The sequence below is a fragment of the Zingiber officinale genome, chromosome 4A, assembly GCF_018446385.1.
Source record: "Zingiber officinale cultivar Zhangliang chromosome 4A, Zo_v1.1, whole genome shotgun sequence".
NCBI classification, from domain to species: Eukaryota; Viridiplantae; Streptophyta; class Magnoliopsida; order Zingiberales; family Zingiberaceae; genus Zingiber; species Zingiber officinale.
This window is the reverse complement of record NC_055992.1, coordinates 127,943,517-128,052,676: the sequence shown is the minus strand read 5'-3', so window position 1 is coordinate 128,052,676 and position 109,160 is coordinate 127,943,517. Positions and strand designations below refer to the sequence as shown.

The 109,160-nt window shown below is 38.6% G+C and overlaps 5 protein-coding genes and 1 non-coding gene across 11 annotated transcripts; 3 read left to right on the top strand and 3 right to left on the bottom strand.

Annotated features, from left to right (window-relative positions):
• Positions 1 to 47,822: 47,822 nt before the first annotated feature.
• Positions 47,823 to 47,930, top strand: LOC121973930. The gene has a single exon (XR_006109834.1). It is a non-coding gene; the product is annotated as a small nucleolar RNA R71 (small nucleolar RNA).
• Positions 47,931 to 58,082: 10,152 nt separating this feature from the next.
• LOC121971113 (pentatricopeptide repeat-containing protein At5g01110-like) lies at positions 58,083 to 61,237 on the bottom strand. Its single transcript, XM_042522239.1, has one exon. It carries the CDS (start codon positions 61,128 to 61,130, stop codon positions 59,043 to 59,045), a length of 2,088 nt encoding a protein of 695 aa, XP_042378173.1. The 5' UTR covers positions 61,131 to 61,237; the 3' UTR covers positions 58,083 to 59,042.
• A 1,716-nt stretch (positions 61,238 to 62,953) lies between these two features.
• On the bottom strand, positions 62,954 to 69,158 carry LOC121971112 (splicing factor-like protein 1). Of its 2 annotated transcripts, none has more exons than XM_042522238.1 (2): positions 66,837 to 69,158; positions 62,954 to 64,516 (listed from the first exon to the last, which is right to left on the bottom strand). In XM_042522238.1, the coding sequence occupies exon 1, from the start codon at positions 69,122 to 69,124 to the stop codon at positions 66,854 to 66,856; it is 2,271 nt and encodes a 756-aa protein (XP_042378172.1). In that variant the 5' UTR covers positions 69,125 to 69,158; the 3' UTR covers positions 62,954 to 64,516; positions 66,837 to 66,853. The 2 variants fall into 2 exon arrangements, with proteins under 2 accessions (XP_042378172.1, XP_042378171.1); XM_042522237.1 differs by having other exon boundaries at positions 62,954 to 64,405.
• Positions 69,159 to 77,404: 8,246 nt separating this feature from the next.
• LOC121973657 (F-box protein At1g67340-like) lies at positions 77,405 to 78,747 on the top strand. Its single transcript, XM_042525047.1, has 3 exons — positions 77,405 to 77,606; positions 77,687 to 77,849; positions 77,917 to 78,747. Exons 1-3 carry the CDS (start codon positions 77,479 to 77,481, stop codon positions 78,622 to 78,624), a joined length of 999 nt encoding a protein of 332 aa, XP_042380981.1. The 5' UTR covers positions 77,405 to 77,478; the 3' UTR covers positions 78,625 to 78,747.
• A 2,169-nt stretch (positions 78,748 to 80,916) lies between these two features.
• LOC121971111 (U1 small nuclear ribonucleoprotein C-like) lies at positions 80,917 to 93,869 on the top strand. Its single transcript, XM_042522236.1, has 5 exons — positions 80,917 to 81,075; positions 81,152 to 81,194; positions 82,582 to 82,623; positions 82,702 to 82,975; positions 93,378 to 93,869. Exons 1-5 carry the CDS (start codon positions 81,068 to 81,070, stop codon positions 93,608 to 93,610), a joined length of 600 nt encoding a protein of 199 aa, XP_042378170.1. The 5' UTR covers positions 80,917 to 81,067; the 3' UTR covers positions 93,611 to 93,869.
• A 631-nt stretch (positions 93,870 to 94,500) lies between these two features.
• LOC121971110 (formin-like protein 18) lies at positions 94,501 to 108,026 on the bottom strand. Of its 5 annotated transcripts, XM_042522231.1 has the most exons (19): positions 107,710 to 108,025; positions 107,485 to 107,624; positions 106,343 to 107,043; positions 105,768 to 105,989; positions 103,642 to 105,680; positions 103,436 to 103,562; positions 102,317 to 102,388; positions 101,898 to 101,996; positions 101,723 to 101,764; positions 99,120 to 99,200; positions 98,998 to 99,048; positions 98,809 to 98,890; positions 97,423 to 97,517; positions 96,732 to 96,803; positions 96,539 to 96,655; positions 95,631 to 95,699; positions 95,494 to 95,560; positions 94,788 to 95,169; positions 94,502 to 94,706 (listed from the first exon to the last, which is right to left on the bottom strand). In XM_042522231.1, exons 2-18 carry the CDS (start codon positions 107,555 to 107,557, stop codon positions 94,985 to 94,987), a joined length of 4,194 nt encoding a protein of 1,397 aa, XP_042378165.1. In that variant the 5' UTR covers positions 107,558 to 107,624; positions 107,710 to 108,025; the 3' UTR covers positions 94,502 to 94,706; positions 94,788 to 94,984. The 5 variants fall into 5 exon arrangements, with proteins under 5 accessions (XP_042378167.1, XP_042378165.1, XP_042378166.1 ...); XM_042522232.1 differs by having other exon boundaries at positions 94,788 to 95,118; positions 107,485 to 108,026; XM_042522230.1 differs by having other exon boundaries at positions 107,485 to 108,025.
• Between the last annotated feature and the right edge of the window lie 1,134 nt (positions 108,027 to 109,160).

The window sequence follows — 109,160 nt, the reverse complement described above, 5'->3', positions numbered from 1 at the left end:
AAACTACTTTAATAAAATAAAATAATAAAGTGATATATAAACTTATTTATAAAAAGTTCAAGAAAATAAAACAATACATAAACTTTTCTTTTTGAAAACAAATGCACACTCCTTTTAATTAAAAAGGGCACTAAAGTTGCAATTAGTTATGTTTTGGAGAGGAAAATGTAAGGCCGATAAATATTATGACGAAAAAGAATATAAAGGTGTCTTTTGATAAACAACTAATAATTAAATAAACTACTTTTGGTAAACTTCCTAAATACATTATGTTTTTAGGCAAATTATATTCTTAATTAGGTATTACTTCTTTCTATCCACGTAAATTATTAATCAAAGTCGTGTTGCTTGTTTTGATTATCGTTGGGAAAGAAATTAAGACCGTTAGGTAGGCTTTTAATTGAATTTTATTATTGCACTTTTTTGCATTATTAGTTAAGGATAAAATTAATAATAGTAAATTTAAAACTAAATGATGAATTCATATCGTGTGCATTAATATTTCATACTAGTCTATATTGAATTATAATAATTAATAAACTTTGAAGATATTGTTCTTCTAAGATGGTTTAGCATCATCGGTTCTATGATAATATAGGAGTGTGCATTTTAGTATAACAGTCCTTTATATAGGAGAGGTCAGACATCCAATAAAATATTTTGTATCTATTAAAAATTAATCTTAAAATCTATTAAAATAAATATTTATATAGGTACCAACTGTATCAATTCATCGGGATAATAATCGATGAATGTTAATTTCATATTTAGGTAGCACCCATTAGAATAATGGAAAAGGATGTGTTTTTTTTTATCATCGAATGGGTTTTGGAAAAAAAAAACTTTAAAAATTTTCTTATATATATAATGATAGTAGGACGTCACGTGGATAAAAGATTAGTGAATCTACTGAAATGGTTCTAAAGTCATGTTAGCACCGGGGTACTTAGGCCTCTAGACTAAATAGCTATTGTTAGAATTTGGTGACCCGAATTCTATTTTAGATCGGCCTGAAAACTTCATGGTGTGACATTATGGATTAACAACTCATTAAACCGATCTGATTTCTCAATTCATATTTATACTACTGATAAAGTGTATTTTAGGGTACAATGACATTATCTTCTTTAGCCATTATTTTCCCTTTTCTTTGAAAGTTGTATCAAAATTGTTTGATAGTGAAATATTCTCTTCTCTCTTCATGTGGTTTTTCATTGTCAAAGGGATTTTCACATAAATTTGTGTGTGTTCAGAATTTTATTTCTTTTCATGCTTCATTTTTCGTTTATTATCATAAATTTCTAACAGCTACTCATACCTTCCTATTGGTGCAATCGACCCAAGTTTGATCAGTACAATCATGGTTTTGATGTGTGTGTCAAAGACTTTAAGTTAGGCTTTCATATGTGTTTGATATGTGTTTGAGTCTTGCAAGACTTTGTGAAACACATGAGAACTTGGTGCGACCAAGTGTGGGAAGCTCATCCAAGGGCTCGGATCCTTGAGTCGGTGAAGAATAGTGTGGAAGACATCTGAGGGACCGCCAGACGAGGAGCAATGGAATGGAGTCGAGGGCAGCGAACTTCAAGGAAACGTGAAGGATGGCACGGAGAGGAGTCGTTGGCTCGGGTGCATCTGAGGGAAGAAGGCCGAGGAAGAGGGCTTTAAAGGTGACTCCAGAGAGGATGAGTGGGAGTGAATGTAAGGTACCAGTCGACTGGTACTTAGACCAGTCGACTGATCCAAATTCACAAAAAGCACAAATGCTTCTGTGCTCGTCGACTACGGGGACCAGTCGACTGGCATATGGTCGTTGGTAGAAGATGACTTCTGCAGAGAGCTGTTGGTTGTGTCTAACAACTACATCAGTCCACTGGTGCATGGACCAGTCGACTGATGTCAAGTTGAGTTGATTTGTTGATCAACTCTCTCCACTTATAAAAGAGGAGCTTTGGGCATGAAGGAGGTTACTCATGCTTATTGAATAACTCCTAGTCTTTGCCCAAAGCTTCCAAGTCTACTCTCTTCCTCCTAAACCTAAGTTCATCTTGTAAGAGGAAGAGAGCCTTTGTGAGAGGTTGTACTCCACCGAGAAGGAGTAAGCTCTAGCCGGAGATTGCCGGAGATTGATCCACCGAAGGATCAAGGGTTCGTCAATCTCAAGGACATGTCGTGGAGTAGGAGCAAGCAATCTCCGAACCACGTAAAGGAATTGTGTTAGCGTTTGTATTCTTGCTTATCTTTATTGCTTTAGTTTTTGTATTTCCGCTTGCGTAAACTAATCTTGTAGAAAAGAATCTAAGATTGGGGTGACCTAGCTATCCAACTCTCATTCAAGTCGGTCACCGATCTCCCTACACTTCCTACCCGATTATTACTCAGGTCTCTCGGCTTCATAGCTACTCGAGCCTCCTAGATGCATAGCTACTCGAGCCTCCTGCCTTATTAGCCACTTGGGATATGGCTACTCGAACCTCTCGACTCCATAGCTACTCAAGACTCCTGGCTCCATAACTTCTTCGACCTCCTGGCTCCATAACTACCTGGGTCATAGTTACTCAGGCCTCCTAGCTCCATAGCTACTCGAACCTTCCGGCTTCATAGCTATTCAAGCCTCTCGGTCCCTCAGCCATGCAGGATAAGGGGTCATTTCAAGAAAAGAAACCATCTCACAAATCTTAATTATTTTAGAAGAAAGACAGCCGCATGAATAAATTTTATATTATTTAAAGAATTAAATAATAATAGCATGAGAATCAAAATTGAACAAAAAATTTAATCAATCTCGATTATTTTAGGAAAAAGACAGTAACATGAATAAATTTCATATTATTTAAGGAATTAAATTGTGACTGCATGAAGATTGGAACGGAATAAAAAGGTATGTTTTCCCTCTATAAAAGATAGTCCTTTTCAATCTTCAAGATGCGCATACATATATACATCACTACATATATTGAAACTCTAATATTCATTTTCTTTATCCTCTAATTTGAGCGTCAAAGTGGCTATGTCGGGAGACGCTTGATTGTCATTCTAACCCTCTTCTTGTTATTTCTCTTCGTCTAGGCCTTCAACCACATCATTATCCTCATTGTCATTGGCGATTAAATTGGCAACTAAGCCAATTCATTAATGATTCATCCTTCGACGCTCGTAAGCAGGATCAAATTGGCGCTGTCTATAGGAACACTGAGTTAAAACCCAAATCGAAGCGTGAAGATAGATGATGCTGGAAGACATAATGTCATAGTCATATCGATAGAGGATTTTGTCAAAGTGATGGTCGCTATGGTGCAAGCGGTGTTAAAGGGGAAACTCTCGCATCCCTCAACAGGTAATCCCTCAACCGAACTACCGTCTTAATCGGTTGAAGCGATGTTAGCGCATCAAAAGGTGACTTGGCCGATAGGAACGCCGTGAACTGCTTCTGCTCTACCAATTGGTAAGACCGTGGTTAGAAAACCCTATGTAGCATCTTTTAGTGAAACCTCTCATCATGACTTTCCAAGGAAATCCAATTTCAAGTTTGGCAGTTCGAAAGTTTCTTAAGGTCTTCCGTTCTTAAAAGACATCTTTCAGGACAAATTACCAAGACACTATCAAGTATTGCAAATTGAGTGTAAATGTATTACAGATCTTGAAGATTACATATGCAAGTTTGAGAACGCTTCCTTATTACACCAATACATGGATGGTGTCAAATGTCGAGTTTTCTTAACTACACTCTCAGGTCCAACCTAGAGGTGGTTTAGTCGACTCCTCGCTTCTTCAATTCAGACCTTTGAAGAATTTAAAGTCATATTCATATAGCACTTTGCAGCAAGTTGGACATACCAAAAAACACCACATGAGTTGTTCGCTCTCAGATAGAAATTCAAAGAATCCTTAAAGGAATACTTACATCAATTTAATCGATTAGTCATGGATACTGTTGGTGCAACCTTAGGTCAAGGTTGACCTGGTTGACCCGACTCGAGGTGACTTGACTCGAGTTGTATTTTGATGTTTGACTTGGGAAGATTGTCGGTGCAACCTTAGGTCAAGGTTGACCTAGTTGAGTTGCATGTTGATGTTTGACACTCGTGAGAGAGTTCTATTCTTGATATGGGACAAGAATAGATGGTTGGGAGATTATTGGTGTAACCATAGGTCAAGGTTGACCTGGTTGATCTGATTCGGGAAAAAGTCCAAGTATGGAGACTTGGCAACGGAAAAGCCCAAGCAGGGAGCTTGGCACTGGAAAAGTCCAAGTATGGAGACTTGGCACTGGAAAAGTCCAAGTATGGAGACTTGGCACGCGAAAAGTCCAAGTATGAAGACTTGGCACGGGAAAAGTCCAAGTATGGAGACTTGGCACTGGAAAAGTCCAAGTATGGAGACTTGGCACGGAGAAGTCCAAACAGGGAGTTTGGCACGGGGAAAAGTCCTGGTGAGTGAAGCCAGGCATTCGGGAAAATCCTGGTGAGTGAAGCCAGGTGAAAATCCTAGTGAGTGAAGCTAGGTGAATGAGAAAGTCCTAACTGGGATGTTAGGCAGTGTGGAAAGTCCTGGTGAGTGAAGCCAGGCAGTGGGAAAGTCCTAACTGGGATGTTAGGCAGTGTGGAAAGTCCTGGTGAGTGAAGCCAGGCAGTGGGAAAGTCCTAACTGGGATGTTAGGCAGTTGGAAAGTCCTGGTGAGTGAAGCCAGGCAGTGAGAAAGTCCTAACTGGGATGTTAGGCAGTGTGAAAACCCTAGTGAGTGAAGCTAGGTGAAAGTCCTGGAAAGTGAAGCCGGGCAAGGGAAAATCCAGATGGATCAAGGGTGATCGGACATCTGGTGTTGTTAAGTCCAAGTGAGTGAAGCTTGGCATATGGAGTCGGAGAGGGCTTGGTAGCTCGTTCTCCGAACTAGGTTAGAGGGGGCACTCTAAACCTAGGAGTTGGATCGGTCCGCAGACCGATCCAGTGATACTCAGTGTTTCCTGATCGGTCTGGTGACCGATCAGATTCCACTCAGTAGCATACTGTGGAGTTCCTGATCGGTCCACAGACCGATCAGGCAACGATCAGAAGCGGAGAAAAGAAGCTCCTGATCGGTCTCCACGACCGATCAAGAGACGAGCGATTCTCTGTCTGTAAGAGAGCTGGGAGAGCTGGGATCGGTCTGGGGACCGATCAGGACAGAGCCTGATCGGTCCACAGACCGATCAGAGTACGCACAGAAGGTCTGTGCACTGGCTGATCGGTCTGGAGGACCGATCAGCACAGGGCCTGATCGGTCCGCAGACCGATCAGGGTTCTAGCCGTTGCGTTGCAACGGCTAGTTTCTTCGCTGTTTCTCCTTCGCAGGTATAAAGGGGCTGAGGGCTTCTACAGGGCAAGGACTTCCTCTTCTCTTCTGCTACAGAGCTGCTGTTCTGGTGCTTGAGCTTTGTTGAGCTCTTCGTCGCAAGCTTCGCGTGAGCTTCTCGACTGGGATATCCTGCTGTTGTAGGTGTTCTGAGGAGCTGCTGCTTCAACGAAATCCAGTCGGCAAGGAGGCAAGAAAACCTGTGTTTTTACATTCATTGTTCTTGTCTTCTTGTATTTCTTGTTGTATTCCTTTCTTGCTGTTGCAAGAATATTGTGGCGAGGTTTCTCCACCCACAAGGAGTATATTGTATTAGCCGGTTCTCCGGGGACTCATCCACCGACGGATTGACTAGACTCGTCCACCTTACGGACACGCCGAGGAGTAGGAGCCCTAATCTCCGAACCTCGTTACATCGACGCGTTGAGGTTTGATCTTCTTGTTTTCGTTTCCTTGTTTGTTTTTCCGCTGCGCTAACGAATTGTAGGAAGAAAAACGAGAAATTGGGGTCGGCTATTCACACCCCCCTCTCTAGCCGCGTACAAAGGATCCTAACAAGTGGTATCAGAGCGAGGTCGCTCTTCATCGGATCAACACCCGGGGGAGCACGGGCTAGAGATGGATCTCTATGGAGAAGACGTCACCATTCCACCCTTCTACGAATGCGGCGACTTCGCATATTGGAAGGTAAGGATGAAGTACTTTCTTATGACTAACATAATGAATTGGTTTTGTGTACAAGAAGGTTTTACTCCTCCGGTGGATAAGGAAGGAAAGCCTCTTGAGAAGAAGGAGTGGACGAAAGAACAAATTCACAAATCCGAAATCAACGAAGAGGTAACGAGAATAATTGAATTTTCATTGTCTACTAACATCTTGTGTAAGATAGGTTACAACAATGCCAAGGAATTATGGGATAACTTGGCCAAGTACCATGAGGAGAGCTCCACTTCAAGCCATGAAGAGGAGACAAGTGAGTCATCAAGTAGCTCACATCATGGAGGAGAGGAATTAGAAGTTGAGGGTTACTCAACATCTAAGGACGAAGAGGAGGAGAGTTCTTCTTCAAGTTCGGAGCAAGAAGAAGAAGCTTCTACCTCCGAAAGGGATGAAGAAGAGAGCTCGCATCCACCCTCGACCCTAGGTAACTCAAGCAATTTAAGCTCAATTAAATTACACATTATGTGCTTTGAGTGTAGGGAACATGGACATTACAAGAGTAAGTGTCCAAAGAGGGTAAGAAAGACTCCACCGGCGCCAAGGGTCAAGGAAGCTGGAGTCCCGAAACGCAAGGGCAAGGAGCACATCGTGTGCTTCCAATGCAAGCAAAGGGGACACTATAGGAGCCATTGTCCGAGGGGGAGGCAACCTCACAAGGGCAAGAGACCGAGCACATCGATAGGGGGAGCTAAGGCGAACTCTAAGGTAACCTCTAAGGTTCATTTTTGCAATTCTAATAAAATGCATGCTAGGAATTTTATTGCACTTGTCGATAATTACAAGCATGATAACCCTAGGAATCAATACATGTGCTTAGGAGCTAAACATGTGAGTCTAGATAAGGATAATTCTAGAAAGGCTAACCCTAGGATCAACCCATCTAAGGCTAAGGATAACCTAGGTAGGAATCCCAAATCAACTAGACATATGCCTAGGAATACCTCAAGGAAGAGTGATAAATCAAAAATTGAGGTATTAGAGAAGGAAAATCAAGTCTTGAGGTCAAGACTTGATACTTTGGAAAAGACTCTTAAGAATTTGGAGAAGTCATCTCTAGGCTCTAAGGGTCAAAAACCAATGTTCAAGGACAAGAAAGGTTTGGGTCACAAACCTAAGTCCCAAGTGGTCAAGCCCACTTACCATAATGTTCCATTCGATTATGGAACAAAAACTAGGGCTAGGAAGACCATCACCAAGGTCACAAGGGGAGTCACCCCTAGAGTTGATCTTGATGAGTCCCAAATGACCAAGGCTTTAAAGCCTAAGAAGGTCATTAGGAGGGTTGCTAGAGAAGTTATCCCTAGTGAATATTTAGTGAACCCAATGAGCTCTAATAGGTATTGGGTTCCTAGGAGCATCTTCTCTACCCCATAAATGGGTTAGAGAGTGTCAACTCCAATTAGAAGGGTAGTTAACCCAACTTTGAGGAAATTGACACTCAAGGAGCATTTTCAAGGTTTTGAGAACTTTTGAAAATGAAATGGAATTATCATTTACTCCTTTGAAGAGCTAAATGTGCCTAATGGTGGAAATATCATTTTTAATCTTAAGTGGCACAATTTGAGGAAAACCTAGAGAAATACTATAATTGGGATTTTAGTTTTCTCTTAGGGATATATGGGCAATCTAGGGTTAGATTTTAAGTTAGCTAAGGCTAAGGATACTTAGATAGGGATGTAGGTATGTTATTTGTGCTAACTTGCCATGATTGGTTGCCATATGTCATGCCATGACATCATATTTATTTTATTATCATTTGAAATGTCATGATAATGCTTAGGTTATCTATATGTCATGTGTTAGTTTCGTTTCAAACTTTATGCCATGACATCATGACATTGGCACATGTTTTCATTTATGATACCATTTTATGCCATGTCATCATCTCTTGCATTAGTAATCAATTGAATTGATTTAAGGATGAAAAACACACTTTGATATTGAGATCAAATTTATGTTTAGAAAATGCATGAGACCTTAGTCTAAGATACATAAACCCATATCTCACATCAAAATTGACTTGGATGTGTTTGATACACTTTAGATGTGTGTGAGATATTAGGATCATGAGTTAGGATCAAGGTGCATAGTTTTTGTACCTAGATGAGCCTAATTCAAGAAAATTGGGATCATAGGGAAAGCTTGTGTACAAGTCATGTGCATATAGCCCTAAGATTGTGGTCCCAAATTAAAGGGTTTGAAATCATTTCAAAATTGTTTTGAAAAACCTTGATGAAGCTTTCCTAGTGATAGCATTCATCATTGAACATTGTGATACAAAGTTGACTTAACTTTGAACTATTTCAAAGTTTTTGAATTTTGTATCAAGATTTGAAAATGGAAGTTATTCTCATAGAAAACTATTTTTCCATGATAGTGTATGTTATGAGGAATGTATCCTCAAAATTTCACATTTTTTCGAATTTTCTGGAATTTTCTAGGAGTTTCTGAATTTCGGGAAGGAAATTTCAGAAATCTGCCTATCAGAGTCTGGATCGGTCTGGGGACCGATCCAGGTAAGTCCTGATCGGTCTGCGGACCGATCCAGTGAAGCATGGATCGGTCTGCAGACTGATCCAGTAGGTTCCAGTAGCACGAGTGAGATTTGGTGAAGGCTTGATCGGTCTGGGGACCGATCCATGGGGTTTCTGATCGGTCTGGGGACCGATCAGAGCGTGCCAGTTTCTGATTTCAGCTGTTGGTCTGAAATTTCAGCTGGAAGTTGGGTTTTGTGGATTTCTAAAGGTTTGGAACTCTCAAAGACATTGTTGGTGCAATGGTCAAGGGGGAGTTGACCTTTAGGGGGAGTTTTACCTAATTGTCAAGAGGAGTTGACTTTTAGGGGGAGTTTGTACTCCTTAAGACTTTTGAGGATTAGTGATATGGGATTATCACTAAATTGATTGTTGAGTTTAGTATCAAGGGGGAAATTAAGAGTTTCAATGAAAGGTATGGGACTTTCATTAGGAAGAAACTCTTGACCTTGATACTCTCCTTTTTCTTTTTGATGTGTGTCAAAAAGGGGAGAGTGTTCATTGGAGAATTATTGGAGAACCCAAGTTAGGTTATCGGTTTAACCTAAGCTAGGGAAAGAATGTCAAGGAAGAACATTGGAATTCTTTTTGATGTGTGTCAAAAAGGGGGAGAATTATTGGAGACCCCAAATTAGGTTATCGGGTTAACCTAAGGGGAGAATGTCCAGAGAATGTTCAAGGAAAGAACATTGGACATTGGAAGATGATTGAAAACCTAACTTGATTATGGTTTTGTCAAACATCAAAAAGGGGGAGATTGTTGGTGCAACCTTAGGTCAAGGTTGACCTGGTTGACCCGACTCGAGGTGACTTGACTCGAGTTGTATTTTGATGTTTGACTTGGGAAGATTGTCGATGCAACCTTAGGTCAAGGTTGACCTAGTTGAGTTGCATGTTGATGTTTGACACTCGTGAGAGAGTTCTATTCTTGATATGGGACAAGAATAGATGGTTGGGAGATTATTGGTGTAACCATAGGTCAAGGTTGACCTGGTTGATCTGATTCGGGAAAAAGTCCAAGTATGGAGACTTGGCAACGGAAAAGCCTAAGCAGGGAGCTTGGCACTGGAAAAGTCCAAGTATGGAGACTTGGCACTGGAAAAGTCCAAGCAGGGAGCTTGGCACGCGAAAAGTCCAAGTATGGAGACTTGGCACGGGAAAAGTCCAAGTATGGAGACTTGGCACTGGAAAAGTCCAAGTATGGAGACTTGGCACGGAGAAGTCCAAACAGGGAGTTTGGCACGGGGAAAAGTCCTGGTGAGTGAAGTCAGGCATTCGGGAAAATCCTGGTGAGTGAAGCCAGGTGAAAATCCTAGTGAGTGAAGCTAGGTGAATGAGAAAGTCCTAACTGGGATGTTAGGCAGTGTGGAAAGTCCTGGTGAGTGAAGCCAGGCAGTGGGAAAGTCCTAACTGGATGTTAGGCGGTGTGGAAAGTCCTGGTGAGTGAAGCAGTGGGAAAGTCCTAACTGGATGTTAGGCGGTTGGAAAGTCCCGTGAGTGAAGCCGGGCAGTGAAAGTCCTAACTGGGATGTTAGGCGGTGTGAAAACCCTAGTGAGTGAAGCTAGGTGAAAGTCCCGGAAAGTGAAGCCGGCAGGGAAAATCCAGATGGATCAAGGGTGATCGGACATCTGGTGTTGTTAAGTCCAAGTGAGTGAAGCTTGGCATATGGAGTCGGAGAGGGCTTGGTAGCTCGTTCTCCGAACTAGGTTAGAGGGGCACTCTAAACCTAGGAGTTGGATCGGTCCGCAGACCGATCCAGTGATACTCAGTGTTTCCTGATCGGTCTGGTGACCGATCAGATTCCACTCAGTAGCATACTGTGGAGTTCCTGATCGGTCCACAGACCGATCAGGCAACGATCAGAAGCGGAGAAAAGAAGCTCCTGATCGGTCTCCACGACCGATCAAGAGACGAGCGATTCTCTGTCTGTAAGAGAGCTGGGATCGGTCTGGGGACCGATCAGGACAGAGCCTGATCGGTCCGCAGACCGATCAGAGTACGCACAGAAGGTCTGTGCACTGGCTGATCGGTCTGGAGGACCGATCAGCGCAGGGCCTGATCGGTCCGCAGACCGATCAGGGTTCTAGCCGTTGCGTTGCAACGGCTAGTTTCTTCGCTGTTTCTCCTTCGCAGGTATAAAGGGGCTGAGGGCTTCTACAGGGCAAGGACTTCCTCTTCTCTTCTGCTACAGAGCTGCTGTTCTGGTGCTTGAGCTTTGTTGAGCTCTTCTTCGCAAGCTTCGCGTGAGCTTCTCGACTGGGATATCCTGCTGTTGTAGGTGTTCTGAGGAGCTGCTGCTTCAACGAAATCCAGTCGGCAAGGAGGCAAGAAAACCTGTGTTTTTACATTCATTGTTCTTGTCTTCTTGTATTTCTTGTTGTATTCCTTTCTTGCTGTTGCAAGAATATTGTGGCGAGGTTTCTCCACCCACAAGGAGTATATTGTATTAGCCGGTTCTCCGGGGACTCATCCACCGACGGATTGACTGGACTCGTCCACCTTACGGACACGCCGAGGAGTAGGAGCCCTAATCTCCGAACCTCGTTACATCGACGCGTTGAGGTTTGATCTTCTTGTTTTCGTTTCCTTGTTTGTTTTTCCGCTGCGCTAACGAATTGTAGGAAGAAAAACGAGAAATTGGGGTCGGCTATTCACACCCCCCTCTCTAGCCGCGTACAAAGGATCCTAACAGATACCCCCTCGGTTACCCCAGAAGTGCAGGTTAGTATCTTCTCTCAATGCCTAATTGATGGAGATTTTTTCAAATCCTTGGTAAAAAAAGCCTCTAACAAACTTTGAAGGGTTACAAGTTCGAGCACTAAAATATATAGAAGTCAAGTAAGCTCAGTCAACAAAAAGAAAGGAGATATCAACCCTGACTCCGACTCGAGAATTCAGTAGAAGAGGAGAAAAAATGATGTAAGTCATGGAGGTAGCCCAACTATTCTCAAATATGGCCAACAATCCCTCGAGGTGACTCAGTATTGTGCTTATCATCAATCAAATGCTCACTCCATTTTAGGTTGTCAGTAGTATGCAAGGGAATTGAAACGAATAGCTGACTAACGAAGTGCCAAGCAAAGCAAGTTGGGTAAGAGAAAATCTTCTGAACCTTACAAGCATCGTCGCCACCATGATACCGACTAATTCGTAAGTCGATGATCTCATTCTCTGAAAGAACCTTGAAGCTCCTCTCGATCTCGATAGAATGTTGAAAAAGAGACACTAGCAAGGAAAAGATTAATACTTGAGGAACTGTAAATATAATCTTAGGTAGACCCACAGATGGAGACTTCACTCGGACTTAAAGGGTTCATGGCAAAAGGTTAGAAAGTTATGTTATTAGTGCCAGTTGGGGAAGAGGATAGGATCCTTCCATAAATTTTGAACATGAGGATCTGGGGGAATTGAGGCTCCACATGATGATGCTTTAGTGATCAAGGCTTTCATCGCTAATTATCGAGTAAAAAGAGTATTTGTTGACACGGATAACTCTGTCAACATCATCTTTAAAACAACATTCAATGAGATGCAGTTGGACAGTAAGGAACTCCATCCCAAACATACTCCCATGCATGATTTCACAATACATGAGGTACAACCTATAAGTCAAATTAATCTCTCTCTTTCCTTAAAATAAGAATCATTAATATGAACTCGACAAACATCCTTTATCATCGTGAATATCGTTTCGGCCTATAATTTCATACTAGTGAGGTCGATATTAAATGCTTTTCAAGCAGTAGTCTCCACTTTTCACCAGAAGTTAAATTTCCGATAGGGAGTCAAGTGGGAGAGGTGAAAGGCAATCAGTTGATGGCGAGAAAATGCTACGTGGACATAATCTGAACCAATTCGCATAAAATTCACCAAACTCAAGATAGTGTTGTTCAAGTCGTCCAAAAGACGCCAATATCTTTACCAGAGGAAAATCATGAAAATGTATGGATATATCCCAACCGACCAGACAAGATCACTTGAGTGGCATGTTGGATGCCTCTTACGCAATTATAATGCTTTTGCCTGGTCCTCTAAAGATGTTACATGAGTTTCATTTACTATAATGGTTCACCGACTAAACGCACTCCCAGAAGCTAAACTTATTTGGTAGAAGAACCGTAGCTTTTCATCAGAGTAGGATCAAGTAATTCAAACATAATGGCTTGCTAATATGGAGTTGGTATATAAACCTGGGGGTAAATGGAGAGTCTGCATCGATTTTCATGACCTCAACAAGACGTGTCCAAAAGACTATTACTGTTGGTGTAATTTGCACTAACAGTCTAACTCAGATTTTGATGAATGACAAAGCGAGTTAAGTTAGGTGTTATCATGATCTAATGCATTTACCGAGTGCATAGGTTCCAGGATGTTCGATTCCTGATTGGCAGTCGAAATGTTCGATTCCCGATTAGTGAAGTCCGGATATGTGATTTTGGCAAGTCGGGATGTGTGATTCCTGTTGGAGAAGATCGGATGTGCAATTCCGGCAAGTCAGGATGTGTGATTCCCGATTGGAGAAGACCGGATGTGCGATTTCGGTAAGTCAGGATGTGCGATTCTCGATGAGTGAAGACCGGATGTTTGATTCCTGTAAGTCGAGATGTGCAATTCTCGATGGATGGAGACCGGATGTGAAATTCCAATAGGTCAGGATGTTTGATTCCCGAAGTCTGGATGTGTGATTCCATAGGCAACTCTACACCTGGTAAATAGAGGTAAGTCACTGGAGGAGAGTGACCAAGTGAGGACGTGTCCCCATTCAAAAGGACAGTAGGAGTCAGTCCGATTTAGGCCCATTTCAGAAACCTAAATCTAGACCTTGACTAGATCCTGGTCTCAGGGAGACAGGATCTAATTACTACTCTTTATTATTGTTGTGCTAATATTTGTCTTGCAGATTTATTGGACTAACACATTTTGCAAGACACAAAAAGCACAAAAAGCCTCGGGTAATGTTCACCTGAGGCACCTTCCAAGTGATGGAAGGTGCCTTCTGTTGGGTAACTTCGAGAGCTAGGGGTAAATAGTTGTCATGCTTGTTCGCTTACTTTGTAGATGATGATGTTGCAACGGAAAATCTCACAGTAAGCTCATAATGCTAACACCAAGATTTACTTGGTATCCACCTCAAGAAGAGATGACTAATCCAAGGATCAACACACACGAGCATTCTCCACTAAGAAAGAAACTCCTTGATAACTACCGGAGGTGGAAAAACCTCATACAATCTCCTCACAACAAGATGCACTCAAACAAAAAGAAAATACATAAGTGTATAAACTAAAAACCTTATCTTGCTTGATCTGAACCTTGGAATTGCAGCAGCACTTATCCCTAAGAACATCCAAGAACTAGTGGAGAGTGGCGAAGAAAATTGAGTGAAGATCCGGAAGAAGACTTTGTGTAAGCGCTACCTCATTTGAACTCACTTTCGCTTTTATATTACACGATCTAGGGCTCTCAATCGATTGGGTCTCCTCCCAATCGATTGCCATATTAGATCCCAGTGATCCCACCCGTCCAAAATTTACATCCTGCTCAATGGGCATATCTCAATCGATTAACCAATCGATTGGGAATGCTTGGATCAATCGACAGATAGATTCAGAGCGCCTCTGTGCTCTCCCTGAAAAAAGCCCTAAACCGATTGATCGATCGATTCAGGCTTCCTTGCATTCCTACAAGAAATCCATCCACAATCGATCGACTGATTGATTGGCATGGCCCAATCGATTGACTAATCAATTGGAAACCTTTCTGTGCTCACGAGAAGGTCTCCCCAATCGATTGGGTTGCTTTCACTCGCAGCACACTCCTAATAGATCGGCTAATCGATTGAGCTCTGGTTCAATCAATCACCTAATCGATTGACCAACCATAACTTGCCTAACTTACGTCTAGGGTTCCTAAACCCAATATTCAGTCAACCTTAACCTATTGGGACTCCTCATTGCTCAGCATCCGGCCAACTTTGACCTGCTCGGACTTTTTCACCAAGTGTCCGGTCAATCCCTTGACCCTCTTGGACTTCTCAACTTATGCCAAGTATCCGGTCAATCCTTTGACCTACTTAGACTTCCAATCACCAGACGTTCGGTCATCCTTGACCCACCTAGAATTCCATTGTCTGGCTTCACTCACCAGGACATTCTTACTGCTTAACTTTACTCACTAAGACTTTCACCTAGTTTCACTCACCAAGATTTCCATCTGCCTAATTTCACTCACTAGGTCCTTCACCTGGCTTCACTCACCAGGATTTTCTCATGGTCTGACTTCACTCACCAGGACTTTCCTTCTGTCTGACTTCACTCGCCAGGACTTTTAACTAGCTTCACTCACTAGGATTTTCCTTCTGCCTGGCTTCACTTGTTAGGACCAAAAGTAGCTAGAGGGGGGGTGAATAGCTCGTCGCGTTCTCTCGGTGCTCGGCGTTGCTTGGCGTTGCTTGTTTCTTCAAGAATATGCAGCGGAAAATACAGAAACAAATGCAACAACGCTAACACGGTTGGTTTACTTGGTATCCACCTCACAAGAGGTGACTAGTCCAAGGATCCACACCACGCACGCACCCTCCACTATGAAAACACTCCTTTTCGGTAACTACCGAGGGCGGAGAAGCCCTACAAGACTCTCAGTACAAGAAGAAAGGAAAGGGAAACAAAATACAAGCGCAAAGCTTACAATGAGTACAGAAAACCCTAACCCTAGCTTCTCTTCTTGCCTTTGATCCGCCTCTTGACTTGGAAAGCTTCCAAGATCCTTCAAGAACTGGCGACCTGATCTTTGAGAGCGCTGTGGAGGAGTAGGCGAGAGCTCTGGAGTGAATCGGTGAAGTTCTCTCGCAGCCATCGAACGCCTGCAGCTATAAACGACGCCAACGGTCGGATCCCGATCGATTCGAATGTTCCCAATCGATCGGGGAGGCTTTGGATCGATCCACGGATCGATCCAGGCGCCTTTCTCGAACGGCGGATCGATCCACGGATCGATCCGGCCATCGCAGCGTCCCAATCGATCCACCGATCGATTGGGACCTCTGATCGATCCACGGATCGATCCGTGGTTCTTGGAACAGTCGGATCGATCCACCGATCGATCAGAGCTGATCGATCCACGGATCGATCCAAGACTTGGTTTTGTCCAAAACCAAGTCCCAAACATCCCTAACCAACATTCTCAACCTTGACTGTTGGTATGTCATGCCTAGCATCTAGTCACTCCTTGACTGCTAGGACTCCCTTACCAAGTGTCCGGTCAATCCTTTGACCCACTTGGACTTTTCTCTGCAAGTATCCGGTCAATCCCTTTGACCTACTTGGACTTTCTTTCATGCCAAGTATCCAACAATCCTTTGACCTACTTGGACTTCCCGACCGGATGTCCGATCATCCTTGATCCATCTGGATTTTCCTTGCGGCTTCACTCACGGGGCTTTCACCTAGCTTCACTCACTAGGGTTTTCACCCCGCCTAGCTTCACTCACTAGGACTTTCACCGGCTTCACTCACGATTTCCATCCGCCTAGCTTCACTCACTAGGACTTTCACCGGCTTCACTCACGATTTCCATCCGCCTAGCTTCACTCACTAGGACTTCCTTACTGGCTTCACTCACGGGACTTTTCTTCTGCCTGCTTCACTCACCGGGACTTTCATTTTGCCTAACATCCCAGTTAGGACTTGATCAAGTATCCAACAACCTTGACCTACTTGACTCTTCTTCAATCAATATCTTATTGTCAAACATCTAAACTCAAACCAAGACTCGGCTTGGTTACCCAGTCAACCTTGACTGAAGGATATTGCACCAACAATCTCCCCTTTTGATGTTTGACAATACCACAATAACACTTACAATCCCATATGTAAGTTAGGCTAATCCCATAGCCTCCTTCTTCATGCCACTAGGTAATGAAAGCATAAATTAAGCTCTTCATTCTCCCCCTAAGAGGGCAAACTCCCTCTAGGTAATGAAAGCCTAACTTACTCCCTTTCATGAGTCCTTTCATTCTCCCCCTATGACCTTCCCATAGGTAATGAAGGACTAATCTTAACCATACATTCTCCCCCTATTGGCACACATCAACCCATCGTTGGACACACATCAACCTATGCTCCAATTCTGGGCACACTTCAACAAATCCATTTGTTGAAGACTCTCCCCCTGAAGAGTTGCTCATCGTTGTTCACAACATCACTCGTTGTGATCAACACGATAATGAAGGTCCCACACCCTTCATCTATCCTTAACTTCTCCCTCAATGTAGACAACTACCCAACCTTGAGCATTATCGACCACATGAGTGTCCACTTGAAATAATGAGGATATCCACTCCCCATTTCAAGTTTAAATGCTCAACCTTGAGCAAGTTCACAACAGAAGGTTAACCACGTTCCAAGGTTCATGAAAAATAATTTTCATGTCTTTAAAGAGTCCCTCCCCCTAAAGACATGGTGGTAACTTCTGTCATTGCACCAACAATGACTTGGAATCCCTAAAACATTAGGAAACCCAAATTTGGAAGTTTTGAGGTTCAAATATTCAAAATTTGAAACAACCTCAACCTAAACTTCTACTTAGTCTTCGTTAACCAATCCATCCTTGTTTTCAACATGAAAACACCCTTTGTATGTATACAAATGTATTTAAGGGGTTTGGAATGGTTACCTAGACTCAAAGAGGTTCAAAGATGCTGAAATCAGGCCTTCCCAGCCAAAATCAGCAACTTGGATCGATTGGAGTTGGGTTCCAATCGATTGAACCTTTCTGAATCGATCCACGGATCGATTCAGACTCCCTGGATCGATCGGCTGATCGATCCAGCGAGCTCCTGCTCGCGGGAATTGCCGTTTGAATCGATCCATGGATCGATTCGGGAACTCCAATCGATCCATGGATCGATCAGAGCTCTGATAGTTGCTGAAATTCCATTTCAGTCAACTTCAGAAACCCCTAGGAAATTCTACAAAAATCCAAAAATTATGAAATTTCGTGTAGACATTATTTAGGGCATACTTAATCATGGAAAAATAGTTTTCTATGAAAATACATCATATTTTTTAAGGATTGACACAAACTTGAAAACTTGCAAAAACTTTAGTGTTTTTCTTCAAGTTTGTGTCTAACTATTCAATGGTGATTACTATCAAAAGATAGCCTTCACCAAGGTTTTCCAAAAACATTTTAAAAACATTTTCAAAACCAATATCCCATCATGTTCCTTGGGCATAATGCACATGACTTGTACATTAGCTTTCCCAATGATGGGAAAACACATAACTATGTGTTTTGATGAATTTAAAACTCAAAGGAATGAACTAAATCAACATCTTGAGCGTTGTTCATCATCCTAACATCTCACTTGTATATAATATGCACTAAAACACATACAAGTCACCTTATAGGTCTTTGTGAGATGTAAAATTTGGTTTTGCCCTATTCTAGGGATCATGCATATCTATCTAGGCATTTTAGAGATATTAGACATCCACCCAGGATGTCACTTGTCAATAAGTGTCGTTAAATGCCATTCGTCCTTAATTACAAGGAATTGAACTTAATGCATGATTATGTTATGGCATACATCAAAATAAAATAGCTTTCAAAAGAAAGATTTCTATAACTACATGATGTATGTATGGCATGACATGGTATTTTTGTATTTTTCATGATAAGTCATGAATGCAAAATCCAAATAAGATAAAATATGATGTCATGGCATATTATGAGCAAACAATCATGGCATGGTTTAGCATAAATAAAATATACCCAGATTACCTATCTAAGTATCACTAATCTTAGCTAATCCTAAAACTTAAACCCTAGATTGCCCAAAGTGCTTCAAGAGAGTGCCAAAACCTAAGTTTGCATTTCTTATTCCCTTGATTAATTTATGCCAATTAAAATAAACATGTCCTCAAATGTTGGCATATTCCATTTTTCCTCAAGAGTAGCACTTTTAAATTTAAGGCCCGGATTGCCTTAAATTGCCTAAGAACATACCAAAAACCCAACTTGATAGTTCTTATGAATTTTCCAATATGTGCCATTTAAGATTAAAATCAATTCTTCCACCATTAGGCACATTTTACTCTTTCAAGGAGTAATCAATAGGTCCATTTCATTTTCAAAGGTTAACTAAAACCTTGAAAATGCTCCTTGAGTGTCCATTTCCTCAAAGTTGGGTTAACTACCCTTCTAATCGGAGTTGACACTCTCTAACCCATCTATGGGGTAGAGAAGATGCTCCTAGGAACCCAACACCTATTGGTGCTCCTTGGATGCTCTAGGTACTCACTAGGGATAACTTCCCTAGATACCTTCCTAGTGACCTTGTTGGGCTTCTTAGAAGCCTTGGTCACATTTTCTAGGTCAACTCTAGGGATAACCTCCCTTGTGACCTTGTTTGTGACTTTCTTAGACTTCTTAGAAGTCTTAGTCACATTTATTGCAAAAATACTCTTAGGGATGACTTCCCTAGTATTCTTGGCTTGACCACTAGACCTAGGGTTTGTTCCATAACTATATGGAACTCTATGGTAAGAGGGCACATCCTTCTTAGCCTTTGGTTTGTATCCCAAACCTCTATGGCCATTGGATGGCTTTTGTACCCCTAAACCTAGGTTATGCTCATTTTGCCCTAATAGGATATTTTCCATCCTTTTTAGGGTCTTTTCCATTTTATCAAGCCTTGATCTCAAGACTTGATTTTCTATCACTAAGTCCTTAGTTTTTGGTTTTTCATTTGATCCATGAGCATTTTTGTTTCTAGGCTTGTATCTTACATCCTTAGAGTTATCGCCTAGGTTTTTACCTACATTCCTAGCCTTAGGGATAGTAGTTTTGGCATGTAGGGCCACATGCTTTTCCTTAAAGCCCTCATGCTTCCTATTCTTATGGTAAATCGCATTAAAATGATAAAAGTTAGAACTATCATGCTTTTTACCATAATGTAAAGGGTTAGGCTCAATAAATGTTACCTTCTTCTTTACCTTGGAGGCTCCCCCTTGCCTAGTGCCTCCTTGAGCCTTGACCACCTTCTTCCCCTTGGGGCATTGACTTCGGTAATGCCCCTTTTGATTGCAAGAGAAGCATATAATATGCTCCTTGCTCTTCTTTGTGTTGGGAATGATCTCCTTGGGCTTCGCCTTGCCCTTTTGTGCCACTTGGCCCTTCTTCTTGGCCAATTTAGGGCACTTGCTCTTGTAGTGCCCATGTTCCCTACACTCAAAGCATATAATATGATTTTTATTATTAATTGAAATATTTATACCTTTGCTTGTAGGGGTGGCATCTTTTTCTTTGGATCCGGAGGTAGAAGCTTCCTCTTGATCGGACCTTGATTCTCCTCCATTTGGTTTTTCTTGACTTGTGGAGGTAGACGCTTCTTCCTCCTCTTCTTCTCTTGACCCGGATGTAGAAGCTTCTTCTTCTTCTTGCTCCGGTGTCACCAAGGATTGCTCCCCCTCAATCCTAGAGGTGGAGGCTTCATCATCTTGAATGTGAAACAAGGAGTATGCTCCCTCCTTGTTCCCTTCGGTGCATTCCCTTGAGGATGAAGCTTCTTGGATTTCCTCTTCTTCGGAGGTTGAGTATCTCTCAACCTCGGAGTCCTCCTCTTGGTCTTGATCCAATGAGTCGCCCTCTTTGGATTCTTCTTGATTTGATACAGTGGAGGGGATCTCATGAATTCTTGCCAATTTGCTCCAAAGCTCCTTGGCATCTTCAAACTCTCCAATTTGTTCCAAGATGTTGCTTGGCAATAAATTGACCAAAAGCTTGGTCACTTTGTCATTGGCCTCACATCTTTGGATTTGGTCTTTGCTCCACTTGCTCCTTTTGAGTACTTTGCCCTTGGAATTTGTGGGAGCTTCAAAACCTTCCATGAGAGCAAACCATTGCTCTATCTCCATCATAAGAAAATTTTCAATTCTTGATCTCCAAGAATCGAAGCTTGCCGATGTGTATGGTGGAGCCACCCTTGTATCAAATCCAAGTCCATCTTGGAATTGCATCTTGAAGTTGAGCTTCTTGAATTCTTTGACTTTGATGAATTTGCTCCAACTTCTTCACCCTCTAGCTTTTGTTGTTATGCTTGACCCTTCCGGCGATGATTCCGGTGAAGAGCGGCCTCGCTCTGATACCAATTGTAGGATCGAAAAGAATTTAGATATCTCCACAATGACATGATATTGTCCACTTTGGGCCTAAGCCCTCATGGTTTTGCTCTTGGGCTCTACCCAAAAGGCCTCATGCCAATAGAGATATCTTTTTCTTATAAACCCATGATCTTTTCCATGTGTTTTCAATATGGGACTATGTTTGCAACCTTGCAACCCCAACAATCCCCCCTCAAACAAAGGACCATGAGCTTCCCACGTCCGATCCTTGACCCACCAGGTCTTCCTGCCCCTCGGTCTACTCGACCTACTAGGACTTCCTGCCCCTCGGTCTACCCGACCTACTAGGACTTCCTTGCCTAGCCGCAACTAGGACTTCCTGCCCCTCGGTCCACCTGACCTACTAGGACTTCCTGCCTGGTGTTTGGTCCTCTTGATCCGAACATAGGAGCCCCCACTTTCTTTGTTCGAGGTCAATATTGTACTCACATGGTTCAATCAGACCATAGCTCTTGTGCACAGTCGGCGGTTAAACCTTCTGGCAGTCCGGGCTCTGATACCACTTGTTAGGACTAAAAGTAGCTAGAGGGGGGGTGAATAGCTCGTCGCGTTCTCTCGGTGCTCGGCGTTGCTTGGCGTTGCTTGTTTCTTCAAGAATATGCAGCGGAAAATACAGAAACAAATGCAACAACGCTAACACGGTTGGTTTACTTGGTATCCACCTCACAAGAGGTGACTAGTCCAAGGATCCACACCACGCACGCACCCTCCACTATGAAAACACTCCTTTTCGGTAACTACCGAGGGCGGAGAAGCCCTACAAGACTCTCAGTACAAGAAGAAAGGAAAGGGAAACAAAATACAAGCGCAAAGCTTACAATGAGTACAGAAAACCCTAACCCTAGCTTCTCTTCTTGCCTTTGATCCGCCTCTTGACTTGGAAAGCTTCCAAGATCCTTCAAGAACTGGCGACCTGATCTTTGAGAGCGCTGTGGAGGAGTAGGCGAGAGCTCTGGAGTGAATCGGTGAAGTTCTCTCGCAGCCATCGAACGCCTGCAGCTATAAACGACGCCAACGGTCGGATCCCGATTGATTCGAATGTTCCCAATCGATCGGGGAGGTTTTGGATCGATCCACGGATCGATCCAGAGCGCCTCTGTGCTCTGGAAACGCGCCTGGATCGATCCGCGAAGCAGCCGCGTCCCAATCGATCCACTGATCGATTGGGACCTCTGGATCGATCCACGGATCGATCCAGAAGCTTTCTGTTCGCTGGGACAGGTCTGGATCGATCCAGAGCCTGGATCGATCCACGGATCGATCCAGCACTTGGTTTTTGTCCAAAACCAAGTCCCAAACATCCCTAACCAACATTCGGTCAACCTTGACCTGTTGGTATGTCATGCCTAGCATCTAGTCACTCCCTTGACCTGCTAGGACTCCCTTACCAAGTGTCCGGTCAATCCCTTTGACCCACTTGGACTTTTCTCTGTGCCAAGTATCCGGTCAATCCCTTTGACCTACTTGGACTTTTCTTTCATGCCAAGTATCCAGTCAATCCTTTGACCTACTTGGACTTCCCAGCACCAGATGTCCGATCATCCTTGATCCATCTGGATTTTCCCTTGCCTGGCTTCACTCACCAGGGCTTTCACCTAGCTTCACTCACTAGGGTTTTCACCCTGCCTAGCTTCACTCACTAGGACTTTCACCTGGCTTCACTCACCAGGATTTCCATCTGCCTAGCTTCACTCACTAGGACTTTCACCTGGCTTCACTCACCAGGATTTCCATCTGCCTAGCTTCACTCACTAGGACTTCCTTCTGCCTGGCTTCACTCACCAGGACTTTTCTTCTGCCTGGCTTCACTCACCAGGACTTTCATTTTGCCTAACATCCCAGTTAGGACTTCCCAGTCAAGTATCCAGTCAACCTTGACCTACTTGACTCTTCTTCAATCAATATCTTATTGTCAAACATCTAAACCCAAACCAAGACTCAGCTTGGTTACCCAGGTCAACCTTGACCTGAAGGATATTGCACCAACATCACTTACCAGGACTTTCAACACAAAGTGTCCAGTCAACAATGTCCCACTTGGATTTTCCTCTTCTGCCAATCTTCCCGTTAGACTTATCCTTGCCTAACCTCCAGTTAGGACTTTCTCAGTCAAGTATTCAGTCAACCTTGACCTACTTGACTCTTCTTCTTATCAACCTAGTCAACCTTGACCAATATCCCAAATGGGCGATTACTCCTACAATCTCCATGCATTTTCAAAGTGATCTTTATATATTGTCAAATATCGAAACTCACACATTACAACTCAAGTTTGAACCAATTCAAGCTTAGTCAACCTGAATAACCTTGACCCAAGGGATATTGCACCAACACCTTCATGGAAGGTGCCTTGGTACTGTTAATAGAAGGCGTCTTCAATGCATAGAAGGCGTCTTCAATGCATAGAAGGCGCCTTCCACGGGATAAAGTTTGGACCTCGTCGTAGATAAGGCACAGCTTGTTTGGGATCAAATTTGTCAGGTTGGAGGCACCTTCAAGGCCTTTAGAGGCGCCTTCCACACCCTTTATAAGGGGGACTCGACCAAACTTCAAGATAGAATTAAAATAGGAGCTACTGCATGCCCATTTAAGGTTCCTACTACTCCAACTTCCTGTTGTGACTTTGCTGCAAAGCTTTTGTGCCCGACTACTGCTTCGAGGACTTCCAATCACGGCTGGCATGCTGATACCAACACACGAGCGTTCTCACTTGGATCCCTACGTGTCGGTAACAAAGTTGTTTCTTTGTAATTAATTACTGCCAAAGAACAAGTGCGGGGTGTTGCATTTGTTCTAACTTTTCTTGTACTCAATGCCCTCTTTCGGAGATACCGGAAGAGATATTTTAGTAGATTACCTATCGATAGGTCTGTAAGACTTGGGTCTTGGAGTAGGAGTCGCCGAAAACTCTGAACCAAGTAAAATCGGTCGTGTTTTCTTGTGTTTTTTTCTTACTTAATTTCTGTTGTGTGCACTTTGTTTTCAAAATCGTAAAGAATGAATTTTTAAAACCACATGATTCACCCCCCCCTCTTTCACGTGTGATTCGATCCAACAAGTGATATCAAAGCAAATTCTGCTCTGAATTGGTGCAACCACCAATCAAGCCAGGGGGAATTACTTTACTTTCTTTTCGGATTTCAATTTTTCATACTTTATTTGAATTGGTAAATTTTTACCTCTTCAAATAACTCTTTCTCGTTTTGTTATTACTCGAAGTTGGTGCAATATCACTCGAGTCGTTAATATTTTTTTCTTCAAACACTACTAATTCAAGAACAAGTCTTGGTACCTCTCTTTAGTTTTCTTTTTCAGGAATTAAATGGATCAATTGGAGGGATTCAACACCACTCACCCTCCTTTTTTCAACGGAAATTACTTTCCGTACTGGAAGAAAAGAGTGGAGGTTTATCTCAAGAAGGACATTGAGCAATGGTTTATCATCCGATGAGGGCACCGTGCACCTGTAGACGAAGCAATAAAAGTACCACTCGATCTTGAAAGATGGAGTCCAGAAGATAAAAAGAAGAACCAAACCAATTCCAAAGTTTTCAACATGATCCAGTGCGGACTCACAAAGGAAGAGCTCAATCGAGTCGGCCCTCACGAGAACGCAAAGGAGCTTTGGGATAAGCTCGTCGATCTACACGAAGGAACTCCCAATTCAAAGGTAACAAAACGCGACCTACTCCTAAATTCTTTATTTAATATTAAAATGCAGGATGGAGAAACTGTGAGCCAACTATATGTGAGAATCAAGGACAACCTCAATGGCCTTCACCTAATCGGACACCAGATCGAAAATCGAGATATAATAAGGTACGCTCTTAACTCGTTCCCCTGAAACACACTATGGGCATCGATCATAGATGCCTATAAGGTTTCGAGGAACCTCTCTAAATTAAAACTAGACAAATTATTTTGTGAGTTAAAGCTCTATTAACAAACTAATGTCCCAAAGGTCGAGAGAGGAATTGCTTTTCTTATAGGTACATCAAAAGGAACTAAACCTAAAGATGGGGCTAAATCCGAACTAGATGAAGAAGACCAACTGGTGAACCTGGTGAAGAAGATGCTCACTAGACACAAGAAAAGCCTCACCAAACAGGACACAAATAAGACGTCCAAATTAGCATCCAACAACATAAAGGCAAACATCACGTGCTATGGTTGCAACAAAAGAGGCACTTTAAACATGAATGTCCAAACGAAGACCAAATCAAAAAGAAGCAGAAGAAAGTACTAAAAGCAACTTGAGACGAATCCTCTTCAGACGGATCAGGAGCAGATGAACCGAAGCAAGCAAGCTACCTCGTACTGATTACAATCGGAGGAGAAACAGATCAAAACGACGAGTCCAAAAATGAGTTAAGCTACGAATCTTCATCTAGGTTAGATCGACCCGAGGTAAATTCCCTTATTAGTATAAATTCATTCAAAATAATTGCCTATTTAACTAAAAGATTAGTCAAAACTAAGGAACACGTTAAACAACTCATAAAGGAAAATAACCTTCTTAAGGAACAACTGAACATGATCTCAGTGACTAGTCAAGTTCAAGATAAAGATTCAACTCAAGTTGCAAAACTTGAGAAAAAAAACTCTATCCTGAAAAGTCAAGTCAACGAGCTCAAAGGGCAATTAGAAAAGTTTACCTCGGGAACCAAGTACCTAAACATGATGCTTGGGTCCCAAAGAGTGGTGTACAATAAATTTGAACTCGAATATAAACCCAACATAAAATATAAATCACTCTTAACTTTGACTCAAAATATAAAAATAACTAAGGCTTGGGTTTCAAAAGGGTGCTTAACCACGTAAGTAGGACCCAATCAATACTACATACCAAAAGATAAAATTCATTACATAAATCAAATCAAATAACTCCTCTTAATTTCTAAAATTACACCTTCAAAAATAAGTACAAATCAAAAAAATTAAATTAAATTAATCTAACTTAAATAAATACAATCTAAACATAAGCTAAAAGCAAGTAAACTACAACTATAAAACAAACCAACAAAAACCCAAAACTTAAACCCAAACGTTCAATAATTCAGGGGGGCTCCAAATTAGTTGGTACCTCCAAAAATAATGATTTACCCGGCTGAGTAATCAGGATTAGAATAAATAGGGACAAAAGTTTAACTTGATAAACGGTACTAGTGAAGTTTTGGATTATAGCAGATTAGGGAAACTCTGTCTATGCATGTTGATCCTGTCTGAAATCTGTGAAGTGGTGTGATGGCTCTGGTGAACGACGATCTTTGATGAAGATAGTCTCCTAAAGATCTAGAAGAACCTCTCCACGATCCTGAGCATAGTGAGACAAACCAACAAAACGTTAGTGACCTATGACCGGGGTGGGGATCCATGGCTAGGCCCTCTGATACTCAAGTTAGTTTCTCTCTCAAGGGTGGAAGAAGAAGAAAAATAACAGTAATTAAAGTACTTTGAAACAGAGTTTAGATGCTAGAACTTACTTACCTTGCCAACAGAGAGGATTCCCCTTTTTATACTACCTCATGTAACCTCCGTAGTCATGAAGTGGTCCCCGATTTGTTAGAATTTGTTAGGAGATGAAGTCATCTCCTAAGCTTCGTGCAATAATCTTTTTAAGGCATCTTTTTTGTACCCCAGATGTACCTCTTTTGTCATTTGTGACTCATATTTATGATGAGATATGCAAATGAACACGTCATTATAATTGAAAAAGCTTCTAGAAGACATTTCCTGCCGAATTTACCAGGTTGTCACATTTATATATACTTCTGTCAAGCATTTCTTGACCAATCATTCAAGTCGGTCGTATATACATTGAGAATACCTTAAGAATACCTTTTGTTAAGCATGTTCCGGCCAAGAATGTTCATGAGCTTTATAAGGATGAATGCCCTTACGTTCGGTCAAGTTTTACCCGGCCGAGCACATATACACACACTGGTTCTTGCTTAGCTTTCAACCGACTAATAATATACTAAGAGTTTCTATAAGGCTAAATTATTTTACGCTCGGTCGAGCTTTAATTGACCGAGTGTGTGTAAGCACATGGGTGCTCGCTTGGCCCTCACTCGACCGGGATCGTACTAAAAACTATAGATAAGGCTAAGTACCCTTACGCTTGGTCATACTTTATTCGACCGGGCGCATATACACATACTAGCACTCGTTCGACCCTCACTCGATCGGTAATATATTACGAGCTTCTATAAGGCTAAGTACATTTACGCTCGGTTGGACTTTGCCTGACCGAGCACGTGCAGGCACATTGGTACTCGCTCAGCTTTCACTCGACCGGTAATATACTACAAGCTTCTATAAGGCTAAGTACCTTTATGCTCGGTCAGGCTTTGCCTGTCCAAGCGCGTGAAGGCACCTTGGTACTCGCTCGATCTTAGCTTGGCCAATAATATACTACGAGCTTCTATAAGGCTAAGTACCTTTACGCTCGGTTGGGCTTTGCCTGACCGAGCGCTTGAAGACATCTTGGTGCTCGCTCGACCTTCACTCGGTCAATAATATACTACGAGCTTCTATAAGGCTAAGTACTTTTACGCTCGGTCGGGCTTTGCCTGACCGAGCACGTGTAGGCACATTGGTGCTCGCTCGGCCTTCACTCGACCGATAATATAAGGCTAAGTACCTTTATGCTCGGTTGGGCTTTGCCTGACCAAGCGTGTGAAGGCACCTTGGTGCTCGCTCGACCTTCACTCGGCCGGTAATATACTACGAGCTTTTATAAGGCTAAGTACTTTTATGCTCGGTTGGGCTTTGTCTGACCGAGCACGCGAAGGTACATTGGCTATATACTTCTCCTATCCTCTCGATCATGACTCCTTCTTCATTCGACAGGCCGACCTATTATAACCCGTATCACATGTCTAAGAAAATATGACTTCGACCTGGTACATTTAGCTTAGTGGAACTAACTAAAGCTACCCCTTACGAATCCTAACTTGTTAAACTAGAGTTTTGTATTAAGTTTAGTGGATAGGACTATTTGAAAATTTTCGAATGTGTGCTTACTCTAATGATGTTCAGATGACTCATCATAGCTTAAAAGTTTATCCAAAAAGGGAATGTTTGTTGAACCCAAAGCTAAACTCGAATCTAACACAAAGTTAAACCAAACTCTTAAATTGAACATAATTCATCGCACAAAACTATAGGATCCCCTGACTGGAAAATATAGATCGAGTGAGATGACTAAGGATCTTAACTCAAAATTTAAAATCCAGAATCTAAACTTCATAATTCAAATTTAAAATTTAAAATTTAAAATTAAAATTAAACTCAAACTTAGGTCACACTTAAACTGAATCTTTCTTTCTACCTTTCGTAGGAAACTAAGTGGATATTGGACAGTGGTTGCTCTCAACACATGACCGGGGATCAAGCAATGTTCACAACCCTAACACTCAAAAGATTTTGCCTTTGAAAATAATGGCAAACTTAAGGTAATTAGAATAAGTAACATTGAATTAGAATCTAACTTCATTATTCATAAGGTACTCTTTATTGAAAATTTTAAATTCAATTTACTCAGTGTTAGTCAACTGTGTGATTTAGAATATAAGGTTAGGTTTACATCCACTTAATATATAATTAAGCACATAAAAGACCCTATAATAAAATTAAAAGGGCTAGGGAATAATAACATTTATACAATCAACCTAGCTAGCTCCTCACTCAAGTGTCACTTGACACAAAAAGAGGAAACCCTGCTATTACATAGGAGACTGTCCTACACTAATTTTAGAAACCTCACTAAATTAAATGGGTTAGTTAGAAGACTACCAAAACTACTCAACTTAAACTCAATAATTTGTAATGCTTGTCAACAGGGAAAACAGACTAAGTCAACCCACAAACCGGCCAATCAAACTCAAACTAATTCAATCCTTGAAATACTACATTTAGATTTGTTTAACTCACACGAGGTTAAGTCCATTAATGGAAATTTATATTCTCTAGTAATAATTGACGATTACTCAAGATTCACTTAGGTAAAATTCTTAAAAAAATAAAGATGAAACATTTGAAATATTTAGCAACTTTTATAAACAAATTGAAAATGAAAATGATCAAAAAATCAAGAGAATTAGAAGTGATAACGGTGGTAAGTTTAAAAACCATAGGTTCACCAAATTATGCCTAGAAAATGGATACCACTAAGAATTCTCGTGCCCCAACACACCTCAACAAAACGAGATAGTAGAAATAAAAAATAGAACTCTCCAATAAGCCACTAGAACAATGCTTAATAAATACTAGTTACCTAAATATTTTTGGGCAGAAACTGTTAGTACAGCCTACTATGTACAAAATAGAACAACAATAAATAAAAAGCACAATAAGACCTTGTTTAAAATTTACTATAATAAAATACCAAATATTAAATACTTTAAGGTATTTGTATGTCCTCTTTACATATTAAATACAAGAGAACATTTAGAAAATTTTATCTTAAAAGTAGAAAATAGAATCTTCGTAGAGTACTCCCTAACTAGTAGAAGATATAGAGTTTACAATAAAACTATACTAAGAATTGAAGAAACAACCAATGTAAAATTTGATGAAATAACAAACTCTAAAGAATCTAACTCAACTCAACCCTAATACCAATTGACTTTGTTAGGACTGTTAGAGTGTATACTAAAAGGTTAGCTTTTGTAAACATTTATTTGAAATAAAAGAATCACATTGGTCAATATCTGTATTTATTTGTTAAATGTAATTATTCAATTAATTTATATAGTAGACAACATGGAGTGTGGTGTCACACTCGGAAGATTATGTTGTCGGTTCTCTATAAATTATAAACAAGTAGCTCACGACTAAAATGGAAAAGGAACAAACCATCAGAATAGTTGTAGTGTAATTAAGTATTAGTTTATCTTGACTAATAAATTACACTGATACACTTTAAGTGTATTGAGTAGGACCATTTAGGTAAGTTCTTTTTGTACTGACTTAGTAAAAGAACTAGACCTTAGTTATTATGGAAGTGTGTGCTCTTAATCATAATATAATAACAAGCACATATATTTAATATTTATTTCTTTGACTTATCAAAGGGTGAGGTTTAGCTCGATAAATCAATATGCCCGATAAGTTGGGAAATGATATTACTTATAGTGTGTGTTGTTGATTATAGAAGGAATCTGTGTCCTAGTTATCTAGGTTGAGAATGTCCCCAAGAGGAGCTCATAAGGATTGTCATGTTAAACCCTGCAGGTTGACCAAGTCTGACATGACAATGAAGTTGAGTGGTACTACTCTTGGAGCTAGATATTAATTAAGTGAGTTGTCAGTAACTTACTTAATTAGTGGACACTCGTAATCTTAAACACAGGGAGACTAACACACTCATAATAAGAAGAAGCCCATAATGTAATTTGGGATTGGTGCGGTAGTGCGGTAATAACTCTCTAGTGGAATGAGTTATTATCGATGAACTTGAGTTGTGTGTTCGGGGCGAACATGCGATACTCAAGCTCATCGGAAGGTCAAACCAATTTCTCCTATAGATCCCTGTCGTAGCCTCATTAAAGCCTCAAGTCCATCTAAAGAAAGACCCGTCTTGGTGTCCAAGAAGGGGGTCGGCCCATTGCTTGGTGACCAAGCAATGGCCGGCCACATCTCCTTTTAATAGGGTCGTCCCTATTGCTTGGTGACCAAGCATGTAGGGGTCGACCACAATTATTTCAAATAGGAGGGGTGTTTTGAATTTTTAAAATCTTCTGTTTGTAGAAAACTATAAGTTTTAAAAGAGAGATTTTAATTTTTAAAACTTTCCGTATTTGAATTAGGTCACATGTTTTAATAGAGAGTTTTAAAAGTTTTAAAACTTTCCTTTTTTAACCATCCTCATGGTTTAAGAAAAAAAAGGGAGATAAGTTTTAAAATTAAAATTTTCTATCATCATGTTAAAAAAGAAAATTTTGTTAGAGAAGTTTTAAATTTTAAAACATGGTTTTAATTTTTAAAACTTTCCTTTTTTAACTCCTACTTTAGGAAAGAGAGCTTGTAAATTTTATAAGAGGATTTCTTCTTGTAAAATTTTTAAAAATTATATTTCCTTTATTCCCTTGATGAGGTGGCTGACCACCTTGCTTAGTGTCCAAGCAAGGGGCCAGCCATAATAAAATAAATTAAAATCATCACAAAATCAAATTTGGTGATTGATTCAATCAAGAGGAAAGAAAAGGAAAAATTAAAAGGGAAAAGGAAAAACTCTTGGATAATTTTATTTTTTGTAAAAAGTTTTCCCATATTTGCCTTGGGCAAGTAATATAAAAGAAGGGGAGAGGGGGCTTCATGAGACACAACTCTTATCTCTTACTTGGAGATCTCTTGGTGGTCGGCCCTCTCCCTTCTCCCTTTCCCTTTGCTCTCTTCTCCTTGGTGGTGGTGGTGGTCGGATTTTAGAAGAAGAGGAGGAAGCTTTTGGGTGGTGTTCATCTTGGAGGATCGTCGCCCACACGACGTCCAAGGCGAGGCGAGGAATACGGCAGAAGATCTTGAGGTCATTAGCTTACAAAGAGAAGGTATAACTAGTAGTTTTCTTCCGCATCATACTAGTTATTTTCTTTGTAAGAATTCTAAATACAAGAGGCAATTAAATCTAGTTTATCGAATTTATTTTTCGAGTTTGTGTTTTCTTTTTTTTCGAATTTGTGATTCGATTGCTGTTTTTGGTTAACCTAGAGTTATTTAAGGAAATTAAATATTAGCTTTCCTTAAAAGGATTTGACTAGGCGGTGGTGGTTGCTCCCATATCCAAGAAAACCATGTGCCTCGTCATGCAGTCCTGGAAGCCAATTTTGGAAATTAATATTTAATGGAATTAATAACATAGGTGGATTTGAATCAATAGTGTTAAGTTCCGCTTGCGATTCAAATCTAAACCATTAAGAACAGATAAGTTAAATTTGGAATCAATGATGTTAAGTTCCATCTGCGATTCCTAATTTAACTTCTAAAGAACACAATAGGTTATTTAAGGAAAGGTTCGACACTTGTACAAAAAAATTTTGTACAGTGAAACCGGTACGTTTTCTTAGGATTAACCAACAAGGACAAGTACAGATCTAGGTGGAGTAAGGGAAAATCCTACAAATGAGTACGAAGATGAACAAAATCAATCACATGAAAATAAATAAACACAAGTTGAACCTGTTGGGACCAAAAAGTAGCTAGAGGGGGGATGAATAGCTCGTCGCGTGCTTCGTGGTTGGCGTTGCTTGTTTCTTCAAAGATGTGCAGCGGAAATGTACAAGAAACAAAATATAACGCTAACAAATGGATTTTACTTGGTATCCACCTCACAAGAGGTGACTAATCCAAGGATCCACACACTCACGCACCCTCCACTATGAAACACACTCCTCTACGGTAACTACCGAAGGTGGAGAAGCCTTTACAAACTCTCAATACAAGAAGAAAGGAAAGGATATGAAATACAAGCAAAAGCTTACAATAAACCCTAACCCTAACTTCTCTTCTTGCTTTTGATCCGCCTCTTGACTTGGAAGAACCTCCAAGAATCTTCAAGAACTGACGATCTGAACTTGAGAGAGAGCTGTGGAGTCGCTGGTGAAGATCGGAGATGAATCGTGTGAGCACTGCTGAAGGAAACGCTCGCCTGCAGCTAAATACGACGCCAATCGATTGGATTGCTCCCAATCGATCGGGGAGGCTTTGGATCGATCAACCGATCGATCCAGAGTGCCTCTGTGCTCTCTGGAATAGCCTGGATCAATCGGCTGATCGATTCAGGGCTTATCGCGCACAAACGGCAGCTCCCAATCGATCCACTGATCGATTGGGACCTCTGGATCGATCCACGGATCGATCCAAAGGGGTTCTGTTCATGGGGACTCACCCGATCGATCAGCTAATCGATTGGGCATGGTCCAATCGATCCGCTGATCGATCCAGATCTGCTGGATTGATCGGTTGATCGATCCAGATCTGCTGGATCAATCGGCTGATCAATCCAGATCTTGGTTTTTGCCCAAAAGTAAGTCCAAAACCACCTAAACCAACATCCAGTCAACCATGATTTGTTGGTACATAAAACCTAGCATCCGATCACCCTTGACCAGCTAGGACTCTCTCACCAAGTGTCTGGTCAATCTCTTTGACCCACTTGGACTTTTCTCCTCTTGCCAAGTATCCGGTCAATCCCTTTGACCTACTTGGACTTTCACCAGATGTCTGGTCAACCTTGACCCATCTGGATTTCCCCATGCTTGGCTTCACTCACCAGGACTTCCCTGTTAGAGTGTATACTAAAAGCCTAGCTTTTGGTATAAACATTTATCTAGAAATAAGAATCACATTGGTAAAATGTCTACATTTATGATAAATGTAGTTGTTCAGTTAATTTATATTGTAGATAACATGGTGTGTGGTGTCACACACAGAGGATCATGTTATCAGTACCTTATAAATTATAAACAGTAGCTCACGACCATAATGGAAAGGAACAAACCATTGGAAGGTCGTAGTGTAATTAGGTATTAGTTTATCTTAACTATATAATTACACTAGTACACTTAGAGTGTATTGAGTAGGACCATTAGAGGTCGTTTCTTTTATACTGACTTTATAAAGAAACAAAGACCTCAGTTATTATGGAAGTGTGTGCTCTTAATCCTAATATAATAACAAGCACATATATTTGATATTTATTTCTTTAATTTATCAATAGGTGAGATTTAGTTCGATGAATCAATAAGCCCGATAAGTTGGGAAATGATATCACTTATAGTGTGTGTTATTGATTATAGAAGGAAACTGTGTCCTAGTGATCTAGGTTGAGAATGTCCCCAAGAGGAGCTTATAAGGATTGTCATGTTAAACCCTGCAGGTGGACTTAGTCCAACATGACAATGAAGTTGAGTGGTACTACTCTTGGAGCTAGATATTAATTAAGTGAGTTGTCAGTAATTTACTTAATTAGTGGACATTTGTTATCTTAAACACAGGGAGACTAACACACTCATAATAAGAAGGAGCTCAAAATGTAATTTGGGATTGGTGCGGTAGTTCAATAATAGTTCTTTAGTGGAATGAATTATTATTGATGAAATTGTGTTCGGGGCGAACACGGGATGCTTAATTTCATCGGAGACCAAAACCAATTCCTCCTCTCGGTCCCTATCGTAGCCTCTAGTATATAGAGATTTATACCCACCGATATCCACCTTCTTACCCATCAATGGGGCGGCCAAGCTAGCTTGGAACCCAAGCTAGGGCCGCCAAGACCAAGTGGATGAGCCATGTAGGGTGGCCAAAGCTTGGGTCCCAAGCTTGGGTGGCCGACCACTAGAATATTAAAAGGATTTTATTAAAATTATTTCTTATGTGGATATCATGGTTTTAAAGAGAGTTTAAAATTAAAATTTCCTTTTATAGCTTTCTACAAAGATTAAGAGAAGAGATTAATCTCTTCCTTATTTGTAGTTTAAAAGGATGGTTTTAATTTTTGTAAAACTTTCCTTATTTGTAAATCATCTACATGTTTAAAGAGAGTTTAAAATTTGAAATCTTTCCTTATTTGTTGATTAAAGGAGGATTTTAAATTCTAAGAAAACTTTCCTTTTTAACCATGTTCATGATTTAAAAGAAAGTTTAAAAATTAATAATTCTCTTTTATTAGTTTCTACAAAGATTAAGAAAAGATTTGATATCTTTCCTTATTTGTAGATTAAGAGAGATTTTAATTTTTTAGAGATAACTTTCTTTTTATCCACATGTTTAAAAGAAAGATTTTAATTTATTAAATTTCCTTTTTATTAACCACCATGAAGGGAAAAAATTATTTGAGAAATTTTTATAAATTTCCGAAAGCAAATTAGGAAGTTTTAATTCTTGTGTGAATTAAAATTTCCTTGATTAAAGGGATTAAGGTGGCCGGCCATTACAAATAGAAAAGAAAAATTATTTTTAATTAAATAAATTTTCCTTTTTAATGGCAAAAGAATTAAGGAAGTTTTTATTAAAATTTCCTTATTTGTCAAGACCAAGGATTATAAAAGAGGGGGTAGAGGTGCCTTCACGGGTGATCAACTCTATTATTCTTCTCCTCTCTTTTCCTCCTTGGTGGTCGGCCCTAGCTTCTTCCTCTTCTCTTCTTCTTATGGCCGGCGGCAACCTCTCTTGGAGCTCTTGATGGTGGCCGGTTCTAGCTAGGAGAAGAAGGAGAGAAAGGTGGTTTTGTTTCTTGCATCCCTTGGAGCTTGGTGGTGGTGGCCGAACCTCTACTTCTCTTGGAGAATTATGGTGGCCGAAACTTGCAAGGAAGAAGAAGGTGCTTGGTGGTTCTCATCTCGGAAGATCGTTGCCCACACAACGTCCGAGGTTAGAAGAGGAATACGGTAGAAGATCAAGAGGTCTTTTTAGAAGGTATAACTAGTAATTTTTCCTTTCCGCATCATGCTAGTTATTTATGGAAATAATACCAAATACAAGAGGCTTACGATTCTAGTATTTCGAATATATTTTTCGAAGTTGTGTTCTTTTATTTTTCTTTTACTTGTGATTTGATTGTTCTTTTTGGTTGACCTAAAGTTATTTTAGGAAATTAAATATTAGCTTTCCATAAAAGGTTTTGTCTAGTCGGTGGTGGTTGTTCCCATATCCAAGAAGACCATGTGCCTCGCCACGTCAGTACTGGGAACCAATTATGGAAATTAATATTTAATAGAATTAATAACTTAGGTGATTTGGATCAAACGTGTTAAGTTCCGCAGGAGATCCAAGTCTAAACCTTAAAGAACAAATAGATTAAGTTTTGGATCAATCTCTTTGACCCACTTGGACTTTTCTCCTCTTGCCAAGTATCCGGTCAATCCCTTTGACCTACTTGGACTTTCACCAGATGTCTGGTCAACCTTGACCCATCTGGATTTCCCCGTGCTTGGCTTCACTCACCAGGACTTCCCTTCTACCTAGCTTCACTCACTAGGATTTCTCTTCTGTCTGGCTTCACTCACCAGGACTTTTACCTAGCTTCACTCACTAGGATTTCTCCTCTGCCTGGCTTCACTCACCAGGACTTTCACCTAGCTTCACTCACTAGGATTTCTTTCTGCCTGGCTTCACTCACCAGGACTTTCACCTAGCTTCACTCACTAGGATTTTCTTCTGTCTGGCTTCACTCACCAGGACTTTCACCTAGCTTCACTCACTAGGATTTTCAGTCAAGTATCCAGTCAACCTTGACCTACTTGACTCTCCTTCACAATCTCCCCACATAAACAATTGCACCTGCAATGTTCATGTGTTGTCTACAAGTATTATCAAACATCGAAACCAAATCATCAAGACTCGAGCTTGACTCACTCCAAGCCCAGTCAAACAGGTCAACCTTGACCTAGGGAATATTGCACCAACAATCTCCCCCTTTTTGATGTTTGACAATACCACATGTTAAGTTAGGAAATTAGGTTAATCTCATAGCCTCAACTCCCTTCATGCCAATATCTGAATGATGGTTCCCTCCATTCTTCTCCTTTTCTAGAGGGCAAACTCCCCCTTTAGGTACTGAAGGTCTAACTTAACCATGCATTCTCCCCCTATTGACACACATCATAAACATGCCCCCATCTTTGGGCACACATCAACCACAACCTCTCCCCCTGAAGAGTTGCTTATCGTTGTTCACAACTTCACTCGTTGTGATCAACACGATAATAAAAATCTCATACCCTTCATTATCATCAATGCTCACCCTTGAGCATAACCACTTGAACAACCCTAATGAAGGTCCCATACCCTTCATTTTTATCAAATGCTCATCCATGAGCAAACTCCACTTAAACAATGAGGATATCCACTCCCCATTAATTTCAATGTCCAACCTTGAGCATTTTCGCTAAAAGAAGGTTAACCACCTCCTAAGGTGTATAAAAAAAATAATTATCATGTCCTTAAAGAGTAACTCCCTCTAAAGACATGGTCGTACCTTCTGTCATTGCACCAACAATGACTTGGAATCCCTAAACCTTTAGGAAACCCAAATTTAGAAGTTTGAGGTTCAAACATTCAATATTGTAACCAAACCTCAACCTAAACTTCAATTTAGTCTTCCCCAACCAATCCATCTTTGTTTTCAACATGAAAATACCCTTTTTATGTGTACAAATGTATTTTGATGGGTTTGAAATGGTTACCTCGACTAAACCTGGTTTGGAATGCTGAAATCAGGCTTTCCCAGCCAAAATCAGCTTCCTCAATCAATTGGAGTTGGGTCCCAATCGATTGAACTGCTTTGAATCGATCCACTAATCGATTCAGCCAGTCTGGATCGATCGACTGATCGATCCAGTGAGCTTCTGCTCGCGAGAATAGCCTTCTCAATTGATCGGTCGATCGATTGAGACACTCCAATCGATCGGGTGATCGATTGGAGTTCTGATAGTTGCTGAAATTCCATTTCAGTCAACTTCAGAAACCCCTAGAAAAATCTACAAAAATCCAAAAATTGTGAAAATTTGTGTAGACATTATTTATGGCATATATTATCATGGAAAAATAATTTTATAAGAAAATACTTCATATTTTCTAAGATTGACACAAACTAGAGAACTTGCAAAAACTTTAGTGTTTTCTTCTAGTTTGTGCTTAACTATTCAATGATGATTACTATCAAAAGATAATCTTCATCAAGGTTTGCCAAAAGCATTTTAAAATGATTTTCAAAACCAATATCCCACCATGTTCCTTGGGCTTAATGCACATGACTTGTACATTAGCTTTTCCAATGATGGGAAAACACATACCTATGTGTTTTGATGAATTTAGAACTCAAAAGAATGCACTAAATCAACATCTTGAGTTTTGTTCATCATCCTAACATCTCACTTGTATCTAATGTGCACTAAACCACATATAAGTCACCTTATGGGTCTTTGTGAGATGTAAAATTTGGTTTTACCCTAATCTAGGGATCATGCATATCTATCTAGGCATTTTTGAATACTAAACATCCATCAAGGATGTTACTTGTTAATTAATACCATTAGTCCTTAATAAACAAGGAATTCAAATGATGCATGATGATGTTATGACATACATCAAAAAGAAATAATTTTCAAAAGAAAATTTCATATAACTATATGAATAATGGATGACATGACATGGTATTTTTGTGTTTTTCATAATAAGTCATGAGTGCAAACACAAATAAATAAATATGATGTCATGAAATTTGATGGGCAAACAAAGCATGACAAGTTAGCATAGATAAAATACCTAGATTACCTACCTAAGTATTCTTAACCCCATAGCTAATTTTAAATCTAACCTAGATTGTCCAAAGTGCTTCAAGACAATGTCAAAGTCTAAATTGGCATTTCTAATTCTCTTGATTAATTTATGCCAATTGAAATTAATCATATTCCTCAAGTGTCGGCATATTTCATTTTCCCACAAGAGTAGCACTTTAAATTAAGGCTCGGATTGCCTTTAATCTCTTAAGAATATACCAAACTTCCAACTTGGTAGTTCTTATGATTTTCCTAAATTGTGTCAATTAAGATTAAAATCACTATTTCCAAAATTTGACACATTTTACTCTTCGAAGAAGTAAATGATATATCTATTTCATTTTCAAAGGTTAATAATAACCTTGAAAATGCTCCTTGAGTGTCAACTTCAACATGATTAGGTTAACTACCCTTTCACTTAGAGTTGACACTCTCTAACCCATCTATGGGGTAGAGAAGATGCTCCTAGGAACTCAAAACCTATTGGTGCTCCTTGGATGCTCTAGGTATTCACTAGGGATAACTTCCCTAGATACCTTCCTAGTGACCTTGTTTGACTTCTTAGAGGCCTTGGTCAACTTTTCTAGGTCAACCCTAGGGATTTCTTCCCTTGTGACCTTCTTTGTGACCTTCTTTGACTTCTTAGAAGTCTTAGTCACATTTGTTGTTGCAAAGATACTTCTAGGGATAACTTCCCTTGTATCCTTGACTTGACCCTTAGACTTAGAGTTAGTTCCATAACTATATAGAACCCTATAATAGGTAGGTACATCCTTTTTGGTTTTAAGTTTGTATCCCAAACCTCTATGGCCCTTGGATGACTTTTGTTGTTCTAAACCTAGGTTTTTACCCTTAGACCCTTGTGTTCCATTTGTGATTTTTCTAAGGGTCTTCTCTAATTTATCAAGTCTTGACCTCAAGACTTGATTTTCCTTCCATAATTCCTCAACCTTAGGTTTTTCACTAAAACCTTATTTTTTCTTCGTCTTAGGCACATACCTAGAATCCTTAGGATTTTTGCCTAAGTTTCTATCTACCTTTCTGAACCTAGGTTGAGAGGTCTTAGCATGATAAGCTACATGATTTTCTCTAATTTTATCATGCCTCCTATTTTCATAGTAAATAGCATTAAAATGATATAAATTAGAGGTAGCATGCTTTTTACCATTTTTCAAGGGAGTAGGCTCAATAAAGGTTACCTTCTTTTCTACCTTGGAGGCTCCCCCTTGAATTGAGCTTCCTCCTTGAGCCTTGACCACCTTCTTCCCCTTAGGGCATTGACTTCGGTAATGCCCCTTTTGGTTGCACAAGAAGCACACAATGTGCTCCTTGCTCTTCTTTGTTCCGGGAATGGTCTCCTTGGGCTTCTCCTTGCTCTTTTGTGCCACTTGGCCCTTCTTCTTGGCCAATTTTGGACACTTGCTCTTGTAGTGCCCATTCTCCCTACACTCAAAACATATAATATGATTTTTATTTTTAATTGAGATGTTTATACCTTCACATGTAGGGATGACACTTGGTCCTCTATGTGATATGAATGTAGAGGCTTCCTCTTGATCCGATAGTGATGCTCCTCCATTTGATTTTGCTTGACTTGTGGAGGTGGAAGCTTCTTCATCCTCTTCTTCTTTTGACCCGGATGTGGAGGCTTCTTCTTCTCCTTGATCCAGTGTCATCGAAAGTTGCTCCCCCTTAATCCTAGAGGTGGAGGCTTCTTCTTCTTCTTCATCCTTTTGCACATTAAACAAGGAATATGATCCTTGCTTGTTCTTTTGGTTGTACTTGTTGGAGTGTATACTGAAAGCCTAAGCTTTGTAAACATTCATTATGAATAAAGAATCACATTTGGTTAAATTGTCTACATTTAGTTGTAGTTGTTCAATTAATTTATATTGTAGATAACATAGTATGTGGTATCATATGCAGAAGATAATGTTATCAGTACCTTATAAATTATAAACAGAAGCTCACGACCAAAATGGAAAGGAACAAACCATTAGAAGGTCGTAGTGTAATTAGGTAGTAGTTTATCTTGACTATATAATTACACTAGTACACTCAGAGTGTATTGAGTAGGACCATTTGAGGTCGTTTCTTTTATACTGACTTTATAAAGGAACAAAGACCTCAGTTATTATGGAAGTGTGTGCTCTTAATCCTAATATAATAACAAGCACATATATTTGATATTTATTTCTTTAATTTATCAATGGGTGAGATTTAGTTCGTTGAATCAATAAACCCGATAAGTTGGGAAATGGTATCATTTATAGTGTGTGTTGTTGATTATAGAAGGAAACTGTGTCCTAGAGATACTAGGTTGATAATGTCCTCAAGAGGAGCTCATAAGGATTGTCATGTTAAACCCTGCAGGTGGACTTAGTCCGACATGATGATAAGGTTGAGTGGTACTACTCTTGGACTAAGATATTAATTAAATGAGTTGTCAGTAACTCACTTAATTAGTGGACATTCGATATCTTAAACACGGGGGGACTAACACACTCATAATAAGAAGGAGCCCAAAAATGTAATTTGGGATTGGTGCGGTAGTTCAATAATAGTTCTCTAGTGGAATGAATTATTATTGATAAAATTAAGTTGTGTGTTTGGGGCGAACACGGGATGCTTAATTTTATCGGGAGACCAAAACCAATTCCTCCTCTCGGTCCCTATCGTAGCCTCTTATTTATAGAGTTCTATACCCACCTATACCCACCTTCTATACCCACCAATAGGGGGTCGGCCAAGCTAGCTTGGGAACCAAGCTAGGACCGGCCTAGGTATAAAATTGGGTGGCCGGCCCTAGCTTGAACCCAAGCTAGTGGGGGCCGGCCAAATTAAATTAAAAAAGGGATTTTAATTTTAATTTTTATTATGTGGAAGAAATAATTTATTAAAAATAATTAAAATTAAAATATCTCTCTTGTAAAAGATCTACAAAAGATTAAAGAAAGAGATTAGATCTCTTTCCTTATTTGTAAATTGGTGAGATATTTTATTTTTTCTTTAAAATTATCCACATGTTGATAAAATTAAAATTATAGAAATTTCCTTTTATCAACCATGAAGAGATTTTTAAAGAGAAATTTTATTTTTAAAATTTTCGGAAACAAATTAGGAAGTTTTAATTGTTGATTAAAACTTGTCTAATTTTTTCCTTCATTGATGTAGCCGGCCATTAGAGTTTGATTTGGGAAATTTTATTTTATTTTTCTCAATTAAATCATGTCAAGGAAATTAAGGAAATTTTATTGTAATTAAATTTCCTAATTTGCCTAGGCCAAGGAATATAAAAGAAGGGGTGAGGGTGCCTTCATGAAACACAACCTCTATTATTTTCTCTCTCTCTTTTCCTTGGTGTTGTGGCCAGCCATCATCTCTTCTCCTCTTCCTCTTTGTGGTGGCCGAAACTCTCTATTGCTTGGAGCTCTTGTGGAGGCCGGATACTACTTGGAGAAGAAGAAGAAGAAGGAGAGAAAGCTTGCATCTCTTGGAGCTTGGTTGGTGTTTTGTTCTTCATCCTTGGTAAAGCTTCTTTGTGGCCGAACCTAGCTAGGAGGAGAAGAAGGTGGTTGGTGGTTTCTCATCTCGGAAGATCGTTGCCCACACAACGTCCGAGGTTAGAAGAGGAATACGGTAGAAGATCAAGAGGTCTTTCTAAAAGGTATAACTAGTAATTTTTCTTTCCGCATCATACTAGTTATTTTTGGAAAAATACCAAATACAAGAGGCTTATGATTCTAGAATTTCGAATATGTTTTTCGATGCTGTGTTCTTTTGTTTTTTCTTTTCCTTGTGATTTGATTGTTCTTTTCGGTTAACCTAAAATTATTTTAGGAAATTAAATATTAGCTTTCTATAAAAGGTTTTGTCTAGTCGGTGGTGGTTGCTCCCATATCCAAGAAGGTCATGTGCCTCGCCACGTCAGTACTGGGAACCGATTATGGAAATTAATATTTAATGGAATTAATAACTTAAGGTGATTTGGGTCGAACGTGTTAAGTTCCGCAGGAGACCCAAGTCAAAACCTAAAAGAACGAATAGATTAAGTTTTGGATCAAACGTGTTAAGTTCCGCAGGCAATCCAAAATTTAATTTAAAAGAACACATGGTAGCTAGGAAAAGGTTCAGACCTTTGTACAAAATTTTTGTACAGTGGAACCTCTAGGTTTTCCGAGTAGCAACCAACAGTACTCCTTTGAGGATGATGCTTCTTGGACTTCTTCTTTTTCGGAAGTTGAGCATCTCTCAACTTCGGAGTCCTCTTCCTCTTGATTTTGCTCCAATGAGTCACCCTCTTTGGATTCTTCTTGGATTGGTGCAGTGGAGGGGATCTCATGAATTGATGCCAACTTGCTCCATAGCTCCTTGGCATCCTTGAACTCTCCAATTTTGCATAGAATTGTGCTAGGCAATAAATTAACCAATAATTTGGTTATCTTGTCATTTGCTTCGCACCTTTGGACTTGCTCCGGGCTCCATTTGCTCCTCTTGAGAACTTTGCACTTTGAATTCGTTGGAGATTCAAAGCTTTCCATAAGAGCAAACCATTGCTCTATTTCCACCATTAAGAAGTTTTCGATCCTTGATTTCCAAAGATCGAAGCTCGTAGATGTGTACGGTGGAGTCACCGTTGTGTCAAATCTAAGTCCATCTTGGAATTGCATCTTGAAGTTGAGCTTCTTGAATTCTTTGACTTGATGAATTTGCTCCAACTTCTTCACCCTCTAGCTTTGCTTGTTATGTTTGCCTCTTCCGGCGATGATTCCGATGAAGAGTGACCTCGCTCTGATACCACTTGTTGGGACCGAAAAGTAGCTAGAGGAGGGGTGAATAGCTGGTCACGTGCTTCGTGGTTGGCGTTGCTTGTTTCTTCAAAGATGTGCAGCGAAAATGTACAAGAAACAAAATACAACGCTAACAAATGGATTTTACTTGGTATCCACCTCACAAGAGGTGACTAATCCAAGGATCCACACACTCATGCACCCTCCACTATGAAACACACTCCTCTACGGTAACTACCGAAGGCGGAGAAGCCTTTACAAACTCTCAATACAAGAAGAAAGGAAAGGATATGAAATATAAGCAAAAGCTTACAATAAACCCTAACCCTAACTTCTCTTCTTACTTTTGATCCGCCTCTTGACTTGGAAGAACCTCCAAGAATCTTCAAGAACTGGCGATCTGAACTTGAGAGAGAGCTGTGGAGTCGCTGGTGAAGATCGGAGATGAATCGTGTGAGCACTACTGAAGGAAACGCTCGCCTGCAGCTAAATACGACACCAACGGTCGGATCCCGATCGATTGGATTGCTCCCAATCGATCGGGGAGGCTTTGGATCGATCAACCGATCGATCCAGAGTGCCTCTGTGCTCTCTGGAATAGCCTGGATCAATCGGCTGATCGATCCAGGGCTTATCGCGCACAAACAGCAGCTCCCAATCGATCCACTGATCGATTGGGACCTCTGGATCGATCCACGGATTGATCCAAAGGGGTTCTGTTTGTGGGGACTCACCCGATCGATCAGCTAATCGATTGGGCATGATCCAATCGATCGGCTGATCGATCCAGATCTGCTGGATCAATCGGCTGATCAATCCAGATCTTGGTTTTTGCCCAAAAGTAAGTCCAAAACCACCTAAACCAACATCCAGTCAACCATAATTTGTTGGTACATAAAACCTAGCATCCGATCACCCTTGACCAGCTAGGACTCTCTCACCAAGTGTCTGGTCAATCTTTTTGACCCACTTGGACTTTTCTCCTCTTGCCAAGTATCCGGTCAATCCCTTTGACCTACTTGGACTTTCACCAGATGTCTGGTCAACCTTGACCCATCTGGATTTCCCCGTGCTTGGCTTCGCTCACCAGGACTTCCCTTCTACCTAGCTTCACTCACTAGGATTTCTCTTCTGTCTGGCTTCACTCACCAGGACTTTTACCTAGCTTCACTCACTAGGATTTCTCCTCTGCCTGGCTTCACTCACCAGGACTTTCACCTAGCTTCACTCACTAGGATTTTCTTCTGCCTGGCTTCACTCACTAGGACTTTCACCTAGCTTCACTCACTAGGATTTTCAGTCAAGTATCCAGTCAACCTTGACCTACTTGACTCTCCTTCACAATCTCCCCACATAAACAATTGCACCTGTAATGTTCATGTGTTGTCTGCAAGTATTGTCAAACATCGAAACCAAATCATCAAGACTTGAGCTTGACTCACTTCAAGCCCAGTCAAACAGGTCAACCTTGACCTAGGGAATATTGCACCAACAGAACCTAGAACAATAAGAGTCAGCTCAGATCATCCAATTGAACAAATTATAGGTGATCCAGACCTAAAAGTTCAGACCAAATCATCCGTCAGAAACCTAAGTTAAGTATCTCTAATTTCTAAAATCGAACCCAAAACAGTAGAAGAATCCTTACTTGACCCAGATTAGATCATAGCCATGCAAGAAGAACTAGCCCAATTTTAAAGAAATGAAGTTTGGGAATTAGTATCGTTACCTAAAAATAAAAAGGTAATAGAAACAAAATGGGTATTTAGAAACAAATTAAGTGAAAATGGAGAAATTATTAGAAATAAAGTCAGACTAGTAGCTAAAGGGTTTAGTTAAGTAGAGGGACTTAACTATAATAAAACATATGCTCCAGTAGCAAGGCTTAAGTCCATTAGAATGTTACTAAGCTATATAGCCCATAAAGGATTTAAGCTTTATCAAATGAATATTAAATCAGCCTTCTTAAATGGAATGATTAAAGAAGAAGTGTATGTAGGTTAACCACCTAGGTTTGAGAGCTTAGAACATCCTGACCATGTGTTCAAACTAAAGAAAGTCTTATGTGGTCTTAAACAAGCACCTAGAACTTGACATGAAAGGTTAACTTCCTATCCAATTTCCAAAGGATTTAACCAAGGTCAAATTGACTCAATCGTATTTGTAAAATCACTCAAACAAGAAATCTTTATAGCACAAGTATATGTAGATGACATAATTTTTAGTTCAACCAACTCAGAACTTTTATAAGAATTTATAACCTTAATGGAACAAGGAATTTGAAATGAGACTAGTAGAAAAACTAACTTACTTTTTAAGATTACAAATTAAATAAACTAATGAAGAAAATTATGTTTACCAACAAAAATACATAAAGGAAATACTTAAAAAAAATTGGAATGGAAAATACCAAAGAAATAAAAACACCAATGATAACTAATACACTCCTAGATAGTGATCCAAACGGAAAACCCATAAATCTAAAGTATTATAGGAGTGTCAAAGGCAGTCTTTTATACTTAACTACAAGTCGACTTGATATTTTATTTATACTTAGTATTTGTGCTAGATACCAAATCTGTGCAAAAAAATCTCACCTAATAAATGTAAAAAGAATTTTAAGATATTTGAAAGGCACAACCAATGTAGAAATTTAGTACCCCAGAACATCTAATTTTAAACTAATAGGTTACTCTGACTTAGATTATGCCAGCTGTAAACTAGATCATAAAAATATAAGTGGTGGATAACAATTACTTGGACCATCACTTGTCAGCTGGTTTAGTAGAAAACAATACTATGTTGATTTATCTACTAAAAGCCGAGTATATAACAATGGATGAGTGTTTAGAACAACTATTATGGATGATGCACACATTAAAATATTTTAAGTTAGAATATAAAAATGTAAAAATACATATAGATAACATCAGCTCAATCAACTTAACTAAAAATCCAATGTATCATTCAAGAACCAAACATATTGAAATCAAACATCATATTATTAGAGATTGTGTCACCAGAGAAGACAAAGAAAAACTAAAGCAAAAAGAAAATAAATAAATTCTTGGATTGCCTCCCTAGAAGTTCTCATTTAAGGTCATGAGCTCAACCTCAACTCAGCTCAACTAAGAGTTGTGGCCTTGGAGGATTGGCTTTCCCCTCTGAGGATGGATCTTTTCTTGACTCTCTTTGATCCAGGCTCTCACTGGACAAATGTATTTTCCATTTGGAATGGGAGGCCTCCTCTTGTTACTTGTCAGACTAGGTACAACATCTGGTGGCCTTCCATGAGGGTAAAACATGATTCCTTTTTGTTGGAACTTGTCCATCCTGTTGCAAAAACTTTCGAGAGAAGAGACATGGTTAAAAGACTTAGATAAATCAAATTCTAATTTTCCCATGCCCATTTCCAATGACAGTTTATAATTTTTAATATCTATCAAAGCTCCCGCAGTAGCGAGGAAAGACCTTCTAAGAATTATGAGAATCTTTGGATCTTCTTCCATGTCTATGACAACACAATCAGTAGGGATAGTGCAACCCCCTACTTCCACCAACACATTCTCAATGATACTCATTGGGTATCTGCATGAGTGGTCAATAAGTTATAGTGTCATGGTGATCAACTTTAAACCATTAAGTCCAAGTTTATTGCAAATTGAGAAAGGAATGAGACTTATGCTAGCACCTAAGTCATAGAAAGTCTTTCCAATAATTGTAGTTTCTATCTTGCAAGGAATAAAAAAAAATCCTAGGTCTTGGAGCTTTAGAGACAAAGTCTTTAGCAGTAGAGCATTGTACTCCTCAATCAAAGTGACGGTCTCATATCCATCCTTCTTGCATTTGTTGGACATACTCTCCGTCATGAATTTAGCAAACTTTGGCATTTATTGCAACGCATCCATTAAAGGGATATCGATGTAAAGTGCTTTGATCTTTTCTAGAAATTTATCAAACTCTTTATCTTTATTAGCATTAGCTAGTCTTTGAGGGAAGAGAATCGGTTGCATTGTTCGTGAAATGGGAGGAAGCTCTTCAACCTCAACAGTATTCTCCTCCTCCTCTTACATGTCACCATGGTGAGAGGACGGAGAAGGCTCTCCATGAATATCCTTTCCCTTGTTGAAAGCAGCCACTTGAGATTCTCCCGAGGTATATCCTCTTTGTAGCTCAACTCTATTACAATGTTCCATTGGGTTTACATCCGACTTTCCGAGAAATACTCCTAGTGCTCTTGAAGAAGATGAAGATATCTGAACCATTTGACTGTCAAATATTTTCATGCATTTTTCAGAGTTCTCCATCCTTTGATTGAGTTACTGAAGGTCATTCTTCATTTCTAACTGAGTAACTGGAATCTCCTCAAGCATCTTTTCTGGCCGAGATGATTGATAGCTTTGTTATTGCTGTGGTTGATAATTTTATTGTTGTCCTGATTGATAGCTTTGTCATTGGCCTATTAGTTGTCCTTGATCTTGATTGTTCTTGTAGGAGAAGTTCAGATTTTTTTTTCAACCTGGATTATATGTGTTGGAATATGGATTGTTTTACCTCATGTTGAAGTTGCCAATTGCATCGCATTGTTCAATCTAAGCTAACTATGCTAAGATATCTCCAAGGAGGGCAAGCTTCTTGTATATGTTCTATACCTCCACAAGATTCATAAACTCTTACAATTGCATTTATCGGATTAGTTCCAATAGAGTTGAACTTCTTTGTCAAGACATCCATTTTTGTAGAAATTAAACTTAAAACGTCAACATCGTATTTACTGGGTAACTTGATAGAATTGTAAGGAAAGGAACTTCCATTTCTTTCAAATGCCTATTGATGGTGATTGATAGTCACACTCTTAATTATTTCCTCTGCTTCGTCAAGACCTTTATTCATCAAAGCTCCACCAACTGCGAAGTCAAGAGATACCTTGGTCTGATAATTGATTTCATTATAAAAGGTGTGGATCATGAACTATTTCTCTAATCCATAATGTGGACATAATCTAAGCATATTTTTGAATCTATCCCATGCTTCATAAAGAGATTCACTGTCATTCCGCTTGAAGTTAGCAATCTGATTTCACATGTATGTTATCTTGTAAGGTGGGTAGAATTTGTCAATGAATAATTGCTTGCATTGCTAACAGGATGTAATGATGTTGGCTAGTAATGAAGTGAGCCACAATTTTGCTCAATCCCTCAATGAGAATCCAAAAAGGAGAAGTCTTATTACTTTAGCCGGAACTTCGTTCATTTTCATCTTTCCACAAATCTCATAGAAAACCTCTAAATGTTGGTTTAGGTCCTCATGTAGTCCTCCAAATTGATGTTGTTGTACCATGGTAATTACAACATGTTTAATCTCAAAATTATTGGCCTTTATGAATGGTCTGATAATGCTAGACCAGAAACCATGTGCATATGATGCCATCGATGATTGGAAGAGGGGAGTCAGCAAGGAGCTTCCCGTATTCTACCAACTGCTTCAAGGTGCTATCAATGCCATGTTGCACAATGCAAATGAAGTGGGTGTTGACTCTATCATAAACTTCCATCAATTAAAAGAATTCCTTTTTCTTGATGGCTCATCGCTCGTCTTCTGCCCTTGATACTCTTTAAACTCAGATATTTTGCCCTCCAGTTGGTTCTTCTCGGTCTCTATCTCCTCCGTAGAAGCTTGCAATACCTTCAGGGAAACCTCTTGGTCGCTCACCTCAACACGAGCATTTTCAATTGCTTCAAGGGTAGCCTCCATGTCATAGTGACGGGTTTCCACCAAAGATTTAGTTGATTCAGCCACTCCCAAGTGACTCCCACCTCCACCTTTAGAATCCTCAACTCCTACTAACTAGACTCTAAATCAGCTCAAGTGGTCACCTCCTTAGCTACGGCTGCTTCTAATTTCTCTTGATTGTCAGTTGCGATGGTGGTCAGTATGCTATCTCTACCTGCAGTTGACTCAGGAAGTGCGCTAGACTGATTCTTTGGGTTGTTACATCCGCAATCCCCCTTCATAGTCGGGTAATTGTCGCTTGATCAGAAGCAAGATCTGCTTGTAGTTGCTTAAAGTGATCAATCTCTGATTGTGAAGCAATTATTTCTTGTTGAGCTATAGCTTATAAAACTTCTGGGGAGGGAGATGCGGCTAGTGATAACCATGATTTTGACTATGTTATCTTGATTCATAATGCAAGTTTTTAATGATTTTCTCATAGATTGAACTCATATCTACATCACATTTTTTATCTTAGACTTAATTGCAAATTAATTTATTTTCATGGTATTTGATGCTAATATTTTGATTATTATTTTGTAGACATCAAAAGAGTCATGGACCCGATCAGATCAGACCGCATTTGGGCTCAAATATAGGACTAATCAAGTCGATCAAGTCTTGGAGCGATTTGGACCATCCATTGAAAATCGGAGAGATCTGAGCCAACTGTTGAAGATCCGGCCCATCCAAGCCAAGAGGAAACACATCACAGCCATTGATGAAGACCCAGAAGCTTTTGATCCAGATCTGAAAAGTTCTCACCGTTGATCAAGACTCGGAGTGATCTGGACTGTCTGACCATATTTGAGAAGGGTTTATATGCCGCAAGAAGCTACAATACTCTTTGAGCTGGTCGTTCCTCACGATTTCTACACTGTTCACCATCATCTTCTTCATGACGTCGAAGCCTCCCATTCCTCTTCCAGATCTGAAAATCAAACCTCTTCATCTCCGACAAGCTTGCAATGATCCGACGACCAGAAATCATGGGTCAGAGCGCGTTTTGAGGGTGTTCCCCATTCATGATCTTGCTTTCCGCGAGCATCAACCAAGCACAGTTTTGAGGGCATTCCCCGATCTAATGCTACCATCATCCAACTAAAAAGATTAAGGGTGTTTCCCGTTCTTCATAGTTCAATCCATCCTCGATTTCACCTCGTAATTCCAAGACATCCACTGTTCTTTAGCGGCTGGTGAGTTCAGGTGATCCTAAGCTAGTTAGGGTGTTCCCAGTAGCTTTGGATTTCTCCTGAATGATGTTGTGAGTATAGTTTTTTGTCAGTGATTGCCCGAAGGGCGTTCCCAGAGATGATTCTCTGTTCATGGCAGAGAGGAAGGAGTTTGAGTTTAGTTTTGGGTGTGGAATGTTTTTAGATTTTGATTTCTTTTCATTTCTCATATCATTTGCTCAAATCTGAAGATCTGATAGTATAGATTGCATTTTAATTTCTAGTTTGAATTACCTTACCCGTTCTTTACAAGTTGGTGCTTAATTTCAATTTATAGATTTAGAAAACCCCCTTGTTCGATTCTTTAGATTTGTGTGACAGTGCTCATGCTTGAATGTTGAATGAATCACTTGAGATTTTCATTATTAACCTCTATCAGACATTGTTGAATGTGATTGAGGATTGAAGACTTGGTGATTAAGATGAGTATCGAATTTGATTGTGATGGTGAATGCGATGTTGCTTTCGATTTTGCAATTGTATTTAGTTCTTGAGTTTAATGGCTAATGTGAATATTGAATGCTTTATTTCTGTGAATTTGAATGGAATGTATATTAATTAACTCATTGATGAGATGATACTTAAAAATCTGAATTTAATTGTTAATAACTTGATGAGGTGGAGTTTAATCATGTTTAGATGAGAATGAACCTTCTTTGATTTTATTTTTGATGGTAGAAGAATTCAATTTGCAATGTGAATCAAATGGAGAAGCTTAATTGATCCTGTTTACCAGAGAATTCAATTTGAATCAAATATAGAATTTACACACACTTACTAGTTATCCTTGGAAAAATATGACTTGGGACTCGTTGCTACAACACTTGTCTTAAATTTAATGAGTTTCAATTTTAATTAATTTGGAGCGCCTTGTGACATGAAAAAGGCTCACGCCAGCTAGCAGGTCCTCTAGTTCAGCTATGTGGGCCTTCAAATCCTGACAGCTCTAACGGAGTTTGGGATATCGTCATTCGAAAATCATCAACTGGGACATGTGCTTGGCATAATTTCACAAAAGTTGTTTTGCTAAATCTCAAAAGGGCATGGTTTGGATCGTTGTTTCCTTGCCCTTCTAAGCAAGGGTTGCTAGACGATAGATAGAAAGATCTATCCAATGCTCAGCCTGGACTAGGTCATGGACAAGCTCCACCAGAGGAATGTCTTCATCTAGCAAGTCCTCGGGAACACGAGAAGAGCTAGCTCCCATGAGAGGAGTTTTTGCTTTAACGAGAGGATGGGAGCTAAAGTTTGGGGGATAGGGAAGAGGTGCACCAAAGGAAGGTCAGTCGTAGTAAGGTAGCCTCTTGATCCTATGTGTGTTCGTGATCCGGTGAGAATTTGTACAGGGGGAGGAGGGGCCTGCTTGTTCAGTTGAGAAACTAGACAAGCAGTGCCTTTTCCTTGAAACTCAGAGGGGAGCCTTTGATTCCATGGACAATATCTGTATGGGAACATTTGGTGGACCAATAGTAAATCATGACTCCGTAATTGGGTTGGGCGCCCTTGCTACCAGTCGAGAAGCCCTCTTTTGTTGGGGATGGAGTCGAAGTTGGTAATGCTCCCTCCTTGGGAGTCGCCTTAGTAAGATCTACGATTTTAACACAGTGCACTTCCAACTCTGCGGTCATAAGATTCATTACCTTGTTAAGAGATGCCTCATTGTGGTGTCAGTTGTCAAATAAGTTTTCAGAATCCAAGCTTTAGTTAGTTTCTTATTTTGAGTTATTAATGAAATAAAGGTTTTATTTATTGATTTGGATTTGTATCCAACTCCAGATCTATTGTAAATGACCCTTTGTGATCCAAGTATCATATCCATGTATTTAGATTTAGTTATGAATTTTTCTAATAATTATTTTAAATTTTCAACTTCCTTCACCCTTCAAGTTGAAATTTTATTCCTCAAGTTTTGTAACTTGAGTTAAATTTTTAAAGTGAACTAGTTCGGTTGTTTGATTTAAGTTTAGTTATTCCTTAAGGTATTGGTTTTCCTTAAGGATCACATTTAATTGATTTTTAGTTTTTGTTAGTTTTCTATTTAAAAAAGAAATAATTTTAAAAATTTTAGAGGTAAGTGAGATTCGACCTCATCGGAATCTTCGGAAATGGATATGGATCTGTGGCTTGATTCTCTTTCAGACTCACCTTCTTTGTCTAGTTCGCATTCTAATTTGGTTTCGATAGCCATCAGTGTGAGGTAGTTCTGCTTCGATTCATCATTGTCTGATTCAGAGGACGACTCATCCTAAGTGGCTTGTAGTGCCTTCTTATTATTTGGTTTCTTAGACTAGTCTTGATTTGGACACTTGTGCTTGTAGTTTCCTTTCTTATTGCAGTCATAACATATGACATTTGCTTTGTTGGAAGTAGGCTTAATCATTTTCTACATGTCCTTATTGGAGAAGTCCATTTTTTTTGTGAATATCTTTCTTACCAAGTTCACTAGGTGTTCTTCTTGGTTGGAGTCAGACTCAGTCTCTAGTTCAAGTTGGGTTCTAGTCTTTACTTCTTTTGAGAAATCTGCAAGAAGGCAATACCTTTCTCAGTCTTTTTGGAGGTAGTTTGTTCATATAGTTCTAGTTCATAGAATAATTCGTCTAATTTTAACCTAGATAAATTTCTCCAAGCTTTATAGGTATATACTATCGATGCTCACAGTATGTTTCGGGGAAATGAGTTTAGGGTGTACCTTATGATATCTCGGTTCTCCATCTGGTGGTTGATCATGTGGAGTCCATTAAGAATGCCCTAGATCCTTGCATGTAACTGGTTCATTGTCTCTCTATCCTGTATTTTAATATTAAATAAATTATTTAAGAGGAAGTCAAGTTTCGTTACCTTAGCGATATTTGTTCCTTTGTGTAATTCGACGAGTTTTTCCCATAACTCTTTTGCATTCTCGTGCAGGCCAACGCGGATCAGTTTTCGTTTATAAGTCTGCACTGAATTGTGTTCATTGCCTTCAAGTCGACTTGCGCTTTCTTCTTCATTTTTAGATTCCACTTTTTCTGGTCAAGTGGAATTCTGGTGTTGTCATCAATTGAGGTCATATATATCCTCTTCGAATGCTAAATCATTGGCCAATATCGGTCTTTACGTACACTTCCATTCACTTCTTCTAATACAGGAAGTCGTCCCAGTTGAAGAGTCGGGGAGAGCGGTGTTGTATCCTTCAATTTGGGTCATTGAGAAAAATAACCTAGCACATAAAGAAAACTACAAAAAAAAATCTCAAGACTAGGTCTTAGATTAGTAGTGTGGGAGATAATAAACGTAAAGAATGACTCAAATAGTATTATACCAATTTTGAGAAAAATAAGAAAATACTTGTAGCATCGATGCACGTGAAAAGGGGGAGGGGAAAATCACGTATCTTTTCCTTTTTGAAACAGAGTGTAGCATAATAAAACAAGATAAGTAAGAAAAGGAATGTGAGAAAATAGAACATAAGTATTTTTTTTTACTTGGTTCAGAGCCTTCGTCAACTTGTACTTTAAAACTCACAATTATTCAGACCGTATCAATGGGAAATCCACTAAAAACCTCTTTCAGAACTGCCAAAAGAGGGAATTGAGTATAAGAACGAAAAGGACAGTGTAGCTGACCTACACTTCCTTATACAATTATAAAAATAAATGCACAATTCAAGAATTTGTTACCAACACTAGAATGATTGACTTTGATCGAGCTTGTATATTGGTGTTGGTCTACTTGCAACGGTCGGATGTCGAGCAGAAGGATCTTTAAGGCTTGAGGATGAATTCATTCCATTATGTCAGTCGAATAGGACAATTATAGGTTGTTGAGGGCGCCTCCAACCTCAAAACTGATCTCGAGGAAATCAAACTCAATAACTTGCTATACCTTTGGCTTATATCTATTTGAACCCCAAGATTATTTTGATTTGATCAACCAAGTTAGGTTAGGTCCTGTGGTGTTTTAACCTTGTGTTTAAGTGTGCAAGAGCTTAGGAACACAAGAAGTCGAGCAAAAGACGCAGCTAGCGAGAAGGACGACATGAGAGAGAGCTGACGAGCCCGGTGCGTCCGAAGGACGAGGTGCTGCGGAAGAGTACGTTGGCGGACAAGAAGGAAGTGCGAGGCGTTTCCGAGGGACGAGAAGCCGGAGCGGAAGGTTGCTCGAGAAGGCCGAAATTGGGTTCAGGTGAGCCTTATTTCGGTTGGCCGAAATCATCCAAGAGAGCGGAGCAGGAGCGGAAGACCTGGACCAAGGTGAACTGAACCAAAGTAGAAGGCTTGAACCAAAAAGGTCAATGAGGTTGACTTTGAGGTCTGGGCGCCAAAAGTCCGGGCGCCTGGAAGTTCGAGCGCCCGGAACCCTTCCAGGCGCCCGGAGTGTGACTTTGACCGAATCGCGTTTGACTGTGATCCGTTACGAAGGGGATAAAACTTTATCCCCCTCTAGACGCCTGGAACCCTTCCAGGCGCCCCGACTAAAGCTATAAATATAGCTTTAGTGCAGAAGCTATTAAATGAACAAGCAATTGTAATACAACACTTGTGCGCTCTTCATTGTTAGTTTAGCTTCTCATTTTGTACTTTTATTGTTGTAAGAAGCTTCTCTGCCTGAAGGAGATACTTAGTACGTTTACTTCCTTGGATTAACAATCTCTCATATTGTAACCAAGTAAAAGTTGTGAGCCTCTTCTTTTAGCTTATTCCTTTATATCAATTTATGCAAGTGTTCTTTTAAAAGTCCGAGAAGGGTATTTGTTTTTAGATTGTGCAGGGTCATTCAACCCCCCTTCTAGCCGGCCACCAAGGGACCAACAATATCCATGCAAGGGTACCTCCAATGCGTCTCCGAGGCGTCTCCAATAAGCCTTTGAGGCGCCTCCAGGGTGCCTCCCTACCACGAAGTCTTATCCACTAATCTTATCTCCTTGAGGGCACCTCTAAGTGCTCTAAGGCGCCTCCGTGCCAAGCTTTAGGCACCTCCGTGCCTTTTTGCACAGAATCTTCAGCCGAGGCATCCAAGCCGCCTCCTGTGCTTAGGAGGTGCATCAGATCATTGTTCATCTGAGGCTTAAAGTGTTTTTCACCCCTGCAAAATACATTAGTCCAAATAATAAACTATACCCTGCAAAACAGAGTTAGCACAATAGTAAAATAGCACTATTAATTAGATCATGTCTTCCTAAAATCAGGATCTAATCATGATCTCAGCTTAGACTTCCCAAATGGTTTTAAGTTAAACCACATCTATAGTTCCACCAGGACTCATTCCCACTGGATCTCTCTCCTCCAATGACTTACGTCACTTACCATTTACAATCAATTGACTTACCTTTTGGCCCACAAGATCTTCCCGTCAGTTGTCAAATCCGTAGACCCAACTAGACTTGTGCTAGTTGTTAGGTCCCACCAGATATCAGGTCACTCTTTGATATATCTGGACTTCATGTCAGTTATTAGGTCCTCAGATTTAACTAAACTTCAACCTAGTGTCAAGTCCTCTAGACCCATCAATTCTTGCGCATTTGGTAATAAGGTTAGATAATACAATATCTAACTTTAATCCATTTGTCATTCATCAAAACTTAAGCTTAACCATTAGTGTTAATTGCATCAACACAATGTTCTTGAAAAAATTTTATGAATCATATTCATCAATAAAACCTCTTACTAAACTTGTGAAAAAAAATAATTTTAAAACAAACTTATAATATCTAGCTTACTAATCAATCAACTAAACTTAAAAATATAAAAAATTCAACCATTCAAATAAATTTGAATTAAAAATTTAAACATCTAAAACAACCAAGTTCAAATCAATCTAAGAAAAAATCAAGTTTAAATAATCATTTTAATAATTTAGTTAATGTAGAATCAGTTTAAATCAATCTAAGAAAACAATTTATGAACCATGTTCATCAACAAAACCTCTCACTAAAACTTGTGAAAGAAAAATAATCTTAATACAAACAAACTTATAATATCAAGCTTACTAATCCATCAATCACACTTAAAAATATAAGAAAAAATTCAATCAATTTAACATCTGAACAAATCAAGTTCAAATCAAGGTCGAGCCAAAAACAAATCAAGTTTGAATAGCCATTTTAACCACTTAGTTAATTTTAGGATCAGTTTATTATGTCGGATTATCATGTAGACAAAACAAAAATGGAAATTGGAAGAGAAGACAAAAAGAAAACCTGAAAAACACCAAAAAGAATCTCGTCTTCTGCTGAAAAAGAAACTTTGTTAATAATAGAGGGATGATTCCTTGAACATCTAAATAGGTATTTATATACACTTTAGACCCTAAGACTCACAAAAGAAAAGAATTCCTAATATACATATCTCAATTACTATTTTGTAAAGAAACGAAAGGAACCTTATCAGAAAAAGAAATTACTTAATAGAAAAAAATTAATAAAATAAGATGCTGATATAGATAAACTCGAGATCGGATTCTTTGATCCATAAAATAGTAGATTAGGGGATAGACTACTTGCAATTGCGGTCGGATCATGGTCACGATTCAGCCACAATTAGTTGCAATCCATTCCTGGTTTCACGGTCCCCCCAGGTTATAATTTGGGTTGGGAAAGGTAGCCAGAGGCCGCTTGGAGGCCACCAGCAGTGGGTAAGTGCATGCCTACCGGGCGCTAAGTGGGGGCGGCCTCTGAGCGACCTCTAGCTACCCGCCCATAGTCAAACTATAATCTGAGGGGCGGTGAACGCAGAAAGGGATCGCAACCAATTACGGTTGGATCACAACCATGATCCGTACGCAATTACAAGTGGTCCATGTTGGACAAACAATATGTTGCCGGAGATATACAGGTATTAGCTAAATTTAAATACTCAAATTAAATTCAACTTACAGTTGAGATGACCTGAGCTGCCAATAGGGGCTAGTTTCTGCCAAGTGATGAAGGCAGTCTGCACAGTGTTGACAAAGTGGGTTGAGCGATCGGGTGGGTAGGTCGGCCAAGCAGAAAGTTTGTACAGGAAGATCAGCCGGGCGGGTAGAGAGGTTGACCGGGATGTAGGGTCAGCGAAGTAGATAGGCCGACGCAAAGCAGACAGGTCGGGTTGTCAAAAAGGTTGGTCGGGCGTAGAGATTGTTCAAATAGCCGGCGGGGCTTTGGCACCGAGTGGGACCACCATGATTCCCACCAAGCTCTGGTGGTGAAGCTCTAGTAGTCACGTGAGAGAAAGCTTCTCCCCATGTATTTGTTCACATCCTCAATGCATATGAATCAATATAAATCAACCAACATGTCATAAAACTCCCAATGTGGGACTAAAGTCTTATTCACAATGGAGCTTCTATCCTCTTCCACCTCTTCTCCATTCACACATATTCAACAATCCATCCTCTGATTCACTTTTTTGTGGATCAAGGGATTTGGCCTCGACAAACTCTAACACATAGATACCAGAAATACCAAAAATATCCTAAATACCATAAAAATGGAAATGACTAAAAATAATAAAAAGATCTTTAGAGACTCCGAATAGGACATAAACGGTTGATTTTGGACCTAAAATTTGGCGGTTACGAGTTTTTCCATAACAAATATAGATTTTTAAATTCTACAAGTACGAGCTTGATTTTGAGTTCTGAGTCAAAAATTTTACTCTCTAAAAGATCTTGTATCAATTTAGTTTGATCGACTAAATTACTTTATCAAATAAATTTAAATAACACAAAACTTGATTTAATTTAACTTATTTACAACTCTACTAATATTATTTTTTCTACATTGGTTCAAACTATCTTGCTATTTAATCAAAATTATTTAACTTGATTAAAACTGCTCTAACATAACTTAAAGCTATTTCATACTTTCATTATAATTTTAGCCGGAATTACTTTAAATATATTTTTTTATTAAAACTAGTCCAATGATAATAAAGCCAGTAAAATTTAGACTTAGAGTAAGGATTTTTTTTTCATATGATCGTTTCTAAATTTTTATAATGCTAAATAAATAAATTAAAAAATCTAGGCACACTTCCTGCGGACAAAACCACGGGTGGTACCTACGTCTCCCCTTCTGCCCACGTGAGAAACTAAATGGGCCCACGAACTCTGACCGTCTGACGTGGTGAGATCGTGACGCAGAACGATCCGGCGAATTTCCTTTTATTTTTTTCTTATATTTTTTTATATTCAATTTGCCAGTCTTTTGTCCTCTTCCTCTTTTCTCTCGAGTCTCGTCACTCTCTCTCCCTTCACACCTTCGCTCGTTTGTGTTCGTGCCGGCGATCGCGTCGCAGTAGAGGGGAGAGGGATCCATGGCAGACTGGGCTCCGGTGGTCGTCGGCGTGGTGCTCTTCGTGCTTCTCTCGCCAGGACTCATCCTCGAGGCCCCCGGCACCTACCGTCCGGTGGAGTTCGGAAGCATGCGGACCAACGGCAAGGCCGTCGCCCTCCACACCCTCATCTTCTTCGGCATCTACTCCATCATCATCGTCGCCCTCCACCCCCACATCTACACCAGCTGATCCGATCCGATCCATCCTTCTTCCTGTAGGGTTTGCTGATCATCTCGCAACTCACATGTACCCCATTCCGTGTTCTTAACTCTGCTCCGACAACCGATTTCTAATTTTCATCAGCAGTAATCGAATGTTTATTGCCATAGATCAGACGATGAGATTTGCGAGCTTTGTTTCAATTGCTTGTAGTTTCTGGAAACCCTAGAAGAAGACATTCGAATGCGTTGTAAACGACTTTCTACTCAACGTGCCTTATTCAATTGTCTTACTCGGCTCAAAAAATCGATTTTTTTTTTATTAGCAGTAACAATCGAATATTTATTTCCATGGATTTATTCAAAGATTTTTCTGCCTTGGTTGAATTGTCTGTAATTGACGATCATATGCTCCTCTCCTCTTTCAATCAGAATCTTTCATAAAGAATTTATTTATCTAGAAAAGAAAAAAAAAACCATCCTCATCTTGAAGGCATCCAAATTAATGAGACAGATTCGTTATCTCTATCCCTTTTCCCAGTCTCTTTCTCAAAAGAATAGACAGGTGGAATATGGCATCTCTGAGAAAAAAAAATTGGGAACTAGGCCTGCAAAGTAGAAGTTGGAGAACTTGCCTTATCCTTTGAGTGATCAAACTTTTTAAGTCAGGAAGTTCGATTTCCCATAGGTCCCTTAAGCTCTCCACAAACACCAGCAGTTTGAAGCAATGGCACCAAACTATGAGCTAAAATTTATCATCCGGCACTAAACCTCTCTGTATCATTTCATCATGAAGGCAAAATGCCTCTTTCACATTGTCAACGGAAACATGACCATTCATCAAGGTTGTATAGGTGGATTTATCAGGTTGGACTCCTTTCTTAATCATTCTCTTGAACATGGAATTAGCCTCTCGCGTCTTCCCTAGCTGACAAAACCCTAAAATCACCATATTGTATGTGATAACATCTGGCATTACCCCTTTGTTTTCCATCTTATTGATCAATTCAAAAGCTTCAAGCATCTTCTCTTCCTTAACAAACTGACAAATCAGTGTATTGTAAGTTATTCGATCGGGGAAGACGCCATTTCTAATCATCTTCTTCATCACTTTTTCAGCTTTTGGAGTATCACCAGCTCGACAGTGCCCTTTAACAATTGAATTGTATGTCACAAGATTAGGCGCGATTCCATGTTCCACCATTTCATCCCAAAACTTGAAGGCTTCTTCCATTTGACCGAAACTGCAGTAGTAGTCTATCAAAATGCCGTAGGTAAAGCAGTTGGGCAGAATTTCTCCGGCGAGCATGTCAGCCCACAACTCGGTTACCTTATCCATGTTTCCTTCTTTGCAGCAACCGGCAATCAAACTATTATAGGTGACAATGTCAGGCTTCAAATTGTTGTCGAGCATTCTGTCGAACAACCTCAAAGCTTTCTCGACCTCGCCATCCTTGCAATATCCATCGATGAGAGTCGTAAATGTGCAGAAGTCAGGGGCTGTTCCTCGTTCTACCATCTCAAGAAAAAGCTGATATGCATCTAGCAGCCGCCGTTCCTTGCACATCCCATTCAAGATTGTGTTATAGGTGACGACGTCCGGCAGACAACCATTCTCTACCATCTCATCACGAATCTTAAGAGCTTCAGAGGTCGATCCAAGTCGGCAAAATCCACGGATGACCATGGTGTAGATCACATTATCAGGAACTAAACCGATGGCCTTCATTTCTCGGAGATATGCTAATGCTCGATTCATATCGCCTTTCTTTGCAAACAAATTTATCATAGAGCTAAAGCTGACTATATCAGGAACAAGGCCGCTGCTGGTCATCCTGTTAAAAATCCTCAAGGCCTCGCCGGCGTCGCCGAGCTTACAGAACCCGCCGAGCAAAATGTTGAAAGTAGAAACGTTGGGCACCAAGCCACGGCCCAGCATTTCATCCAGCAATTCTTTGGTTTTCTCGTGCTGCATGTTTTTGCAGAAACCATTCATCAAAGCATTGTAAGTTGAAACATCTGGCTTCAATCCCTTATAGGCCATGGAACTCAGCAACTGCAGCGCCTCTTTCAGATGCCCCGCGCGGCTGTGGGCATCAATCAGAGTATTATACGTCACAAGATCGGGAAAAATTCCTCTTTTTGACATTTCGGAGATGAAAGATTCCGCCCCGTCGAACCTACGATCCTTGCAGAAGACGTTCACCATGATGTTTAAGGTATAGATGTTGGGACTCACCCCCATGTCGACCATGTCGCTGTATATTTCCCTTGCTCGGTCGATCCAATCCATCCGGACCGATCCGGAAAGCAGGCTATTGCAGGCGTCGATCGAAACGGCGAGACCTCTAGCCTTTAGCTCCTGGAACGCCTCCGCAGCTTCCCTCGGCTTCCTCGCCTGGACGTAGGTGCGGATCAATAGATCGAAGACGGGGGATCGGGGGCGAGCGGAGTCGTTGGCGGTGGAAACTAGTGCGTCGACGACCTCTGCCCGGGATGCCCCCTTGCGGCGGACAAGCCGGAGGAGAAGGGACTGGGCGTCGGAGAAGCGACGGCTGCGAACGCAGATGTGAATCATGGTGCAGAGGGTCTTGGAGGGTAGCTTGCCGCCATGGAGCGGAGTCTGGGGCAAAGGAAGGTTCTTTTCGAAGGATCGATCTAGGGCGTCGAGCGGGAGGGGAGGCTTGAGCGGACTACGAAAAAGAGAGTTTTGAGGATTGAATTGGAAAGGGGCAGGAGGAGGAGGAGGAGGAGGAGGAGTGTGGATGGCGGAGGAGGAGCGGTGGAGGGCTGCGCGGCGGGTTGCGTTTCCGACGGAGGAAGACGGCGCCATGGTGGAATATCACTCGGCCTCTTGCAAATTGGATCGGATTGGAATATCACCCCCGTGGATTGAAAAATAAAATAATAATAATAATAAAATTGTATATTCTGCGAATGATAAATTAAATTCATTCGGTTTCCCTTACTCTGCTCTAAAGGCGTGGCAAAGAAAAATTGGGCGCTGCCTATGAAGGTGGTGCCCAACTTGACTCCACCCCCGGCGGACCCTATTGACCCCCCTTAAGTCATGTTAGAACATTATCGGTACCGGCAAGATCGAATCTTTCCATTGCAATTCTTTCCATTCAGAATTTCCGTTATGGATTCTGGATGACAGGAAGTGGAAGTAACCTTCCTATTATCACATTATCCATAAATCTGTCAAATTTTAAAATTCTTTATAAAAAATTAATTATTTCAATTAATCGATTTGATTAACTAAATTTTTGAACCAAACTAAATTTTTAGATCCTAAGTTTTTTAAAACCAAAACTAAATTTTATTTTTAAAAAAAATTTAAAAATTTAAAAAACAATAACAATTAATTCAATTTTCGATAAATTAACTAATATTATATTTATTTAATTTATTTTAAAATTTTGATAAAATAAATAAATTCAATTCGATTTTAACCAAATACTCATCCATATCTTCTCCCTTCCTAACCGTTTTCTTAATTTGAAGAAGTGTTGATTTTCAAGAACATGAATCTTATGATATATTAGGAATCCTTTATTATAATCATCCACATTTAAGATATATTGAGAATCCTTTATTATAGATTCACGATATATTGGGAATCCTTTATTATAATCATCCACATCTTAAACATATTTTGATGTTTGAAAGTTGGAGCAACTCCCATTGATCAGTTCCAGTTCTGCCACACAGGCGGCTTCTACCCCACCTCCTACCTGTTCACCCTCACCTCCCGCTACCACCACCCATCTCCGTCCCAAGAAAATCTTCACCCTCACCTCACACCAGTGACGGCCACCTGATCCTCAAGAAGAACCGGTGAGTTGGCAGCGCTGGGAGCCTTGCAGAGCTCAACATCAACATCTGGCCCTTCCCCTGCAGCCACTCCGCCAGCACTGTCCACTCATCTTCCTCCATGGCCACCGCCGCATCCCCACAAGGCCAGAAGCATGCCTTGCTCGACGAGCAACTCCCAAGGTGAGTCCACCAGACGGCAGGCACCACCAGCTTGAAGTGGGCACCCACCGCTGGTCAAGTGGTGGCGACAGCAGCGGCATCCGCCTTGGGCGGACAAACCCAGTGTGGAAGGTACAAATGAAAGAACCCAACAGCAACAGCAACCAGGGAGCAGCCGTGTTCGTTCGCCGGCGGCATCCTCCTCGGGCAGACAAACCCAGAGTGAAAGATACAAAAGAAAGTACCCAACAGCTACATCAAGCAACAACTCCCGTTGAGTGGCAAAGCTAAGAAAGACGGCAGCGTAGTTAGGGCGCCCAATTTTCAGGTGAACAAGCGCATGGGATAGCAGAATAATAAATCTCTCACAAACCGGTGGCCCCAGATATGCCGTCTTCTTCAAGTTACCAGCTATGTTTTCTCTCCCAAGAACGTCAGCTACTATAAATTATCTGCATCGACGCAATCTTCGAACTTTCAACTTGAAAATATGAGCACTCGAAATTTCACATCTCAACAAGCTTTTGAAGTCTTGTATTTTTAAGAAGAGAAGAGGATGAGAAGCCAAGAAGAAATTGGTTTGAGTTTCAACAAGGAGAACAAAAAAATGTATTAGGGAATATTATCTGAAATGACACAGAGAAATGACAATAGGATGGCAATGAATCAGGAACGAGATTAATCTAACAACCTTAAAAGCTCTTTCTAAATAAAAATGACCCATATTAGCTAATACAATAACCTCGGTGAAGAATCCCAATGACAAACAGGGCAATGAATGTGAGCCAAAAAAATAAATGACTACAACTAGAATTCCCAAGGTGAGCCAGCAAAGTTCACCCCAAAAGAGAAAACAAAAAAAAAAAAACAAAACAAAACAAAAATGACCTCTCATTCACCAAATTCTTGCTGTTTTAGCACCCCTCAATAAATACGAAAGAAAAAGCTCACACCACCTCTTAACTTACTGCAACTGACAGGTTAGAAGTAGAAAATAAGTGGATTAGTATAAGCATATTAGCAGAACGCTAGTACCTTTGGCCCTAGTATTCCAATCAATCTAAGCACAGAAATCCCAGAACCATCACCGACTAATTTCTGCAATCAACATGTTAGAGGCTCAAAAGTGAAGGATGTAAGCAAATTCATTGAGCACATTAAGGCTAGATACCAATCAAACAAGGGAATGTGCAACTTGATAAACAAATAAAGAAAATTGGAGAAAGAAATTGAATAGATGCAAAACAATTTGATAAAGCATACGTTCACTTAGAAGCCACTGATTTTAGTTTGAAATTAAAATATCAAGAGAATGGAATAAAAGAACCATGCAAGCAAAAAATTATTCTTAAACAAACTATAATCTGATTTACCACCTTTAGCCTGACCTCTGCACGTGCACAAGTTACGCAGGATAGCAAGTGTTAGCAAACTCTATATAATATAAAAAATGAAAAAGAAAAAGTAAAGCTATGAAGTTTATATTTGGAGACTCCATTCAGATGAATTTAAGAGGCTGGACCAGTAAAAACTGTCGTCATATGATTATTACCATTTAACGAATTCTATCAATGTTCGCCAGACAATTTACCTGATGCACCACTTAAAAATAACTCAAATAACAGATCTTCTGCTGTGGCAAAGAAACTTTAAACCATATTAGACACCATAGAAAATAAACAGATAAGACAACTAGAGGTAAGTTAACCAATACCCATGAAGTGGTATGGCAAACAGCTCAGCCTCACAGGAGGATGCTAAGAATGCATGTCAACTCTGCATAACAGAAGCAGCTAAAAAGTAGTAATTTTTTTTGTTCAAAGTATAAGAAAAATCTCACATTAATAAATGTAATTAGCTTCATAAGGGAAACTATCAAATACTGAAGACAAGCCAAAGGATTAGTCCCAATTGCAAATTTAAACATCACAAGAGTATTTAGAAAGAGATCCTTGAGGCAATAATATAAGAACAAATGCAGATGAACTAGAAAAAGTTTATGGCCGCCTGCCGTCTAAGAGTAGAGAGCCAATTTTCCTGCTGGATAATAGCACTGTTAGGCATAAAAGAAACCAGTTACAAATTGACGATAAATCCAAACTTAGTGACCACTTCTAGCCCCAGCAGTCTCTGCAATAATCAGAATATACAGCAAGATAAGATGTGAGTTCCAAACTTCCACTAGTTGTAGTTATAGCAATAGGAAAGAAATTGAGAATTTAGCTCCAAGATACCACATGCCTGACAAAAACCACATTAAATGTCAATTCGAAAATGTTAAATTAAAGCAGTAATATAGAAGAAAAGATAACTGTTTAAATCACTGCTCATAAGTTGCTACTAAATTGGAAAATATGAAGCTGTTGTCTCATTCCGACCGAGAACGTAGCCAGGATAATCCATGCCTCAACTGCCTTAATGAGACAAATGAGTAATGGGAATAACAAAGGCATTAGAGGTAAACACAAAATCAACAAACATTTTTTCTTGAATTATCAAAACGAGCATAGCTAAAATTTGTAAATGAATCTAATAAAATAAGACATGCGTAAAATGAATCCTACAGATGCATGAGAAATTCAGATCATTTAAATAATGGCATTGAGTGGAACAGACAGACTTATGTGTGCATTGAGCATGTAAGAATATGGCTAGGGGTGATTACGGATTGGGTTGGTTCGGTTATTGAGATAAAAAACTATCCGATCCTACTAGATCAGATAATGCAATATCAGGACCTACATCCGACTCTATATCCGGCGATTCTTATGTATCAGATATCCGACGGGTTGTCAATTATTTGGATATCCGACCCTATATCCAATGAAATATAAGTACAACAAAAAAATAAAATATTTTAAAATGATAATAGACATTACTCATTATACGTTGTAGCAGCTAATCGAAAATATCTACTATAACATGTAGCAGCTTATCGGTAGTAGCTGCTACAACGTATAGCAGCTTATCAACAATATTAGGACTCTATATCCGGCCATATATCCGGCGGATTATTTTTTTTCGGTTCGGTTCGGGTCGGTATAAGCGGGTTGGTCGGTTTGGCGGGTTGACTGCTCAGCCCTAAATATGGCACATTAAGCAGATGCTATGTATATAGAAACGAATCAATATGAAACTTAAGAACAATCTGTATTCATAGACATGTGATGTGTAGAAGATATCAATATCAACCATACGAAAAAAATCTGCATTCATAAACATGTATGTAAATGATCGCTGAGTGTATCCTTAAAATTGAGCAGTTTATTGCATACATTATATTCTTCTTTATCATTATAATTTTTAAAAATATTGTTTGATATCACCTGCATATGCCCCACATCCCACATGTGCATTATGCAATAGGTTGCCGGTATACCGACTACATAATGTATAAACTTTTTGAAAGCTTGAAGCCCCAAGCCAAGTTAAAATTTTGATTTACAATACATAATAAGGTTTGTGTCAAATAATTTCCAATCTAAGGGATCAAACAGTTTCAATTTACAAACCATCTTAAATTGCTTCTTAGCTGCTTCATGTGGTTGGTTATACACGTGATAAATTTGATTAACAAGTGTGTAATATGAATAACTAATTTCTTCTTTGTTTCAATAAATGAACATTGAAGAAAGTAAAAGAGATTTAAATTGCCAAAGATTATTCAAATGACAGCATGGATGAATGGACCAAATTCACCGCAAGAGGCTAAGTTTTCATAGAAGGCAGGCTTCATATCAAGTAATAACACATTTGGACTAGTCTAGAATGCATAAGTTCCTGAATTGAAAAAAAAAAAAAAGATTTATTTAAGCAACATCAACTATTTTAGAACCACATATCGCCTTAAGTATTAAAGCAATATGTAGCTTCCAATCTGAACATTAAGTCAAGATAGGAGGACTGGGTCCAACTCCTGCTAATCTCAGTAACTGAAATATATATAATCAGCTGACCAGTAAAATTAATTTAGATATTAAACTGATCCAATCTATTGGTTGGACATATTGGAAATATGATGCCCACAAGCAAATATGGAGTCAGGCAACAAGAATGTGAAAAAACACAAGATAAAAAGTACAAATTTTTTCTTTATATGGCATTTTGATTACTTCAATTTAATATTATATCTTCATAGATCATTTTCTAAAAAGAAACATTTCCAATAGTCAACTTTCTAGATCTGCACATTTTGAATAACTTTTTTTGTCATTTGCATTACCGGCATACTTAGATTTGCTTATACTATGATTCCCAATCACGTGGTCACTAGTTAATCTGAAATCATAACACATAAACACATTACAATACTAATCTGCATCAAGTTATACCATGTAAAAGCTATGATGTCTCAAGGATTCAACATGTAAATAATAAATACCAATCTAGTTGAAGATTTGAGAAATAACGGTTTTCCAATTTATTAAGAATGCTCAAATCATGTACTAGTATCCAAAATCTAATCTAATTTCATCGATGTATGTTATATAGTGCAGATCATGGTGTGAGAGAGCGGCTACCTGCACTTCATAAACAAAATCAGATAGGCCAGTGAAAGTACCTTGATAAACAGCAGCATCATTTCAACTCTGACATTAATTTCTCATATTCTGCATCTGAAGCATGAGTAGTTGATTGTTCAGCAGAGGATGCAGGCTGAGGTGGCATTGCACTATGGGCCCATGGTACATTCCCAATGCTCTGCGTGGGATCAAAACTATGAGGTGGTGGAACAGGAACATAATAAGGTGCATAGCCATAAGTTGCTGGAGCAAATGAAGGTGGAGGAACAGGTGGGCTAACTCCCGGTACAGAACCACTACCATACATATCAGTTGGTACAGGGAGGGCAACAGTAGTAGTAGAACTCTGAGGTTGAACTCCAGGAGGAAGGTTCTGCATTGCTTCACTAGAAGGCATATTTTGACCTGGGACACCAGGAGGGGCTGTTTGTTGCTGAAGGGGATACTGCATGGTATAGGGAGGCACTGACTGACCTTGAACAGGGGTGTACATGCTAGAACCAGGGGGAGGTGGAACATAGGGTGCATAAGGAGGAGGAACAGGTGGTCCCCAGGGAACTGGAGCATAACTACCAGGCGGAGGTGGTGGGTTTGTAAGAGGTGCGCCAGGCATGTACTGCTGAGAAGGGTATGCACCAACTGATGCTGGAGGAGCTGGAGGCACCGACACCGGCGGTGCTGTAGGCTGTGGTGGCTTGCCAGCCACACGAACAGCTATAGTTCTTCCTTCCAGATGATAACCATTCATACTAGATATTGCCTGATTAGCCATGGATACATCAGAGTACTTCACGAAACCATAACCTTTACTAAGTCCAGTGATTCGATCCTTGATAACCTTTGCCATTACAATATCACCAAAGGGGGAGAACAACCTAATCAAGCTATCATCGTCAAAAGCAGGAGGCAAATATCCAATATAAAGATTTGTTTCATCATAGTCTTTCTTAATCAGACTTTGTACACCACCAAGATTAGTTCCTGGAGCACTTGAACCAAGAAGTGGCAATGTAGAACTCTGCTTCGTGGAAGACTCTGGACCAGCACCACCAAGCTCAGCTAAAAAGTTTTGGTACTCATCGTCCATCTTCTTAACTGTTCCTTTCATGGGGCAGTCAATCGTGGGATGCCCACCATCACCACAAATTTTACAAAGAACATCGCTCTTAAATGTTGAAGTGCGCGCAGGACAAGCATACTGCCTGTGTCCTGGCTCACCACACAACCTACAGAATTCCTCATCCCTGATAGTTCCATTCAAGGCTGCAAGTTCTCTCAGCTGCTGTCTTTTGTGTTCGTTCAGCACCTCGTCAACCGGATGCAGAAGTTTCTCAATCATGGAAGCAGCAGCTTCTAGTGAGTCCTGTGTCTCCGCTTCCACCAGGACATGTAAATCTTCATTCTCAGCTGGATCTGGCTTGTAGTCCCTCTTCTGAAGCAATTTACCTTCTTTGATAGACCCTTTTCCCCTGATGACGATCTTTGCCCCTGTCTCCTTCTCCATCCTTTTTTGTGTATTTCCTCGCGGACCAATGATAAGACCAATGAAGTTATAGCCTGGATACTCCTTCATAGGAATATAGAGCTTCTTTTGGAGCTTTGGTGGACGATAATCAGCAGGAGGACGGAACGCTGGGTTCCGCTGAATCAGTTGGGAAATAATCTCCTGCCGTTCCTTATTCAGCCTCTCCCGCGCCCTATACTCACGAGTATTGATTCGGATGCCCATGTTATCGTAGATCGGCTCAGGGGACGGCGACCGGGCACCCTCAGGACGATCATCTAGAGGCAAGGTGGACTGCAAGCGACGGCTGATCTCAAGAAGCCTGAAATTGAGGGCCTGTACCTCAGGATCAAGATCTGCAGTGAACTCCTTCATGAAGTCTGGGAGCTGAACGACGGGCTTCGGCTCTTCCTCCGCCCATCGGGACTTCCTCTTCCTACCACTACCATCGCCAGCCGCATCGCCACCGTTCTGATCGGCCTCGGACGGAGTGGGCTCCCACCGGCTACGCCGGCGACGGCGGCGACTGCTAGCTTCCTCCTCGCCGCCTGAGGCGTCCTTGTCAGTGCCGCTGTGAGTGACCGCGTTTCCGGATATCACCTGCCGGTCATCGAGCTTCGCTGGGAGGGCATCCTGCTTGGCTGGGGTGATGAAAGGGGGCGCGTGGTCCTGGTAGGGATCGAATGGGGCTTCGGCAGGGGGAGGCGGGGGGAAGCCCTGATCTAGGGGTTCATGCACCGTCAAAGGAGGGGAAGGAGGCGTAGAGGGGGGCGGCGGAATTAGGGTTTGGAAGGATCGGATTTCGGCGGGGGCTTCGTCCATGAGTGAGAAAGATATGCCGACTAACTGGACGAACTAGTACGAGAAGAGATTGAGTCGCCGTGCGGCCTATTTATAGGATTTTGTTTGGACTTTCCGTTATCGTCACGGCCCATTAAGAGAGGCCGGTGTACAGAAATAACTCGTGTACAAAACACACGGTTCAAACAACTTAGTGTGCCTATTTGGGCACGGCCCGGCCCAATAAAGAGCTTGGTTTATAGAAAGAAGGGACTCATGATTGCAAGCCTCCACGGCTCCACCATCCAAACAACTCAGATTCTAGGCGATGACTCAACGAACCAAATCTTCTGTTTTTTAGCTCAGGCAATAGTGCAGTGGTTAAACTTTTCGGATTATTAATCAGCCGTCTAGAATTCAATCTTAGCTATGGTATACTATAAAATTTTTCATAACTCTACAAATATTGGCAGCTTGGATGGCCTCCACAAACACTTCCCTTTTATTTTGATGTTCAATTAAAAATTTCTATGGAGTTGAATCTGTCAACTTCAAAATTACAAAAAAAAAAAATAAAAATAAAAAATCAAACGATGACTCAATAAAGCAAAAGATAATTTCACTCACCTAAAACATTCCTCGTCAATCTCATAGTAAAATAAAGGAAGGTAAATCATGTACCGAACGGCCTTTTAGGTGAGAGGATATTTAATCCTCAGGGGAATGAACCCCCTGCAAGAATCGCTCCTTATCCAATGAAACAACTCTGTCACTCGAATACTAACTCAGTTACATCATGAGGACTTTAGGTGATAACTCAATGAAGTAAATGGTGATTTCGCTCACCTCGAGCGCTCTTCATCGACAATCTCACAACAAGATGAAGGTATATAAATCACCTATCAAACGGCCTTTTAGGTGGGAGGGTATTTAATCCTCGGGGAAATGAACCCCACAAGAATCAACTTTTACCCAATGAAGTAACTCTATCACCTTAATACCAACTAGGTTATACACCATGGGGACTTCTGGGTGATAACTCAATGAAGTAAAAAATATGATTTCGCTTACTCCGAACTCCCCTCATTATCGATTTTATAGCAAGATGAAAGGTGATAAATTACGTACTGAGTATCCTCCTAGGTGGGAGAACATTTAATTCTCAAGGGAATAAACCCCGCGAGAATTGACCCTTACCAATGAAGTAATTCTGTCACCCGAATATCAACATGGCTAACTCAATTATAGTAAACGTGATTACGCTCACCTGATACACCCCTCATAGTCCGTCCCTGGGTTATGTGAACTAAACTAACTTAATTGTAGCAAAAGATGATTACGTTCACCCTAGGCGTCTTTCACAGTTTGTTCTCATGTTATATGAAGGGAGGTAAATTACGAGGTCAGCTTATAGCCGACCGCCAAGTTGGCTACAGGGTAAGAGGGATTTTTTTTTACAAGGGTATGTGCCCGCTGAGAATTGATCCCTTCCCCATTGTAGTAAGTCTACCACATTTACCTTGACTATGCTGAAATTCGAATCTCAAACCTCAAGTTAACAGTACTTCATGTGCTAGCCACTAGACCGTCCCAAGGAGACAACCAAGGTGGCAAAAGGTGACTACGCGCGCCCCCGTGCCTCCGCCAATCCGTCCCAGGGTCAACACGGAGGAGGTAAATCACAAATGACTACTAGCTAGCCTTTGGAATAATGACTGATGCATGAAGAGGGCATTTACCTCGGCTATGTCGAGATTCAAATCTCAAACCTCATGATGACAATACCTCCTGCGCTAACCACTAGATTGTCCTGAGGGGACTCTAAGGGGACAACCAATTGTGGCAAAAAAGGTGAATACGCTCGCCCCCGCCAGCCCATCCCAGGGCCAACACGGAGGAGATAAATCACGGGCGACTACTAGCCTTTGAAATAGTGACTAGCACATAAGGAAAGTATTTACCTCGACTTTACCAAATTAAAGGGACAACCAAGCTAGGCAAGGTGGGTGTGTGTTCTTTGCGAGGCTCGAAGATGACCAAAAATGAGAAAGATAGGTGAAGGTAGTAATTTATAAGTTTAAATGAGTCGTTAATATGCAGTTATAACAACCAAATTACAATAATCAACTTTAAAGGTGTTTAGAAATAAACTTTGGATTTAAGCAAGAAATAATCAAGGGAGTTCGCATCAAAATATAGGTGGCAAGATGAAATATTGAATTGTTCCAATAATTGAAATGACCTCGTATGAAAATGCAAACTTCCACCAAATTATTTTTGTTCGGTATATGAATAAATTATTTATTCTCGAAAGAATTCCTATGAAGAAAAAAACTAGAAAGAAAAAATTCAAATGGACAATCATATGTCATCGTAGATGTTTGTTCAAACATACATTTCTTCAATCAATGCCCATCCATCTCCTCTACTATTTTCTATAATGGTTTTAATTTTGAGACATACATTTATCAAATAAACAGAATAATTTCAAAAGTTTATTTACACATAAAATTGTGTATATTAATCACATTTTGAAATAAATGGAAAAGGATTTCAAACATTTCAATAAATTTCCATGGTGTTTGTTGAGGTGTAATTGTTAAGAACACATGGAACCTTGTCACCTTCTAATAGATTATTTAGCATGTGCTAAGTAAATAATGCAAGGTGGACTTTGAAGGCTTAACTTTTTGATAAATTATTAAGCATGTGAAATACAATATTTTGCATCAACAAGATATAGGAGAAGAGAAGTGAAAAATTATTCAGGTCGCTAGTTTTGTTCTAATTATTCCCCTAATTTTGTGGTTTCTCTTATAACCTCATTTATCTTATGCCAAAAAAAATTAGGAAAAAGCCTTTTGGATCCTTCATGGAAAAAAAAAAAACAAAAAGAGAGAAGCAAAGAGTACCAATCACTAACAACATCGGGAACTTAAGAAATAAAAGATTCTCTATACAATTAGTATGAATATATTGTTGAATTTCATAACTTCGATAATATCATTCATCTTGCTCGAAGTCTGAATCAGGCGAATTATCAGGTGAAATGGATAAAATGTTAATTGAATTGTGGTATTTCGAAAGAGGATGTACTGAGATAGCTTCTTATAATCAACTTAAAGATATTGATGTGTTTGGTATTATAAGATCTTTTTATTAACAAAATTACCAAAAGGAGCATACATCCATTTTAATTATTGCATGCAATAAAGTTATGAAAGAATAACTTAAATTAAACATATGTTAAACATCGATTTTTTTAATAAAGTTAACATAAATTTCAAGCAATTAAAAAGTTAAATAACAATAATTAAAAGAAAATTTACGTCAAAAAAAACTTATAATCAACAAATAATTTTTTAAAAAAAAAAATATTACTTTAACCATATGTGGCAGGTTCCTATGGAACTTCATTCTCAAAATGCTTAATTATTTGCGTTGCTTTCGACACATGTGTTGCCTTCGGATAATAGAGTGTTTTGGTCTTCAAATTGTTAGCTTTCACGATCTCCACTGGCAACTTCAATCTCATCAGCTCAAACACTTGCTAAGCATATAAGGTAATCAGGAAGGACAACCAGTTAAATATAAAATTTGCCAGAATTGAAAATTGAGTTGACGCAACCGAAGATTAATAAATATTCAGTGTCAGAACAAAATCTCATTTCAATATAAAGCAAATTGGTATTAATGAAAACAACAAAGTGAAATACCAATTTGCTTGTGTATATTTGTATATCGTTAATAAGATTATTTTGATTAATATTAATATTAATATTAATTGTATTATGATACAGATGTTATTAGTAGGCCTAGACATGATGTGACGGTCAAAATCAAAATAAGGTGGCAATCAATATATCACTCTCAATAGTGCTGTACTCCTCATTCAACACTAAGACCTTCATTAATAAGAGAATTAATAAATAAAAGTCGGTCGGACTTGAGAGACCTAGTGGTTCACTTCTATACTGATGTCTATTATATATTCTATCAAGCGTAAGCTGGTTAGGTTTAAGGGATGATCGAATTATTACACCGGTCAAACATATATCCGATCGAGCATACAAAACAACTCCCCACATATGCTATGGCTCTTAGTATATGGTTGGTCAATCCAACAGTTGGCCAAATCTGCTAGTCTTTTCATATACTTATGCTCCTTATATCTAACTGGTTATAATGTCGGTCAAATTTAGACAGCTCAGTATTCTTATTTCTTGTATGAAAATAAGAACAAAAGCCAGACAATTCTCATTACAGATCCGATCGGATAATAGTACCGATCGGATCTCTCGGGACTTGTCCCCCTTTTTCAGAGGTAAGTATCCCAATATATGTCTGATCGATTATAGAGACGGTCGAGCCTAGGGGACTTGGTCCCTTATTACTTCAATGTCAAATCCCTAGCACCACATAATATATAGCTGAATGTCTTAATATAGTTGAATGACCTTATAGAAAAAAATATATAGATCCATTACATTAACAACCCCCTAGTGCTGATCCCACATATATGTAGGGAGGTAAATGCAGGTACACAGGCGTTAAGCGCATAGTGGGGGTAAACCTCAGGTCATCAGTTTCTAAAAATCGACCTTTGATCATTACGCTAGAAATTTCATGCGTTCACCATCTGCGCTACGCCCTGGGGGCCCGAATGGCCTTACAAGACTTGGTATCCGGCTACTCATATATCGATCTACCAGTATAAAATACATCCTATCGACCAAAAATCATGCCGAGATAATTTCAGAAAATAACATTGTCAGAGAATCACAACAACTTATTAGGGGTAATAACTATTTGTCAGAGAATATTTTTCGGTTACAATATATACATTCAATGGAACATTCTTGCGAAGATAACTATACAACTTCTACCATTATTGCAGAGGTTACACGAGACTATTTATATACATATAGCAAAAAAATTCCTCAAAGGATAGCTGTACAAATTCTAGATTGTACACCTTCCACAACTTCTAACACCGAATATTCCTTGTTGTCTCATTACTATAGAGCTTATCAGAGGGTGATATAAAAGGAGGTTCTCTCCACTGGCAAGATACACACTAAGCCAACTCTAGAATACACACTCTCATTCTTATTATGAGTGAGCTGATCTACATGTACATTTTGCTCAGGTATATACTAACTTGAGTATCAAAGGACCTACACTAGGGACCCTTTTTTTGATTTTTGCCCTAACGTTCTATGGGCTTTTTTTGAGTGTCTCAAAAGGGAGTCGAAAGGAGCACCAAGTGTCGTCATCTTTTCCTAGCAAAGTCTTCTCCCAGCTAATAGCATCGCCACCTGTCTAGCTCGACATCTTCTCCGATTTCGGATAGGATCATATTATATTATAATTATATATGGGATTTTAAATATTAAAATATATATTTAATCAAATTTATAATAAAATTAACTACGAAATTAAATTTTCATCGCTAAATATAGCAACTAAATTTATATTTACTTACTGAAATTTCAATCGTTAATCATTATTTTTCTAGTAGTTTACGATTCTATTCCCTTCGTTGGGAAGCTAATTAATTCAATATTTAGTCAAGCCTATAGCAAGATAGCTAGGGAAGAAAAAAAATAGAACTGACAAACATGTTAACTAGATAGTCAAGTAATAAAAATTTCAAAATAGTTATGTTGAGATAATAGAATTTAAACAAAGATTTAAGGGTTACTATTCTGAGAATATAAATCTTTAAATAGAAAACTAATGACTTTGTAGCAAAATAGAAATTATTTTTTATTTTATTATTTTATATTGTTCATTATTTTAGGTGCATGAACTTAGATCATAGAATATGTTTTTTAGGGAGATAGGTCAACTTAAGACAAAAACACACTAATATAAATTAAAAGCTCGATTAGCTGAGGTAAGTACTTTCTAACCTCTTTTGCAATTCTTTTTATTTAATTAATGGATGGATTAAGAGAATCCCTCTCGCGTGCCTCCTTAATCACCATTGGACTTTGCTAATTACTTGTTTAATAGATTTTCCATCTACATGACCATCCATTGAATCGATTCCTTGTTAGCTGAGAACTTGCGGTTGCTCTTCTTTGAGCATGCTAATTAGGTGGGCTTTACTCGACTTGAGTCACCGCTTAACCTTAACTTGAGAACATCTACCAATTCAATTAACACCCAACGATCGAGATAGGGGGAAAAATAGTTTATACGAAAAATTTGAGGTAGGTTTATCATTGATGAGGTTTGGTTGAGGAAAACCCTAAACTATAACCCTCAGTGTCATTCCTCATCTTCCATGACTCCTCAACTATTTTAGGTATGCCATTGGACCGAGATTGATGAAAGCAACATTATTGTTTATACGTATATAGCGTAGCTAGTCGAGTATTTATTCCCTTGGAGGTATCCATATCGTATTAAAAAAGTACAATTACGATCAACTTATTTATTTTAAAATTAAATTATAGAAGTTGGCGGAATCCCATAATTAGGTCGTTCAAGTAGACGAAATTAGTAATAGATAAGGACTTCAATTAAATGTCAATTGATGAAAGGGAAATAGGTAGATGTGCGTAGTTTCATTATTTGACTACAAATTATTTAGCTAATTAATATAGTTTGAATAATTTTAATTAATATTAAAGTATTTTATGATTAATATTGAAATAATTTTAATCAAAATTATTTTGAGTAGTATTGATAAAATTTATTTTATATTATAGCAATTTTAATTAAAATACTATCAAAATAAGAGTATTTTTCAGTTAAAATAGAATTAATAGTCTAGTCAAATAAATCCAATTAGCGTTATTGCTCAGTGTTGGGTGATCGATCCGGTCTCACGAAATTTTAAGTAAATCGGAAAACATTCGTGGCCGGTGGCCAAGAAATTCAACATCCTTTGATTACATACCCAATTTAAAAAAAAAAATTCTATAAATTCATCATCATACATAAATGAAAACTTAGATATCCTACTTAATGCATCATAGTCGGAGGGCATTTTTTAAATATATGTAAAATGTGTAAGTTAATCATTTATTTGTATTTCTTAAAAAAGAAAAAAAAATCTAAAATAAAATATCTTTTGGCAATAACCTTCCCGCGTGAGAAAAAATTGCCACCTTTGCCTTGTTAATAGGTGCGAATGCATCTAAGTCTTTGCCTTGCCTTGAAATAATGGTCAATTCTAATAAATTAATAAATAATTTTTTCTTTGTAAATGATTGATTTAAGAATATTAGAGTGATGGACATTTATTGTAAATATTTTTTAATTTATTTTGATGATCATGCAAAATTTTTATAGGATTGATTATTCGAGGATTAATCTCTGTAAATTAAATATATGATATCAATTAAAAAAGAAAAAAAATACATATAAATTTGTCCCAATAATTGTGAGGCGGCAGGACACCTTAATTTTTTCAGCTATGTAATGATTGAGTTTCAACTTTGACAAATTAATAGATGAATTTTTCTTAATAAGCAGTTGATCTAAAAATACTAGGTTGATGGACCACGGGGTATAATACTTCATAATTTACTCTATGATCGATAAAAAACTTTTATAGGATTGGATCAGCTATCCCATAATTAGTCAGTATAAAATAGATACTTGAGGTTAAAAAATAATAATAATCTTACTACTTTATTAAAAATCTCTCCCCTTTACTAACTAACTTTGGTGAAGCCTAAAATGCATTTACGTTAATGTCATTTTTTCTATTTAAACTAAAAATAATTCTAAGGTTTATTAGTAATTCCACAAGCGAAACAATCAGTGATTTAGAGTTCGAAACTCGGCTGCGACATATTATTATAAATTTTTCTCTTTATTAATTTTCTCTGGTTGCTTTATATAAAAAAAATATAATTCTCTTTAGTCCCATATCTTAGAATTGACAATACTATGATCAAAGAAGCTTCTATATATATTTTAGGCCGACGATGTTAAAAAATATATATTTTTTAGTTTTTTTACTAAAATAAGTATAATATTAAAATAAAATAATTTTTTCTTTTATAGGATTGGATCAGCTATCCCATAATTAGTCAGTATAAAATAGATACTTGAGGTTAAAAAATAATAATAATAAATAAATAAAAAAATAATAATATATCTGACTGTTAGCACTACCTTAGAATTAGTTCATAAGTACGATGCTCGATGCCAACTAAATAAATCATAAAAAAAAACGAATGCATCTAAATTTAGTTTTAACTTTCAATCACACGATTAAACTTGTTTAAGTTAACTAATTATCATGCGCACGAGAAGTACTCATTCTTAATCTTTAACTTCCAAGGAGTTAATTGAACGAGCCTCAGATCGGTTGCGCAGGGGGGAACCGGCGGCGGAGGCAGGGCATCGACGAACCCCGCGGCCGGAAACGGCCGATGCTCGTGGCCCCTTCGGCGGGGGTCGATTGCTTCGACGCGCTTCCAGATGATATTCTCGTGTTCGTGCTTTCCAAGCTCAGCTCCTCCGCCGACCGCCCTCAAGATCTCTTCAACGCTTTTTTGACGTGCGGTTCCTGTTCCTGGCATTGATTTTAAAAGCTCGAAATCGGGCTAAGATTTGATTTCTTGGGATGGAATTTTGCAGGTGCAAGAGATTTTGGGCTCTGGAAAATCAACCGTCGGTGTTGGCGAAGGCCAGCAGGAGATGCCTCGCCGTCAGAGCGAAAGCTTGGTCGGAGGCGGCTCATGGTTTCCTCAGTCGATGCGTCGATTGTGGCAATCTGGAAGCTTGCTTTATTTTGGGCATGGTATATGCGTCTTTGGGCGTCGATCGATTCATCAAAATTGGATTTTAATTGCTGCAAATTGTTTCAGATACGGTTCTATGCGCTCGGAAACAGAGGATCCGGCGCGTCGTTGATGGCGAAGGCGGCGATCCGATCGCATCCATGGGCGTTGTACTCTTTGGCGATCATCCAGTTTAACGGCAGCGGCGGCTCCAAGAACGCCAAGGACCTCCGCGCCGGCGTCGCGCTGAGCGCCCGCGCGGCCTTCTGCGGCCACGTCGATGCCTTGCGCGAGCTCGGTCACTGCCTTCAAGACGGCTACGGCGTCCGCCGGAATGTCAACGAGGGACGCCGTTTCTTGCTCCAAGCCAACACCCGGGAGCTCGTGTCCGCCATCGCGTCGTTGCCGTCGTGGAAGAATGGGCAACGCCGACGGATGACCGCGGAAGGAATCGCGGAAGCTGCCGCGGTCGCCTCCGGCGGCGGCAGCGCCCTCCTCAGCGACTTCGGCTGGAACCTGCCGCCGCCGGAGCCGCACCCAGCCAACCGGTTCCTCGTCGACTGGTTCGAATCCGCAGCCACGTCGCTGCCGGAGGACCTGCGCCTCTGCTCGCAGCGCAACTGCGGCCGCCCGGAGATCCGGCGGCACGAGTTCCGGCGGTGCTCGGTCTGCGGCGTCGTCAGCTACTGCTCCAGGGCGTGCCAGGCTCTGGACTGGAGACTATCGCACAAGGCCGAGTGCGTACCGCCGGCCATCTACGACGTCGCCGCAGCCGGCGCCGCCGCCACCGACTGAGAAAAGAAGAATGACGACAACCATCTCACCGCATTACTGATGCAAGATTCCACAACTCTCTGATTTTTTTTTTTTTGTAACTGGAGTTGTTTTGGCCCTTTCTAATCATTAAACTTTTCTTCACTTCGCTGTTCTTCTCGCCGGACTCCATTTCCCACCAGAAGAATCAATTCCAGCAGCTCCCTTTGCCCGTCCTTCATCATCATCCGCAAACCACAGTGGCGCTCTTTAATTATTTTTTTTGAAAAAAAAACAATTAATCAGCACAATCACCCATGCGAATCAAAGCTGAGATTTTCATATAGAATCAAGAAAGAAGATGATCGGAAGAAAGTCAATACAATATTCAGTATCCAGAATTTCAAGAGAGAGCATATTATTCTGGAATAAAGAGAAGAGAATAGGAAAAGAAAAAGTTAAAACAAAAAAAAGTTAAAGTAAAAGATTGGGGCTTGTTCTCTTCTTCTTATCTCGTAGTTGAATAGAAACATACATTCAGCTCCACCATCAAATGACAGCAGCAAGTGGAGCACCGAAACCTTCTCATCATATGATTTTTTTTTTAAATTTCTAATTGAACTCATTTTTCAAATCTAGATCTGTTTAAGCATGATCTACACTTTTAGATTTCGAGATCGGATTTCTGTCCCCAAGAACCTCCTGTCCTGTGTCCCATTCACTTTTTTTGTTTTATTTTTTAAATTTCTAATTGTGTTAATGAGATTTTAAAAAATTGAATGGGACATAGGAAGAGGATTTTGTGAGACAGAAGATCCGATCTCATTTCCCCTGCCTCAGCCACCCACTTCCCACCTGCCTGCTGCTACTTCTTCTCTCTCGAGAGTCGAGACTTGAGCCATCAGGGCAGGCACTCACTCAGGGAGGATGCTCACATCACATGCAGTGTTTATCAGTTTCTTCCTGAAATTTAATGACGTATCTGACAAAAATAATAATAATTTCTTTTTTGGATTGTTTTTTTTCGTTTTGAGATCGACTGCTGTTGTTTAATGCCCTGCCTGATTTGGTTGGGAGCCATTAATAAGGTGGAATATTGGAATTCTATCAATTTCACAATTTGAACCTTCAAAGTTTTTTCCTTAAATTATTAAACAAGATGATTACTATACTTTTCTTTTTCTATTGCCTTTGAGTGTCCTTAATATAGTTTAAAACTTAAAGTTAAGAGTACAATAAATTAACACTTTTTTTCTTCAAAAAGTTATCCTTTTACCGGGACTCTAAAATTTTACTATTTAATTAAGAACATAAACCTTTAATAATTTTGATAAAATTTAAAATTAAGTTAGATTAATATTTTTTTCACATGGAAAAAAAATTCAAGGATTACTAGTAATTTTAATTTTTTATTCTTAGACATAATTTAATTTTTACTATCTGCATTGTTTCTTATTACTGTCTATTACTGTCTCAATCCGTATCAATTCTTCATCACACTTTGAACTTGATTTCAAATCCTAATTGACCAATGGGGCGCTTAACGCCTTCCACTAAGAAAGTGAAATCAGGAAACAAAACAAAAGTAAAAGAAGGCATTTTTGCTGCTGGAATAGAGCGATCACTTCGATTGAAGCAAATTGAACCGCTAAATTAAGGGCCTATGTTTTCTAAGGGAGAAAAAGAGAAACTCTTCAAAGAATAGATGGAAAGAGTTAAGTCAATTCTGTTTGACAACTCTTCTAAAAGGTTTGCAACAATTGCATTGCTTATCTTCCCTTCCCCATCTTATAGACCCTATCCGGAGCAGAACATTGAATTATATTAAGCGCTAGAGAGCTCCCCCTTTCTCACTTTTTAATTTTTACGATAAATTTTTTCTTCTTATCATTTTTGACATATCAATCCATATATTTCAATTCTTCTACATTTCGATACAACCACATCAATCCATCTATATCTCATTAATTATTTTAAAAAAATTACAATCACATTTATCCATCTATATATCTCATTAATTATCTCATTAGTTCTTCATATGATATAAGACATTTTTAATATATAATTAATAATTTAATTTCTATTTTATTTTTAATATTTTTATAAAATAAATTATATTAGTGTGGGATAATATTATTTAATTATCTAATAATAAATATTTATTAATTTATATATATTTATGTATTATATTACACGTATTTAATCACTATTCATTAAAAACAGTAATTATTAATTCACGGAAATTCCGGATACAATTTGTGTTTATTTTTGTTGGCATTGGACTCTTATAGACCCGATAGACTACGATCCGAAACCCGAAAAGTAGGAGAGGATTTGTTAGGTTGAAATCGAAGGCATCTTCTTCCGGCGTCCGCTGCTGTAGGCAGTCTCCACCCTTCTCGGTTCTTCGATTTCGCCTCCGCCTTCTGCTCCATCGACGTGGTTCCGTGTCCGATCGAAATCCTCTTGTTTCTCCGCCGGCGAGATGCCTCGGTAGTAATGACGTTTTCTTCTTTCCTTCTTTTTGTGTTGCCGTGCAATTTTACAAATCCTAATCTTTTGGTCTCAGGTACTATTGCGATTATTGCGATACTTACTTGACTCATGATTCTGTAAGTTTCCCCATTTCTTTAGTGTATCTTGGCTTGATGCTTGTACTTGGATTCCAATCATTAGATCAAGTTGGATATTTTGGTTTCAGCTTGGTCTCGGCTGTGGCTGTGCGAATATAGCATTAGGATTATTTATAATTAGCAACAAATTAAAGCTTTAATTAATATTAGATCTTTCTATTTGCCATTATCATTGTTCCCTTATTCGATTGTGAAATTATAAAGGAAATAGCTATTGGCATCACTGATATTTCTTTAATAAAAGATACTATAGTCTTCTATATGATCTTGAAATTTTTTTCTGAGTCCTACTGGTTAAATTCATTTTTCTTCATATATAAGTGTTCCTTTGTTAGTCTGAAATTTGTAGTGTTTCAGATTAAATTGATAAAATACACTAAACCATTGTGTTATATATTACTGAGATTTCTTGCAAATTGGATTAATTTTATGATCTCACTCCAAACACTATTATCTAATTTGGGACTCTGACGGGGTTCTCCTAATTAGCTTTAGTATAGAATATTGTTACACATTTTATGAGTACTTTATAAACTTCATTGAAGATGTATTGACGTTCTATGTGTGGAATGCTATAACTTGCATCATATGATACTTAGGCTTCCATCCCGAGAACCAGTCCTGTCCTGTACCTTGCTATTTCCTTTATTTTGCATCACCTATTTTGCTTAACTCACACACGTTGTAACATGTGGGTTTGATTTTCATTAAACTGAAATAGATTTTCATTAAACTGAAATAAATCTTCATTAGCTTTTGTTAACTAAATGGTCAGATTTTATGAAGCTCAAATTTATAGTTATTCTAATAAGATACATGATCTTGCATTATTCTTGGGTATTGTAGAAATTCTACATTATTACTTGTCCCTCAGTTTCTTTCCGACCTTATTGAATGAGTGTTTAGGGAGGAGCTTACATTCTGATAGCAGGTTTAAAGTTGTATACTGATCCAAACTACTCATTTGACTAGGCTCAGAGACTAGGTCCACATCTTCTACATATAATTTCTTCATTACATGTTCTCTGTTATTAGTTACAGCCTATTTTACTAAAAGGGGCAACTTTATCATCTAACAAGCAAAATAACTCATTTCAATATACAAAATTTTAACCATATAAATAGAGTTTCATTGTCACATGCTATTTAAATTTTCTGCCTTTTCTTCCTTAGATCATTAACTATTATGCATATTTTAACCATAACCTTTTCTGTTACTTGGAGGTACTTTCACATATTTCTTTAATGTGCCATAACTACCATGCTTTTCACAAATTTTTTAGGCTCTATATTTGTAGAGTTTTGCAAATGGTGTTTTTGTATTTTGGAGAGGGAATGAACTTATTTCAATCTCTTTCCGTTGCAGCCATCTGTCAGAAAGCAACACAATGCTGGCTATAAGCACAAGGTTTCAATACTTTCTGACCTCATATACTATATTCTTTTCCTACTTTGTATCTTTTACTTATTAGTCCTTCAACAACAGGCAAATGTCCGCTCTTACTATCAGCAATTTGAGGAGCAGCAAACTCAAAGTTTAATTGATCAGAGAATCAAGGAGCATCTAGGCCAGGCTGCAGCGTTCCAAGTTGGCGCCACCTTTAACCAACATCTCATGACCATGCCAGGGGCCCGACCCCCTCTTCCATTTTTAATGCCTCCTATTTTACCTGTTGGAGCATCGCCTCAGGTTCCTATGACAGCACCACTTCTACCAGGGGTCAGACCCCCAGTTTTGCCGCTTCCAGTTGGTGCACCAGGTATATTAAAAAAGGTTTTGGTTGCTCTTAAATTTTAGTTACTTAACAATCTCTTTTACTTGTATTCTTTGTTCTGTTAGTAGGCTATTATGTTAAAGTCCTTCCAAGCTAATGTTTATAGTTCAGGTAATTAATTACATGAACTTCTCATCATCACACAGCAAGCCAAGCCAATTTTGTTATTTGACTGTATTATTAGGTCATTCTAGCCAATCGTTTTTAATTTTATATAGACAAGTTTATCGGACTTCTCTAAATAGAACATGGATGTCATGGATTTCTTGGTTTGACATGTTACAAATGCATATATTTCCCCCCAATTATTGCATAGTTATGGTTGATGGCTTAACCATAATGCATTCAGATAATATTACTGCAAAGATAGACAACATGATAAAACTGAAGCCCTAATGGTTAGATGTTTTCTCAGTCAAACTAGGAAGGAGGAATTTCCAGTAAGTTTTCAATTAGGTGTGTAATCAAGCCGAACTGAGCCGAAGAGTATGAGGCTCGAGCTCGGCTCAATTAGCTTTTTCCTAAGCTTGAGCTTGGCTCGAGTTCAATCCGAGCTTTAATTCTTAAACTCGAGTTCGGTTCGTAATGAAATTAAAGAGTTCGTGAATGACTTAAGCTCGGCTCGAAAATAACTAGTTTGAAAATTAAATGAGCTTAGTTCGAGTTCGGCTTGTTAAACAAGCTTGAGTTCGAGCTCATTAGGCACATAATTGAGCTCGAGCTCGTGAAAATCACCTACAGTGAAAATCAAGTGCATATCATGAAAATTACCTATAAAAATGAATACATAACATGCAAATGAAAGCCACGACTCGTAGTCGAGATTACAATAAACTGCCCACAAGCAAGACTACTTTAAAATTGTTATCCATGCCAATGACATTACAATAGAACTCTTTCAGTTAAGAATCAAATACAAAAATGCCAACAAAAAACATGGATCTGAACAAAAAAATGTCAATTGGTCAAACACTCAAACTCTACAAGCAAACAATGCAAAAAAAGTGGTGCAAACACAAAAGTAGAAAAAGGAAGGGAAATATGAGTAAAGCAAAAAATCTAGCTTGGAGAATGCAGAGAAGAGATTGTCAGTGCCGGACTAGTGGGGATTTGATTTGGAGATCAAAGATTTGATTGTCCTTGAGAGTTTCTTTGCAAGCGACAGTGACGACTAGGTGATGAGGGTTTAAGAAGGTGACAAGACAACAGAGTCGATGAGATGACAATAGGGGTGAGGGAAAATATTGAAAATTTAGTATACCGTACTTACTGTATCGACATATACATATTTTATGGTATACTGAAAATTTCGGTACGGTATTATATCATATTGAATTTTTCGGTATTACTATCGGTATAAGATTTGTATTAAAATTTTCGGTATACCTTAGCATTTCTGAAATTTTACTATAAACGATATGGAATTAATACCATACTAGAATTTCGGTGTACTGAAAATACCGAATTTTCGGTACACCAAAATTCCTATATAATATCAATATGAAATTTTTTTATACTAAATTTTTCGGTATGATAACGGTATATGAGTCGGTGGTTCGGTATACCATACCGAACCACCCCTAGATGACGAGGTGACAACAAGGTGACGAGAGTTTCTCGGGAGGCTGTCGATCTTCTGAGGGTCGGCAGCAACGATGTCGGTTGTTGGTTGCTACTCGGAATATCGTACTGGTTCCCTGTACAAAAATTTTGTACAAGTCCCGAACCATTCCTAACAACCTATTGTGTTATTTAGAAATTAAATTTGGAATCGCAAACAGAACTTAACATTATTGATTCCAAATTCAACTTATCTGTTCTTAGAGGTTTAGATTTGGATTGCAAACGATGCTTAACATTATTAATCCAAATCCACCCATGTTACAAATTTGATTAAATATTAACTTCAGAGATCGGCTTCCAGGTTAAACATGGCGAGACACTAGGCCTTCTTGGGTATGAGATCATCCACCACTTCCTAGACAAAGCTTTTCAACGAAATTCAATATTTAATCTCCTTACAGTAACCCTAGGTTTAACCATTAAGAACAATCGAATCACAAGATCGATAAACAAAAGAAACACAAAATCGAATCATAAATCCGAAACCTAGAATCGTTAGCCTCTTGTGTTTGGTATTTCAAAATCCATACAAAAGATGAACTAGTTATGATGCGGAAACAAAACTAGTTATACCTTTTGTAGCTTATAGACCTCACGATCTTATGTCGTATTCCTCTTCTTATCTCGGACGTCGTGTGGGCGATGATCTACCGAGATGAGAATCCACCCAAGCCTTTCTTCTTCCTTCCAAGTTTCGGCCACCACCACCAAGCTCCAAGGGATGCTAGGAAACAAAGCCTCCTTTATCTCCTTCCTCAAACAAGATCCGACCACCAAAAGCTCTAAGAGATGTGATGCCGCCGACCTCCAAGGAAGAAGAGAAGAGGATGAGCAATTGAAGAGGGTTGGCCACCACCAAGGAAAAGAGAAGAGAGGAATAATAGATGTGTGTTGTAAAGTGAGACACCTCTACCCTCTCTTTTATATTCCTTGGTCTTGGCAAATAAGGAAAATTTTAAATATAATTAAAACTTCCTTATTTTCCTTGCCAATGTCTAAAAAGGAAAATTTAATTAAAATTTCCTTTTAATCTTTCAATGGCCGACCACCCCTTTAATTCCAAACAAGGAAAGTTTTAAGCATGAAAATAAAATTTCCTTATTTATTTCCGGTAAGAAATTTTAATTAAAAAATTTCTTCCTTTAAATCCCTTCATGGTTGGTTATAAAAGGAAACTTTTATAAATAAAAATCTCTCTTTTAAAACATGTGGATGGTTACAAAAAATGAAAGTTTTCTCCAAAATTAAAATCTTCCTTTTCAACTACAAATAAGGAAAGAAATCAAATATTTCTTTTAATCTTTTGTAGAAAGCTATAAAAGGAAAGATTTAAATTTTAAACTCTCTTTTAAAACCATGGCTTTCACATAAGGAAAGATTTTTTAAAAAATTAAAATCCCCTTTTAATTTATTGTGGCGGGCCACCTAAGCTTGGGCTCCAAGCTAGGGCCGACCACCACTTGAACCCATCTAGCCTTGGTTTGGCCGGCCTTAGCTTGGGCTCCAAGCTAGGCTTGGCCGACCACCTCAAGGTGGGTAAGAAGTTGGGTTTAGGTGGGTATAAGACTTTATAAATAAGAGGCTACGACAGGGACCGAGAGGAGGAATTGGTTTTGGTCTTCCGATGAACTTGAGCTTCTCATGTTCACCCCGAACACCCAACTCGAGTTCATCAATAATATCTCATTCCATTAAAGAGTTATTATTGCTCTACCGCACCAATCCCATATTACTATATGAGTTCCTTTTTATCATGAGTGTGTTAGTCTCCCTGTGTTTAAGATATTGAATGTCCACTAATTAAATGAGTTACTGACAACTCACTTTAATTAATATCTAGCTTCAAAAGTAGTACCACTCAACCTTATCGTCATGTCGGACTAAGTCCACCTGCAGGGTTTACATGACAATCTTTATGAGCTCCTCAAGGGGACATCATCAACCTAGATTACTAGGACACAGTTTCATTCTATAATCAACAACACCATATAAATAATATCATTTCCCAACTTATCGGGCCTATTGATTTAACGAGCTAAATCACACCCATTGATAAATTAAAGAAATAAGTATTAAGTATATGTGCTTATTATTATATCATGATTAAGAGTACACATTTCCATAATAACAGAGGTATTATTTTTTTATATAGTCAGTATAAAAAGAAACTTCCTCAAATGATCCTGCTCAATACACTCACAGTGTACTAGTGTAATTTTATAGTCAAGATAAACTAATACCAAATTACACTACGACTATTCCAATGGTTTGTTCCTATCCATCTTAGTCGTGAGCTACTATTTATAACTTATAAGGAACTGATAACATGATTTTCTGTGTGACACCACACACCATGTTATCTACAATATAAATTAATTGAACAACTACACTTAGCATATAAATGTAGACATTTGACCAATGTGATTCTTTATTTCAAAATAAATATTTACAAAAAGCTAGGCTTTTAGTATACACTCTAACAGTCGGCGAGGTAACGGATGGGGTAGGCTAGGGTTTGATGATTGCAAACTGTCCATAAAAGAGAGAACGAATTTTATTTCCCATATTGAATTGGTTAGATTTGAAACAATCTCAGCGGATTGAGAAAGTAGGAGACCGGTCTCAGCCATTGATTTAATTTTGTCTATATAACTTCTCTTTTGGAGTTTGGAAGGTGATATTTAAATGAGCCTCTTAACGAATATGGTCGTGAGCTTCTTACGAACACATTCACGAGCCGCTAAACGAACACGCTCGCGAGTTCACGAACCTGAAGAAAATCGAAAAGATTGAAGAAAAAAAAACTAGAAGAAGAGGAATTTTTTATTATTCATTTTTAACTAGACATTACATCGATAAATAGAAGATACAAAGTGCTGAAATAGGAACAAATAAAAGAAAGGAAACATGAGAAATGGAAATTACTAAAATCAATTATTTCCTGATTTTATGCTATCATTATCTCAAAGATTATTTCCTGATTTTATGTTGGTGCATAAATATCAATCATGCACAACTTGCTTGTTAACTATTCAAAGTTGACTCTTGCAAGTTCCTTCGTCAAGATGTCAGCTATTTGTTGATTAGGTGGTACAAATAGTAAGCAAATGGTTCTAACTTCAATTTTATCCTTTATAAAATGTGATCAATTTTAATGTGTTTCGTTCTATTATGTTGGACTGGATTATTAGCAATGCTTATTGCGGTCTTATTATCACAATATAACTTCAATGGTAGTTCTGAGTTTCTTGAGCTCTTTAAGTCTGTATATCCACAACACCTGCAATTTACCAAAAAGCGTATTTAGGTTTTTGAGTTTAGCAAAAGGTGCATGCTAATTTGTTATTTACCAAAGGACGTACCTTTTTACCGTGCTCTTCTCATTCTATCCTCCTGATAAATTTGACTTTTTTTTTATTTTCTCTGCCATTTCTCTCTCTTCTCTTTCCTCCTATGCATGCAACATATCTTCTCTTTCCTCTCCTCTTTTTTTTATTTTTTCTCTTTTGCACGCCGATTTTTCTAAAAACATTTTAGCACTCCTGAGAAGCCAAAATAAGCAATGGATAACACCATTTAGCTCCTTGCAACCCCAAAAATTCACATGAATTGAAATGAGTGCAATCGAAGTTCTCTAGGTCCATCAGTGAGTTTCGATCCATTTCGGTTCCTGTAGATTTTTGAGGTTGCAAGGAGTTCAAATATGCTATTCATTGTTTATTTCGGCTTCTCAGAAGTGTTAAAATGTAATAAGAAAGAATCGTCAAAATTTTCCACGTTGGGCCTGATATGGAATCATATCAGGCCAAACGTATTTGAACTTCTTGCAATCTCAAAAATCCATAGGAACCGAAATAGATACAATCGGAGCTCTCTAAGTCCATCAGTGAGTTTTGGTCGAAATCCACTTATGGACCTAGAAAGCTCCGATTACACCCATTTAAGTTTCTGTGAATTTCTGGGGTTGTAAGGAGTTAAACGGTATTATCCATTGTTTATTTTGGTTTCTTAAGGGTGTTAAAATGTTTTTAGAAGAATCGACTTCTCAGAAGGCTTTTTAAGTTCACGTTATCATGCATGCATGCATAGAAAGAGCACTGTAAAGAGAGGAAAGAAACAAACGGAGAGGAAAGAAAAGAGATGTTGCATGCATAGGAGAAAAGAGAAGACGTAGAGAAATGACAGAGAAAATAAAAAGAAAATCAGTCAAATTTGTCAGGAGGGTAGAATAGAAAAAACACTATAAAAAGATGCACCCTTTGGTAAATAACAAAGTAGCATGTGCCCTTTGGTAAATTCGAAATCTAAATACATCTTTTGGTAAATTGCCGTCACAACACCTCACAGACTCCCTGAGCTATTGCTTGAAACTCAATTTCTGCACTACTTCTGGCTACAACACTTTGTTTCTTACTCCTCCATATTACTAGGTTTCCCCATACAAAGGTGCAATATCCTGAAGTGGATCTTCTATCATTAATCGATCCTGCCCAATCTACATCGGTAATCATATCAGCACTCCTTTGATTAGTCTTTCTAAAAATTAGACCTTTTCCGGGAATAGTCTTCAAATATCTTAGAATTTTATAAACAGCCTCAAGGTGTTCTTCAAATGGTGCATGCATGAACTGACTCACAACACTCTGAAAAGCAATGTCTGCCAAGTATGAGATAGGTAAATTAGTTTCCCAACTACAGGAACACTTCCTTTTCCCCAGAGTTTTATATTAGGATCCATGAGAGTCTCTGTGGATCTACAACCACTCATTCCTGTTTTCTCCAAGAGATCAAGGATATACTTCCGTTGAGAGACAACAAACCTTCTCTAGAGCGAGTGACTTCCATACCAAGGAAATACCTTAATGTTCCCAAATCCTTGATCACAAATTCAACTGCTAAGCTTTTCTTCAGTCTTTCTACTTCAATCATATCATTACTCGTGAGAATAATATCATCCACATACACTATCAGGACAATAATATTAAACTAATGTATGATCTGTTTGTCCTTGAGTGTATCTTTGTTTCTTGACCGATTGAGTAAATTTCTCAAACTAAGCTCTCGGAGATTGCTTGAGACCATACAAAGACTTTCTTAATTTACACACCTTTGAGCCGAATTTCTCCTCAAAGCCCGGTGGACTATCCATGTACACCTCTTCTAAATCACCATTGAGGAAGACATTTTTTTACGTCTAATTGCATCAAAGGCCCGTCTAGATTAACAACAATAAATAAAAGTACTCTCATCGTATTAGTTTTGTAACGGAAGCAAATGTCTCAGAGTAATCAACACCATAGGTTTGCCAATCTAGCCTTATATCGCTTCACTGAACTATCTGAGTTATACTTCACAGTGAAAACCTACTTACATCCTACAATTCTTTTCCCTGTTGGGAACAATCTTCCAAGTATTATTCCTTTCAAGAGCTCTTATCTCCTCAAAGCACAACTTCCTTCTACTTCGGAACTTGTAGGACTTCTTGTACATTTTTAGGAATGTCTACGTAGGATAATTGAGAACAAAAAGTGACAAGGGATGAAGATAAATTTGAATACGACACAATTTGATATAGGGTGTTTGGTACAAGATGTGTCACCTTTTCAAAGAGCTATTGGCATATCAGACTTAGATTGACTATCAAACCTTAGAAGAAAATTATCTATACTAATTTTGGAATGAAGATTCTCTCTTGGCTCGAAATCACGACTATGCTATAGAGATGATTTATTTTTCCCTTTCTAATAATTCTTTTTATAGTAGACGATTCCCTTCAAAGTTTGTTTCCCTTCCTTAATCTATTACATGTCTCATCATGTTGTAGTATTGTACTAGGTTTTTCACAAGTTTTTTTTTTCAGACTTTTGATTTTCAAATGTAGGCTTGGATTTAGTAGAAACATCACTTATTATGAGAGAAGTTTCAAGAACGATCCTTGTCCATTTGTTTTTTGTGTGTAGAGGTAGTAGGCTCAAATTCAAACATATCATTAAAGCTAGTAAATGAATCTTCCCTTGAACTCTCCTCCTTGAAGATGAATGTCCTTAAAAAGAAGGTTGTGATTCAAAAAATGTGATATCCATTGTCACAAATTTTTTTTTTTTGATATCGGATCATAACACTTATAACCTTTTTGCGTAGGGGAGTAACCCACGAAGACACATTTTCTTGCCCTTGGCTCAAGTTTTCCAGTTATCCTATGTTCGTGAATAAAAGTTGTGCATCCAAATATTTTTAATGGTAAATTAGCAGAAAGACCAACAGTAGGAAAACATGTTGTAAATGTATTGAATGAAGTCTTAAATTGTAGAATTTTAGATGACATTCTATTAATTAAATGTGCAGCAGTTAAAATAGCTTCACCCAACAAATATTTTGGTACTTTGGTGGAAAAAAGTAATGCCCGGGCTACCTCCAGAAGGTGTTTATTTTTTCTTTCAGCAATACCATTTTGTTGAGGTTTATCTATACACGAATTGTGATGCACTATTCCCTTTTCAAGGAAAAATTTTCCTAAGATTGTGTTAAAATATTTCTTCCCATTGTCACTTCTAAAAAACTATATGTTAGTTTGAAATTGAGCCTGCAACATATTGAAAAAAATTTTAAAGACTTGTTCAACTTCTGATTTTTCCTTTAATAAATACACCCAGCAAAGTCAAGTATGATCATCAGTAAATGTGATAAACTATTTCTTATTAGAGGGAGTGTTTATCTTACTAGGACTCCAAACATCACTGTGAATTATGGTAAATGGTTTTGATGACTTGTATGGCCGTGAAGGGAAGAATGTGCGGTGATGTTTTGCAATCTCACATACTTCACAATGAAACAATGATGGATCTTTATTATGAAACAATTTAGGAAACAAATGCTTTAAATATCGAAAACTAGGATGCCCTAATCTAAAATGCCACAACATAATATTATGGTTCGAAATAAAAATAGATTCAAAGCAAGAACCTCTTGGTTGAGATTGTTTTCTTGTTTCAGATCCATTATCAAGGAAGTAGAGTCCTCCATTCTGTTTAGCACTGCCAATCATCCTACCCGAGGTCAAATCTTGGAATACACAGTGAGACGAAAAGAAATTAGTTTGACAATTTTGATCATGAACCAATTTACTGATAGATAAAAGGTTACAAGATAACTTTGGAACATGAAGGATATCATTTAGAGTGAGCATAGGTGATACTACTACAGAACCTTTTCCTGCAATAGCTAAAAGAGAGCCATCTGCAATCTTAATTTTTTGGTTATCTGCACAAGGTCTATAAGAAGAGAAAAAGTTTGACATTCCTGTTATATGATCAGTTGCACCTGAGTCAATGATCCAGGCGCAATTAGAATTGACACTAAGGAAGGTTGTTGTCATGCAATTACCTTTTTGAGCTATTGAACATGAATGATTTTTCTGAGACTCAAGGAGTTTGTACAGTTCGTCTATTTGTTCCTTGGTGAAAGGAAGTATGTTAGGAATAGATAGCCCCTCTTGATTTGAGATAATAGTTTAAAGTGCACGACCTTCACCATCAGTTCTTTTCTTCCAATATTTAGGCACCCGATTATTCTCTTGCGAACACTATCATCAACACAATTCCAAATATTATCGTAACATAGATCAAGTTCTTGCAACAATGTCATCAATTCATTGTAGTAGGAAGTCACATCACGTTTCCCTTGCTTCGCTTGCCATAGCCTTGATTTTAGGCTAAAAATTTGCAAAGAGTTCTCCAAATCTGAATAAGTGTCTCTAACTGCCTCCCACACCTCTTTGGCTGTAGGTAGGAACATAAATGACTTTCTGATAGGGGGCTCCATGGAATTAACTAACCATGCGATAAGGAGCGAATTTTTAGATTTCCAGCCTTTAAATTTGGGGTCTCCATCAGTTGGTTTTATCACTTGTAACATATCCAAGTTTACCTTTCCCTTCTAAAACCAGGTGCACAGTCTGTGACCATTCTATGTAGTTCTTCCCGTTAGGACGCTGAATATTAACTTGGAGTGAATTAGAGAATACATTTATCGAACCATCTAAAGATATCGGTGAGTTTAAATTTGAGTTGACAGTCATTTCTTCTCTAGACACCATTGAGTCTCTACTCGTGCCGATTAAGGGAGTCTTCCATGGATGTTAATTTGCCATGGGGAAAAAAAATAAACCCTAGATCGAACCTAAGGCTCTGATACCATGAAGAAAATTGGGAAGATTGAAGAAAAAAAACTAGAAGAAGAGGAATTTTTTATTATTCATTTTCAATTAGACATTATATCAATAAATCGAAGATGCAAATTGCTGAAATATGAACAAATAAAAGAAAGAAAATATAAGAAATGGAAATGACTAAAATCAATTATTTCCTAATTTCCCAACATTCTTTCTTGATTTTATGCGATCATTATTTCAAAGATTATTTCCTGATTTTATGCAATCAAGATCTCCTAATTTTCCAACCAACTAAATACTATTAAGCTCGAGTTCGGCTTGATAATATATTTGAGCTGGAAATTAGGCTCGAACTCGGCTTGTTAACTTAATCAAATGAACTTGAATGAATTTTTTTTTTAACCGAGACTTGAATAGTTCGCAAACAGTTTGGCATGTTTACACCCTAGTAAAGTCGCATGATTTTAGTTTTTATTCTTTAGTAAATAGCTACCGGTACAAAAACGTAGCAGTTGCAGAAGGATTTACATTATCTTATAGCAGCTTCTAAACGTTGACAAATCAATTTATAGTCGTAATTCCCGTAATTGGCAGGTTATGGAGCTGTTCCTACAGTTGCTGCGCCCCCACCTACAGTCGTACCGCCAGGTGCACCAACATCGACACCAACTCAGAGTAGTCTACCAAGGCCACCCACATTAGCACCGCCCATTTCAGGGGCCGTGACAATGCCAACCACCAGTACTTCTGCACCAGCTTTCTACCAGGGCAATCCGTCATCAAGCGCATCGACAAACTTTGAATCCTTTACTACTCCTGCACCGTAAGACCTACGGACAAGGTTATTTCCAGAAACCTGGCTGAGATATGAACTGTGGATTTTCTATGCTCTTTATTTTGATTGTGTCTTGCATCTGACAGCCTCATCCATAGACTAAACTTAATGCACCCAAAACAGTGTTAGATTAGAAGAGAATTAGTCTGGTTACTCATCTGATTTGGTAATTTTAGTACAATGGCTTTCCTTTTAAACCTGTCTTCCAATTGTCGTGGCCTAAATAAATGCTGAGTGTTGATATTACAACATCATCGTAAATTTGCTCCTGAGATATGAATGCCTACCCAATTATCAAAGAAATATACATTGAGCTTTGAAGGAATGGGCAGAATGTCATTGAACAAGTTTGATATTCTACTCCAATTTACTCGTGTTCATTTATTATTTAGAACCATTATAAAATAAACACATTTGAAAATCGGTGGGACATTCTTGTACAAATTTATTTTGGTCAGTAAAAAAATCTTAGCAAATGTCAATTCGACTGAACCTACATGTTCAGCGAGCGATAGTCGGACCCAAAAAAACAAAAGAAAGAAAGAATGAAATGATTTTGATCAAATTCAACCGGGAAAGATAAAAGAGAAATCCGTTAGCCAGCGTTATCTGTTTTTTTTTTAAATGATAAATCGTGTCATTTTAAATTACATTTTTATATTTTTAAGTTAAATAAAGATAAGAAAGTGTATATCTACCTAACTACCTTCGAGAACGAGACTTTACAACTATATTTCAATTTCAAACAATACTCATACAGACGATAGAAGACTCATTCCTTTATGATCAGATTAGTTGTCTGCTGGGAGTTTGCCGATGTTTTTTGCTTTTTTGTATCTGTAACTAATTCTGTAGTCTAGTTTGAATTGGTATATCAATACATTGCATTTGTGATACTGACCTCAAGGCGAATATATCAATAAAAAATTTTGTTTTACATCGATACCCTGATAAGGAGCAATGTACAATTCTCGAATCATATTTGACAAAGAAAAAACTCTAGGAAGCAATAGATTTGGGTTAGTGATCTGTACAAAGCGCTTGGCGAAGCATTTCCTAGTCGCTAGCTCATTCTTCGCGAAGCAAAGCTGCACACGAAAACAAATAACAAAGCTGAACACGCTGCAATTTAACATAAAGTAGGCTGAAAATGGAACATCATTGCTTACAATTTCACTAACAAGGATTGCTTCCCTAGGTTGCATGGACCGGCTCAAGCTCTCTGGGTTTTATTGATGAGAAGCGACATAATTTCCTCTGGTGTGTTCCATACTAAGACCTCGTCGGAATCTTGCCGTTAGACAATACTTTGTTCCTTGGGTTTGAAAAAGAGTAACTTTAGGTAATCTAATGGCGAAATCATCATCTATTTCCTCCAAGCTCCATCAGCCGGTGATTGTGTATTCTGTGGCTCTTTCTTTGAGTTGGTGACCTTCGCCTTTTCAACTTCAGCCTCTTTCTGTGCCTTTTTCTTCTCCAACTCTAGTTGTTTGCTGTTATCTTCATGGGCATGCGAGAACAATTTAACAAAATTGAAAAGTGTTGAAACAGCTGCATTAAAACCAATAGGTTATTATGAGAATTCGCGCACGAGGTAAGGTAGTCATGATGAACATAAATCGATAAGTACTCATCCAATCTCAGTATGGTAAAATGATATATTGCAGACAAACAAGCATCACATTCCTGATAGAAACACCGCATGGAGACTAAATAATGTTAACAAAGTAAAAGAATCATCTATAATAGAAACACCACATGGAAAACTAAATCATAATTGAAACGTCATTGTGCGCCTAGAAAATAAAAAATAAAAAATAAAAATTCAAACTTCAGTTACCCAACCAGTGATTGCTTAGCTAGGGCCGTCTTTACCTTGCTCGAATGGACACCGGGCAGGATCTTCTCCAAAGTAAAGAGCTACTGCATCCGCATTCCTGCCCTGTAAAAGTTCAAAAAACATGAATCTTCACAGATTGTAAAAGCATCAAAAGCGGCGTCGACAAGCATACCACACTGGAATATAGAGAAGTTAGGGATCTAACTTCTGCTTCAGCACCAACCAGAAACCCCTTCAGTGTCTGATAAACATGTTGGGTAAGCAAGGTTGAAAAATTCAAAAGAATAGAAGATAAAATATTCTCCAGAGTTCCATATTGATGGCAAAAGTGATTACACTGAAAAACAATTATGAGTTTGATGAAACTTCTTTTTCTTAAGGTATTTAATCAGGTCCTCTCAGTATTTTTCCCTTGCTGGTGCTTCTGATAGCTGGTTAAGTATGGTAATTGATAATTGCAGGTAATTATAAAATTCTAGGAAAAAGCTTGCTATTTTATTCACTTAATTCATGTACAGTTTACGAGGGTGCTTCTGTAGCTGGTTAAATATGGTAATTGGTAACTGCAGGTAATGATAAAATTGTAGGAAAATATTCACTTAATTTATGTACAACTTATGGGGGTTGATCCATATTATATGGTCATGTACCTACAAAAGGAATAAATAGACAAGGAAATGATATTAAAAAAGAGCAATAAAGAGAGAGAAATAAGAGAGATTCAACAGAGATATTCCAAAGAATATTCTAAGAGAAATAGCAGGAAAAAAATTCCAACAATATAGCAGGAAATATTTCCAGCATTATGGTAAGACAAAATTCTAATTTTTCCAACAAATTGCATGTCTAAACTTGCATGGCTTAGTTGGTTTTGGAATATGGTTTTATGGTTGCTAAGTAATTCATCGTGAATTTGTTTGATTTAGTTGTGAAATAAAACCCATCCCTTTCATCTTTAGCTGGTGAACAAAAGTGTGCATTATTTTCTACAAGAAACTGAAACTCAGGACCCAAATGGGTAATTGGAGCTGCCAGAGAATATCACAGATGCATAGAAGTTATACAAGATCGTAATATTACCTGACAGAAAACTTGTGAAACAAGACCATCATTTTCAGATGCTGTTAATTCGTGTTCAACCTTCTCAAGGCCTTTGTTGATTGCTTGCATTTCCTCTGCCAAAATTTTCAACTGCATCTGTAAATGAGTAGTTGTGGAATTGAGTTGATTTTTATGCATCAAAACAACGTCAGAGTCAAATATTCTTATGTACCTTTGAGGCAGCTTCCAAGCTAACAAGACTTTTAGGAAAATCAAGAAGTTCAGGTAGCTTCTCTGCAAGAACCTGCAGTGGCACAAGGAAAGAATGGGTTATGTTTTTAAGATAAACAACATAGAAAAAAATACTCCGAATAACTGAAAATGTATTCTGAACAATTTAGTTTTCTACATTCTGCAATTCCAGAAAGAGAAACCTAACAAAGAAACAAGTAGGAACTAATTGGTGTATGTTCCAACCATTTGCTCACTTCCATAACAAAATCACAAAAAGCAGATGCATATTCAATTTTATCAGAGAAAAAGGACCAGACAGAAGTAAATTGGAAAATAATTATATGCAAATGAATTACCATATCATTTTTTGTTATGACATCAAGCTACAGATATTTAAGTTAGATTTTCCACACAAAGTTGATCATGTTGTGAGGATTGGGCAAAACTGAGTTGCCAATGAAAGTTCAAGCTAGAAGTAGCTTACATAGGTAAAAAATGTATATTTACTGCAACATTCAAGGACCAAACTAAAGTTCATCTGATTCGTATTGGTAACTTGAACTTTATAACTGTAATTTCTTGATGACTAATCGAACACCTTTTTCCAACAGTCTGAAACTATCAGCCATTTAACCATTTTGTTTTCTCTAGTAAATGAGAAACAATACTTGAATCCAACTACACAGTACCTTGCACAGATAATGCATGAGGGTCATCTTATTGTTACGTGCACGTGTATCGGAGAGTTTAAGAAGGCTATCCAACCTGAATCCAACAGCAGAACCTACAAAAGTAAATAAACATATTCAGTAAATAAATGGTGAACTATCTATTAATCTAGATAAACTGAAAGCATGAAACAATGTAATATATGGCTGCAAACTTCAATTTCATTTACGCAAAGGTAAATTACTTCTCCATGCTGCAGAAACTTCACTTTATCTATACAATAACTACAACTAATTTAGCTTTGCTTCGTTGCAGATTAGACCCTGTTTATGCTAATAGTAGATGATAAAAGCCCAAGCAAGCTGTCCCCGCTTTGTACCTAATTATTGACAGATTAATGAAATTTGAAACAGAACTCTTATGTGCATACATAGGTTCCACAAAGATCAAGCTAAATTTATACTACGTTGCCACATTTTTTAACCTTGAGATTTTTATTCTGGATAGTTAGAGAACACCAAGGCAAGTTTCAAGTCGCTTATTTGTCAGCGTCTCAGTGCCTTGCCAGAACAAGATGGCTCCAGTATTGCAGAGGGTATAAGGTGTTGCTTGTCAGCACAACCAACAGAATAGTGACATTCCAAGAAGGGGAAGATCAGGAATGATTAGGTGTTTTGTGTAACCAAACACCTAAGAATAAGGAGAAGAACCAAATAAGAGGGAGATTTGTACAACTTCTCGCTGCAGCCTGAACTGATTATTCCCTGGTGATTCCTCTGTTTCAAAATCATCTTAGTGCCAATTTTCTGTCAGAATAGTCATGGGCAATATGGAATGGTTTTTTAGTTCATGCTCCTAAAATTAGATTGTGGCCTTTCATTTTGTCTAGCAGAAAATTTATCAATTCATTCCTTATGAAGATCAACTTTTCAACTTTTGTATTCTTAGAATATAAGAGGAAATTAGATTGGGGGGGGGGGGGATCTCAGGCAAAGAAATACAGGTCAACTGAGATGGGGGAAGGAGTGAAAGATGTAATTGGGTGATTGGCTACAGCCAAGGATGCATGCACATCCTTCTTCATCTTTTACTTAGACTCTACTCAGAATAGAAGCAAGAAACTGCTCTGACCGAACCAAAGAGAAATAAATACCATATATTAACATAAATTGTAATTTAGCTCGTCATTATCTTGCAAGGTAAGGAAGACAGAATATCACCATGCAAGGTCAAGGTTGCACGGTGATAATCTTGGACTTAGATAAATTGGAGGTCAACTTATAAATTAAAACAGCATATCCCTCTAAATATTTATTTAGACAGTGGCCCAACATATTCTGATTGTTACTAGTGTAATAAGATTACAGAAATTTAGGAAGGGCCACGCTTGTGTAATTTTGACTCACCCCTGGCAGTTCCCTGGTTTAATGCATTTCCCAAGGAAAGAATTGTCTGCATGATTCTTTTCAATTTAACTGAACTTCTGATCTGAGAATGAAAGTAACCAATGGTAAGCAATAGGACTATTATAGACAACAAGGTTAACCTCCCTGGATAGGCAAACTGAAAACTAATAGAAGTGAAAGGGCACTTACCTCTTCTGAAGCAGTCTTAACAATGTTCAGGTTACCTTTGAGGTCAGCAACCTAGAAGAAATATGAAAATAGTAATTCCAATCTTCTCAGGTTAAATGAAAAGAAAGCAGGAGACTGCCAACCTGGGAGCGAAACTGGAGTTTGAATGAGAAGACTCTTAACTTGGATTCCACCCGAGGGACTTTCATGAGCTCCAAAAAATACTGCTTAAAGTCAAGAAGGAAAGCGTGAAAATAATACATATAGAAAACCATTTTAGATGCAAGTTGAAAATAAACTGACTATAACTAGTTTGTTTGAGTTAATGAACAGGGCTTCAATTTGGCGTCAGAGATAAGGAACAAAGCAATATAAAACTAATCTTTTAAGAGAATTCCAACAACGAACAAATCTTCTAATTCTTTTCTCACTTCAATAATATACATATAGACTTTTTGATTCATTTGAATATTGTATATAGCATTTATCCTTGTTCTTCTATAAGAGAAGAGGGTACTTTGAATAAATAAATAAAGGATTAGTTTGTTCTCAATAGTTGTTTTATTAATCTAATGAATAGGAACATTACTCTAGATCAAATTGTGACAACACCCAATTGAAATGGTCTGCAAGAAATTGTGTACTACTCTAAATCAAGTGTATATAGCTATTAGGTGACAGCTAATATTGCGCATTCTATACTAGTCAGCAACAAAGGACTACATTAGTCCTTACAATTTAGGGTCGACTAAATGCATTACCTTGAGTCTATGCAAGAAATTGACTTTTATCAATTGTTCCTCTTTTTTGGTTATTAAAAACCAAAACACTTGAATGGGGATTTGTAACTCAACAATGGTGCTTTTCAACTCAAAAACACTGCTACATCACAAGGAAGCATCTAAGTAAATTTTTTGTTGCCAAAATCAAAATTATAACAAAGCTTCCTAGGAGTCTCGAATATTCCATTGTTTTTTAGTTATAAATAGCCACTTTTGAGTTAAAAATGTCAACAAAATTTCATTTCAACAACAACAATAATAATAAATTAATATTAATTATTCGAATAAACAAATTAATAAAAAAATAATAAAAGTATAACTTTTAATGAAATGTATTTATTTATTTAGGATTTTTATTTATTTTTAATTTAATTGGACCCTCAGACTTAGCCCTGCAATCTAGGCATAGATCAAAATAAAAGGAGGCTCGAGGCGCACAGGCATAGGATTAAACTAGATGAGAAGATTGGATAATGGGTTGTGCCAAGCACGAGCTATTTTCCCATGTCAGGTTGTGCTAGGCCCAGTCCGACACAGATAGAAAAATAGCCCAATGGGCACTTCACCCAAGTGCAGGCCCTCCGCCCAAGCAATGACCTGTTTACACCTCTAGCCAAAATATATAATTTTGAATAAAAATTCATTAAGAAACACTTTATTAGAGTCTCAAGACAATTTTTTGACATTTGAGTTGAAAATAACCATAAAAATGTTGCAAAAAGCATTTCATGGCTTAAAACAAGTCATGTTAACAAAAAACAAGACATACTAGAGGCTTCCTAGGAGTCACAACTAGAGTGTTCCACTGTTCTTTTTTGAAAAAAAGAACAATTTAGATCTCAGAGTAACAATCAAAGTATTTTTGAAATAACATGAGACAAGTCATTGTGGCAAAAAAATTCATAGTTTCCTGTGAGTCTCAAGTAGTGTGTTCTAGTGTTTTCGAGTTGAAAAGACCCATATTGACATAAAAAAGTTATTTTTACCAAAATAAATCATTTGGCCAAAAAAGGTATGTTAGGTAGTATCCTTGGTGCTCTCAACCTGTTGCAACCCAAGATTTTTTTTTTTTTTTTTCGTTTAACTCTTATGATCACAAATCATCTCAACCTGTTGTACTTTCAAAATGATTAAGTTACAACCATAAAAAAAAAATAGAAAAACAAAAAATTTAATTTCTTAAGACAAGAGGTATTTGGGATAAGTTAAAAGAGGTGCATGATTTGGGCAAAAACAAAGTAGGATGCACCTCTAAGAAACTGAAAATTTTGGTGTGCCCTTTGGGAACTCTAATGGGATACCACACAACAAGAAACGAAGCAGTTGTAGGAGTTCAATAGGTGACTTACTGAGAATGAGAAACTAAGCCTAATATTTTTAGATTATCATCATCGCCAAGTCATGGCAGTTAGTCCCAACTATTTTGGAGGTCAAATACATGTACCTTATCCCGCTAACAACTTCTATGCTAGGTTATATTGATAGTAATGTTCAAATCCATTTATCGGGATGGAATTATATTGTATTACTGATCTTCCTCAACCCCGCACGCATTCCAATCTGATTGATTCAAGTCATCTATGTACGAAATTTATTTTGTATTGAAGTGATTGTTACCTAATTATTCAATAGACCATGTGAAACTAGGATAGGACATTTTTGTAGTCAAATAGCACCGTTAAGCCCCTCCTCCCAAACTGTTGAGACAATTTTTAGATTAGATGATTTTCAAGTGTTTAACAATTTTGAGAAGGGACCCAAGTGAACAAGGCAGTGACAATGGGGTCTCTGTCTCATTTAAACACCAAATGTTGTGTGACATACTCGCTTGTACAGGTCCAACAGAGTATCAACAGAGAATCAAGATTACAAATGTTAAATAAAACTACTACTTTGATGAAAATCTATATTCCAAATTCCACAATAAATTAGACAGCCATAAAGCAACAAATGAGCACATTTACCTGCTCACATTTCCCTAAATTTTCTATGTCTCCGTTGTATGCCTGAAGATTATAGGATGAAAACTAATTAGGAGAACTTGCAACATAAGAGAATAAGACATCAAAAATAGGATTGAAGAATAATAAGAAAGACCAAAAAACAAAACCATCAAAGGGAGAGAGGGAAAAAAACCACCTTCAGTAGTTCCATTTCCTCCTTTGTAGGACAAAACTTTATAAGGTTCTCAATCTGATCAATATCTAAGATTGAATCATCAAGGGCAAGTACTGAACTCTGTAAAAAAGTCACAAAACAGCCCTTAGGACTTAAATAAACAGTACAAAAAATAAGGAAAAATTCAAAGCCAACTTCATGCCTCAAAATGATTCTAAAGTCTAAACTAAATCATCAGATGATCAGAAGCACATTTAAAAGAATTAATTTATCTTATATAAACAATTAGTAGGTGATTTATGAAAAGAAAAGAAAAAACAATATACAAACCCACACCATTATACAAGAATCATAACTCAACATAAGAAATGTTGTAAAAGGTAAGCTTCATGTCTCTAATAACCATCAATGTAGAAATAAACCATCCATCAATTACTTACCATTAAATCATTCAATGGCATCTTAACCTTAGTAAGCATGATTTCACAATTGTTAGCCCGTCTAAGATCAATCTGCAAGAACAAGAGATTTGGATATATCAAAAGATGGTAAAGTAAGCATTACACTACTAAAGAACTGAAGTCTCTGTATCTATGAAAGTAAGTCATAACAATAATCAAGTTAAAAAAAATCAGAATTGTGCCTCAAAGATAGGTTGTCAAGTGTTACTCGCAAATCCTTTTTTCAGTGTCTCTCACACCCCTTGCACCTATAACCATAACTTATTCTACTTATCTAATTAAAGAATTTCACATATCATCTTTAATTTATTTTCTCCAATTTTATTGTCAATTGGAGGTACACCTAATCAACACCTAATTGGCTAATTGCTTTAGGATACTAATTTTTTTCCTTGTCATTCTCACACATTAAAATATTACTTCTAGAAACAAACCAATCCATCAATATAAATTTTATTTAAACTTTAGGCCCTAATCTAGATGTGGCCCATCCACAACAAACCTTCTTGCCCCTATGATCATCCAACATGTTCCCTACATCCTCCAGTGTCCAATCTTGCTCCTACTGCACTTAAGAACTTCAACATCCCCCATTCCCTCTACAGCAGATCCAGGATCATTCATGGACTGAGGCAGAGGATCCTCGATGTCAACCTATAGAGTAACAATACTACAAAATGGGGAAATAAACTAAATGAACTCGCCCAAATGTGAGTGGAGATTGCAGGAAAAAAGGGGCAAAAAGGAAGAAGTGCAGTAAGTTAAACTTAGAGAGACACCAGTTCAAAGGTCTATGGACCTTTCGTATTTTCGTAGCTTCCGTGTAGATAGCCATCTCAAATGGCAATAAACTGCCATGCTATTGGCATGTACACCTTTCAACCTTGGCTCTTATGATATGATCACAAAAACAATTCAATTTTCCTATCATCAGAACTATGTAGCTTATACACAAAAGTATCAGTCTGAATAAATTGTAATTGAAACACTAAGAAAATGGCAGGTAACATACAAATAAGTTATTATCTTCTCCATTGATTGAAATGTAGGCTTAACTGATACACATTATCATTCTGAATTTAGGAAGCAAGGGCTTACCAGATGAACTTTGTCAAACTTTGGGGCAGTTGAACGCCCACTCTTGGAACCTGCACCCTGAATATTAGGACTTGGCACTGCTGTAGAAAAAAGACTCTCTAATTCAGACATATCAAATTCAGGTGCCCTGACACAATAAAATAGGCAGTATGAGATAAATTCTAAAAAGTGAAATCTTAACACAATAACAAAGGAACACCAAATACTTTGAAAATTCATCTGTATTTTGTGACTCAGCCCATAGGCTTCCTTGCACTGCTCTTGTTACTTTAACCCAATGCAATGGCTTCAAGTTAGACTTTTTTGATGTGGACTGGTTAAACTGAAAGTTTCTGGAAGTTGGAGTTCGACTTGGGAGCTGTCCCTTCCCTCCTAACAAAGAACCATTCATGCCACTGGGAGGTGGTGGAGGAGCATTCATGCCACTAGGAGGTGGTGGAGGAGCATTCATGCCCCTGAAGGGTGGTGGTGGTGGAGGGGCATTCATGCTGCTAGGAGGTGGTGGAGGAGCATTCATGGTACTTGGTGGTGGTGGAGGTGGCAGTGCATTCATGCCACAAGTCGGGGGTGGTGGTGGAGGAACATTCATACCACTAAGGGGTGGTGGAAGTATTGCCTCAGAGATAGTTCCCTTAGCTCCAGAAGAGTAAGGAACGGAAAGGCTCTTCCGGGAACTTGGAGGAACAAGAGATGGGACAAGTGGAGAAGGTAATGTTTCAGAAGAAGAACCACCTGAATTGTTTGATGAAATATGAGGTGGTGGAGGTGGAGGTGGAGGTCGAGGTGATAATGCATGCTCTGAGACAGATTGTGGAGGAGTTGGAGGGAAAGGAACATCAGTTGTATTAACTCCTTTTCCTAATGGAGAAATGTTAGCTTTGGGAATTGGCAAGGTAACCAAGGGTGGTGGAGGGGGACTAGGTATTGACTTACTTGCCTTGATGCCTACCTGCTGTGTAACTGATGAAGCAGTAGACTTTTCTAAGCCAGCAGAGGGAAGGGGCGATGAAGTGACTTTTAAGGAAGGTGGACGTGGAGGTGGAGGAGGATTTGAAGTTGATTGAATAGAATTTCTAAGATGAGAAGGTATGTCTGGTGATGGGGGCACTTCTGGGCTAGAGCCTTTAACACACATAGATAGGATATCCACTGGAGCCAGTTGTTTGCGAACTGTTGGAGCTTCTGTTTTGGTAGCACAAGTATGAGGAAGTGGTAGTGGAAGAGGAGGAGCAATCGTAGATGAACTTACTCTTGGTGGTGGTTGAGGAGGAGGAGGAGAAACAGAAGTAGGAGCACACATAGTTACTTTTGGTGGTGGTGGCGGTGGCGGCGGCGGTAAACGGGCTAATGAACATGGTGGAGGGGTAAGTGAAAATACTCTAATTGGTGGTGATGTTGGTTGAGCTGGCGGCGACAACAAGGGCTGTGTTGGTGGTGGGGGTGGGGGAGGAGTGATATGGGCAGGTTCTACTGAAGCCTCTTTTGCTGAAGTTGGTAGTACTGGTGCCGATGATAAGCATTGTGGTGATGTTGAAGCTTCTTTTGTATAGCTCACTGAAGTTGTTAATAGTTGTGCTGGTGATAGTTGCTGTGGTGACTCAGAGGGAATAGTGGATCCAGAAGCTGAACTCGTTGAGGCAATCTTCTTTGTGTTAGCTTCAGAGGTATTAGATGCAGCATGGTCATCCAGCAGAGTCATAATTCCAAGAGGTGAAAGAGCACTGTGATACCTTGAAACAGTTGGATGACAGCTGGGACTAGAATTAGAAGAAAAGGCAGCAGTTGATTGAGGTACAGGAATTCTTTGTGATATTAAAGATGGAAGTTTTGCTAGAGCCTGTAGACCATGCAATTCAGCATTGTTCTCTGAATTTGAATCAGAAATTTTGTGGAATGGAACAGAATGCATTGTAGAGGGAGGGAGAAATTCTTTCTTTTTTCTGTCACTATTTTCATTAGATACGACTTCCTCAAACAGTATATCTGAACTTAATTCTGCTAGAAAAGCATCAGCTTTAGATTTCACTGGAGAAACTGAATCCAACTTCTCTTGCAAATACTTAGAAGAAGCAACCTGCTGAAGGACTTTCATGGCAGTATCTGGTTTTGTTTCTAGCCAATCTAAATTGTTGAACATTTCTTTCACTTTATCGAATGCTTCAATTGGAAGGCCCTCCTTTTCATCAACATTTATCAATTCCAACGATGCCATTGAATTAGGTGAATCCATCTCTGAAAGAAGAATCTTCTCACAAAGAAAAAGGACAAAAAAAGAGATCATTGGAAGTATAAATTTATACAAACTCAGAAAATGATAGGATGGGAAACAGACCTCAACTCTGAAATTCTTTGGAAATCGATCTTTAGCATCCCATAAGATATCTATTGCATCGCGATCTAGCATCAAAATGTTAGACCTGATAAAAGCTGTATTGAACATCACTCTGAACATCATCTCCTCACGTTGTAGGTCCTCCTCCAAACTGATGCACTCAAGCACAACGTCCCCTTGAATATGGCAATGGATATCAATTTTAACAAGTTCACAATCTTCCTGTGTAAGCAGAAATAAGTAGAATGTTGAAAAATAATATTCCAGCTAGCGGTAAAAAGTATTCAAATGCATTAATGCACGTGCATGATACTCTTTTCAACTAAATCTTCAGATTATAAAAGGTCCCATCTGAGAACATCAGCTTCTTTTACGGAAAGCAAAGTGAGCTAGAGAACATCATGCACATTATTTCAATTGGTATTTAATTAACTACTACAGCTCATGAAATTCCACAGACAGTTGCTGATATTTGAAAAGAAAAAAAAGTATGAAATAAAAAGGTTCTAAGGCCTTAATAATATCCACTTCAACTTTAAAAAAAATATGAACTCATTAAAGTAAACTGAAATTACCTGTTTGTAGAAACGAACTAACTTGCTCTTCTTAGGCATTGAGAATAGAACTTTGGGAGTTCTATCAACTGCAAGAAAGGGATCCTGCCCATAAATTCGAAACAATGGTCTGCATCCGCCAGTTCCATCAAAGTCAGGTATAAACCGGAGAATTACACAGTCCAAAGTAAGGGCTCTATCAAGAGGAGGCCATTCTGAGCCAACATTTCTTCTTGAGACATAATGCAAGTATCTAAGTTGAGAAGGCAGTGGATTTAGCGGTGATAGTAACTGCAAAAGCTCGCGAGGGGCTTGCTTATAAATCATATCTAATGTCCTCTGTTCTCCTGCATATTGTTTGTGATAAACTAGAAGAGCTGCTAACATAAAAGCTAGAACTGGCCAACCACCTCGCTCACAGTGCATCAATAAGATATTTTGTTGACCCAATGAGAGCCAACTTTCACTTGACCTTAAGAAATGGTGAATCATTTCCATTGTGAGCAGTGGGCATCCTTCATACTGTCGTGGATAATCCATCACAGTCATGTCATATTCTGACAAAATACTAGAAATCTGACTTTGACTCACTCCCTCCCGGAAGTTAAATACCATGACAGAGGCATCAGGGAAATGTTCCCGTAGCTGTGCCACAATGCTTCCAACGTAGACCTTATATTCATCTTCCTCCGATACATCAGTTGTGAAGCAACAATCAAACACTGCAAACATTAAACATAACTAATTTCTTCCAAATAAAAATTAACAAAAACAGCTAGTCCATTTTGAGGTGTGATTCAATGCATCATGGTATTGTCTCTACTAGTAGAGGATAAGATTCATGTGCATAATAATAATAATAATAATAAACTTGATATTGATGATGATGATGGGTAGGCATTTAGATTTTTAGAGCCAACAGATGCATTTATCAATAAGAAAATTTCAAATGAGCTTGTACTATTATCAAGTTAGCAAAAGAGTGCTCCAATACAACACCAGAAGATCAAACAAGAAATGACCAATTACAGGTTGGAAAGAGATCCAATATCTAGAAACGAAAACAAAATCACTGATAAATCATACAAATTGATATCAGAAGATAGATTTATTCCCTTTTTCAATATAAAAAGAAAGAAAGTTTCAACGAAGCGTAATCATACCATAGACTCTCTCAGATATCTCCAGCAGTCCATCTGGTGGCTTGCGGTAAAAGAACTTCCTAAACAGCGCCATCGTAAAGATCCAGCCGATTCAAACGAACACCACAATGCCGCCACCCAAGCGATCAATATCAACAACCCTAGGTAAAAGGGTCGTGCCCAGGTCAGATTTCTTGGCAGAAGAGGAAAACGAACGACCTTGCAAAACTTGTTTTTGCGGCAGACCGAGTGTGGATTCTGGAACAAAACATGGATTTGCTGCAACTTCAAGAAATCGCATGCGCTTTTTCACCAGCCCGATTACTTTAATAGCTCCTCGCACTGGGAATGGGCGAAAACCGAAGGAAGGCGAACTTTTGCAAGCAATCAGCATCCCAAAACGACATTTTGAAGACAAAAAATATGCTTTCCTCGATTGAAAATGACAGAGGCGAGTGGAAGATCTGAGATTCGAGGAACCGACCGCAATGCTCTTCTGCGTTGCCTCGAGGGTGACGTGGTACGTCGTTGTGCTACCTCGCCATGCTATTGATACTTACACGCCCTAATTTGACGAGTCCACCCGTTTAATGAACGTTATGTTTAACAGAATGTGCAATATTCCTCCTTATACTCTTTGAAATCACTATAAATTTTAATATTTCACATATTAGTCGTCTAAAATATTAACTAAATATTTATTTTAAAAACAATGTGACTAAATTCACTTAATGTTAATCAAATTTAACATTAAAATGTTCAATTCGTGAGAAAAAAGATTCTGCACGTAAAAGTAGATAATATTTTATTAAATAATTTGCAAGAAGAAATAGGAAGTATGATTAGTGGATTATCGTGGCAAGGATGACACGTTCTTTACTATCGATCGGTTACACGTCGAGATGAAAAAAAGTAAATACGATGATCAAATAGCCTCTTTATTTTCTAAAAAAGTATTTCTCCGGAGATTCAGTTCACACTTTTACGTAATAATTTATTATCTAAATATCATCAGAGCATGATTAGTGGATTATCAGTAACAAAAAAAAAAAATTAATAAAAAAAACAGTTAGTTTGGAGTGATCGGTTCGGTCTCATAGAATTTTTCTATTGGTCATCGGAGTAAATTGGAAATCATTCGTGACGGACGACCCAAAAGTCCAACATCATTTGATTACGCGCTCCATTTGAAGGAAAAATTTCTATAAATTTATCATATCTGGGACAAGCATGAATATGAGGTGAGGCCGAGGAGGTGAGCGCCTTATGCACATTTCTTCAAGGGCCCCAAAAATTTAAAATTTATTAAGCCATTTATTATTAAAATTTAAATTTGAACGAAAAGTGATCGTCTCCTAATTTCATCGTGAGTTCCTCGTCGCTCTAATTTCATCGATCATCTTTTTCTTGCAACTTCGCTCCTCTTCCAGCCGATCACCACCCGGGGGTTGATCGTCGTTGCATGTGCTCTCTCACCTCGCAATGTCGTCAAGGCGATCCCTCCGCCTCCTGTGACAAGAGCCAATGCTTCGTCGCCATTGGTGATTGGCAACTGACGATGATCAGTAGTGCCATACCTGAGATTTTGATGGTCTGAGTTGAACTTCAATAAAAAGGGTCCTCTTACATCGTCTTACTACTATATTAACTTAAAAAATCATTTACACTTCAAAATATGATCCTCCCGATCAAAATTT

Excerpts from the sequence above, each read along its gene's own strand:
- LOC121971113 (XM_042522239.1), bottom strand. The coding sequence starts at position 61,130 with ATGGCGCCGTCTTCCTCCGTCGGAAACGCAACCCGCCGCGCAGCCCTC.
- LOC121971112 (XM_042522238.1), bottom strand. The coding sequence starts at position 69,124 with ATGGACGAAGCCCCCGCCGAAATCCGATCCTTCCAAACCCTAATTCCG.
- LOC121973657 (XM_042525047.1), top strand. The coding sequence starts at position 77,479 with ATGCTCGTGGCCCCTTCGGCGGGGGTCGATTGCTTCGACGCGCTTCCA. Across the intron at positions 77,607-77,686 it reads CTCTTCAACGCTTTTTTGAC|GTGCAAGAGATTTTGGGCTC; the intron begins GTGCGGTTCCTG and ends GGAATTTTGCAG. Across the intron at positions 77,850-77,916 it reads CTTGCTTTATTTTGGGCATG|ATACGGTTCTATGCGCTCGG; the intron begins GTATATGCGTCT and ends AAATTGTTTCAG.
- LOC121971111 (XM_042522236.1), top strand. Across the intron at positions 81,195-82,581 it reads CTTACTTGACTCATGATTCT|CCATCTGTCAGAAAGCAACA; the intron begins GTAAGTTTCCCC and ends TTTCCGTTGCAG. Across the intron at positions 82,624-82,701 it reads ATGCTGGCTATAAGCACAAG|GCAAATGTCCGCTCTTACTA; the intron begins GTTTCAATACTT and ends CTTCAACAACAG.
- LOC121971110 (XM_042522230.1), bottom strand. The coding sequence starts at position 107,557 with ATGGCGCTGTTTAGGAAGTTCTTTTACCGCAAGCCACCAGATGGACTG. Across the intron at positions 98,891-98,997 it reads TTAAGACTGCTTCAGAAGAG|ATCAGAAGTTCAGTTAAATT; the intron begins GTAAGTGCCCTT and ends TTTCATTCTCAG. Across the intron at positions 96,656-96,731 it reads GCTTGGAAGCTGCCTCAAAG|ATGCAGTTGAAAATTTTGGC; the intron begins GTACATAAGAAT and ends ACTCATTTACAG.